Genomic DNA, 144,179 nt, shown 5'->3' with positions numbered 1-144,179 from the left:
TTAGTTGTAGTAGTTTAAAAAATTGAAAAAACCATAAAAATTGAAAAAAATCTAATTTTTCCCGACCATGGATTTCATTTGACGGGTTTCTTGAGGGATTAAAGTCGAAAGAAAAATACAAAAACATTTTCTTTTTTAGGTAGTGTAATAATTCCTCCTTGGTTTTCTTTGTGTCGCGGTTCTTATCCAAGAGTTTTGTTGAACCGGGTGTAGTTAGTTTTTATTTTTGTTAGGAGTAGGAAACCTTGTATGAATTGAATTGAAGGCAATATCTCCTTACTTTATTATTCCTTGAGAACAGTAAGTGCTTTAGTTGTGACGCTTAGGCTCAGTTTTTGAATCTTGTATAAGTACCTTAAATTGTATGATCTTAACTTTGCTTAATTGCTTTGACTAGAGTGTCTTGATAGTCCGATCTTGAGTGAGTTAGGTTCCATGTGCGTGTGAGGTTTTGTATATTCTATGCATTGCATTTGATGTCTAGAACTGCACCCATGTGTTTACAAAGCAAATAGTAGTCTTGTTTAGTCTTGGAAGTGATTTAGGCGTTTCTTCGTTGAGCCAATTATATGCTTTTACCCACCTAATTGTTATGTATCATAGTTAACCCCATTGAGCCTATAATCCTGTTTTCTTTGGCAACCACATTACAAGCCTTACCCATTTGTTTGAATTGATCATCTATTTGAACCTTGCACCTCTCGTGAGCACTTGAATTTGTTATCAACTTTTTAAAAGTTGAAGTGTGGGGTGTTTGGTTTGGCTTTTGAGTGGAACTAATGAATAAGGAAAAAGGTGCACTGTATTGAAAAAATAAGAGCCACTTGAATTGAAAAAAAAAAAAAGGAAAGACAAAATGTATTAGTGGTGACTCTTGATATAGTTGTGCTTAAAGAAGTAGGGAGTTAATGTATATTGATGTGAAGGCGGAGTTATGGTTTGACATAAGAGTGGGGTTTAAGTTGTTAATGTATATGTATTAAAGTGCTTAGGGAGGTGTAGTCACTATATCCAAATATATCATACCCATCCCGCAGATTACATTACAACCAATTAAAGTTCTACTTGATTCTTCACTGAATGAACTCAATTTGTAGAGTAGTACACTATGAGCAAGCCTATGGTACGTATTTTGTGGCATATGAATATTTTTTTTGAGAGAGCGGATTCTTTCTATCTTGAGTTCCTAATTGCTCTTAATTTCTATTGTGTGTGGAACTACCCTCTATTGTTGTGTGAGGGCACTTGATTCATGAAGGAATGGTAATGTCATTGACCTCTGTGTTAGAGTAAGTGAGAGGGTTAGAAATAATGCGTGGTGCTTTTGAGTCAAATCTTGAGGGTAGGATATTATGGTATTGTGCTTAATCTATTTTAAATATTCTTGGTGTGATGAGTTATGAGAGTTGTTTAAAACGGTCATGTCTATATGAAGTGTAGTTTGATTGCTCGAGGATGAGCAATGGTTTAAGTGTGGGGTGTTGATGGTAGGCTATAATCTCGTATTTTAGTCGCTTATTGCACTCTAATTTACTGCACTTTATTCGTTTTGAGCTTTAATTGATAGTGGTTTGCACTAATTATGTGTTTTATGCCTTGTAGGAATGATTCCGAGCTATGTAGATGTTATGGGATAAATTCGAGTGTTATGGAGCTTTAAAGTCTAAGTAAAAGCTCGAGGGATTAAGCCGGGATCGTGTTCGGGGGTCGCGGACCAAGTTCGAACGTCAAAAATTAAGATTTGAGTCGTACTCTGAGAAAAGTGCAATAGTGCGGCGCGTGGCGCGTCGCGGATGTGCAAATTTCCTGCTGCCTATCAGAAACAACTCTCTGGATTTCCCCACTAATGCCACGTATGGTGCGTCTACCCATGCGGCGCGCCTGTGCAAATTTTATAGAGTGAAACTCCTATTTCGGCCAGGAGAATGTGATTTCATCTGGGCCCGACCTTAATTGGTATAAATACATGAGAAAACATTATTTTCTAAACTTTTGACTCATATTCGACCTAAGGAGGCTCAGGGGGAGTTGGAAGAATACGAGCACAAGGATTTCATCATTTCTTCCTCACTCAATACACGAGTTTGGATTGAATTTATGTTTTCCTATCTTTTAATTATATTTGTGATGAATTGCTCCATATCTATGGAGTAGTTCTCTTTAGGGTTTGATGGATTTGGTATATTGATGATTGTTTTTGGATTATAACTCTAGATTTATGTATTGAAGTATTTTTGGATGATTTAATTGTTGCATCTATATTCACTTATTCATGTAATCGAGAGAGGCATAACTTGTGATATCTTTGCATTATACTGTTGGTTGAGCTCATTAATTCTTCTTAGTAATCGAAAGAGGCTAGTTAAATTATTGATTAAACCTAGTTAGAAAAATAATCGAAAGAGGTTCTCCTAAAGACCAATCCACTACGCATTATTGCATATCTTTACGTGCTTAAATTGGTTCATATTGTGAGGTTAAGACTTAATCGAGAGAGGAGTTTTTGCTGAACGTTTGAATTCATAATTAAGTGAATTCGAGAGGCTCACTTAAATATTAGAAGTGAATTATCTAGAGTTAGATCCCATATAATTATTTTGCACCTATCCTATCAACCCCTATTTCCTCCCATTGATAACTTCTTTGCTTATTCCTTGTTTCGATATTCATTAGTCAATAGCGTTAGATTCTTAGATTATTTTAGTTATTAATCATATAAATCTCGATTGTTGATTCTCCTGGATAGAGATCAAGCTAGAAACTACGAAAATATTGTTTAACTTCAATCCATGTGGATACGATATTATACTATACTATCTTTGACTAGCGAGCATAATTTAAGTGTGTGTTTCAAGTTCGTCACACCTACCGGACTAAACAACCTGAACAAGTGTGAAGGTGAACTAAAGAGAAACATATTAATATAAAGCTAAGCAGGATAAGGAATACAAAACCATACTTGCAATGATACACTAGTAACATCAATATTTAACAGGAAGCAGTCAGGTAATAATGTTGTAGAGTAAGCTGATCACAGTCCAAGTCCGGTGAAACCAAATAAAGGAAAACCAGTAAAAACTCAATAAAAACAACTGCTTTCACACCAGATTTGTTCAAGCATTTCCACGACGTACCGAACCTCATAATCGTATCTCACGGGTCCCAATTTATGAACCCTAATCACTTGGCATCTTGTGCCCACATTATAACGCATAACCGCACGGACAACTCACGTGCCAATAGACAATCCTCGCACAGAAAGGCAAGTAGACAAGAGTACGTATAATGGTCAATGACGTCGAGATTCATCTTCTAAAACCAATTGGGTGATTTAACTACGTGTATGCTTGTGCAAGTTTTCTACAATAATTCAAGTCAACAAATAAGAGAAGAGACAATGAATGCCACATAAGAAACGATCACCACGTAATGTACAGTGTAATAAAGGCAACAATGAAGTTTGAAGCAACGGCTAGCACAACAAGATTAGCTACATAGAACTAAGAAAACAGTGCAACATGGAGGAAGACAATTAATAGTATTCTAAGGAGACAACAATCAAAGACAAGTACAAAAGAATGGGAAAATGACAACAAGATCCCTACCGAGGTACCGCCTCGTAGTCTCAAATCATAAAATGTATCACAAACTTTCCTTATATCGCCGCGTGAGCCTTTATATTTAGTTTTTGAAAATCATTTTTTCCCAAAATAGCATCCCGTGTTTTAGCCCACCTTATCACATCGCATGGCTTCTAGTAGTTCCCCCTACTAGCCACGCGTTTCAATCCCACCTTATCTCACCATGCGTTTCAACATCCAGACCTTATACCACCGTATGCGTATCAATAATAAAAATAGCATGGCAGAAACCTCGTGCAAACACAATAACAATGGCACAGCAGAAACCTCGTGCAAACACAATAACAATGGCATTATAGAAACCTCGTGCAAACAACATAACAATATTCTAACCAATAACATGTATGCCAAAACATACCAACTACGATAAATGACTTTCACAATATGTGCCCACATGCCACAATATTTCCTCAAAACAGCTTCAATATCACAACCATGCATAGCCCTCAGTTCAACAACACTGAATATAACAACAACAATGACAATAATACGAAAATACGACAAGTAAACCAACTCAGAAACTATTAAACACAATGAAATGGAAAAACGAGCTCACAATGAAATACACAACAAGGAATAATGGTTTCAACAAGAATAGCTCAACAAGGTAAAGATAATGTATAGCAATGATTCCACAAAAGTACAATTCAACGATAAGAAGGACAACATGAATCAATGATTCCAAATAAGGATAAGTCAACAATGATAAAGGATAACAAAACTTCATTTAGGGTTGAGCAATTACGGAAGAGATACGACAAATTCAATTAAGGATAAGCAGATTATGGAAAAGGCAATAATAACATCAATCAAAGATAAACAATTACGGAAAGGATAATGCAATAAAAGAGGCAACAACTTCAGTTAAGGCACATAAGAGTTTAATCGACAATAAGGGTAAAACATAAAGCAATTAATTTCAAATAAGATATGTAAGGGTGAATTTAGTAAATGGGCAATTTAACTTGACAAAACAACTTCATATTTAATGTACATAAGAACCTAAGAGCCCTAAACGGTCAAATTTCCACAAATAAGCCCGAGTACGTACTTGTCACCTCGCGTACACGGCCTTCAAATGCACAATTAGCATAAGTGACTCAAATCCTAAGGGGTAGTTCCCCCACACAAAGTTAGGCAAGATACTTACATCAAAGAAGCTAGACAATTACTCTAAAATGACTTTCTCGAGTGAAACAACCTCCGGACGGTTCAAATCTAGCCAAAATAACTTCAAATCATAAATAAAACTCATAGGAACCAATTTCGGATAATAAAGCTTCGATCTTTAACAAGAATTAAAAAGTCAACCTCCGGGCCCGCACCTCGGAACCCGATAAAATTAACAAAACCCGAACACCTATTCCAATACGAGTTCAACCATACCAAAATTATCAATTTCCGACATCAATTCGTTCTTCAAATCATCATTTTACATTTTGAAAGATTTTTACAAATATTTCCCAAATTTCCAACTTAATTCACTAATCTAATGATGAAAATTGAAAAGGATTCATGAAATATAATAAGATTCGGGTAGAGAACACTTACCCCATTGAATTTCTTGAAAAACCCACAAACAATCTCCCAAAGTCGAGGTCTACAACTCAAAATATGTTAAAAATAACAAACCCACGACATATATGTGTTCTGCCCAGCGCTCTTCGCATTTGTGCACAAAAATGCCGCGCCTGCGGCCTAGCTTGTGCTAGAAAAGCACCGCACCTGCGGCCTTCACTTGAGAGCCCAGAGCTCGCACCTGCAATCCAATAACCACATCTGTGATTGCGCAGAAGAGGACGACCACCTGGAACAAATATCGTGCATGTGCGATCGACCTTCCGCAGATGCGAGCTCACACCTACGCTCCACTCTCCGCAGAAGAGACACAACATGACCTAAACCAACATCATAGAAGCGACCAAGAATCTCGCAGAAGTTGTCACGCACATGCGCACCAAAACTCGCAGGCGACGCACCAGAACCGGCAGCCCCGAAATTTCCTATGTCCAATATCCAAACCGTTAGCCATCCAAAATCCACCCGAGGGTCCCGGGACCTCAACCAAATATACCAAAACATCCCGTAACAATACACAGACCTACTCTAGGCATCAATTAACTTCGAAACTATGAATCGTACCCCGAATCGAACTTATGAACATTCAAATCTTCGAACTTCCCAAACTCGTGCCAAAACATATCAAATCAACCTAGAATGACATCAAATTTTTGCATGCGAGTTCCAAATCAAATAACGGAGCTAATCCAACTCTCGGAATCGCAATCCGAGCCCAATATCAACAAAGTCAACTCCCGATCAAACCTCTTAGCCTTCCAAGTCAACTTTCCAATTTTCGCCAAAATGCATCAAATTACCCTACGGACCTCCAAATTCACCATATGAGGCTATTGAAATTATCAAAACACCATTTTGGAGTCGTCTACACAAAAGTCAAGACTCCGATCAACTCTTACCACTTAAGCTTCTAAAACAAGAATCCTTCTTCCAAATCAACCCCGAATCATCCGAAATCTGAACTCAGCCACGCATGCACGTCATAACACATAATACATAGTTTCTCGAGACCTGAAGCCACCGAACGGGATGCTAATTCTTAAATCGACCGGTCGGGTCAATACATTCTCCCCCTCTTAAACAAATGTTCGTCCTCGAATGTGCGAAGTACTATTTTGAAGTCCTCAAATCACCGAATGAACTTACCATACATATACTCGCGGTTGATCCCACGTCACCCCAATCAACGTAGGCCCAATGACACCATCTCAACTAAAGATTATTCTTTACATCCATACTAATAGGCCTTAGAACCAAATTTCTCAATATGTGTTTACCTTTGAAAGACCCGATTCCTACATCCACACACGGTACTAACGTCAACTAGCTGCAATAACTTATGTCTACACCCACAAGGTACAACCACATGACGTAGCACATCACACATATGTCCATGACCACATGTCCGATCACAATAGCTACCCATAATGAAATCCAGCACCGCCAATTAACCCGATATCCGTTAGAACCCCGTTCCAAGCCTCCACAACACCGACAACGATGCAAGAAACATGAATACCTCAAAACTATTCACCCGAATCAACAAGTCACATCTAACGCTACCTGGGCACACACCTCATAAGCTAAAACCCAATAAGTACAATACGAATATGACTGAATATACAAGGAAACACAGGAAAGAACTATCTAATAAGCTCGACAAGTGCCACTCTCTATCAGTACCATACTACGAATCAATTTCACAGGGGAGAATCAAAACATATGAACTAAACAAAAGGATCTCATCCTGCAATAACTCTACCGCGGCACACAGCCCAGTTCAAACACACCGAATCACATAAAATCGCGAGGGTATCACCCTCAACTCTGAATCACAAGTAGAATACACATCATACCAACCGCAACCTACCTCTAATTCAATTTCGCCAATAAAATTACAACTCATACTGAAGGCCTACACCAGTAGAGCATTTAAATCACAAATCGTAACCAACCACCCAGAAATCACATCAAAACCTATTGTATGGGTAACAGAAAGTCACTTTTAGTCTCATAGCTCTCTAGATTGCATTAAAACAACACGATAGACACATGCTACCACTATAGAATCTCCCAACAGGAGTAAACACATAAAAAAGTACAAAATCACGAAACTCACACATATGTGAAGCAAATTAGTAGGACTCACCCCTATAAGCAGAACCGAAACAAAATACGAACGATGCTCCTCTATAACAATTCGAACCCATACCTATACGACATCATCTGGTGGCGGCCTTAGCCCTACTATAGAAAATACATAAATGGGTCGGGCCTCCCCCTCTTGGGCACCCTCTACTCGCCTGACCTGCGCCCCAAGCTGGCAGTGCAGGGATATGAGCAACTGGAGCATAACTCATAGCCTGAATACCCAGCTGTGACACATCTGTCCGGAGTCTGGGAGAATTTCTCACCATGTGGCTGGTATCTCTACACTCAAAGAAACCCCTCTGCTGACGTGGTTGTGGAAGCTATCCGGCATGGGTACCCCGAGACCCAAAGGCACCTAGAATATCGTGCGAAGCCTGAAGTGCAAACTGAACTACCTGACCCACAAAACCTCTACCATGTCGTACCCTTCCTCCAAAATAGGGACCAATTGGTCCTCCCGGTCGGCAAGGCCTCTTAGCCTCTCTGCCCTCTCTCTCCTGGTCCCGCATGCCCTCTAATCGAAGAGCGATCTCTACTACCTGCTGAAATGGGACATCTGACTTTAACCCTCGAGCCATGCTGAATCGGATATCATGATTGAGCTCCTCAATGAACCTATGGACTCACTCTCTGACAGTAGAAACCAAAAAAGGTGCATGTCTGGACAAATCACTGAATCTAACGACATACTCTGACACTAACAAAGTGCCATGGAAATAATGGTAACACTCCATGCGTCATGTTTCCCGAAGGGTCTGGGGAACAAACTCTCTCAAGAACACCTTTGAAAATTGAGTCTATGAAAGTGAAGCCGCATCGGCCGGACTACCCAACTCATGTGCTCGCCACCACAGATATGCCACCCCTTTAAGCTGGAACATAGTAAAGGCAACCCCACTCGTCTCCACAATACCCATAGTGTGAAGAATACGATAGCGCTCCCCTAGGAACCCATGCACATCCTCTTAAGCCAAACCACTAAAAGTAGGAGGGTAATACTTCTTGAACCTTGCAAGTCTAAGCTGTTCTTCCTCAGATGCAGTTGCCCTAACCACGGGCTGAATTGCGATAATAGGTTGTGCCGGCATGACACCTGGAACCTGACCAACATGGACTTGCTACTCCGGAGTAAGGGCAGGGGGATTCTGAGCTCCTCCCCCGATCTGTGAAGTAGCTGGTGCAACTGGAATCAACACCGCCTGAGCTAATGTACCAAACATGCTCAGGAATCGTGCTAAAATTTCCTGAAGTCTCGGGGTAACAATAGGCACCTCCGGTACCTGTCCCCCAACAGGAGAAACTGGCGGCTCCTCAACTGTTGCTCTGCCAAGTGCTCTAGCTGTAGCACGTTCTCTTTTTCGGCCTCTGCCTCTACCTCTACCTCTGCATCGGCCCTTAGCAACACCGGCTCTAGGGCAGCATCATCGGTAACTACAGCTCGTGTCCTCACCATATGTGAGATAATTGAATGACAAAGGTTCAAACCCCGAGATCAAAAAACTCGCACGATAGGAATGAAATAAGTGAAACTATCCTAACAGTTTCATAGCCTCTCAAAGATAAGTACAGACGTCTCCGTACCGATCCACAAGACTCTACTAAACTCGCTTATGACTCGTAGCACCTATGAACCTAGAGCTCTAATACCAACTTGTCACGACCAAAGTTTCCCTCCGTAGGATATCGTGACAGCACCTAATCTCTACGACTAGGTAAGCCTAACACTTATTGAATAAATTGACAGAAATTAACCGACATAACTATTAAGCAGAAACCGGATATTTCTAAATGAACTCAATATTTACAACATGAAATAATATTGCAAAACCGGTAGTATAAGTCATAAGCTCTACTGAGTTTACTAGAAAAATCCCTAAATACAAATGTTCGAAAAAGGATTAAACAGTACAAGTACAATATCAAGAGGTGACTCTGAGGCATACGAACGCAATGACAGGTTTACCTTGAGTCTCCACAGCAATAATCTACAATATCCGAGGCATATGGATCTGCACAAAATGGGCAAAAATGTAGTATAAGTACACCACAACGGTACCTAGTAAGTATCAAGACAAACCTCAGTAAAGTAGTGATGAAGGACAGCCAAGACACCTACCGGACTAAACAACCTGAAAAAGTGTGAAGGTGAACTAATAGAGAAACAATATTAATATAAAGCTAAGCAGGATAAGGAATAGAAAACCATACTTGCAATGATACACTGTCAACATCAATAGTTAACAGGAAGCAGTAAGATAATAATGTTTTACAGTAAGTTGATCACATTCTAAGTCCGGTGAAAACAAATAAAGGAAAACCAGCAACAGCTCAATAAAACAACTGCTTTCGCACCAGATCTGTTCAAGCATTTCCACGAGGTATCGAACCTCATAATAATAGCTCACGGGTCCCAATTTATGAACCCTAATCACTTGGTATCTTGTGCCCACATTACAACTCATAACCGCACGAACGACTCACGTGCCAATAGACAATCCTCACACAGAAGGCAAGTAGACAAGAGTATGTATAATGGTCAATGACATCAGGATTCATCTTCTAGAACCGATATGGGTGATTTAACTACGTGTATGCTTGTGCAAGTGTTCTACCATAATTTAAGTCAACAAATAAGAGCAGAGATAATGAATAGCACATAAAAAATGGTCACCATGCAATATACAGTGTAATAAAAGCAACAATGAAGTTTGAAGCAACGACTAGCACAACAAGATTAGCTACATAGAACTAAGAAAATAGTGCAACACAGAGGAAGACAATTAATAATATTTTAAGGAGACAAGAATCAAAGACAAGTACAAAAGAATGGGGAAATGTCAACAAGATCCCTACTGAGGCGGTGCCTCATAGTCTCAAATCATAAAATGAATCACAAACTTTCCTGATATCACTGCGGGAGCCTTTATATTTAGTTTTTGAAATTTATTTTTTCCTGAAATAGGATCTCGCATTTTAGCCCACCTTATCATACCGCATTGCTTCTAGTAGTTCCCCTACTAGCCATGCATTTTAAGCCCACTTTATCTCACCGCATGCATTTTAACACCCAGACCTTGTACAACCGCATGTGTATCAATAATAACAACAACACAGCAGAAACATCGCGCAACACAATAACAGCAGCACGACAGAAATCTCGAGCAAACACAATAACAACAGTAAGGCAGAAACTGTAAGCACATAATTTTGACCCGCGCAATATTTAAAAGTAGTATTTTAGAAATATTTACTTATTTTTTATTTTTATAGGATTTCAGCCAACTTTTAGTTTTAGTTTTAAAACATAAGTTTAAAAACACAAAAATAGTTTATAACGTTTTTTTAGCTTATTAGTATTTTATAATATTTATAACATTTTAAAAAATACCAAAAACATTTTTCATTTTAATATATAGTTAACTTTAATAGTTTATTCTTATTAACTAAGATTAATTAATATAATTTTATTTTATTTTTATTTTTATTTTTGTTCAATGAGAAAGAATTGAATTTGGGCCAATTGAGAGCTCATTTTCGGATTTTAGTGGCCCAGCAAGACAAAGACTCATTCTTCCCAATCCCTTTTAGCACAAACCCTTTTCTCACCCATCAAACCCCTTCCTTAATCATAGTCATTGATCTACTTTCATCCAATGGTCCACGTCAACCTTTACACCCATAAAAAAAATCAAATTAATGAACCTAGGGTCCCAATTCTAAGGAAACTTCAGCGCCGCTGCATTTTCTGGGAGGACACCTGAAAAACAGAGGACAAATCCTTCGCAAAATAAATCTGAAAAAAAAAAAACAAGAAAAGAGCACAAAAAAGAAGCAACTCTTTCTTCTTCGACCAAGCAAACTCCTTCTCCGTTAAAACCAACAGCCAATCATGCTCTTAAACCCAGTCCTCCTTAGCTTAAAACCACCCAAAACACCATGTAACAACCACCAAACTGCCGCTCTAAACCAGTCGAGAAATACCTCTCAAAATAACTTTTTCTTTAACATAAAACAGTAGTGGCGAAAGGGGAGTTCGAGGTTGCCGTTGAGGTATCCAGCCGTCGGCTCTGTTTGTAGTCACTAGCGAAGGATCCGGTTAGAATCTCCAAGTTGGTAAGAATGTAATACCAGCTCCATTCATTTATACAAGAGGTCCGATTTTTGCCTTATAATCTACTTCGTTAACGATTGAATTCCTTGCTTGCTTTTGTTTTGTCGAAGTTACTTGTTTGAACTCGTTTTGAATTTCGTTTTCACATTTGTTAAGAATATAGAGGTGTTGTTTCGATTCTTTTGGGTTATACCTTAATCATGCTACTTTGGTGTTTATTGGTAAATGTTGTGCAAATCGCATTTTGTTTGATAATACGGAATTCATGCTTATTTTTTGAATTGATTTGAATTTCCAAATGTTGAACGCTACAATTGAGTATACTTCAGATAAGCTTGGGCATTTGTTTAATTCCGTTTGAGGATTCTTTCTTTTCCTCTCTATTGAAGTGAACATGGTTGTTTGGATTAGTGATATTAGTATCCTTCTACTGAATCTTAGGGACTTAAAAGGTTAATCGCGTCTTGAGCAAGGCTAAAATGGGTTGCATGACTATCTCGAAGTATTAATTGTAGTTTTGGTCTTATCTTTGGATATCGATTTATACATAACTGATTCAAGTCGTATTAGCTAAAGTATTACACTTTCTCCACAATAATTCTATAAATTTGGCCTCACAATGATCTCAAATATTAGGAAAATAATTTAAATGCGCTAGTTGCTTTAGGCGTGATTAATAATAAATTATTGTGACTATGGGTACGATTCCCGTGGCATGATCGCGATACGTAAACTCCAATTTGAATGTGCGTTTCACGTGACTCAATCATAATTTAAAAAAATAATAAAATAAATATGTTTTAAATCGCGGGTGCATTTCATGTGGAGCGATTCGCAATGTGTACAAAAATAAGTGAGTGCGCGACATCGCGACTTGTTCAAACAAATTCCATAAATATTAAAAGCGGTTAAAAAGTTAAAAATGCACAATAGGTTTTAAACATTTATTAAATCAGATAATTAGGCCAAATATTAATTGTTAAGCGACCATGCAAAAATCACGAAACTCGGGAGTGCCTCACACCTTCTCCCGGGTTAACAGAATTGCTTACACGGTCTTCTGTGTTCGCGGACCGTAAAAATAGAGTCAATTTCCTTGATTTGGGATTTAAAATAAACCGGTGACTTGGGACACCATAAATTATTCCAAGTGGCGACTCTGATTAATTAAATAATCCTATTTCGATAAATGTCACTTAAATTGAAAAAACTCTCATATCCCCCTCGGGAAAAAAAAGGTGTGACAGCTCTGGCGACTCTACTGGGGAAAAGAACCCATAATCTCTGTTTCAGGATTCAGAATTCGAGCTTTGAATAATTGTGATACTTGGTTTTATTTATTATCTGATTTTTACGTGCTTGAGCCTAATGTGCTAAATGCCGCTTTTTACCGCTTTGATATTGTTTGAACTGTATATAAAACTGTTACGAAACCCTTATTCTCTTTGAGTCTTCTAAATCTTCTGGGAAGCGTGCGCTTCGCGTGGCTTCTTTTCTGTTAGAGTCATATCCTAATTTTAGAACGAGGTTCGCACAAGTTGCAAAGCCGGTGAAGCTTCTGTATTCCCGATACGCTGCCTCCCTCCCCCTCCCCCGGCTCGAGTTATCCGCTCGTGTAAGCCATGTCTAGAACAATACACCTAGGTTTTAAACTTAGAATGGCATAACCTCATGCCGAATCCCTAGTAGGTACGTTTGCTCGCATCACGTCCATTTGACTTTGGGGACTCAACACAGGGGTTGGGTCCGTCTAGGACAGGTGTACCCAAATTCAAAAGACCATCCTGATGAATCTTACGTGCTACTTGCGCATTTGTTTGTTTCGGCTTGCATGTTGACTAGCTACTAGAAAAGGGAAAGAAAATAATTTATAAAAAAAGAGGAAAAAGAAAAAAATCAAGAGTGAGGTAGGTATTTGAATAATTCTGAAGCTCTGCCGAAATTTTGAAAAACAAAGAGAGAAAATAAGACAATGTTTCAAAGGTCATGTTTCCTCAGTTCCGTCAAAACTGGACGAATTACGCGGGTTTGATTCTCACCGGATGTGAGATACGTAGGCAAACCTCATCGGTTCCGGCCCACAATTTTCGGAAAAAAAAATCCAAAAATATTTTCCTTTACTTCCTTCTTTAGAAAGTCTTTCTTTTAGACCTCAATTTTCAAAAATTCAAAAATATTTTCTTTAAATTCCTTCTTTAGAAGTCTTTCCTTAGCGAATTACAAAAACAAAAAAGAAATTTAAAACCAAAAATATTTTCTTCCTTTATTGAAGTCTTTCATTAAAAAAAATCAACCAAAATTCAATAATATTTTTTTTTCTTTTTTGGAAGTCTTTCTCCCAAAAATTCAAAAACAAAAACCAAAAGACAAAAAATATTTTTCTTTCTTACGTAGAAGTCTTTCTTTAAGAAAAAAAACAAAAACAAATCAAATTCGAAAAATATTTTCTTTCTTCTTTATAAGTCTTTATTTCGAAAATTTAAAAAAAAACAAATCAAAATCCAAAAGGAGTTGGTTTATTTACCTTATTTCTGATCTTCCCGAACTACGCAAGATCTGATTCATGTTCTTACATGATACGTAGGCAATCCACATCAGGTTCGATCAAATGATTTTGAAAAAAAAAAAAGAAATAAAAGAGTGACAAAAGAAAAAAAAAAGAAAAAAACAAGAGTGTTCATTCTAATGTGTTTGTTGTTTAGAAATAAAACCTAGTTTAAGGTGGTCGGTTTGTTGATTTGCAATGGTGAGTCCAGGATCCTTCAGAAATAACAGCATCTTCTCAACCGAAGGAACAAGTACCATTATTGTGGATCCAACTAAGGTCACGAAAAGGCTAGACAAGTTAGTGATAAAAATAGAGGCAAATGTTGGCTGACTTCTACCAGTTTTGAGCTACAGGACATGCTTTACTGGATGATCTGTGATGATAGGGAGACATGAGAATTCATCCAAGTCCTTTGGCGAATTAGTAACTGTGAAAATTCCCATGATGTCAATCCTGAAATCTGATAGCCAATATGGGGAACGGTTTGATCAAAGTCAAAATTTGAGTGTTAAATCCAAAGCAATCAAAATGGTTAAATGTTGTAGTAATGCTGATGTGCGAATGTGTGGCTAAGATGTCGCTTAATAGCTGGAAAGTCACTCCTCTTTTAGCCATAATAGCTTATTTTGTCGTCTTTTCTTCTTCTTTTTATGTTATCAGACCCTGCTATCCTTTATTCAATAAAAAGCAGTCAGTCATTTTGTGTCCATTTTGTGCATAGTTCTTTTCACGCTAGTTCTAGTGACATGACATGCATGCGGAAATTTTGGCCAGATCATAGAAAACTGACTTAGTCTTTAATTGGATAAGTGAGAAAGAGACACTTTTGAAGATGAATAGAGACATGAAACAATTGGAAAATAAGCATGAGCCAAGTTTAAATGGAACCAAAGCAGGCATGCTCATGAAATTTAAGGATCTCTACCTTTTGAATCATTGAGAAGATCGAACTTAAGGATGATCGGACGGGTTGAAGTCTGTTTAGCACTAAGAGATAGAAAGTATTTTTCAAAGAAGGTGTATTCCACACAACTTGAAATGGATCAGTTTAGTGAAAAAATGCATCTTCTACATCAAGACAAAATCAAAGAAAAAGTCACCCAAATTGACAAGGGTCATTCACTGCGAGGAAAGTATTGCTCATATAACTTTACACTGAAAAAGACCCAAAAATCAACATGTCCATCAATGTCGTGATTGTGAAGGGCTTACATGATTGCCATTCTCGAGGCTAGGAGGCTCTTTTTCTGCTATCCAAATACTTTATACCCTTCGTTACCCCTTTTGAGCTTGTGTTATTTTCTTTGACCGCCCTCTTTTGGAATCAAATTTACAGTTGAAAGTCAAACAAAATTGAAATAAAAAAATGAAAACAAAAGTCCATGCCACAAGAGTACAAACTGGGGCAACTCTTAGATAGTTCAAGTGAAAAAAAGAAGAAGAAAATAACAGTGAAAGGTCCATGCCCCCCAGAAAATAAAAGTTGGGACAACTTGGTTTGAAAACCAAAAATAAAAAGAGAAAAAAAAGGAGAAAGAAAGAAAGATGAAAAAAATAGTTAGGTCATATGTTTGAACTACGTTCGACCTGATTCCTTTAAAAAGGATACGTAGGCAGCCTTACACGGTTCGGTCCATACAAATAAGAAAAAACAAATCCCAATATCTGAAATTGGGGCAACATTTTATTTCATCTTTTGAGAGAGTCGATTCCAAGAGTTGTAAGTCTACAAACCTTCATATTGAGTCTACTTTGAGACTTAATGATGTCCCTTCTTTCAAACTCTATCCAAAAACCTTCCAAATAAAGACCTCCCAATATGCCTTCAAGAATGCCAAGAGACGCATGCAATGAGCAGCAATTCTCACGCGACATAGAACATTGTCAAATTGCTCACAGAAAAGCAAAAAAAGGATAGGAAAGAAAAAGAAAAAGAAAATGAGAGAGTCTTACTAGTGAAAACCTTCACAGGCACCTTAAGGCGACGGTAAGTAGAGATAAATAAATGTGAGAGGCTTGTTGGTGAAAATCCCTCGAGGCACCACTAGTCGAAAGTGAGTCGTGAAGCTGATGCAAAAGATTGGCACGAGCAAGCCCGACTTCAAAGGTCATAAGAATAGTAAAAGGAAAGATTGGATTAGTTTAATAGATCGGCCATTAAGTCCAAAATGCATTTCATGATTCATTAATGCTAGCTATTGAAAAAAAAAAGATAAACAAACTCTTCCTTATGTCCTTCTCGACAGAAGCATTTCTTGTTAATAATGTTTCATTGCACCATTGTGTCCATTCACTCTGAGTCAGTTCTTGTCAAAATAAGTAAGAAAAGATTTCAAAATCTGCGATTAACTTTTCAGTTGCACAAGTTAAGTTTGGCCAGCACACTTAGTTGTTACTGTCAACATGCCTTGGGGGTTCAAGAAAATGGTTCCCCCCAAAAGACTCTTGTCAACCTACTAGGCGCAAGCAAAGATAACTGGTGATTCTCTCTGACAGACAAATTGCTTAAAAAGCAGGAAGTTATTCAAGACACAGAAAAGATCACCTAAGCAAAGATCTCCAGTTCAGATAAGGCTGATTGAGCCACAAATAAAAATGGTACTGGGTGTGAAACGATCAGGGTTGATGTAGAGCAAAAGTCTCTTGAAACCGACTCAAGCTGATTGAGCAAAAGCCAAGCTGCCCAGGACTCAAGGCCACAAACTGACCACCACTTTTAAAACTGATAAAATTTTCTTTGTTTGAAACAGGAACAAAGTAGTGCGAGGAAAGTGGTTCCAAAAAAAAAAATAAAAAGAAGAAAAGAGCCGACAAAGGGAAGTTTCTCAAATCTTTACCTTTATTTGTCTTGCTAGTGTGCATAGAATCTTTCCATTGCTCTTCACATTTTTTCCTCCTAGGTAATACATCCTAATCTGATGGATTTTCCTCCCAATAAAAAATCTTATTCTGATGAATCTTTCTCCTAAGATAAAAAGACCTAGTCTCATGAATTTTCTCCTAGGATACAAAATCTTAGTCTGATGAATCTTTCTCCTAAGATATATAACAAAAACAAAACCTAGTCTGATGAACTTTCTCCTAGGATAGACATCTTAGTCTGATGAATCTTTCTCCTAAGGTAAGAAAACCTAGTATGATGAACTTTCTCCTAGGATCGAAGTCTTAGTCTGATGAATCTTTCTCCTAAGATAGAAAACCTAGTCTGATGAATTTTCTCCTAGGATAAACATCTTAGTCTGATGAATCTTTCTCCTAAGATAACATAATAAATAAATAAATAAAACTAGTCTGATGAACTTTCTCCTAGGATAAATAATCTTAGTCCGATGAATCTTTCTCCTAAGATAGAATACCTAGTCTGATGAATTTTCTCCTAGGATAAACGTCTTAGTCTGATGAATCTTTCTCCTAAGATAAGAAACCTAGTCTGATGAATTTTCTCCTAGGATAGAAATCTTAGTCTGATGAATCTTTCTCCTAAGATAACAAAAAACAGGACCTAGTCTGATGAACTTTCTCCTAAGATCGAAATCTTAGTCTGATGAATCTTTCTCCTAAGGTAGAATACCTAGTCTGATGAATTTTCTCCTATGATAGAAATCTTAATCTGATGAATCTTTCTCCTAAGATAACAAAAAAAGGACCTAGTCTGATGAACTTTCTCCTAGGATCGAAATCTTAGTCTAATAATCTTTTTTCTAAGATAGAAGACCTAGTCTGATGAACTTTCTCCTAGGATAGACATCTTAGTCTGATGAATCTTTCTCCTAAGATTAAAACACAGTTTGATGAATTTTCTCCTAGGATAATAATTTTTTTTTTAAAAAAAAAAAGGGTAGTCTGGATTTTTAAAAAACAAGGTCAATTTTTAGTTTTCTTAAGTTATCAATCTTTAGTTTTCTTGAAATCAGGGGTCCCGCCTGGAGAATAGGGTCAATGTTTAGTTTAGTCAAGCTTATTTTATAGTTTTTCGCAAGCTCAATCTCAAATCTAGGAGACACACTTCCTAGTTTGGGTTTTTTAGATTTTTATTTCTTTAGGAGACGCACTTCCTAATTTTAGGTTAAAGGTTTCACCCCTAGGAGACGCACTTCCTAATTTGGTTCATTCAAGTTTCACCCCTAGGAGATGCACTTCCTAGTTTGGGTCATTCGGGTTTTTTTTGTTAGCAGACGCATTTGCTAGTCGAAATTTTATTGGTTTTACTCACAGGAGACGCACATCCTAGTCAAGTCTTCAATTTTACTCTCATCATTGCAACCTTCATCAATAGCATAGGTGATTTATAGTTCTACTAATAACTCACAAATCTTCCTAGTATAAACTGGGGCAGAAAAAGTTTCTTTTGTTGTTTCCGTTTTGCTGTAGTAGCAGGCACCCACCTGGAGAATGAGGGAATTCATTTTAAGTTTCAAGTCATTGCAGGCACCCACCTCGAGAACGAGGGGAAATATTTCAGAAATCGGATTTAGATTCTAGTTAGAGGCATCAGGAGCTCGCCTAAAGAATAGGGTCAACTTTCAATTTTAAAGTTCAAGTCAGATACAGCAGGGTCCCGCCTGAGGAATAGGGACAACCTCCAATTTTTTTTCAAGTTCAAATCAGAAGTAGCATGAGCCCGCCTGAAGAACAAGGTTTGCAAGCTCAAGTCTACCGCAAGTTCAAGTTTATTTCAAGTGCAAGCAGCAGGGTGCCCACCTGAAGAATAGGGTCAACTTCCAGTTTTCTTCAAATTCAAGTCAGCGGGATGCCCACCTGAAGAATGGGGTCAATTTTCAGTTTCATGTTGAAGGATCAAGTGGAGATTCAAGAAAGATTCAAGACAAGAAGTAGATAGGATCTTGCATTTTAGCCCACCTTATCATACCGCAATGCTTCTAGTAGTTCCCCTACTAGCCACGTGTTTCAAACCCACCTTATCTCAGCGCATGCGTTTCAACATCCAGACTTTGTACCACCGCATGCGTATCAATAATAACAACAACACAATAGAAACATCGTGCAACACAATAACAACTGCACGACAGAAACCTCATGCAAACACAATAACAACAGCACGACAGAAACTATAAGCACGTAATTTTGACCCGCGCAACATTTAAAAGTAGTATTTTAGAAATATTTACTTATTTTTCATATTATAGGATTTCAGTCAACTTTTAGTTTTAATTTTTAAAACATTAGTTTAAAAACACAAAAATAGTTTTATAACATTTTTTAGCTTATTAGTATTTTATAATATTTATAACATTTTAAAAAATACCAAAAACATTTTTCATTTTAATATATAGTTAACTTTAATAGTTTATTCTTATTAACTAAGATTAATTAGTATATTTTGGTTTTATTTTTATTTTTTATTTTTGTACAATGAGAAAGAATTGAATTTGGGCCAATTGGGAGCTCATTTTCGGATTTTAGTGGCCCAGCAAGACAAAGGCCCATTCTTCCCAATCCCTTTTAGACCAAACCCTTTTCTCACCCATCAAACCCCTTCCTTAATCAAAGCCATTGATCTACTTTCATCCAATGGTCCAAGTCAACCTTTACACCCATATAAAAAATCAAATTAATAAACCTAAGGTCCCAATTCTAAGGAACCTTCAGCGCCGCTGCCTTCTCCAGGAGGACACCTGAAAAACAGAGGACACATCCTTTGCAAAACAGATCTGAAAAAAAAAAAGCGAGAAAAGAGCACAAAAAAGCAGCAACTCTTTCTTCTTCAACCAAGCAAAATCGTTCTCCGTTAAAACCAGCAGCCAATCAATCTCTTAAACCCAGTGCTCCTGAGCTTAAAACCACCCAAAAACACCATGTAACAACCACCAAACTGCCGCTCTAAACCAGTCAAGAAACACCTCTTAAAACTGCTTTTTCTTTAACATAAAACAGTTAAAGAAAAAGTCTGTTGCAGCGTGCAACCCGATCCTCCAATATTAACTTTTTAACAAGTTTGTTGCGGCGTGCAACCCGATCCTCCAATATTGACTTTTAATAAGTCTGTTGCGGCGTGCAACCCGATCCTCCAATATTGACTTTTAATAAGTCTGTTGCGGCATGCAACCCGATCCTCCAATATTGACTTTTAATAAGTCTGTTGCGGCATGCAACCCGATCCTCCAATATTGACTTTTATTAAGTCTGTTGCGCTGTGAAACCCGCACTTCCAACATTTTCATTTACCAATTCTTACAGAAGAAGTTTTTCCAATAAATGTAACAATTAATATAAAATTACGAGACAACAAGCATACAATAATTATGGTTTAATTATGAAGCAACCAATGACAAATAGTAAATTATTATGGAAATCAGGGAGCAAATAGGCAGTTTAATATTTATTATGCTAAATGTCAAATAAGAATTGATGCACATAATTCGAATAGCATGTAACAATTAATGCAGGAATTCAAGAATTTATATTTGCAAAGAATAAGAGAGAAATAATTATTAGAATAATTAATTTATGATTAAAAATAATTTATGATTTTTCAAGTAAGCAAGCAAACAATTCATTTGACGATGTATAGACACTCGTCACCTCCCATATACGTCGTTTACATGCAATTCACATAACAAACAATTTAAGGGTTCTATTCCCTCAAGTCAAAGTTAACCTCGACACTTACCTCGCTTTGTAAATTCCAATCAATTATTCAACCACAGCTTTTCCTTTTAAATTTGTCTCCGAAAGCTTCAAATCTATTCACAAACAATTCAATATATTCAATACTAATCATAGGAATTAATTCCATATGAATTTACAAATTTTCCGAATAAAAATCCAAAATTCATTAAAATATTCGGCAGTGGGACCCACGTCTCAAATCTCGGAAAAACTCGCGAAATCCGAACACCCGTTCCGATACGAGTTCAACCATACCAAATTTGTCCAATTCCGATATCAAATGGACCTTCAAATCTTAATTTCTTATTTTTGGAAGACTTTAGAAAAATCTGATTTTTCTTTTATAAATTCACGGATTCATGATATAAACAAGTATGGAATCTTGAAATATAATCAATAAAGGATAAGGAACACTTACTCCAATGTTTCCCGTAAAAATCGCCCGAAAGTTCGCCTTAACCAAGCTCAAAATGACCAAAAATGAGTAAAAATATCGAACTCTTCGATATATACACAGCCCAGGCATTTCCGCACCTGCGGTGCCTGGGCTCGCACATGCGAGCTCGCATCTGCGGAAAAGGGGCTGCCTAGCGAGACCTCGCACCTGCGGAGGAAAAATGCGCACATGCGCATCCGCATCTACGCATGGAGGCTGCACCTGCGAAGACCGCATCTGCGATCGAATGCTCGCTTCTGCGAGCTCGCACCTGCGGTCAAAATCCGCAGGTGCGATTATCACAGAAGGCAAAAATACAGATTTTGCTTAAGTCCAATTCTTGATCCGATTTCAATCTGTTTCACTCTCGGGGTACTCGGGACCTCGTACGAATATACTAACAAGTACAATAACATAATACGGATTTACTCGGGGTCTCGTATCACGTCAAACAACGCTGAAATTACAATTCACACCCCGATTCAAACTTTGAGTTTTAAACCTTTAAATTTGCAAATCTCGTGCCAAAACATATTAAATAAATTCGGAATGACTTCAAATTTGGCACACAAGTCATAAATGACATAACGTAGCTGTTCAAATTTTCAGAATCAGATTTCGGTTCCAATATCAAAAAGTCAACCCCCAGTCAAACTTGGAATATTTAGCCTTTAAATTGCTAAATCCGTTAAATGGTCATAACTTGAGCTAGGTACCTCCAAATTAAATTTCGGGCATACGCCCAAGTCCCAAATCACGATACGAAGCTACCGCAACTGTCAAAATACTGATCCGGGTCTGTTTACTAAAAATGTTGACCAAAGTCAACTCACTTGAATTTTAAAGCTCTATTTCACATTTTAATCCTTTTTCACATAACAACTTTCTGAAATATTGTACGGACCCGGTGCCTAGTAAATGGTGCTTTTCGAGGTCTTTAAACACAGAATTACTTATTAAATTTTAAGATGACATTTTGGGTCATCACATTCTCCATCTCTAAAACAAACGTTTGTCCTCGAACGGAGTTAGAAAAAGTACCTGAGCTGGAGAAAAGGTATGGATATTTACTCCACATGTCCAAATCGGACTCCCAGGTAGATGCCTCTACCGGCTGACCTCTCCATTGCACCCGAACTGAAGGATAACTCTTTGACCTCAACTGTCAGACCTGCCGGGCTAGAATAGCCACCGGCTCCTCCTCGTAAGTCAAATCTTTGTCCAATTGGACTGAACTGAAATCTAACACATGGGACGGATTACCATAATATTTCCGGAGCATAGACACATGGAACACCGGATGAACCGCTGATAAACTAGGTGGTAATGCAAGCATGTAGGCTACTTCACTCACCCTTTCAAGAATTTCAAAGGGTCCGATATACCTAGGGCTCAACTTGCCCTTCTTTCCAAACCTCATTACACCTTTCATAAGTGAAACCCAGAGCAATATTCGTTCTCCAACCATGAATGCAATATCACGAACTTTACGATCGGCATAACTCTTTTCCCTAGACTGAGATGTGCGAAGTCGATCCTGAATAATCTTGACCTTATTCAAGGCATCCTGTACCAAATCGGTACCCAACAACCGAGCCTCTCCCGGTTCAAACCAACCAAATGGCGATCAGCATCGCCTTCCGTATAATGCCTCATATGGATCCATCTGAATGCTCGACTGGTAGCTATTATTATTAGCAAACTCTGCAAGTGGTAAGAAATGATCCCAAGAACCTCCAAAGTCTATAACACAAGCGCGGAGAATATCTTCCAATATTTGAATAGTGCGCTCTGACTGTCCGTCTGTCTGTAGATGAAATGTTGTACTCAACTCCACCCGTGTGCCTAACTCATGCTGTACAGACCTCCAGAAATGTGAGGTAAACTGTGTACCTTGATCTGAAATAATAGACACGGGCACACCGTGAAGGCGGACAATCTCACGAATGTAAATTTTAGCTAACCTCTCTGAAGAATAGGTAACTGCCACTGGAATGAAATGGGCTGACTTGGTCAACCTGTCCACAATGACCCAAACTGTGTCAAATTTTCTCTAAGTCCGTGGGAGCCCAATAACAAAATCCATTATGATACGCTCCCACTTCCACTCAAGAATTTCTAACTTCTTAAACAAACCACCAGGTCTCTGATGCTCGTACTTAACTTGCTGACAATTCAGACACTGAGCTACATGTGCAACTATATCCTTTTTCATTCTCCTCCACCAATTATGTTGCCGCAAATCTTGATACATTTTTGCGGTACCTGGATGAATAGAATACTTGGAACTGTGTACCTTTTCAAGAATTAATTCACGAAGCCCATCCATATTAGGCACACAAATACGGCCCTGCATTCGCAGAACTCCATCTTCCCCCACAGCAACCTGTTTGGCATCACCGTGATCAACCGTGTCCTTAAGGACAAGTAAATGAGGATCATCATGCTGCCTCTCTCTGATGCGCTCATATAAAGAAGACCGAGCGACTGTGCAAGCTAGAACCCGACTGGGTTTTGAAACATCTAACCTCACGAACTGGTTAGCCAAAGTCTGAACATCTGCAGCTAATGGCCTCTCACCAACCGGAATATAAGCAAGACTGCCCATACTCACATCCTTCCTACTCAAGGCATCGGCCACCACATTGGCCTTTCCTGGGTGATACAAAATGCTGATATAGTAGTCTTTCAACAACTCCATCCATCTTCTTTGCCTCAAATTAAGATCCTTTTGTTTGAACAGATACTGGAGGCTACAATGATCAGTAAATACTCACACAAGACACCGTAGAGGTAATGCCTCCAAATCTTCAGCGCATGAACAATGGCTGCCAATTCTAAGTCATGAACAGGATAATTCTTCTCTTGAACTTTCAACTACCGCGACGCATATGCAATTACCTTTCCATCTTGCATTAATATTGTACCAAGCATAATGTGAGATGCGTCACAATATACCGTATATGATCCTGAACCTGTGGGTAATACCAATACTGGCGTCGTAGTCAAAGCGGTCTTGAGCTTCTGAAAGCTCAACTCACACTCATATGACCATCTGAATGGGACACTCTTCTGGGTTAGTCTGGTCAATGGGCTTGCTATAGATGAAAACCCTTCCACAAACTGACGATAATAACCTGTTAGACCTAGGAAACTCCGGATCTCTGTAACTGAAGTAGGTCTAGGCCAATTCTGAACAACCTCAATCTTCTTAGGATCCACCTTTATGCCCTATGCCGATACAACATGTCCCAAAAAGGCAATTGAGTCTAACCAAAACTCACATTTTGAAATTTTGGCATATAACTTATTATTCTTCAAGGTGTGAAGCACACTTCGAAGATGCTGCTCATGCTCCTCTCGACTGCTGGAGTAAATCAAGATATCATCAATGAATAAAACCACAAAATAATCCAAATAAGGCTTGAACACCCAATTCATCAAATCCATATATATTGCTGGAGCATTTGTCAACCCAAATGACATCACTAGGAACTCGTAATGCCCATACCGAGTCCGAAAAGCTATCTTAGAGACATCAAATACCTAATATTCAACTGATGGTAACCAGATCTCGAATCAATTTTCGAAAATACCTTGGCACCCTAAAGCTGATCAAATAAGTCATCAATTCTTGGTAGCGGATATTTCTTTTTGATAGTGGCCTTGTTCAACTGCCGATAGTCTATACACATCCGCATCGAGCCATCTTTCTTCTTTACAAATAATACTGGTGCACCCCAGGGCGAGACACTGGGTCTAATAAATCCCTGATCAAGCAAGTCTTGTAACTGCTTTTTCAATTCTTTCAACTCTGGCGGGGCCATACAGTATGGTGGAATAGAAATGGGCTTAGTGCCCGGAGCCAAATCAATACAGAAGTCAATATCTCTGTCGGGTGACATCCCTGGCAGATCTGCAGGAAATACTACTGAAAATTCACGAACAACTGGTACTGAGTCCATAGAAGGGACATCTGCACTGGGATTGCGAATATAAGCCAAATAGGCTAGACACCCTTTCTCTACCATACGCCGAGCTTTCACATAAGAAATAACCCTGCTGGCAGAATGGCCAGGAGTTCCTTTCCAATCTAATCGAGGTAACCCCGGCATAGCTAGGGTCACTGTCTTGGCATGACAATCCAATATAGCATGATAAGGAGACAACCAATCCATACCCAAGATGACATCAAAATCTACCATATCAAGAAGTAGAAGATCCATACTAGTTTCAAGATTACTAATGGTAACCATACACGAACGGTAGACATGATCTACTACCACAGAGTCTCCCACCGGTGTAGATACACATACAGAAGTACTCAGAGAATCACAAGGCACAACCAAATATGAAGCAAAATAGGAGGACACATAGGAATAAGTAGATCTTGGATCAAATAGAACTGAAGCATCTCTATGGCAAACTGGAATAATACCTGTGATCACAGCATCAGATGACTCGGCCTCAGGCCTAGCTGGAAAAGCACAAAATTAGGGTTGGGCCCCACCACTATGAACTGTGTCTCTGGGACGGCCTCTAACTGGCTGGCCTCCACCTCTAACGGTCTAACCTCCACCTCTAATGGCCTAACCTCCACTCTAGCTGCCTGACTCCTACCTCTAGCTGGCTGAGCAGACAGTGAAGCAACCGGTGCCGGTATGATGGCACAAGAATCTTGCCGAGATCTGTTACTCGCCAATCTAGGGCAATACCTCCTGATGTGACCAATGTTCCCACACTCATAACACCCATCCTGATGTCGTGGTTGCTGAAGCTGAAGCTGACCTAGATGGGCCGGATAACCACTGTAGTAACTCTGGAGTTGTGGTGCACTGATAGGAGCTGAATGTGCACTAAATACTGGCTGCCCAGAGTAAAGCATAATAGGACCGTGACTCCCTGAAGCACCGGGAGATACATGAAGTGCTGAATGAAACGGTCTGGGAGGATGACCCCTACCAAAATTACCACTGCCTCCAGATGAGGCACCACTGTAACCACTGAATTGACGAGGCCTCTTATCGGACCTCTGCCCTCTTTCCTATAAAACAACCATCTCGATCCTCCTTGCTACATTAGCAGCCGCCTGAAAAGAAATCTCACTTCCGGTCTCCTTGGCCATCTGAAGTCTGATAGGGTGAGTGAGTCCCTCAATGAACCTCCCCACTCTCTCTCCCTCCGTAGGTAGTAAAAGGAGAGCATGACGGACCAAATCCACAAAACGGGACTCATACTGAGTACAGTCATACTGCCCTGCTGTAGACGCTCAAATTGCTTGCGAAATTCCTCTCTCAGTATAATAGGGAGGAACTTCTCCATAAATAGCTGAGAGAATTATTCCCAGGTAAGTGCAGGTGATCCGACTGGTTGGGTCAATGTGTAATCTCTCCACCACCTCTTGGCAGAACCCGTCATTTGGAATATAGCAAAATCAACCCCATTGGTCTCAACTATACCCATGTTCCGCAGCACCTCATGGCAACGTTCAAGATAATCCTGTGGGTCCTCAGAAGGTGTACCACTGAAGTGAACTGGAAAGAGCTTAGTGAACTTATCCAATCTCAATAAGGCCTCAAAAGACATGGCGGCCCTATCACCGGTCTGTGCCGCAACAACTGGCTGAACTACCCCAACTGGCGGGGCTACTAGAGCCTGATTTTGGGGAGCCATCTGCTCCGGAGCAGGAGTAGTGGGAGTTTGTGCTCTTCCCCCAGCCTGTGAGACGGCTGGTGCCACTGGAAATGTACCATTCTGGGCCACACCCTCCATAAGACTCACCAATCGGACTAGAGCGTCCTGAAGTACTAGAGTGGCTATGAATCCTTCCGGAACCTGAACTGGTCCAACTGGTACATTTTGAACTGGGACCTCCTCCTAAAGGTCTATCTGAGGTTCTTCAACAGGTGTTGCTGCTCGAGCTTTGTACTGAGCTCTACCTCGGCCTCTAGCACGATCTCGACCTCTACCCCTGGCCATAGTTGCCACTGGGGGTTCTGGTCCCTGTCCATCGGTAGAGGTATTACGTGTTCTCACCATCTACGAGAGAATAAGAGTAGAACGGTTCAATCATCGATGATAGAATAAAATCTCACGACAGAATAAGAAAGAAGTGATATTGTTCCTAAACTTCATAGCCTCTTAGAGATAAGTACGGACATCTCAGTACCGATCCTTCAAACTCTACTAAGCTTGCTCGTGACTCGTGAGACCTATGTAACCTAGTGCTTTGATACCAACTGTCACGACCCGAAATTTTCACCTCCGGACCGTGATGGAACCTAACATTTCACTTGTTAGGCAAGTCAACATTAGAATAACATTATCCATTTTTAAAATAATTTTTAAATTTGTTAATAACAAGGAAGCGAATGCGGAAGCAATTTTGAAATAATCCATAATAATAACAGTGTCTAAATACCATCCCAAAATTGGTGTCACAAGTGCACGAGCTTCTAGAATAAATACAAAATAAAGGTCTGAATAAAATAAAGCTGTCTGGAAATAAACACACAGCTAAAGTACAATAAACGGGGACTTCAGAACTGCGAACGCCATGCAGTTATACCTCAAGTCTCCTCTGATAGCTTAAATCCGAGCAAGTCTATGGTACGCCGCTAGGACCAACTCCAAAATCTGCACAAGAAGTGCAGAGTGTAGTATCAGTACAACCGACCCCAAGTACCGGTAAGTGTTGAGCCTAACCTCGACGAAGTAGTGACGAGGCTAAGGCGATTCACTTACATTAACCTGTACGCAATATTAGTAACAACAATAATAGGAATAAATCAGGTAATTCATTTATAATAATTGAAGGCAACTCAGCAGTCATAACCAAATATCGTTTCTATTATTTCTGTTGCAGCGTGTAACCCGCTCTCACAATATATCCACATTAAGTTCTATTGTAGCGTGCAACCCGCTCCTCTAACATATTCATTTTAATCAAGTCTGTTGCAACGTGCAACCCGATCCTCCAATATTAACTTTTTAATAAGTCTATTGCGGCGTGCAGCCCGATCCTTCAATATTGAGTTTTAATAAGTTTGTTGCGGCGTGCAACCCGATCCTCCAATATTGACTTTTAATAAGTCTGTTGTGGCGTGCAACTCGATCCTCCAATATTGACTTTTAATAAGTCTGTTGCGTCGTGCAACCCGCTCCTCCAACATTTTCATTTACCAATTCTTACAGAAGAAATTTTTCCAATAAATGTAACAATTAATATAAAATTAAAAGACAACAAGCATACAATAATTATGGTTTAATTATGAAGCAACCAATGACAAATAGCAAATTATTATGAAAATCATGGAGCAAATAGGCAGTTTAATATTTATTGTGCTAAATGTCAAATAACAATTGATGCACATAATTCGAATAGCATGTAACAATTAATGCAGGAATTCAAGAATTTATATTTGCAAAGAATAAGAGAGAAATAATTATTAGAATAATTAATTTATGATTAAAAATAATTTATGATTTTTCAAGTAAGCAAGCAAACAAACAATTAATTTGACGACGTATAGACACTCGTCACCTCACCTATACGTCGTTTACATGCAATTCACATAACAAACAATTTAAGGATTCTATTCTCTCAAGTCAAAGTTAACCCCGACACTTACCTCGCTTTGCAAATTCCAATCAATTATTCAACCATAACTTTTCCTTTTAAATTTGTCTCCAAAAGCTTCAAATCTATTCACAAACAATTCAATATATTCAATAGTAATCATAGGAATTAATTCCATATGAATTTATAAATTTTTCGGATAAAAATCCAAAATTCATTAAAATATTCGGCAGTGGGACCCACGTCTCAAATCTTGGAAAATCTCACGAAATCCGAACACCCGTTCCGATACGAGTTCAACCATACCAAATTTGTCCAATTCCGATATCAAATGGACCTTCAAATCTTAATTGCTTGTTTTTGGAAGACTTTAGAAAAATCTGATTTTTTTTCCATAAATTCACGGATTCATGATATAAACAAGTAGGTAATCATGAAATATAATCAATATAGGATAAGAAACACTTACCCCAATGTTTTCCGTGAAAATCGCCGGAAAATTCGCCTTAACCGAGCTCAAAATGACCAAAAATGAGTAAAAATATCGGACTCTTCGATATATACACTACCCAGGCATTTTCGCACATGCGGTGCCTGGGCTCGCACATGCGAGCTCGCATCTGCGAGAAAATCTCGCATCTGCGGAAAAGGGGCTGCCAGGCGAGGCCTCGCACCTGTGGAGGAAAAATGCGCACCTGCGCATCCGCATCTGCGATCGAATGCTCGCTTCCGCGGGCTCGCACCTGCGGTCAAAATCCGCAGGTGCGATTATCACAGAAGGCAAAAATACAGATTTTGCTTAAGTCCAATTCTTGATCCGATTTCAATCCGTTTTACTCTCGGGGTACTCGGGACCCCGTACGAATATACCAACAAGTCCAATAATATAATACGGACTTACTCGGGGTCTCGTATCACGTCAAACAACGCTGAAATTACAATTCACACTCCGATTCAAACTTTGAATTTTAAACCTTTAAATTTACAAATCTCGTGCCAAAACATATTAAATAAATCGAGAATGACTTCAAATTTGGCACACAAGTCATAAATGACTTAATAGAGTTGTTTAAATTTCAAGAATCGGATTCCGGCTCAGATATCAAAAAGTCAACCCTGCGGTCAAACTTAGAATATTTAGCCTTTAAATTGCTAGTTCCGTTAAATGGTCATAACTTGAGCTAGGAACCTCCAAATTAAATTTTGGGCATGCGCCCAAGTCCAAAATCACGATACGGAGCTACTGGAACTGTCAAAACACTGATCCGGGTCCGTTTGCTAAAAATGTTGACCAAAATTAACTCACTTGAATTTTAAAGCTCTATTTTACATTTTAATCCATTTTTCACATAAAAACTTTCCGAAAAATTGTACGGACTGAGCACGCAAGTTGAGAAATGATAAATGGTACTTTTCGAGGTCTTAAAACATAGAATTACTTATTAAATTTAAAGATAGACATTTTGGGTCATCACAACAGGTCCGATTTTTGCCTTATAATCTACTTCGTTAACGATTGAATTCCTTTCTTGCTTTTGTTTTGCCGAAGTTACTTGCTTGAACTCGTTTTGAATTTCGTTTTCACGTTTGTTAAGAATATAGAGGTGTTGTTTCGATTCTTTTGGGTTATACCTTAATCATGCTACTTTGGTGTTTATTGGTAAATGTTGTGCAAATCGCATTTTGTTTGATAATACGGAATTCATGCTTGTTTTTTGAATTGATTTGAATTTCCAAATGTTGAATGCTACAATTGAGTATACTTCAGATAAGCTTGGGAATTTGTATAATTCCGTTTGATGATTCTTTCTTCTTCTCTCTATTGAAGTGAACATGATTGTTTGGATTAGTGATATTAGTATCCTTCTACTGAATCTTAGGGACTTAAAAGGTTAGTCGCGTCTTGAGCAAGGCTAAAATGGGTTGCATGACTGTATCGAAGAATTAATTGTAGTTTTGGTCTTATCTTTGGATATCGATTTATACATAACTGATTCAAGTCGTATTAGCTAAAGTATTACACTTTCTCCACAATAATTCTATAAATTTGGCCTCACAGTGATCTCAAATATTAGAAAAATAATTTAAATGCGCTAGTTGCTTTAGGCGCGACTAATAATAAATTATCGTGACTATGGGTACTGTTCCCGTGGCATGATCGCGATACGTAAACCCCAATTCAAGTGTGCGTTTCACGTGACTCGATCATAACTTTAAACAATAATAAAATAAATATATTGTAAATTGCGGGTGCGTTTTACGTGGCGCGATTCTCAATGTGTACAAAAACAAGCGAGTGCGCGACATCACGACTTGTTCAAATAAATTCCATAAATATTAAAAGCGGTTAAAAAGTTAAAAATTCACAATAGATTTTAAACATGTATTAAATCAGATAATTAGGTCAAGTATTAATTATTAAGCGACCGTGCTAAAACCACGAAACTCGGGAGTGCCTCACACCTTCTCCCGGGTTAACAGAATTTCTTACCCGGTCTTCTGTGTTAGCGGACCGTAAAAATAGAATCAATTTTCTCGATTTGGGATTTAAAATAAACTGGTGACTTGGGACACCATAAATTATTCCAAGTGGTGACTCTGATTAATTAAATAATCCTATTTCGATTAATGTCACTTAAATTGGAAAAACTTCTCTATCCCCCTCGGGAAAAAGGAGGTGTGACAGAAACCTCGTGCAAACACAATAACAACGGCACGGCAGATTTCTTGTGCAAATAACATAACAATTTTCTCAACAATAACAACTAAGATAAATGACTTTCACAATATGTGCCCACATGCCACAACATTTCCTCAAAACAACGTAAAGGCAAGTAGCAATTAAAGCATTTAACAAGTAATACAACAACAACAACAACAACAACAACAACAACAACAACAACAACAACAACAACAACAACAACAACAACAACAACAACAACAACAACAACAACAACAACAACAACAATAACAACAACAACAACAACAACAACATGAGAATACGGCATATAAATCAACACAAGGATTTCAGAACACAATGAAACGGAAGAACGGGCTCACAATGAAAGACACAATAGGGAATAATGGTTTCAACAAGAATAGCTCAACAAGGAAAATATAATGTGTAGCAATGATTTCCCAAAAGTACAATTCAACGATAAGAAGGATAACATGAATCAATGATTCCAAATAAGAATAAGTCAACAATGATAAGGGATAACAAAACTTCATTTAGGGTTGAGCAATTATAGAAGAAATACAACAAATTCAATTAAGGATAAGAAGATTATGAAAAAAGCAATAATAACTTCAATCAAGGATAAACAATTACGGAAAGGATAGCATGGCAATAAAAAAGGCAACAACTTCAGTTAAGGCACATAAGATTTTAATAGGCAATAAAAGTAAAAATGAAGCAATTAATTCCAAATAAGACACGTAAGGGTGAATTTAGTAAATGTGAAATTTAACATGACAAAACAACTTCATATTTAATGGACATAAGAACCTAAGAGCCCTAAACGGTCAAATTTTCACAAATAAGCCCGAGTACATACTCGTCACTTCGCGTACACGGCCTTCACATGACACAATTAGCACAAGTGACTCAAATCCTAAGGGGTAGTTCCCTCACACAAAATTAGGCAAGATACTTACCTTAAAGAAGCTAGAATGTTATTCTAAAATGACCTTATCGAGTGAAACAACCTTTTGACAGTTCAAATCTAGCCAAAATAACTTCAAATCATAAATAAATCTCATATGAAACAATTCCGGATAATAAAGCTTCAGTCTTTAACAAGAACTAAAAAGTTAACCCCTGGGCCCGCACCTCAGAACCCGATAAAATTCACAAAACCCGAACACCCATTTCGATACGAGTTCAACCATATCAAAATTATCAATTTCCAACATCAATTCATTCTTCAAATCATCATTTTACATTTTGAAAGATTTTTACAAAATTTTCCGAAATTTCCAACTTAATTCACTAATTAAATGATGAAAATAGCAATGGATTCATGAAATATAATAAGATTCGGGTAGAGAACACTTACCAAATTGAATTGCTTGAAAAACCTAAGAAACATCTCCCAAAGTCGAGGTCTACAACTCAAACTATGTTGAAAATATCAAGCCCTCGACATATATGTGTTCTTCCCAGCGCTCTTAGCATTTGCGCACAAAAATGTCGCGCATGCGGCCTCTCTTTTGCGAGAAAAGCACTGCACCTGTGGCCTTCACTTGAGAGCCTAGAGCTCGCACCTGCGATCCAATAATTGCATATGCGATTGAGCAGAAGCGTGACAAACACCGCAGAAGCGGACAACCACCTGGAACACATATTGCGCATCTACGATCGACCTTACGCAGATGCGAGCTCACACCTGCGCTCCCCTCTCCGCAGAAGTGACGCAACAGGACCTACTCCAAAATCGCATAAGTGACCAAGAATCTCGCAGGTTCGGCGCACCAGAACCAGCAACCCAGAAATTTCCTAAGTCCAATATCCAAACCGTTAACCATCTGAAATCCACCCGAGGCCCCCTGGACCGCAACCAAATTTACCAACACATCCCGTAACAAAACACGAACCTACTCGAAGCCTCAGATCACCTCAAATAACATTGAAACTATGAATCGCACTTCGAATCGAACTTATGAATTTTTAAATCTTTCAACTTCCAAAACTCGTGCCGAAACATATCAAATCAACTCGGAATGACGTCAAATTTTGCATGCAAGTTCCAAATGACATAACGAAGCTAATCCATCTCCCGGAATCGCAATCCGAGCCCAATATCAACAAATTCAACTCCCGGTCAAACCTTTTAACCTTCCAAAAGTTTAACTTTTTAATTTTCGCCAAAATGCATCAAATTACCCTATGAACCTCCAAATCCAAATCCAGACGCACGCCTAAGTCCAAAATCACCATACGAAGTTATTGGAATCATCAAAACGCCATTTCGGAGTCTTCTACACAAAATTCAAGACTCCGATCAACTCTATCTACTTAAGCTTATAAAACAAGAATCCTTCTTCCAAATCAATCCTCAATCATCCGAAATCCGAACTCGGCCACGATATGTTGTATCATCACTTTGTTATCAAATGTTATTGAAATGCATCAATCTCTTTGTTGTTTCATATTATATGTCAAGATATGTTATATTTTTTGAATTTGAAATGTTATTTCGATAATTTTAAAATTAAATAGAACATATCATTATTTAGGTTTAATATTGATTTTTGTATTTATTTATTAAATTCGGTTAACTTTGAAATTAAAGCGTATATCAACGAAAAATTATTGTTAGACAACTAAGAAAATAACTATCATGTGTTACTAAAAATATTCTCCCATAATAATATATTAATTGAGCATATGTTTGTCTATTTGTTCAATTTTTACTAAACATATATTCATTTATCAAAACATTATTTATAACTTTAAAAAAGTAAGATTGAAATAATATTCATATAACAAAAAAATTCCGAGAAATCTAAAAAATGACAAAACTGAACCAATGCAAACCGATATAGTTGGTTTGGTTTGATTTTATAAAAATCGAACTAACCCGGTCCATGTACACTCCTAGATTAAATAAAATGTACATGTTCATTACTCTTACCATTTTGAGTGAATACGAAATATAAGAAAGAAGAATTTTGTTTTAGAACTTGTAGTCTTAAACAAGTCATTATATTTCAGTTGCTATAAAATTATGGTATTAGGAACAAAATTCAAAATTTAATATTGAATTATTTTAAAATATAAAATTTCATTTTTAGATCAAATTAAAAGTGCAATATTGTTGCGTAAAATGAAACATAAGAAGTACCAGTTTTAACGCAAAACACACCAAGGAAAGAAACGTCCTTTGCTGCACACCCTCCAAAAGTCAAATCTTGCACGTTAATCCCAGTATATTGTTCCTTTAATCTCCCTCAAAATCTCGCATTGTGTTAGAAAATAAAAAATAGTGGAGAAATCGTAGTTGAGCTAGCAGCTCCCATTTAAAAATATTAGAAGTAGTCATCAAGAATCAGAAGTAGATTTAATGGCCACGACGTTTTCTAACTAATATTAATATATTTAATTTACTATCACATTCAAGTAAATTATAATTTTATCATTAATGGTTCCTTCTAAATTGAGGGACAAAAAAAGTAATAACCTTTTGTACGCAACATAATATAGTTGAATAAAGTCTAGACCATACTTTACAATTGATTTTTTCAAACGATTCTTCCAATGTCATTTAGTAATATTTTTTTTTTTACCTTTTCCACGATTTTGATTGTTGTAATACACCAATATGACTGCGGATTTTTTCAAGGCATATTTGGCAGAGTTTTATTACTCCTCTATCCTAACTTATGTGATGTTGTATCATTGACCACAAAGTTTAAGAAGAAGAAAAAAGATGTTACGACTGTTGGCTGTTTAAAGTTATATATATATATATATATATATATATATATATATATATATATATACACATCATTCTTACTTATTATAATCAAAAAAAAAGAGTATTGTAACAACAAATGTCGAGTCTGTAATATTCAAGATAAGAAAAAGGGTACAAATTTCAAAATGCAATATGAAGAGTCGACTTGGGTTGCAATCTCCAAAATGTCACTAGATCTGCAAATGACGTCCTCTGATTCTTTTCCTCACAAAGTCGCTTCAAGGGCTCTTGGCTTGTTCTTGAAAGGACGAGATCCATCATGAACAGTTTGATGGCCGTCACGAACAATGATTTGAGATTTAGCTATCACGAGCGGAAGATTTGGAACCGCCTCTTGAATTCTTGACTTGTACTCCGTTATTGAATTTGTTTACGAACGAAGATCTCCAATGTAGAAGAAGACTTTAGATGCTTCCTTGGAGCTTCTCCAGCTTTTATCCAACTTGTTTGATGTCTTTCTCTATGTGTGTGTTTGTTTTTTTAGCCTTATGGGAGCTCTCTATTTATAATGGTAGAATAGTAGAGTTGTGATAAAGCCAAAAGCTTTTGCTATGATTTGATGGACCAATGATTTGATTGGTCCATTTGAATTATGAACCTATCTCATTTAGTTACACTTGGCAAAATTTTATTGGTCAGTTAACTTGACATATCGCTATGTAATTTGACATGTGGCATTTGTTTGGGCTTTAAGATGTAATTTTAGCCATTTGGACTTCGGGCTAGTGAAAAAGACTCATCTTTTGAAGTCCAATTAAATAAACGAGCCCAAATAAAATCAGATTTTAATTTAAATCCATGTTGGACTTAAATAATTAAACTTGATTTAGGCTAACCATTTCTTGAATTTAGGAATTTGTCCCAAACTTTAGTCCATAAAATTCGTATGTCACAAGTATATCACATAAATTAATTGGGACGAAGAGAGTAATATATAATAGGTATCAATAAAATCTCACTAATCATAGTACATACTAGAGTTTAGTAAAAAGAGAATGAGAGAGGAATTGATTTTAGATGGATAACTCTAGTTTGGATCGCATAAAACTGTTGTGAAAGAATTGAGGAACTACAAGTTGAAAACACTCACAAATCACAATCAACTCAGCGTTGGCACCAAATACGTTTAAAACTTGTCTTAGACGGAAATCAAAGAAAAGGACGTGCCTAGACTTTGTTACATTATAACATCTTTGACAAAGTACATTGTATAAAGGATACTGTATAATTTGACAAAGTATATTGTGTCATAATTTTAATCCTAAAGTCTAAGTATATGGGCGGATATAGGCTAATATTTGGAGTTTATGGATCTGAGTCCGAAATTCTACCATTAATCATTTGATTTACTGGTTTAAATTATTATTTATATTAATTTCGTGAAAAATTTTAGACAGCTAAATACTTAAACCTAGTAGCCCTAGGTTCATATGAACTCTATTACCCTACATCCGTCCCTGGATATCAGTCAATCATTTCAGACGCTACTTCTTTGACCTCATATTTCATGTTCTGCCACAATAACAGAGCGGACTAAAATAAAAATTAATCTAATTAAAAAAAATTAAGGCACCGAGATTAATTCAAAAAGAAAATGGTAATGCTACTCCAGAAGTAAGAAATTAAAATTAGAATACTCATTACTTGACTTGGGCTTTTATTAGTATGTGATATTCATACATAAAAAATTTGGAGTGTCTCAATCATACTACAGAGCTCCTATATCATTAAATACTCACTCGCGATTCTCGTCTGAAAATAATTGTTCTATATTGAGCTCTTTGCTTGTATATCGTTGAGGCTACTGTTAGTGAGGAAATTTTTATACCATTGGGCTGATAGTTTTGGACTTCGATCCAACGTAAGAGGATCGACATAATAAAGCCCAAATTTAATGGTGTAACCAAATCTCCATTCGAAATTATCCATCAAGCTCCATATGAAATAACCACGCACATCCGCACCATTCCTGCTCATCATAAAATTTATAAAAGAGAAAAAATGACAGTCAAACTTAATATGAAAATGTAGCAAAAAGATACAACAAATATTAACTTTGTGGAGTATTATTTATTCAAGCCCCAATATGTAACATTTGAGTCTCTTAGAAAAAATTTCCATATTCATAGTCCATAAAAAACGGAGTTGAAATTTTTAGAATTGAAACAAAACCTGATTGAACGAGCCAAAGATGCTAGGTATGCTTTGTGATATTTAATTCTCTTCATGTCTTGATCTAAGTCATATCCTCCTCCTTGATTCTCGTTTGAAGCGTACCCTGTATGAAGTATCACAATTTACCTTCAATTACATAAAATCCGATCCATAGTCGAACATGAGAATCAGTGACAAATATATTTCTTCACCATTTTCAGTCACAAATATAGGTGTGTTATTGTATCTCTTGTTAACATAATCAACAATCTCTTCCATGCCTTGCGGAACAACGTAAACTCCAGGCATTCCCATCTGAAAAATCAGCTCGTTTAATAATATATATCACCATATATCATACTGAGAATTAATAATTTAAATAATTAACGGCATGAGCAAAGAATATATATACTGGATCTCCAATGGATGCACCATCTTTCTGTCCAGTAATGAGCAGAAACCCGCCAATTGCACGATTTTCACCATGGGTACAAAGAACATCAGTGTCCGTGCATGTGCAGTTGGAATGAAGGCAATCCTTAACGAACCAAGTTGTGTAATGGTTAAGCCCAATGAAGTCTGTGCTATTTTTTATAAGCCTTTTTTCTTCGGAGCTGAACTTTGGTAATTTCTTCCCGTGATACTCTCGCATTTCTATAGGGTAATCTCCGTATACTAGAGGATCAAGAAGCCTGTATGTTCATTTACAATTGTCGACATCAATTCATTCACAAATGCAACTTTACCTTATCTGAGATATGGTGCTTTTATTAGGCTTTTTTAAAAAACAAAAACAAAAACAAAAAAATGTTACAGATGGATTCTTGGAGCAATGATAAAGTTGTTTCTGTGTGACCTGTAGGTCACGGGTTCGAGCCGTGAAATTAGCTACTAATGTTTGCATCAAGGTAGACTGTCTAATTCACATCCCTTAGGGTGTGTCCCCTTACCAGATCATGCGTGAATACGGGATGTTTCGTGCACCGGACGCTTTTTTAAAATTGTAACACGGTAATTTTAGGTAGTATTAAGTAAAAACAAAACTAAATAAAAATGAACATATATATTTTTAAAATCACGTGGATCCGATCATACGTATAATATTACGTACCAGGCAACATGAAAGGCCAAGGCCCTAGTTGAAGCTTTGGTGTCAGCCTCATCATCTGTCATTGGCTTATACATGTAAGCGCTCGCCACCATCCCTATCATTCCACCTTGTTCTGTCTGTTTATAATATAAAGTTAGTAAGTAGGTAGGGTGTGAATTGACTCCAGAAAAGCAAAACATAACACTTATTTTGGGACGGATGTAGTTACTTGTACCACTTATTTTCCGGTTTTTGTTGTTATTCTAAAAATAGAAGACAAATTAATTTATACCCTATAATTAGTGCTAAAACATAAAAAGAAACAAGGATATCTAAATACTTGCCTGGAATTGGCGACGATAGAGTTTGACAGCCTTTGCATGTGCCAATATTGAATTGTGGACAGCAAGTAGAGGCTCAACGTCGGAATTACCAGAGGAACATTTCCCGAAAGGGGGCGAACAATGTGAAGGTGGGAACACACCTTTCAAATACGCCATTTCCGCAAATAAATTAGGCTCATTCATAGTAGACCAGTACTTCACTCTATCCCCAAAACTCTTAAAACATGTTTCTGCAAAGTGTACAAACTCTTCCCTACAAAGATGATCAACTAACTAATTAAGATTGAGAATGATATATATTTCCTTTATTATGCATGATAAACCGTCCAGATTATCTAAATTTAAATATGAACTAATCTATATATAATAGCCAGATTTAACTAGAGAAGAAACTTACTGCATAAGAGGACTGAGCCAGGCCCCATATCTATCCTCAAATTCCTGAGGATAGTCATCATGGTGGATCGTCACAAATGGTGTTATTCCTGCAATTTATGTAGTATCTATTAATATTGCAACCAATATTTGCTATTTTGTCAACTCAAAGTAAGATTGTATGTATTATACTTTAAAAAAAATTAAAAAAGAGGTGGCACTAAAGGAAAATGTTAACAACAACCTTTGAGTAAGAGATTAACAATGATATTGTTATAAAACCTGATTCCAGCAGGATTCACGGCTCCGAACCTCCCTCCTGTTGATCAGCTCCACCATATTTAGAAGTCAAAAGCATATACGCATAATTTAAGGTAGCAATTAAGCATCTTATTAATAATACAAAAGAAGTAATTAAAATGAGAGAAAAGAAACATACTTGGTAGAATTCTACTCCATGAAATGGAGAATCGATAAGCATTTACTCCAAGAGACGCCATTCTGTCAATGTCTTCCTGCCATATCATTCCTTAAAAACAAATTAAAGACATAACATATATGTTTCAAATGTCAAAATCAAAAATGGGATGAATAATTTTGTACCAAGTAACGATGGTAATGGTCGTCAGCTATGTCTCCACTTCCTCCATTAGGTATTCTACCTGAACCAATTTAAATACAAAATGCAGAAATGTAGTACTCACTCAGCTTCATTTTATATGATTGTATATGACCAGCCACGGAATAATTAAAGGAAGAAAGAAAGACGCTTGACAACCTTAAATTATTTGTGCTGTGACATTCCTATGGTTACAAGAACATTGTAAAATGGATAGGAAAGACAACTTTAGGTACAAATGTGAAAGTTACCATTGATACGACAATAAACATCCCAGTTGCTAAGGCTTCTGCCATCTTCAATATATGCTCCTTCGATCTATATTCATATACTCAGGATGTTATATATGAGAGCAGAGACAATTAATTAAAGAACAGGAAATTGAAAGTGAGAGATATTGTACTTGATAGGCAGAAGTTGATGTTCCGAAAAGAAAACCATCTGGAAATTCTGATCTTTTAACTTCTTCTTCCAAGTTATTTCCTCCTTGGCCTATGATGTTCTTTGCAGTAACATTTTGCAACAGTAAGAGGAAACAAATGAAATAGGAGTTCTTAGTGGTGCCTATCTTCATTTTTCCTATATTAAAAGAACATCATAGGCCAGGGGTCGTATATATCTTAGACAGGTCACATGCATTAGTTGTGCCTATATATAGAATATTAGTTACATTGTGATAGTATATAGTATTTGTAAAATAATTCTGGAGAAGAAAAACAATATTAAACCAAAAATGTAGAAGAAACAGAAATTAATCTGAGTCCAGTGAATTCACAATGGTACTTTAAACCCTAGTATTTCAGCGAACACAAATGATCGATAGCAAACCACACTTACTGTTGCTTTCTTTTAGTTAAAAAATGCAGAAGAAAGAAGGAGAATTCAGAATTTTCGTAAGGAAAATCTGAGGGAAAAATAAAACGGAAAAATAAAATCGGAATGAAACTTTAAATTACCGTTACAAAAATGGCCGATTTGGATTAAAGCGCCGACAGCGACGGCGCGATGCTTGTCTTCTTCTCAACTCTTTGAGCTAGAAGAAGTGTAATCATATATATACTCAACAAATGAGCTTTCCTCCTCCAATATGACACAATGTCCCTTTGTAAGGGAGAAAAAATCAAAATTTTATTTTTTTACTCCATTTCCCATTCACTTCAATTTTAAACAAAAAACCCAACAAGTTGTGACTATATATAAATTAGTAGTAGTTTATATCTCAGACAGCAAATTAAATGACTTGCTTTTTGTAATTATATATATTTGCATCACTTGTTACTATGATAATATGTATTACGTTGAAATAATAGATGATATTCTATATTTAAGATATAACATAGACATCTCAACTGAGCTTGTTACCTATTTGATGCTTAAAATATATAAGCTAAAAATGTGCCCTTTGAGTTCAACATTAAGGGGCTGCCTGCAGATATCGAGAGAAGGCACCGATGCATTCACGGTTCACTCATAGATGATATCGCTATTTTCTTTTATTTTTTCCCCCTGTTGTGAAACTTTTAATATTTGTATTTCATTGAACTCAAATATGTTGTTGTCAAACTTAAGAAATTTCATTTTCAATTTCTTTAAAAAGACAACTAAAGCAGTTGATACTATCTGTTTCAAATAAAAACCGTTTTCGAGGCAGAGGGTTAATTATGATATACCTGTTTATTAATCGTAATAATGTAAAACATAAAGGAGAGAGAACTCCTTGTTGCTTCAATATATAAACTCCAATACTCTTTCCCACCCCTCTCGAAATGTCCAACAACCTTCAGCAAAGAAAGTGTTAATGCATCACAAGTTGCGTGGTTATATAAATAAGATCTCTTCGTTCTTAATCCGTCATGATTTCGATTTTGAACCCTAAAAATAAAATAAAAATTTTGTGGAACAATTTTTTCTTTAACGATCCTTACCCGATGCACATCCAAATTGAATCCACCATCTACTATACATAAATGCATTGAACATTAAATACTTAAAATGAAAATTAAATGGAGGTGATCCCCTTCCCATATCGAGTTGCCTTGTTTAACGGATTTGCACGTTACTGATGATATTTTCCACATTAAAATATTCAACTTATAAATTCTTTGAAGATTTCCTGACGCAAACAGTTATTAAAAAGCATATCTAAAGCTTTGGAAAGAGAGAAATTATCAGACCAAAATTATTGAAAATTGTGTGCAATTATGGGTTCAACTAGATCTGTTTGTGCTTCCGCGAGAAAAACCTTGCACATTGAGCTGGCTTATCTAGATCTCCTCCTCTGAATCACAAGTCCATCATTTTTTGAAGTTCGATTGGTTCACTAACAAAATTATGCATGCAGATAATTATAATGTAAGAATCGTAATATATGAATTAATAATCACAATAATTATTGGATGCATATGTATCTTTTGTGAATGTTCATCGATTCATCAAATTAAAATGACATATATAGAGTTAATCCACGTATGTATATGCTACTCCCTCCGTCTCATATTATGTGTCGTGTTTCTCTTTTACACATCTCTTAAAAAATATTAATTAGGAAATGAATTAGACTATTTTACCCTTATTTATGTCTTAAGATATAATTTCTCCTCATTAAATATTTATTCTATTTATGTGTTATCTCTATCTTCAAGAACAATTATTACTAAGAATAAAAAAGAAAAAAATAATAATCAATTTTGTCTTAAACTTCTAAAATGACAAATAATTTGAGACAACTATTTTAGTAACCATTACTGTTAATATGAGACGGGGAGTATCCAATATTGAATTTGGTAATACAATATCATAATGTCATGTAAAATGTACTATTGCTTAATCGAAAACGAAATGTTGACTCGTCAACCAAAACGCACTATAATATAGTCTCAAATTTTACACTCAGATTATTTCTCAAATCTGGATAAGCAGATGACGCCTAAGCGAATTATAGTATTGTACATTATTTTACGGATAATTTAGAAATCTATAACGACCGGGGCCGGCCATTTTGAGTATTACAATCCGTTCCATCATTTACTGCTCAATTTGTGCTTTACAGTTGTTATGTGACTTGCCGGGATGATTGGTTCGGGTCCGGTGAGTTTTGAAAAAAATTGGAACACTTAGTTCCAAAGTTTAAAGTTTAAGTTGAAATAGTGACAGGATATCGATTTATGTGTAAACGACCCCGAAATAGAGTTTTGATGATTCCAATAGCTCTGTATGGTGATTTTTGACTTAGGAGCGTGTCCGAAAAATTATTTGGAGGTCTGTAGTTAAATTAGGCTTGAAATGGCTAAAATAGAAATTTAAGTTTGGAAGTTTGACCGGGGAATTGACTTTTTGATATCAGGGGAATCCGATTCCGAAAATTTGAATAGGTCTGTTTTGTCATTTATGACTTGTGTGCAAAATTTGAGGTCAATCTTGCTTGATTTGATAGGTTTAGGCGTTGAATGTAGAAGTTAAAAATTCTTAGTTTCATTAGGCATGAATTGGGGCATGATTCGTGGTTTTAGCGTTGTTTGATATGATATGTGATTTTGACTAAGTTCGTATGATATTTTAAGACTTGTTGGTGTATTTGGTTGAGGTCGCGGGGGTCTCGGGTGAGTTTCGCAGGGTTAACGAATCAATTTTTAGGCTTGGAGCTTTGTTGGAATTTTTCTGATGCACTATCTGGTTTCATTCATCATGTTCGCGATAGGAGTCTCGCGTTCGCGAAGAGGAACTGAGAGGCAGGCAAGATTTGCTCTTCGCGTTCGCGAAGGAGAGGACGCGTTCGCGAAGGGTTGGGCAGGTTGTGCATCGCGAACGCAAGAGGGTGGCCGCACTCGCGAAGAAGAGAGGGAGCTGGGGCTGGACCAAACGCGTTGGCCTACGCGTTCGCATGAGAGGCTTCACGTTCGCGAATGCCTGAGGTTGTTAATCATCGCGTTCGCAAGTAGGATCTCGCGTTCGCGAAGAAGAAATTGGGGCAACAGATTTTTGTGCTTCGCGAACGCACGGGCACGGGCCGCATTCGCGAAGTGGTCGCGTTCGCGAAGAAGAAAAAACTAGGCAGAGAGTTTAAGTTCTGAAATGGGACTTTTTGACGAATAGGAGCTCGGGAAGAGGCAATTTTCGGGAGATTTTCAAGAAAAACAACGAGGTAAGTGTTCTTAACTCAATATTCGTCAAATTACCCGAATGCGTGGTTGTTTTTAATATTTAATTGGTGATTTGAGTTGAAAAATTGTGAAAACCTTCTTGGTTTAATTTGAAGATTTGAGGGTCCAGTTAATGTCGGAATTTGGTAAAATTTATATGGTTGGACTCGGGGTTGGATGAACATTCATATTTTGTAACTTTTGTCGGGTTCCAAGACGTCAACTTTTGAGTGCAATTTCAAATTTTGTTGGAAAATTTGTATTTTCATATAGAATTAATTCCTATAATTTGTATTGACTGAATCGAATTAATTATGACTAGATTCGAGGCGTTCGGAGGCCGATTCGCGAGGCAAGGGCATAGCAGAATAAAGATTTTCACGGTTTGTGGTAAGTAACCGTTCTAAATCTGGTTCTAAGGGTATGAAACCCCGGATTTTGTGTTATGTGATCGATTTTGAGCTAACGCACATGTTAGGTGATGGGCGTGTGGGCGTGCACCATAGGAATTGTGACTTGGTCAAATTTCATGGAACTTTGTAATTGAACAATCTGTTGTTATCTGTACATTCTCAATGTAGTAGAGAAATTGAACCACAAATCATGTTCAAATTATGTGTTGGCACTGTAGGGACCCACATAGGTCGCGTATGTGTTGAATTATCTACTAAATTATTATTTTGTACTCAATCACAGTTTACTTGTTAATTTTATCTCAGTCTCTATTGTTCATTATTGGTGTATCATATCATTATTGTTTGAGCTAATTTTCATGATTATTGAGAGTCCGAGAGACTGGAGAGATTTATGACTGAGTGAGGGCGGAGGCCTGATTTTCAGATATTATACTATAGCACATGAGTTGTCCGTGCAGCACGTGAGTTGTCCGTGCGGATCCAGATATTATACTATAGCACGTGAGTTGTCCATGCAGATCTAGATATTATACTAGCACGTGAGTTGTCCGTGAAGCACATGAGTTGTCCGTGCGGATTATAGCACTTGGGTTGAAGGAGCCCCTCCGAAGTCTGTACACACCTCTAGTGATCCCAGGTACCCGCTAAGTGTTGAGCGCTATTGAGTGGGAGGACTGAGTGACTGCTGCTCTGAGAGGATGCATTGATTTCATTATTGTTGTACTATAGTTGTCATAAATTCCTATTTTGGAAAATTTCTGAAAGATATTATATCCTATTTCAGTCAAATCCGATATGAAATTACTATTTGGGCCTTAATTGTTGAACTTGCAAATGTGCCTACTTTCTTATAATGGAAATAACTATAATTGGACTTAGCTGAGAAGCTCGTCACTACTTTCAGTTCTTTATTTAGTATTGTTACTTGCTGAGTTGGTTGTACTCACACTACACCTTGCACCTCGTGTGCAGATCCAAGTACTTCCAGACATGGCAGTTGCTAGTTCTCAGAGTTTATCTGTTGGAGATTATCGGGTAGCTTTTTGACGTCCGCAGATCTTAACTCTCTTCCCTTTTAGTTTTTGTACTGTTCTAAGTTTTTAGACAGTGTTTTAGTAGTTAGACTTTGTTATCATTTAGATGCTCATGTACTCAGTGACACCGAATTTTGGGAGTGTATTTATATCCAGTATTTATGGAATTTTCTCTTAAACTTTATTATTATGTTTTCAGTATTTAAAAGAAATTATGAGTTATTGATGTTGTCGGCTTACCTAGTATTGAGATAGGCGTCATCACGACAGGTGTGATATTTTGGGCGTGACAAGTTGGTATTAGAACCTAGGTTACGTAGGTCTCACGAGTCATAAGCAGTATTAGTAGAGTCTTGTGGATCGGTAAGGAGATGTCTGTACTTAGTTTCAAGAGGTTGTCGAAACCTTAGGAAAATTTCACTTACTTGTATTCTGTCGTGCGAATTTGTTGATTCCGGAAACTAAATTTTTGTTATTCTATTCTCTCACAGATGGTAAGGACACGTACTACCGTAACGGATGATCAGCCACCAGTTAAGGCCGCGAGAGGCCGTGGCCGTGGTAGAGGCCGTGACCGAGGTAGAGGTCGAGGTGCAGCTGGTACAGCAGTTAGAGCAACACATGTAGCACCACCAGTTGCTCTAGCTCAGGAACAGATTCCAGATATAATTGAGTCGGTGGGACCAGCTTAGGCATAAGCTGTGCCCATTGAGATTCCAGGCCTTCAGAAGGCCTTGGCCCATATATTGAAAGTTTGCACTGGCCTTGCTCAGGTGGTTTTGGCTCAGGCCGAGGGAGGTACTCATACCCCTATTGCCCGTACTCCAGAGCAGGTAGTGCAGGGACTTCAGATACCGGGGGCACTACCAGCCCAGCCGGATGTAGCAGCTCAGGCCCCAATAGTCCCCGTTATGGCAGATGATGAGGAGAGGAGACTTGAGAGATTTGGGAGGCTTTGAACTCCATCATTTAGCGATGCTGAGTCAGAGGATGCTCAGGGTTTTCTGGATAAGTGCCAGCGGATGCTTCAGACAACGGGTATTCTAGAGACCAGTGGGGTCTCATTCACTACTTTTCAGTTCTTTGGGGATCGCTTCAGATGGTGGGAGGCTTATGAGAGGCCCAGGTCGGTCGGTGCAGTACCACTTACATGGCAGGAGTTCTCTATTCTCTTTTTGAAGAAGTTCATGTCGTAGTCTCGTAGGGAGGAGCTGCGTCAGTTTGAGCAGCTTCGACAAGATGGCATGTCTATGACCCTGTACGAGATGAGGTACTTTGAGTTGGCTCGTCATACAGTTTTATTGGTTCCAACTGATAGGGAGAGGATTATGAGGTTCATTGATGGCCTCACGTATCAGCTGCGGTTGCTTATGACTAGGGAGAGGGTATCTGGTGCCACTTTTGATGAGGTGGTTGACATTGCTCGACAGATAGAGGTGGTTCGTAGCTAGGAGCGTGGTGAGAGGGAGGCCAAGAGGCCTCGAGGTTCGGGTAGTTTTGGTGAGATACTTCTGAGGGACATTCCTACCACAGCAGGGGTCGCCATTATAGGCCCGCTCAGACGGGTCGTCCAGCTCATCATGGTACATCGGCTAGCCATGGTTCTTACAGTGCTCTCTTAGGCCAATCTTTATTCAGTGCACTACCAATGCAGAGTTCTCACTATTCCTCGTCCGCTCAGGCTTTTACAGGTAATTCCTCGGGTTATCAGGAGCAACAGTTCCGTCAGAGGAGGGGTTGTTTCGAGTGCGAAGAATTTGGTCATATCAAGAGAGATTATCCTAGGTTGTTGAGTGGTGCCCCACAATAGAGTTCTCTGTCGATGGCATCAGCACCAGCAGTTACACCACCCGCCCATCCAGCTCGAGATGGGGCTCAGTCAGCTAGGGGTCACCCAAGAGGGGGAGGCCGGTCAGGCCCGATTCTATGTTTTTCCTGCCAGGCCTTATGCAGTTGCCACCAGCGTAGATACTCGAACAAATTAAACTAAGTACTCACAGGGAATATCTAGATAATGAGTAAAGTACGATGATACATACGAATAAATAGAACCAGGGTCAAATAATATAGAAGCTTCCTTGTGGTATGGATTGGTTGTCTCCATGTTATGCTATTCTAGACTGTCACGCAAAAACTGTGACGTTGGCGATGCCGGGGTTGCCAAAATTCGAATGGAGAGGTTCTCTAGATTATATTTCCAGCAGGGTAATTTCTTATTTGAAGGCCCAACGTATGGTTGGGAAGGGGTGTTTGTCATATTTGGCCTTTGTAAGAGATGTTGATGCAGATACTCCTACAATTGATTCAGTACCGGTAGTGCGAGACTTTCCAGATGTATTTTCTGCAGACCTTCCAGGGTAGGCTGCTCGATAGGGATATTGATTTAAGTATTGACTTGGGCCGGGCACTCAGCCTATTTATATTCCTCCGTATCATATGGAACCAACTGAATTGAAAGAATTGAAAGAGCAACTTCAGGAACTTCTTGATAAGGGGTTTATTAGGCTTAGTGTGTCACCTTGGGGTGCACCGGTTCTGTTTGTGAAAAATAAAAATGGTACTATGCGGATGTGCATCGATTACAGGCAACTGAACAAAGTTACAATCAAGAATAAGTATCCTTTGCCGTGTATTGATGATTTATTTGACCAGCTACATGAAGCGAAGGTATTCTCCAAAGTTGATTTGAGATCCGGGTATCACCAGTTGAGAATTCGAAATTCGGATATCCTAAAGACGACATTCAGGACCCATTATGGTCACTATGAATTTCTCGTGATGTCTTTTGGGCTGACCAATGCCCCGGCAGCATTTATGCACTTGATGAATAGTGTATTCCAACCATATCTTGATTTATTTATCGTAGTATTTATTGACGATATCCTGGTGTACTCACGTAGCCAGAAGGAGCATGCACAACACTTGGGTATTGTATTACAGAGGCTGAAAGAGGAGAGACTTTATGCTAAATTCTCTAAGTGTGAGTTCTGGCTTACTTCGGTGGAATTCTTGGGACACATAGTGTCCAGTGAAGGAATTAAGGTGGATCCGAAGAAGATAGAGGCAGTTCAGAGTTGGCCCAGGCCATTTTCAGCTACTGAGATTCGAAGTTTTCTCGGCTTGGTCGGTTATTATCGTCGCTTTTATGGAGGATTTCTCATCTATTGAGGCGCCTATGACTAAATTGACCCAGAAAGGTGCTCCGTTCAAGTGGTCGAATGAGTGTGAAAAGAGCTTTCAGAAGCTCAAGACGGCTTTGACTACAACCCCAGTATTGGTGTTGCCTATAGGTTCAGGGTCTTATACTGTGTATTGTGACGCATCACGTATTGGTCTCGGCACAGTGTTGATGTAAGACGGTAGGGTGATTGCCTATGTGTCCAGACAGTTAAAGGTACATGACAAGAATTATCCGGTCCACGACCTTGAGTTAGCAGCTATTGTTCACGCCTTGAAGATTTGGCAGCATTATTTGTACGGTGTCCATTGTGAGGTTTATATCGATTACCGGAGTCTGCAACATCTGTTTAAACAGAAAGATCTTAATTTGCGGCAAGCAGAGGTGGTTGGAGTTACTTAAGGATTATGATATCACCATTCTCTATCATCCCGGAAAGGCCAATGTGGTAGCCGATGCCTTGAGTCGTAAGGCAGAGAGTTTGGGCAACTTAGCATACTTACCGGTAGCAGAGAGACCTTTAGCCTTGGATGTTCAGGCCTTGGCCAACCAGTTTCTCAGATTGGATATTTTCAAGCCGAGCCGAGTTTTGGCTTGTGTGGTTTATTAGTCTTCTCTTTATGATCGTATCAGAGAATGTCAGTATGATGACCCTCATCTGCTTGTCCTTAAGGACATGGTTCAGCACGGTGATGCCAAGGAAGTCACTATTGGGGATGACGGTGTATTACGGATGCAAGGCAGGTTATGTGTGCCTAATGTAGATGGTTTGCGAGAGTTGATTCTCCAGAAGGCTCACATCTCGAGGTACTCCATTCATCCAGGTGCATCGAAGATGTATCAAGATTTGAGGCAGCACTATTGGTGGAGGAGAATGAAGAAAGATATAGTTGGGTTTGTAGCTCGGTGTTTAAATTGTCAGCAGGTGAAGTACAAGCATAAAAAACCGGGCGGATTGCTACCGAGACTTGAAATTCTGGAGTGGAAGTGGGAGCACATTACCATGGACTTTGTAGTTGGGCTCCCACGTACTTTGAAGAAGTTTGATGTTGTTTGGGTGATTGTAGATCGGTTGACCAAGTCCGCGCATTTTATTCCAGTTGGTACTACTTATTCTTCGGAGCGGTTGGCTGAGATTTATATTCGCGAGATTGTTCACCTATAGGGTGTGCCAGTATCCATCATTTCAGATCGGGGCGCGCAATTTACATCACAGTTTTGGAGAGTAGTACAACAAGAATTGGGTACACAGGTTCAGTTGAGTACAACATTTCACCCTCAGACGGACGGACATTCCGAGCGCACTATTAAAATATTAGAGGATATGATACGCGCTTGTGTCATTGATTTTGGGGGTTATTGGGATCAATTTCTGCCACTGGCAGAGTTTGCTTACAATAACAACTACCAATCGAGCATTCAGATGGCTCCGTATGAGGCTTTATATGGGAGACGGTGTCGGTCTCCGGTGGCTTCGTTTGAGCCGCGTGAGGCTAGGCTATTGGGTACTGAAATGGTTCAGGATGATTTGGAGAAAGTTAAATTGATTCAGGAGCGGCTGCGCACGACACAGTCTAGACAGAAGAGTTATGCTGACAAGAAGGTCTGTGATGTTGCTTACTTGGTTGGGGAGAAGGTTCTGCTCAAGGTTTCACCCACGAAGGGTGTGTTGAGGTTCGGGAAGAAGGGCAAGTTGAGCCCTTGGTATATTGGGCATTTTGAAATACTTAAGAAGACTGGAGATGTGGCTTATCAACTTGCATTGCCGCCTAGTATATCAGGTGTTCATCTAGTGTTCCATGTATCTATGCTTCGGAAGTATGTCAGGGATCCGTCTCATATTTTGGATTTCAGCACAATGCAGTTGGATGGTAATTTGACTTATGATGTAGAGCCGGTGGTCATTTTAGACCGATCGGTTCAAAAGTTGAGATCAAAGAACATAGCTTCAGTTAAAGTGTAGTGGAGAGGCTAACCAGTCGGAGAAGCTATTTGGGAGACTGAGTGGGAGATGCGGAGCAAATATCCACACCTATTTTAGATTCCAGGTATAATTCTAAACCCGTTCGAGGATGAACGTTTGTTCAAGAGAGGGAGAATGTAATGACCCGGCCGGTCATTTTGAGTATTACAACCCCGTTCCCCCATTTACTGCTCAATTTATTCTTTACTGTTGTCATGTGATTTGCCGGGGTGATTGGTTCGAGTCCGGTGAGGTTTTAGAATGAATTGGAATACTTAGTTCCAAGGTTTAAAGTTTAAGTTAAAATAGTAACCGGATATTGACTTGTGTGTAAACGACTCCGGAATAGAAATTTGATGATTCTGATAGCTTCGTATAGTGATTTTGGATTTAGGAGCTTATCCGGAAAATTATTAGGAGGTTCGTAGTTAAATTAGGCTTGAAATGACTAAAATAGATATTTAAGTTTGGAAGTTTGACCGGGGAGTTGACTTTTTGATATTAGGGCCGAAACCGATTCTGAAAATTTGAATAGGTCTGTTATGTCATTTATGACTTGTGTGCAAAATGTGAGGTTAATCAGACTTGATTTGATAGGTTTCGGCATTGAATGTAGAAGTTAAAAATTCTTAGTTTCATTAGGCTTAAATTGGGGTATGATTCATGGTTTTAGCATTATTTGATGTGATTTGTGATTTCGACTAAGTTCGTATGATGTTTTAGGACTTGTTGATGGATTTGGTTGAGGTCTCGGGGGCCTCGGGTGAGTTACGGAGGGTTAACGGATTAACTTTTGGACTTGGAGCTTTGTTGGAATTTTTCTGATGCACTATCTAGTTTCCTTCATCGCATTGGCGATTGGAGTCTCGCGTTCGCGAAGAGGAACTGAGGGGCAAGCAAGATTTGCTCTTCGTGTTCGTGAAGAAAATACGCGTTCGCGAAGAAGAGAGGGAGCTGGGGCTGGACCCAAATGTGTTGGCCTACGCGTTCGCGTTCGCGAAGGCCTGAGGTCGTTAATCATCGCGTTCGCGAGTAGTATCTTGCGTTCGCGAATAAGAAATTGGGGCAGCAGATTTTTGTGCTTCGCGAATGCGAGGTAAAGTCCGCATTCACGAAGGAGGAAATTCTGTGTAGTACAAAATGTGCTTCGCGAACGCGAGGCAGTGGTCACGTTCGCGAAGAAGAAAAACCTGGGCAGAGAGTTTAAGTTCTGAAAATGGGACTTTCCATTTTTCCATTTTCCATTTTTGACGAATTGGAGCTCGGGAAGAGGCGATTTTGGGGATATTTTTAAGAAAAACAATGGGGTAAGTATTCTTAACTCAATATTGGTCAAATTACCTGAATCCATGATTGTTTTTAACATTTAATTAGTGATTTGAGTTGAAAAATTTTGAAAACCCTCTTGGTTTAATTTGAAGATTTGAGGGTCGAGTTGATGTCGGAATTTGGTAAAATTTATATGGTTGGACTCGTGGTTGGATGGGCATTCATATTTTGTAACGTTTGTCGGATTTCGAGATGTGGGCCCCTCAAGCGATTTTTGAGTGTAATTTCTGATTTTATTGGAAAATTTATATTTTCATATGGAATTAATTCCTATAATTTGTATTGACTAAATCGAATTAATTGTGACTAGATTCGAGGCTACCAGAGGCCGATTCACGAGGGAAGGGCATAGCAGAATAAAGAATTTCACGATTTGAGGTAAGTAACAGTTCTAAATATGATTCTAAGGGTATGAAACCCCGGATTTTGTGTTATGTGATCGATTTTGAGGTGACGCACATGTTAGGTGACGGGCGTGTGGGCGTGCATCGTAGGAATTGTGACTTGGTCAAATTTTATGGAACTGTGTAATTGAATAATCTGTTGTTATCTGTACATTCTCCATGTAGTAGAGAAATTGAACCACAAATCATGTTCAAATTATGCGTTGGCACTGTAGGGACCCACCAAGGTCGTGTACTTGTTGAATTATCTCCTAAATTGTTGTTTTAATCTCAGCCACAATTTACTTATTTATTTTATCTCAATCTCTATTATTCCTTATTGATGCATCATATCATTGTTGTTTGGGATGATTTTCATGATTATTGAGAGCCCGAGGGCCTGATTGTCAGATATTATACTATAGCACGTGAGTTATCTGTGCAACACGTGAGTTGTCCGTGCGGATCCAAATATTATACTATAGCACGTGAGTTGTCCGTGGAGCACGTGAGTTGTCTGTGCGGATCCAGATATTATACTAGCACGTGAGTTGTCCGTGCAGCAGATGAATTGTCCGTGCGGATTAAAGCGCTTAGGCTGAAGGAGCCACTCCGGAGTTTGTAGACCCCCCCCCCCCCCCAGTGAGCGCATATACCTACTAAGTACTGAGTGCTGGTGAGTGGGAGGACTGAGTGACTGTTGCTCTAAGAGGATGCATTGATTTCATTATTGTTATACTATAATTTTCATATATCCCTGTTTTGAAAAATTTCTGAAAGATATTATCTCTTGTTTCAGTTAAACCTAATATGAAATTACCGTTTGGGCCTTAATATCTGAACTTGCAAGCATGCTTACTTTCTTGTGTTGGAAATTACTGTAATTGGACTTAGCTGAGAAGCTCGTCACTACTTTCAGTTCCTTATTTATTATTGTTACTTGCTGAGGTGGTTGTACTCATACTACACCATGCACCTCGTATACAGATCCAGGTACTTCCGGACACAGCGGTTGCTAGTTCTCGGAGTTTTATCTGCTGGAGATTATCGAGGTAGATGATTGAAGTCCGCAGACCTTGACTCTCTTCCCTTTCAGTTTTTGTATTGTTCTAAGTTTTTAGACAGTATTTTTAGCAGTCGGACTTTGTTATCATTTAGATGCTCATGTACTCAGTGACACCGGATTTTGGGAGTGTATTTATATCCAATATTTGTGGGATTTTCTCTTAAACTTAATTATTATGTTTTCAGTATTTAAAAGAAATTATGGGTTATTGATATTGTCGGCTTGCCTAGTATTGAGATAGGCGTCATCACGATAGGTGTAATTTTTGGATCGTGACAAAACCACCCTCCAATTTTAATTTAGTAGTACTTAGTTTTAATGTGTGGTTTGAGATATTATACTCAACTCCCTTAGATTTGACCTTTTATAACCAAACCAATTTGAAATGATTTGACTTAGTTTTCCTCCTGTACTACTCACTCAGAAAAGGAAAATAAGAGAGAAAGCGGAGGGTGGCTTAATAAAGAAACAAAAGTCAGATCGTTGAAAAACTACAAAGTAGCTAGGAATTAGTTGAAGTAGATGGCATTTGCCATAATCATACGCCAAAAAGGGGAATAGAATAGAATAATTTATTTAATTTGGATTACTCTATCTGGATTCACAAGGAAGAATAGAGGAGAGAACTTAGGGGTCGCAAGTGTTCATCCAAACTCCCACCGCCAAAAAATTATATTATATATGTTTACCCGTAAAACAGTACAGTTGAATTTATATGTGGTTTCTAGACAAGTAAATTAATCTGATCCTAAAATAAGAAGATAATTGAAGAAATATATAACACTTAGCCTTGATAGGAAGACGAAATGACAGAAATAAAGATTCTGGTAGTGAAGCCTCCGGGCGCAATAGTAACAAGAACAAAAAATAAGAAGGTAAAATTGATTAGAGCTTTGAGTAGATTGTAGTATTAGTTTGCCAAAAAATTCATGTCCTTACAATGATAACATAGCTCATTATTTATTGCTACGTCTAGGAAAGGAAGTCCAAGGATCGTGCCCTTCTATAATGTTAATTATGAGGGCCATTGATGAAGATGTAACGGTGAGCATAAATGCCAAATTCCTTGTAACGGGCAACGTACTTAATGATGTGGAATATTCTCCATTAAATGCTATCGGGCGAAGAGTATTTATTGCATCCTTATGAGCGTTATTCTTTCCGGTGACAGACGAGACCTTTGCCTTCGTTTTGGCTATCCCCCATCTTAGGTTCCATGTGTACCTCTTTTAGGCGGCCACGTAGCATAGTATATTTTACTCTATACAAATAGTCCCCCTACTTTCCGGTGACATAACTTTGTGTCACTGGTAAGTTGGTAGAAGCACTCTTTTGGCGGGAATTACTATAATCTCCTCTGAAAGCTTCTGACGATTGATTAGACGCACGTCTCTCCGCATTTAATGCTCCGAACACGCGTCATCCCACGATTCAGCACAACTTTTGCCGATTATCTAGGTAATCATGTCCATGAATTTAACCGCCAAAACTTTTACTTATACGCATCAACCTTCTCCCCTTATACTCCATAATCTTCCAAGTTTTCTAAAACCTTTCTTGCTGTTAATAAACCTTTTTTTAACTTCCTTTAAACAAAAAAACTTTTCTTTCATTCAAATGGCTTCTTCTTCAAAGAACGTTAGCTCTTCAAAGGGAAAGAACAATGCTGAGGATGCTGCTCCTCCGACGGTGGATTCCATCATTCCTAGAAGTCTTGTTAAAAAAAAGACTTCGAAAAGAAATTTCCTTTGGCTCTCCCTCGCACATGGGTTGTTGGCAGCTATCCTTTTTTCATCCGTTCTTCCAATATTCCAGTTGTGAAGGAAGATTGTCACTGCCATGATTTAGATATTGTTGCTCCTGATCTATCGGAGCGAGTGACCTTTCCCAAGGAGGGTGATAAACGGCCAAAAATGCATATTTTTCGATGTACTTTCATATCATAACCTGTGTGGTTACGGTAGGTTACATGAGTTTTTGTAGTAAATTATGCTCATTACGTGCATGCTTATATGTAGGAGCAAGTTGGACGAAAAGAGAGCAAAAGAAGTTGATTTGGGAGCAAAAGACAAAAGAAGGACTTTGCTCGTTCACTCTCGCGTGCACACGAAAGAGTGAACGAGCTAGATGAGGAAAATCTTGAGAAAAAACAACGGATTATGGCAAAAAGGCATAGAAGTGCATGAGAGATCTAAAAGAAAAGAAGAAGAGAAGCACTTCGCTCGTTGACTCTTGCGTGCTCATGAGAGAGTGAACGAGCTAACCTTCCAAAGTGGGCTTGTATTATTTTTGCCCCATGCTAATCCTATCCCATGTAAATAGTCTCTAAACTCACTTTTTGAGAGGATCGAACGGGAGGAGGCAAGAACACAAAGAAAAGAGCAAGGCGGAGAATTCTTCTACGAGTTTTTCACTTTCTTCTTCATATTTCCATTGTTGGTTATGACTTTTTATATTGTAATCTTATATAATATTATGAGTAGCTAAACCCTTCATCTAGGATTTGATGGAACCTATTGGAGGGTGATTTTCTACGACGTATAATATAGATTTGCCTTTGATTTTCCTCTACTTGTTCAACTATATTTTTATTGTTGTTGATTGAAGAGCTCGCAATTAACTGTGCCTATTTAGTGTGTATATTGTTCGAGAGAGAGTACACATTTAGGTAGTTGTTGAACAACACCACTCCTAACGTAGTTTGAAAGAACAATACGGAGGGTTTAAAGGAGGGATTAGAGATAATGAAACCTTGGTGCGATCGTAGTGAGTGGTGAATTAGTTCCAGCTAGCGTAGTTCGAGAGAATACATATAGTAAATTACTCGAGAGAGAGAGAGCTACGGCACCCAAAGTACTCACGATCGATAGAGAATACTTAGGCGAATTTACAAGAACGTGGTGGGGAAGATTCCGACAATAGGGAAAATCATAACTCTAGACTTTTCCCAATCTTGTCTACAATAGTTGCTTCGTTAGTTATAAATTACTGCATCTTAATTACTTTGCTCTTAGTTATTAAACATTCAAATTGTTATTTAATATTTTTGAAGGTTGAATACTTGAATTCGTGTGAAACTAGTGGTTGTAATTAGTAGGTTAATTCCCTGTGGGATTCGACTACGGACTTGTAAATCAGATTATATTTGCAACGACCGCTAGACCTCTTAGGAGGTATAGTCGGGTGTGATAAAATTTTGGCGCCTTTGCCGGGGAATTAACGGTGTTATTAATTACAGCTAGATGAATTGCAAAAATTCTTAGTTTAGTTAGCTTTCTCGACTTGGAATTCATTATATTGAAACTCTAACGTTTGTAGTCTTGTGTGTTACATGTGCATGCCTAGAAACTCCTCAAGAATTGGTGAATTGTACGAAAGCATTACCGGACCTTGAGGAAGCTTTCAAGGCACTAAATCGAGCAAACAAGAAAGACAAACGACAACAATACTCAACAGAATGAATCAAACTAGACATGAGGGATATCAATAATAATCAAAATAATAGAAACATTGCGAATGACTCGAACAATCAGGGTGTGATACCTCTTGTGCCAGAAGCAGCCTTGTATGATTGGTCACAACCCATCGCTAAATATTTGGCAACCGCAATTGCAGTCCCTCAGATACAAGTGTAATTATTTCAAATCACAAACAACATGCTACATATACTGCAGAACAAGGGACTGTTCTCAGGGTCTTACATTGAAGATCCATAACAACATCTGAAAAACTTTTTGTCCATTTATGTCACTCAAAGGCAACCGAATGTGACACCAGAAGAAATCAAACTGTTATTGTTTCCATTCTCGGTGACTGGAGAAGCTTAGACTTGGCTTAATTCGCTCCCCATAAACTCCATTACCAATTGGGAGGAATTAGTCAAGTAGTTTTTGAACAAGTTCTACCCACCCAATAAGACTGCCAAGTAAGTTGATGAGGTATTGAGCTCCGGGCAGAAACCAGCTGAAACATTGCAAGAAACGTGGGAGAGGTTCAAAGGTATGCTGGTTAAGTGTCCACATCATGGCATTCCAGAACAAATATTGGGGAAAAGGTTCTACATGGGATTGGGAGACAACTTGAAGGCCAATGTTGATGCTTCAGTAGGTGGAGCATTTTTGAGAAAATCATTCAGAGAATGCAAGGTCTTACTTGATAAAATGGCTCATAACTCAAGATGGATGACAAGAGACTATACAACCACTCATGTAGTTCACTCAGTATCTTTAGACCCAAATAACTCCATGGCTGAGAATATGGCTACGATGATGACACAATTGAGTATCCTAACCAAAACGATTGATGAGTCAGGCTAGAAGCAGGTGCACATAGTTGACATGACAAATGGAGGATTATACACACTATGCATTAATCAGCCATATGTGTGCACGTGGAGTGGTGAGAGTGACAATCAGAACTATCAAGAGAATATGAACTATGTGGGCAACTATGGAGGCCAGAGACAAGGCGGTCAGACTTGGGGATAGCAGAATCAACAATATAGGCCACCACAGCAGCAGTACAACAATAATAATAATCCTGGAGATGCACGACCACAGGGTCAGGCTGTGCCTTATCAAAGGCAACAAGGGTATAATCTGCAAAATCCGCAACTAGCTTATCAACAACCTCAACAGCAACAGATTGTGCGACAAGATGATGGGTTCTTTGAAATAAAAGGAATGTTGCACCAACTCATTGGGTCCAATGGGAAAATAGAAGAAAAGGTCAACCAGATGCAAGAAAAGGCAGTATCACACGACTCAGCTATCAAGGGTATTGAAATTCAACTAGGGAAAATATCCATGGCCCTTAACAATCGTCCTCAAGGGACATTACCTGCGGACACACATGTTAACCCGAAAGAGCAGGGTCCGAAGCAGCTGATGGCTATGAGTCTAAGAAATGGTAGAGATCTTGATCTAGAGAAAGAAATTGCTCACGAGAGCCAACCAACTTAGATACTTGTGCCAGTACCAATTGAGGTAGATGAGTCAACTGAGCTAATAAAAGTAAGAATCATGCCAACCCAGGAGGAAATAAACAAGGAAACAGAGGTTGAAAAGGAGGCTGAGGGAGTGCAAGAGAAGGCAGTAGAAAAAGTGTTTGAGCAGGATCAAACTCAAGTCACAGGAAAGAAGCGACCACCAGCACCCTTCCCGTAGAGGTTGGCCAAACATTAGAAGGATGAGCAGTATAAGAAATTCATGGAAATGCTGAAGCAGATTCAAGTGAACATTCCACTGATTGATGCCTTGAGGGAGATGCCTGGTTATGCAAAAATGATGAAGGACTTGATGTCTCGCAAGTTCGACTTTCATGACTTGGCAACTGTTACACTAACACAGACATGTAGTGCTGTCGTGACGAAACCCATAGTTGAGAAGCTAGCCGACCCAGGGAGTATCAAAATCCCATGCACAATAGGAAGCTATGATTTTGCTAAAGCATTATGTGATTTGGGGGAAAGCATAAACTTGATGCCCTTAGCAATCTATAAAAGGTTAGGAATTGGAAGAGTGAGACCCACATCCATGTTACTACAGCTAGTCGATCGAATGGTGAAGAAGCCATCAGGTATACTTGATGATGTATTTGTATAGGTTCGAAAGTTTATGTTTCTGGCAGATTTTGTCATTCTGGACTGCCGGGTTGACTAGGAAATTTCCATAATTTTTGGAAGGCCATTCTTGGCCACTGGGAGAGATCTAATTGATTGTTAAACTGAGGAGCTAAAGATGAGACTGAACGATGAAGAGATAACGTTCAATGTGCAGAAGTTTATACGGCGACCAAGTGAGTTTGCTAATTGCTCTCTGATAAAAGCTGTGGATGTGATTTTGGAGAAGGAAGATGAGGCATTGAATGCAAAAGACCCCCTAGCGGCCTGCCTGGTGAACCTAGAAATGACAGATGGTGAGAACTTGGCGGAGTGGGTTTTGGCCCTTGAAGGCCAAGGGTACTGGAAAAGAGAGCTTGAATTCGAGCCTTTACACTTAGAAGAAATAAGGACCCCTCCAGCTAATCCATCAATCGAAGAGCCACCACAGTTGGAGTTAAAACCGTTGCCGTCCCACCTCAAGTATTTTTTCTTGGGACCTAGTTCAACATTGCCTGTTATTATCTTATATGGTTTGTTAGATGTGCAGGTAGAACAACTTTTGCAGGTTTTAAAGGAGTGCAAGACTGCAATTGGGTGGACCATTGCAGACATAAATGGTATCATCCCAACGTTTTGTATGCATAAGATTCTACTAGAAGATGGGTACAAACATTCCAGAGAACATCAAAGAAGGTTGAATCCCAACATGAAAGAAGTGGTGAAGAAATAAGTGATCAAGTGGTTAAATGTGGGAATCATCTTCCCCATATCTGACAACAACTGGGTCAGCCCAATTTAGTGTGTGCCAAAGAAGGATGGAATGATTGTAGTGCAAAATGAGAACAACAAGTTGATCTCAACAAGAACAGTCACAGGATGGCGAATCTGTATGGATTACAGAAGATTGAACAAGGCCACCCGAAAAGACCATTTTCCGCTGCCCTTCATTGATCAGATGCGAGACAGATTGGCGGGGAAGTCACACTTTTGCTTCTTGAATGGATACTCGGGGTACAACAAGATTTTTATTTCCCCGGAGGATAGAGAGAAAACATCGTTCACCTGCCCGTATGGCATCTATGCCTTTCAGAGAATGTCGTTTGACCTATGCAATGCACCTGCCACACTCCAAAGGTGCATGATGGACATATTCACAGATATGGTAGAGGACATAATGGAGGTTTTCATGGATGATTTCTCAGTGGTGGGGAACTCATTCGATGAGTGCCTTATGAACTTGAAAGAGTATTGAAGAGGTGTATGGAGACTAATCTGGTACTGAACTGGGAGAAGTGCCATTTTATGGTACAGGAAGGTATAGTCTTGGAACACCTAGTATCAAGTAAGGGCATTGAAGTGGACCGTGATAAGGTTGATATAATTGAGAAGTTACCTCCACTCACTTTTGTCAAGGCCATAAGAAGTTTCCTTGGTCACGCTGATTTCTACAGGCGGATTATAAAAGTTTTTTTTCAAAATTGCTAACCCTTTGTGTAAATTGCTTGAAAATTATCACCCTTTTGTTTTCTGATGACTTCAGGGGTATCGTTTGAGGAGTTGAAGAAAAAACTGGTGACTGCACCAATAATAATGGCACCCAACTGGAGACAACCTTTTGAGTTGGTGTGTGATGCAAGCGACTATGCTGTGGGAGCAGTTCTTGGACAGAGAAAAGATAAAGTCATGCATCTAATCTACTATGCAAGTAGAACCTTGAGTGGTGCCTAACTAAATTACATAGTGACCGAGAAGGAGATGCTAGCAGTGGTGTTCGCATTTGTCAAATTCAGGTCATACCTGATAGGCTCGAAGGTAATTGTTTATACTGACCATGCTGCTCTCAGGTACCTAATTGAGAAGAAGGAGTCAAAGTCGCGCTTGATTTGATGGGTGCTACTGCTGCAAGAGTTCGACTTGGAAAGCCGTGACCGAAAGGGAATGGAAAACCAAGTTGCTGATCATTTTTCGAGGCTTGAAGGAGTTGAAAAGAGGATTGAGGTGGAATAGATCATGGAGACTTTCCTAGATGAACAAGTTTTATCCACGAGCCTTGAGGTAGCGCCATGGTATGCAGCTATTGTAAATTACCTGGCGAGCGGTATTGTTCCCTATGACTTGTCCTCTCTGCAAAAAAAAAAAAGTTCTTTCGTGATTGTCACATGTATTTCTGGATGAACCATATTTGTTTAGGATTTGTATTGATAACATGATCCGGAGATGCATTCCCGAGATAGACCAACCTTCTATTTTGCAGGCATGTCATGCTTCCCCGTATAGAGGCCATTTTGGAGGAGTAAGGACAACTGCTAAAGTGCTGGAGTCGGGCTTTTATTGGCCGACGTTGTTTAAAGATGCACACGTCTGGGTGAAAAGCTGTGATGAGTGCCAATGGACGAGGAATATTTCCCGTCGACATGAGATTCCTATGAACCCAATTCAAGAGGTGGAAGTCTTTGATGTATGGGGAATCGATTTTATGGGACCATTTATCAGCTAACATAGAAACAAGTACATACTGGTAGTTGTGGACTATGTCTCGAAATGGGTAGAAGCCGCGACACTCCCAATAAATGATACAAAGGGAGTTATTGGTTTTCTAAGAAAGAATATCTTCACCCGATTTGGTACTCCAAGAGCGATCATCAGTGATGGAGGCACCCACTTCTGTAACCAGGCCTTTGCAAAATTGTTGGAGAAATATGGCATTCGCCATAAGGTCACCACTCTGTATCACTCACAAACAAGTGGGCAAGTGAAGGTGTCAAACAGAGAATCAAGAGTGTTTTGACCAAAACTGTAAATGCTACTCGAACTGGTTGGGCGAAAAAATTGGATGATGTACAATGGGCCTACCGCACTACATTTACAACTCCGATTGGTATGTCACCATACAAATTGGTATTTGAAAAGGCGTGTCACTTACCGATGGAGCTAGAGCATATAGTATTTTGGGCATTAAGGAAATTAAACCTTGACATGGAGGTTGCTGGTACGATTAGAGTCATAGAGCTTCATGAACTTGATGAGTTTCGTTACTACGCTTTTGAGAGCACTAGGCTGTACAAGGAAAGGATGGAGATCATGCACGATAAGCAGATTCAAGAGAGGATTTTCAAACACGGAAATGTCGTGTTATTGTATAATTCAAGATTGAAATTATTTTCGGGTAAGCTAAAATCTTGATGGTCGGGACCATTTAGAGTTGTGCAAGTATTCTCAAGTGGAGTTGTGGAAATTGAATCCGAGGATCGAACGAACAAGTTTAGAGTCAATGGGTAAAGGTTGAAACATTACCTTGGCACGGATGAGGAAAGAGTTGTATTGGTTACTCAATTGCAGGACCCTCAAATGTTACGTTAACCTTAAGTTCGATAGCATGCGTTATGCCGCGACGTTAAATCAGGTGCTTCGTGGGAGGAAACCCATTGTATTGATGTATTCATCGTGCCGCGACATTAAATCAGACGCTTGTTGGGAGGCAACCCAATTTTATTACTTTTTGCTATTTTCTTTATTATTTTTTTGACTTTTATATAATTTAATATGTGTGTGAGTAGGTGCAGGGTCAATATAATACATACGAGCAAGGTTCGAGGTGACGAGCTCGAGATAGAGTGTGGAGGAAGAACAAGTGAAATTCGGCCTCTGCTCGTTCAAGTCCTCGCTTCGCGCAAAATTGCACGAGCCAGAACTCTAGCCAAACTTTCCAGAAAGAGCAAAGTATGGCCAAAACGCGCAACCACTGCGCGAGTCTTTTTTATGTGATCATAATAGCTTGTACACCCTCTGCCCAAAATGCGCGACCACTGCCCAATTCATTTTTAAAAAAAACTGCCCCATGTTTATTTCAACCTCAAAACAAAACAAAATTGTTCCTTTGCCTCTCGTCTCTCGCGGCGCACACACACACATCAGGTAAGCTTTTTATTTTCTCTCTTTTCTTTCTTTCTTTTTCCTATCTTCTTCATCTCATGTTTCACCCCATCCCCATCATGTGCAACCCCGTCCCAGCCCCTATTCTTATTTTCTTTTTCTGTTCTTTCTTTCGTTTCTCCTATTTTCTTTTAGGATAGTTGATTACAAGGAGATCTTGTTGGCAATTGGTTATTGTTTAAACATGGTGAGGTGGGAAACTAGAATTTCCATCACCTCACTCAAATTGGGAGGGAAAACCATATACCAATAGGATTAAAAGAAGCAACAGAAAATTATGCATACAAGGTATCCGATGAATTGCCTGAATGAGATTTTAATAGGCTTTATGAAGTCTGAGTAGCTGGCCTAAGTCCAATGGTATTATTAACTTCTCTTGAGGGTGGGGTGGCCATTTAGGTCTGTTGCGCGTCACTTGCATTCATTTTGGATAAAAATAAAACTGCGACAGACTTAGGCACAGAAGTGCGCTGCCTTCGTCCAGGGATTTTGTATGAGTTATGTGTGCTGCTCGTAGATTATATACACGTTGGCTGCATGTATATATTTGAGGGTAATTGTAATCTCTTTGCACATTTGGTGAACTCATTGGTAAATTACTTTTTAAAAAACAATTGAGTTGTCTTACTTGAATGATATGTAGTCGGGTTATAGCATCCCCCTCTGGTTGTCAAGGGGCTGCTCAGTAGCGCGATACACGTTGTGCTTTTGTTGTTAACTGTAGAAGAATCATGAACAAATTATTAGTGTGCTAATTGTTATCACTTGTCGAACAAGTCTATATGTTGACTCAATCGCTATGGTATAATGGCTATTCTCTAAAGTTTCAGTCATACTATAATACTTGTATGTTGTAATATCAGTCATCGGAGTAAAAATCTAAAAGTTACATGAATAAATTAATTTTGGTAAAGATGCTAATGGCACAGTTGGGGCATTCTGAGTACCCATTGAATTACTCTTAATGACTTGATGTTGCATGCTTACTCTGAGAATTCTAATTGTTTCTTCTGTAGGTACTATGGCTGTCTCCAAAACACTCACTCATAGTCATGGAGCAGGAGGTGCTGGCAAGCCTCCCCCGAAAAAGACATCGACTGACAAGAAGGTATCGAAGACAGTAGCTACAGAGAAGAGGACAAAGAAGAAGAATGATCCTATGGCACCTGGGAGTTCTGAGGTAGCTAATGGGGCCACTTCTATTATTATTGAGCTGCCCGTGCAGAAACTCCCACAGACGTCTAGGCAAAGAGAAGTCCCATTCCAAATCCGAGAAAGAGCTTCTAATTCGCCTCCGGCTAAGAAGCAAAAAACAGCTAAGGTGAGGGGTAAAGGTAAAGCACAGAAGATTGTGGAGTTTGAGCATGAATCTGACGACTCTGAGGATGAAATGATAGCTCCATTACCTGAAGGCGAAGATGAACCTAGTGCTCCAGTTGACAATGTAGGGTGACAAGATAAGCACGTGAGTGAGGATGCTTGGAAATTGTGGGGTGACATTAAATGGAAACAGTTAAATCCCAAGATGTATGAAAGACCATTGAACATGACGCCCGCCGGTAAGGCTTGTCCAAACATAGTGGCACAGATTGAGCGGAGATGGTAGACACACTTTGCACATGGACCAAAAGGAAAGGCCAACTTGACACTCGTGCGAGAACTATATTCCAACTGGGATCCTAACAAAGGTGATGACATTGTTTGGGTTAGAGGTCATGAGGTGGACATCTCTGTAGAGGAAATCAATAGGTTCTACAACGTTCCTGAACGATCCATGGCAGAATATTGGAGGAGAGGACGACGACCTGATCGGACATGTATGCTAGAAATTCTATGTGATCCATCGTCTGGTGCTAGGTGGAGTAAGAACCAAGGCCTAGCGAAGAAGTACTTGAACAAAGAAGCCAGAGCATGGTTAAATTGGGTCTGCAATAGACCGATACCTGCAACACACAAGACTATTGTCATATGGGAGCGTGTTTTTCTCATTTTTGCTTTGATGACAGGTATTGATGTGAATATTGGGGAAGTGATGTAGAGCCAGATGTACAGGACCTGGGATAACATGCAGTGGGGACTTTATTTTGTCCACACACTAACTGCACTTTTGCAGGAGTTTGAGCAAAAAATGAGGTAAGCTAAGAGAGGCAATGTGAAGTTGGCTACGTCCATTGATGTCAAGCTGCAGGAAATGTACAAAGCATTACATAACATTTGTAGTGTGCAAGATCCATCCGGGGACAAAGCTAAGAAGAAAATCTCTGATGAGCACTTTAGTGCTATGGAGAACAAGATCCATTTGTTGAGGGAAGAATTGAAGGCGCGGGATCGTACCTTGCTAGATGCTCAGGAGACTAGAGGGCAGTGGATGAGAGAGCAGTTTGCTAAGATACATGAGGAAGTTCATAGATCGAGGCCACCACACATTTGGATCCAGATGGATATGACTGCCATTGAGGGCACAATAGCTCAAGACCCATCTGGAGCTGGTGAGCAGGTTGTGGGCGCTGCTAGTACTGGACCTATCCGGGTTAGAGATGGTGAGCTGATAGAGGCAATCGACATATCTGGTGTCACTTTGGAGTACCCATCAGCATTGAGGACCGATGGTGCCGGTCTTCACCGCAGCCAGAGTGATTTTCAGGGAGCTTTTGACACCCACACTACTTTTGAGCTTTATTTTGTTTTTGTTCTTTTGTGATCTTTTGCAATCGAGGACAATGCATATCCTTAAGTGTGGGGTGGGGTTGTCAGAATTGTAATTGTATAATTGTAGTTATTTTTTTAAATTGGCATAATTTCGGGTTTTCGTTAAACCACAGATCTTTCCTAAGGATGCCAATTTTCTTTGAACCGGGTAGTATTTTATGTTTTTAGGTAGAATTTTCAAAATTTTTGAACTTTTCCCGATGATGGACTTCTTTGATAGTTTTCTTGAGGGATTGAAGTCTAATGAAAAATGCAAAATGATTTTTCTTTTTCTTTCTTCTGTAGAATTGATAATGGAATGGGAAAACTTGAGTATCAATACTTTTCAACATGTTTTATGCCGGGACTTAGAGCTGTAATATTTGAATTGATTATCTTCTTCGTGTTCTATGTGCCCACATGCCTTGAGAATATATGTCACTTTCTTTTGATGCTTAAGTTCATTTGTTGACTCCTATAATTACTTTCTATGTGTTGAATTAATAGGATGGATGTGCTTAGTTGTTTAACTAGAGTGTCGGGTCTGAGCCCTCTGGAGTGAATCATGTGCATTGTGTGATGTGAGGCTTGATTACATTCTGTGCTATCGTGTATTAGTCTAGAACTTTCCCCGTGTGTTAGTCAAAGTAAAATAAGTAAGCTTTGTGAGTCGTGGAGAGGATGTAGGCGTTTCTTTGATTGTCCATTGAGCCAGTATGCCACCATAAATAAAAATAAAAAAACAAATTCTTTAGATATCCCATTTGAGCCTATAAGCCTTTTCTTTGGCACCCACATTATAAACTGATTCCCTTTTTGTTCTTAATTAGATCTTTTGAACATTTACCTCTGAAAGCACTTAAGTCGCACGAAGAGCAAGGTGAGAGTTGAGGTAGCTTTTGAGTGGAACCAAAAAAAGGCCAAAAGGTGTACGTATGTTTTGAAAAATCATTAGCCTGGCATCCCAAAGTATGGAGAGTGTTGAAAAAAATTTAGAAAATACACCTCCTATTCCTCATATCTGAGCTAGTGAATGCATAGTTATGCTTAAAAAAGAAGGGCCAAATTGTATAAGATTTCGTGGCAGTGCTAGAATTGGTCATGGGGAGCGTGTATTGGAAAGTTAAGTGTGGTGTATTAAAGTGCTCAGGAGGGTTAGTCACTATATCCTACCTATCCCTTAGTCTACATTACAACCTGGAAAGACCTAATTGATCTGAGACTTCGCAAGCTTAAATTAGTAGAGACATATACTACGGGCAAGCCTATAGAACGACCTCGGGATGGACATGGATTTCTTTGAGAGAGTGAGCGAATGCTTTCAATTTGTAAGTCCGTAAATTATACTTGAATGCATATTTGAGTGTGTGGACTAATTTATCTTTTTGGTTTATGGTGAGGGCACATGATTTACAAAAGATTGGTTAAGTCCGAGCATTTTGAGTTGACACAAAAAGTGAGTCATCGTAGGGAATGTATTGGAGTCATCTTTAGAGTTTAGGATGTTAGAAAAAGTCGCACAAATATTTTAAATAGTCTTGGAATGGGTCTACTTTTGAAGATAGATGTCAATAGTTCTCATGTTGAATTCTAAATGTTGGTATAAGCTATTGTCATTGGTATGATGCTTGAGTATATTTTGAAAATGTGTTTCTTTCCATTGTGCGTAATATTGAAAGTTGCTCGAGGACGAGCAAGAGTTTAAGTATGGGGTGTTGATAAACGGCCAAAAATATATATTTTTGGTGTACTTTCATATCATAACTTGTGTGGTTATGGTAGGTTACATGAGTTTTTGTAGTGAATTATGCTCATTACATGCATTCTTATGTGTTGGAGCAGGTTGGACAAAAAGTGATCAAAAGAAGTTGATTCGGGACCAAAAGACAAAAGAAGGACTTTGCTCGTTCACTCTCGCGTGCACAAGAAAGAGTGAATGAGCTAGCTGAGGAAAAGCTTGAAAAAAACAGCGGATTATGGAAAAAGGCATGGAAGTGCATGAGTGATCTAGAAGGAAAAGAAGAATATAAGCACTTTGCTCGTTCACTCTCGCACTTTGCTCCTTCCGTCCTCGACTGATGAACAACCAACAACCCGCACTGCGTTTGCTGCAGGTTCTTCTCACTCTTCAACTCCATCAGCTTCATCTCCATCTCCACCAACACCAGCAACTGCTATATCATTTTCACCTTTATCCACTCTTCCACCAGAAATTGCTACATCATCTTTATCGGTCGTACCTAACCATAAAGAAGGCGTTCCTTTCCCAGTCCCCAGTTCTTAGGAATTTGGGGAAAAATTATGCTGCCCCTTCTGAAGATCCACAAAAGAAGAGGAATGTTACTTTTTCGGTCTCTATCGTATCCACAAAAGAGGATCTTGCTAATTATATGAAGCCTTTGGCTTCTGAGAAAGATTGTGAAAAGATTCAGGCACTCTCGGGTTAGTGTTTGTTGAACAACTCCATGCACAACGCCGCAGCGGTACATTCCTTTCTTCATTTGTTATTTCTTCTATTTACCTGAACATATCTTGAGTTTTGCCTTTCTTGATTTGTAGGCCAACTTTCTTGATTCCGACGGCCTTTAGAGGTTGAAGGAAGAAATTACCTCTGGACGGGATCATTTTTTGGCAAAGCGGGAGCAAAGTGTCGCTCGCCTATCGGAACTGGAAGCCAAAGCACTAAGGCCATTATATTGGAGGCTCGTTTGCAGCAAACCGAGCATGAAGTGGAGACCCTTATCCAAGAGATTACCCCGTTGAGGGTTTAATTTGAAGAGGCTAAGGCCAAATGGATTGAAGTTCATAAAATCGTTCTTGCTGCATCCGATCGTGAGGCTGCCTCCGCTGAAAGATTGACTAACTTAAAGGCAGCCTTGAACTCCAAAACACAAGAACTTGCTGCTGCGGGAGAGAAACATACCCAGATGGAGGAGAAGTATAAGAAAACCATTGAGCATAATAGGCTCTTTGATTCCAATGTCCACGGCCTTGATGTTAGCCTTAGATCCGTTAGATCCACCCGGGAAAGCCTTTCTGCCGAGGTAACCCAACTCAAAGAAGAACTTAAGTGTCGAGCGGCTTCCTTCATCGTTGAGAAAACTTACGCTATGTACAACATGAGGATAAAAAACTTGGAATAGGCCAAACCTGGTATCATTGACTTCAATGCTAAAATTGCTAAGGCCTGTGAGCTTGAGTTGGCTGCTAAAAATGGTCTCCCCGTGGAGCCTGCTGCTTCCGGTTCCGAAACTTCGGGAACTGAAGAGGAAGCGGAAGACAAAGATGTTAAAGGACATAATGTTGAGTAAGGGGCGCAAACACTAAGGGGCACCTCACCATCGGCAAATCTATCCACTTCCCCTAAGGGGCGCAAATACTTCTTTTCCTCCGGGTTCCGGAGATGCTGTAGTTTAGCTTTTCTTTTCTTTTTCCAATTCTTGTATATGTGCCATTTTGGCATGTTATTGTAAAAAACAACATCTTTTTTCTCAAGTGTTGTTTGAGTCTTTTCTTCGTTTGAACATTTATGCAAGTTTTAATCTTTGCATTCTCTTCTTTTTTCTTAAGAATTTTGCGCAAGTTTTGCTGCTTGTGTCTTATTATGTGAAGCCTTGGATGTATTTTTCCCGAAAGAATTTTGATTCCGGGCATGAGCTCTTCCGAAATCAACCCTTTAACGTGAGAGTTTTTATAAGAGAGGGCCCTCTTATATTTGCGGTGCTCTTGAAGAGGACGGCTCATGTTCATTAAGGCAGTAGCATTTGAAGTACTTGTTTAACTTTCAAATGACAAAGTTAATTCATCGTTCAGATAAGAAAAAAGATAAAAACAAAAGGACTTTATTTTATTCCTTCTATTTTCAAAAAGTACATAAGCATTTGTTATGTTGAAAAAAGAAATTGCCATTACTTGTGGCTAACTTGTACAACTTGTTTCTACGGGGTTGGTCGCACAGTCCCAGATCCCGATGATACAACTATATTTTTGATTTTCGCTTCACGGTCGACGTGGCAGTCATTGTTGCCATATCCTCATATCGTCCCCCCAGTGTTCAAATGTGAAGAATGCGAATTAGAACACTGGAAGCCTTGTACCTTCGAGGATCCCACTAATGAATTGCTAGATAATTCTTAACTCGGTAACACACTTTACTTTCCCTCAGGAATTCATGCTATCGAGCGAAGGACTATTAACAACCCTCTAGTGGTTTATACTTGTGAACGGTCAGGTAACCTTTGATCGATAGCAAACTTAGCTTCCCGGTGGGAATTTTGCTATAGAGAAAAAGATTATCTAAACATCCCAGAGTGGATCTTTGCTTGTGTGCCTTGATATTAAAGGTCTTATTGCTGCTGTTGGAGCTTTCTTCGTAGTATGCTTTCTGTTGCTGCCTCGTTAAAAACCTTGCAAGAAAAACCCAATTGGGACAAAAACTGGACGAAGGAAAAAAGAGTGCAGCACATACTTTCAGTTCTACCTGTCATATCTGCATGCGACCATGCAAAACAATCAGCATTAGATTTAAGAAATTTAATAAATCCATACCTGAGCTCTATATGCAGTCTTGTCCCCAAGTGGAATTTCATTTCTAAGACATCTTCGAACAACGCAACTTGCTCAAGCTCTTCCACTATGAATTTCGTTGCATCTGTCTCTTCTGGAACCTGGAAATATCTCGGCACCTGATAAAATTTCGATATTTTTGCCGTCGGGATAACTTCATCTAGTTCGAGAGCAGGCGTTGGTTCCTGTAATTGCTATGCCGCGTGTTCCTTTCCTTTGCTACTGGAGATCGAAATTTCATTCATCTCCCTTGCTGCTGGTTGGTCACCCCTTGTCTGTTTAACTCCTTCGAGCGTTGGAAACTTCATTAATTGATGATATATTGATGGTACAACTTTCATTTCATGTAACCCCGACCTTCCCAGAATAATGTTATATCCCATATCACTATCTATCACTTCGAAAAGAGTTATTTTCATTAATCCTTCGGCATTTATGGGTAACAAAATCTCTCCTCGGGTTGTCATACTCACGAGGTTGAATCCGGTGAGGAGTTTTTTGGCCGGAATGATACTTCCGGTGAGTTTAGCTTTCCCCAATACTCTCCATTGTATGATATTGGCCGAAAATCCCGGATCCACTATAACACATTCGATATTAAAATCTAGCACATTTAAAGAAATTACCAGTGCGTCATTATGCGGCAGTAACAATCCGTTTGCGTCCTCCTCCGTGAAAGTGATATCGTCTTCGACGACTTCCCGGAGCCTTTTGCTATCGGTTATTGATACTTTTTGTCTTTTTTACTGCCAAAAAGGTGACCCCGTTGATCTCATTCTCCCCGAAGATCATGTTGATCATTTGGTGCGGGGGATCTTCTCCTGCTTTCGAGGGTTCCGCGTTATCCCGGCTACGACCATTATTGTTCTTAGCTCGGTCACTCAAGAATTCTTTGAGATGACCATTCTTCAACAGTGTTGCCACTTCTTCTCGTAGGTATCGGTAGTCCCCTGTCCGGTGGCTATTCGTCCCATGGTATTCACACCAAAAGTTGGGATCCCTCTGGCTAGGATCAGATATCATTGGTTTTGGGAAATGTGCTTCTTTAATGTTTCTCATGGATGACACTAACTCAACTACACTGACGTTGAAATTGTATTCTAACATCTTAGGATATGAAGAATCTCATTCCCCTTACGCTTCTTTAACCTGCAATGATCTATTGTTCCGATCGCGATCAGTTCTTCTGTCGATTGAGAACCTGTCCGCTGACCGGAAGCCTCTGCCGCGGCCTTTGGTCCGTTCACAGGGAAGAAATCGGCCCCTCGAAGACCGTCAGTCCATGTCGAAATCGTCTTTTGATTTTTCTCTGTTCTTTTCCCGTCCTTTTGTCGACGATAGAAAGCCAACCTAATCATCTTTGATCTTTATCTTTGATTCATACCAGTTTGTGGACATTCTCCCAAGTCATTGCATGAAACTCAAGCAGGCTTTCCTTCAATCTCCGGGAAGCGTCTGAACTTCTCAGATTCAGTCCCTTGGTGAATGCTTCAGCCGCACATTCATCCGGGACAGCCGAGAGCAACATTCTCTCCTTCTGGAATGGGGTAACGAACTCTCGTAGTAACTCGAACTCTCCTTGCGCAATCCTAAATATGTCGGCCTTTCAGGCCTGTACTTTTCTGGGCCCCGCATGAGCCTTGATGAAAGAGTCGGTGAGCATCTCAAAGGAGTCTATGGAATGCTCGGGTAATAGTGAATACTACGTCAAGGCTCCCCTCGTGAGAGTCTCTCCAAATTTCTTCAGCAAAACATATTCAATTTCATGAGGAGCTAAATCATTTCCCTTCACCTCCATTGTATAGGTGGTAATATGCTCCTGAGGGTCTGAAGTTTCGTCATACTTTGGCACATCAGGCATTTTAAACCACTTTGGGAATAATTATGGTGCCGCACTTGGCTTGTATGAAAATTGAGTATACTTCTTTGAGTCCGGACCTTTCAGCACCGGTGGTGCGCCCGGGATTTAGTCCATACTATACAGGGGTTCACTTCCCTCATAAACCATAAGAGTTCATTCTTGAAGGGATCGTTTTCGTTATTGGGGCTGGATCCGCTCCCCCCAGCCCCATCGGAGCCAACTTCGCCCTTCGGGGTGTTGTTGTCGACCATCTGCATTGTTTGATTCGTGGGAGGACCGGGAGGAACCGGATCTCGTCTATTCGCATTATTCAAATTCCCCGACAGTGCCTGCTTCAACTCCGTCATAACCTTATCTTGTCGTGTCAACGACATATTCCTCCTTAGTATCATCGGGAGTTGTCTCCCGAACATGTTGAGGATATTGCATGTCATGTACCGGTGTGGCATCATTCCTCTCGTTGTGGGTGTCACTGATTGAGTCCTCGAAACGAGGTTGATCCCCTCGAATCTCGGGATTGTGCGTATTGTTAACACTGTTATATTCAATTTCTTATGATTTCTTCTAAGATAAAATAATCAAAACACGTTAGTAAAAAAGGCAAGGATCAACTTAATTGCACGACTGTCTAGGCCCCACGGTGGGCGCTAAACTGTTTACCCGAAAAATGATACAGTTGAATTTATACGCGGTTTCTAGACAAGTGAATTAATTCGACCCTAAAATAACAAGATAATTGAAGAAATATATAACACTTAGCCTTGATAGGAAGACGAAATGACAGAAATAAAGACTCTGGTAGTGAAGCCTCTGGGCGCAATAGTAATAAGAACAAGAACAGAAAATAAGAAGGTAAAATTGATTAAAGCTTTGAGTAGATTGTAGTATTAGTTTGCTAGAAAATTCGTGTCCTTACAATGATAACAGAGCTCACTATTTATAGCTATGTCTAGGAAAGGAGGTCCTAGGATCGTGCCCTTCTTTAATGTCAATTATGAGGGTCATTGATGAAGATGTAACGATGAGCATAAATGCTAAATTCCTTATAACGAGCAACACACTTATTGCTGTGGAATATTCTCCATTAAATGCTATCGGGCGAAAAGTATTTATTGCATACTTATGAGCGTTATTCTTTCCAGTGACAGACGGGACTGTTGCCTTCGATTTTGGCTATCCCCGTTTTAAGTTCCACGTGTTCCTCTTTTGGGCGGCCAAGTAGCATAGCATATTTTACCCTATACAATATATATATAAGGTTAAAATTATTTTCTTATGTTTATATAGTATATGTTAAATTACCTTGGCTTCTTGTATGTTTGCTACTTTAATTTATATTTTGCATCCCATTAGTGAAATCTTGTTTTTGCCACGGGAGGGGAGGTTATTAGAGAAAAAGAGTGCATAGCCAGACCTTGGATACTTGTGCTTACTAATTAAATAGGTGGCGATTCACGGAAATCAGGCTCAGATGTCACTGAATCTTATATTCTGATGCTATTTCTTGGAACATAGCACCCGAAAATCAGTCAATACTCGTTATGTTCTTTCATGCTTATTAAAGACTAATATATACATATTTCATGGACCAAAAGCTATGAAAGGCTATATATATATATATATATATATATATATATATATATATATATATATATATATATATATATATATATATATATATATATATATATATATAATTGGAGGGACTTAGGCCCGGTGAGGTGACACTCTCCATTAACAGCAATTCTATTTTCTATGCTTCAGGTTTTTTTTTTTGCAATTTCAAACTGAAATTACAGAAACAAAATGATTCACATACCCAACTGATTCTCCCCACACCGCTTCTTCCACTTCTTTTCATCAAACAAACAAACCTCATGTTCAACCACGTTTCCGATTTCCCTTCTTCCGGCGCCGCTTCTATCCGGCGCCGCTTCTATCCATCAAACAAACTTTCTTTAATCTTTCAATCCCCTTTTCCCTATTCAAAATCCCCCCCAGACCTATTACTTTGTGAATTAATTATTATAAACTCAACTGCATCTCCCTTCTTTGTCTATTTCTTATTTGGAGGAAACGAAAAAATAAAAAATATTCTATCTATTATTTCACAAATTCTGTTTCCTTCGACGCCAACGAAGACATCCGAAGAACACCGTCCCCTTCCTACCGTTTCAAGGAAAAATAATATTCGCTCCTTAATTGTCGGTCTGTAATTCATTTAAAGTTTAGTATTTATCATTTACGCCTATTCTTACATATTTGAGTCTCACTAACTTCTATGAACCCTAATCTAATTGTATAGGTGTGGACAAACAAGAATACCAAAACACAATCAAAATATTGAGGTACAGTCCAAACCTTATTTGTTTTTATGTTTTCCCTCCAAATAAGAACTTACAATGTCAATATTCTTGGATAGTATAATTTTTCCCCTAATCAATAACTAAGTATGTAAAGATTTTAAAACACTTTTAAAAATCCAAAAATTTCGCATTAATATGATTTTTTCACAATTGATACGAACCTTGTCGCTGATATGGAGTAAAAGAATATTTTGTTACTATTCTGAGAAAATTGTTACGAGATAATTTACCTATCCTTAATGAAAATCACCCAAATAATAGATTCCTCAGACTGTCCAATTGTCAATGAGACCGAAACTTGAAATTTTTGTTAATATTGTGGACTCTCTCCACTTTTTGAAGATGTTGTGTGTAAATAAACTGATTTCTTTTCCATAAAAGTTTTTTCCCATAAGAAAAATTTAGCTTCCACTTTTAGATGTTGTATGTATTTAATTTAGTTTACCATTATTATTCTGTTATGTTTTCCTTCCAAATAAGAACTTATATTGTCAATATTATTGGATAGTATAATTTATTTACACTAATCAATAAATAAGGATGTAAAGATTCTAAAACACTTTCAAAAATACAAAAAAATTTCACTACTATGATTTTTTCCCGATTGATACTAACTGTGCCGTTGATATGAAGTAAGGTTTGTAGGCGCTGTCGTACGAATTCAAAGAATGCTTTATTACTGATAATTTCTTTCCGAGTAAAGTTTAAGAACAACGTCTTTAAATATTCTAGAATACTATAATTTTATCCCTAATGAATAGTTAATGAGCTCTGTAACTATTTTCCCCCAAAAATCATAATTAAATCTATTACTATTCTGAAATACTATAATTATTTACCTATTAAATTATTATTTATTTTTACTAAGTGCCTACCTTGTATGGAGTATTTTTTCCTCCTACCAAAGTTCGACAACATTGTCTTTAAATGTCGATTATATATAGATTATTGGAAGATTAATATTATTATATTTGTTATGCTTAATTCTTTTGCGTTTAGGTAGATTAGCATTATTAAATATAGATGGTTGCTATATTACCGCTACTATACTTTTCTTGCTCTACTTTTTTTTGTGTAAGATTAGTATTATTATATTTGTTACGCTTAACTCTTTTGCGTTTAGGTAGATTAGCATCTATACAAGGGCAGCTTAACAAGATTTGTGGCCTAAAGCCAAAGTTTAATTGGAGGCCTTAAGCTTAAACAAAAAATTTCAATTTTTATTTGAAGTCTATTTTTTTTGCTTTTTGAGATGCAAAATTGTTAATAATTTTTTTTATAATTGATTTCTTCTAATAATTCTCTCTCAAGTGATAATATAGCTAATCTTTCTTAAGACATTGTTGATTTTAGGCAAGATTTTATTAATTATAGTTTTGAAAAAATTCCTTTCGGTGAGGCAATTATTATAGGAACTGTTAACATTATTCTATAATAAATATAAGCATTTGAAAAGGAATCAAGTTTTTTTATCTGATTGAATATATATCAATTAGAGTATTATCTTTAACTTGATTCTTTTCTTTTTACCACGAAATAGAAAACCAAAAATACTTCCATACGCTTCAAATTGTTCAGATCTATATTGAAGTGAAAAAATGGCTTGATCTACTATGTATAAGAACTAATCAACTCTAAAAGATTGTTCAAGAGACTTTGTGGTTTTATTATCATTATTTACATTAAATTATTTCTTTATATATATATTATGCGTTTATTTCAAATTGTTCTCAATATTTTCTTCTAAATAGTGATACGCCTACGATTTCTAAAAATGGGACCCCTCAAATTTGGGTGCCTAAAGCGACCTTTTTAATTGCTTCGCGTTTGAGCCGCCCCTTGCATCTATATATGAATATAAATCTAAAATCTAAAACTGGAAATGAAAAAGGTGATGTGACACTTCCTATGTTGAGCATTAGTATTTATCTAATTTTTCCTTTTTCCTACATTTTCTTCTTCATTCTACTATAGAACAAATAAACCGGTTAAAAAAAAAAAAAGACATAGTGTTGCTTCTGAAAGGTCACATTAATAACGTAAGACTAACCGTTATGCTTCTGGAGTCGAACCCAAATAAATTACATTTAGTATAGGCTTTGGTCAGGTCTTTCACCGTATTTCTTCTCCCTCCAATATCCACCATGGAAAGTGCATCAATTCTAAACAAACTGAAGTATGGGTATGTCTCCTTATTCTGTCTTGCAATATAGTTCTTCTTCATTTTCTGAAATTATTAACAATGATATGATTGCTTAAATAAAAGTATTGCTATTCTTCTTTGTATGTAGTTTCAATTTTGCAGAAATGGAGACTTGCCCCCCACCGGAAGTTTTAATTGCAACGCTTCTTACTAATTTTCTCCATCTCAGAGCCATTTCACTTCTGTGTAGAAGAATTATGTCTTCTCCATTTTCAGTAGAAGCTTTTTATGATTGCCTTCAATTTTATGTCCTTTTAATCTACTATTAGTCATGACTCACACTATAACATTCTTATGACCATGTTCCCTCACCTCTAATTTTTCATCCATATTTCATATCCCCAACAAAAACAAAAACATTGTACCAGGTTCCCTCAACATTATGTCAATTTACAGTAAAAATGGGAGATTTTCCATACAGGACAAGAGTGGGTCTCTGCAAACTTCAATCTGTTTATGTGATGACGCTTCCAACTCTTGAACGGCATGTAAGCATTTTTTTGTTGATCAATTCTAATTTTTGATTGGTTAGGTTTTTAATTTTGTTAATCCTTCCACAGTATTTGCTCTTTAGATAATTAATTTGTCAATTGTTACAAAATTTTTGCTATGTAGGTGGTAGTATTATGGCGAATTTCTCATTTTACTCTATTATGTATAATTTCTTTCAATATTCCTTCGCAGAAGTAATTGAGAAATTGGCTCTTTTATGCTAGACAGGTACCATCACCACTGTTTCATTCGTATGTTACTGATACTAATGATCCTTCACTGCTTTTGTAACGACCCGACCGGTCGTTTTGAGTATTATAACCTCATTCACCCATTTACTGTTCAAGTTATATTTTACAATTATTTTATAACTTACCGGGTTAGTTGGTTCGGGTCTGGAAGTATTTCGGAGTGAAATGAGACACTTAGTCTCATAATTAAAAACTTAACTTGAAAAAGTTGACCGGATGTTGACTTATATGTAAACGACCTAGGACTTGAATTCTGATGATTCCAATAGCTCCGTATGGTGATTTTGCACTTAGGAGCGTGTCCGAAAAACTATTTGAAGGTCCGTAGTGGAATTAGGCTTGAAATGGCGAAAGTTAAATTTTTGGAAAGTTTGACCAGGGATTGACTTTTTGATATCGGGGTCGGAATTCGATTCTGGAAATTTGAATAGGTCTGTTATGTCATTTATGACTTGTGTGCAAAATTTGAGGTCAATCGGACATAATTTGATAGGTTCCGGCGTCGTTTGTAGAAATTAAAAGTTTCAAAGTTCATTAGGCTTGAATCCGTGTGGAATTCGTGTTTTGATGTTGTTTGAGATAATTTGAGGATCCGACTAAGTTCGTATTGGGTTATAAGACTTGTTGGTATGTTTGGTTGAGGTCCTGGGGGCCTCGGGTTGAATTCGGGTGGTTAACGGACTTGGAAGTAGGTTGAAGAAGCAGCTGAAGTTTTGCTGTTGCTGGTGTAATCGCACTTGCAGAGTGGGAATCGCAGATGCGAGCCCGCAGAAGCGGGGAGGGAGCCGCAGAAGCGACCATGAAGGATTTGGGTAGAAGCCGCATATGGGAGTTGTGGGCGCAGAAGCGCTTGTGCAGAAACGGGAAGAAGGGTGCAGGTGCGGGCAGGCGCGCAGGTACGATGGAATTTTCCGTACCGAGGTGCAGATGCGGTCCAAGGCTTGAGTTACATGAGAAGAATTATCCGGTCCATGACCTTGAATTAGCAGCTATTGTTCATGCCTTGAAGATTTGGCGGCATTATTTGTACGGTGTCCATTGTGAGGTTTATACCAATTACCGGATTCTGCAGCATCTATTTAAACAGAAGGATCTTAATTTGTGGCAGCAGAGGTGGTTGGAGTTGCTTAAGGATTATGATATCACCATTCTTTATCATCCTGGAAAGACCAATGTGGTGGAAGTGGGAGCGTATTAAAGAGCGAGCTTCAGACACCGGGAGGATTGCTTCAGAGACTTGAAATTCCAGAGTGGAAGTGGGAGCATATTACCATGGACTTCGTAGTTGGGCTCCCATGAATTTTGAGAAAGTTTGATATTGTTTGGGTGATTGTAGATCGTTTGACCAAGTATGCGCATTTCATTCCAGTTAGTACTACTTATTCTTTGGAGTGATTGGCTAAGATTTATATCCGCGAGATTGTTCGCCTACACGGGGTGCCCGTGTCCATCATTTCGGACCGGGTCACACAGTTTACATTACAGTTTTGGAGAGCAGCGCAGCGAGAATTGGGCACACAGGTTCAACTGAGTATAACATTTCACCCTCAGACGGACGGACAGTCCAAGCGCACTATTCAGATATTGGAAGATATGCTACGCACTTGTGTTATAGATTTTGGAGGTTCTTGGGATCAATTTCTGCCACTGGCAGAGTTTTCTTACAATAACAGCTACCAATTGAGCATTCAGATGGATCTGTATGAGGCTTTATATAGGAGACAGTGTCGTTCTCCGGTGGGTTGGTTTGAGCCGGGTAAGACTAGGCTATTGGGTACTGATTTGGTTCATGATGCTTTGGAGAAGGTTAAACTGATTCAGGAGCGGCTTCGCACGACGCAATCTAGACAGAAGAGTTATGTCAACCGGAAGTTCCGTGATGTTACTTACATGGTTAGGGAGAAGGTTCTGCTCAAGATTTCGCCCATAAAGGGTGTGTTGAGGTTCGGGAAGAAGGGCAACTTGAGCCCTCGGTATATTGGGCCTTTTGAGGTACTTAAGAAGATTGGAGAGGTGGCTTATGAACTTGCTTTTCCACCTAGTCTATCAGGTGTTCATCCAGTGTTCCATGTATCCATGCTCTGAAAGTATGTCGGGGATCCGTCTCATATATTGGATTTCAGTGCAGTGCAGCTGGATGGTGATTTGACTTATGATGTGGAGTCGGTGACTATTTTAGACCGACAGGTTCGAAAGCTGAGGTCAAAGAACATAGCATCAGTGAAGGTACGGTGGAGAGGCCAGCCAGTCGAAGAATCTACTTGAGAGATTGAACAGGAGATGCAGAGCAAATATCCGCACCTATTTGAGACTCCAGTTATGATTCTAAACTCGTTCGGGGACGAACATTTATTTAAGAGGGGGAGAATGTAATGACTCGGCCGGTCGTTTTGAGTATTATAACCTCGTTGCCCCATTTACTGCTCAAGTTATGCTTTACAGTTATTTTATAACTTACCGGATTAGTCGGTTCGGGTCCAGAAGGATTTCGGAGTGAAATGAGACATTTAGTCTCATAATTGTAAACTTAAGTTGGAAAGGTTGACCGGATGTTGATTTATGTGTAAGCGACCTTGGATTTGAATTATGATTATTCCAATAGCTCTGTATGGTAATTTTGAACTTAGGAGCATGTCCGAAAAATTATTTGAAGATCCGTAGCGGAATTAGGCTTGAAATGGTGGAAGTCGAATTTTTGGGAAGTTTGACCGGGGGGATGAGTTTTTGATATCGGGGTCGGAATTCGATTTTGAAAATTTGAACAGGTCCGTTATATCATTTATGACTTGTATGCAAAATTTGAGGTCAATCGGACATGATTTGATATGTTCCGGCGTCGTTTGTAGAAATTGGAAGTTTCAAAGTTCATTAGGCTTGAATCCGTGTGGAATTCGTGTTTTGATGTTGTTTGAGGTAATTTGAGGGTCCGGCTAAGTTTTTATTGGGGCCTCGAGTTGAATTCGGGTGGTTAACGGACTTGGAAGTAAGTTAAAGAAGCAGATGAAGTTTTGCTGCTGCTGCTGCTGCTGGTGTAATCGCACCTGCGGAGTGGGAACCGCAGGTGCGAGCCCGCAGAAACGGGGAGGGAGCCGCAGAAGCGGTGGATTTGGGCAGGGGCCGCAGATGCAGACTTGTGGGCGTAGAAACGCTTGAACAGAAGCGGGAAGAAGGGCGCAGGTGCGGGCAGGCGCGCAGGTGCGATGGAATTTTCCGCACCTGTGAAGGCACAGATGCGGTCCAAGGCTCGCAGAAGAGGAGGCAGTTGGGCTAAGTGACTTCCGCAGATGCGGTGTTTTCATTGCTGAAGCGGGACCGCAGATGCAGAAATATGGTTGCAGGTGCAAAAGCACTGGGCAGTGTACAAAACAGAAGGGTCCGAGAGATTTTGTCTTTTTTGACATTTTCAATAGCGGGTGAGGCGATTTTTGAGCGAGAAATCATGGAAAATCTTGAGGTAAGTCACTTATGATCATTTCTACTCCATAATATTGAATTATCATCGAATAATCTGACTAGATTACATGTTTTTGAGGTGTAAATCGGGAATTTGAACTTAGGAATTTGAAAATATGATTTGAAGATTTGGAGGCCGAGTTGAGGTCGGATTTTGGTAAAATTGGTATGGTTAGACTCGTGGTTGAATGGGCTTTCGGGTTTCATATTTTTTGTCGGGTTTAGAGACGTGGAGCCCACGGGCGATTTTTGAGCTAAATTTCGGATTTTGTTGGAGAATTAGTATTTTCTTATGGAATTAATTCCAATAAATTTTATTGACTGAATCAAATTATTTGTGGCTAGATTCAAGCCATTTGGGGGCCAATTCACGAGGCAAAGGCATAGCAGAATAAAGAATTACACGGTTTGAGGTAAGTAACAGTTCTAAATTTGGTCCTGAGGGTATGAAACTCCGGATTATGTGTTATGTGATCGGTTTTGAGGTGACGCACATGCTAGGTGACGGGCATGTGGGCGTGCACCATAGGAATTGTGACTTGGTCAAATTCTATGGAACTGTGTAGTTGAATAATCTGTTGTTATCTGTACATTTTCCATGTAGTAGAGAAATTGAACCACAAATCATGTCTAGATTATGTGTTGGCACTGTAGGGACCCACAGAGGTCGTGTACATGTTGAACTATCTACTTAATTGTTGTTTTGTACTCAGTCATAGTTTACTTATTTATTTTATCTTAGTCTCTATTGTTCATTATTGATGCATCATATCATTGTTGTTTGAACTGATTTCATGATTATTAAGAGCCCGAGAGACTGGAGAGATTTATGACTGAGTGAGACTGATGACCTGATTATGAGATATTATATTATAGCACGTGAGTTGTGCGTGCAGCACGTGAGTTGTCCGTGCGGATTCATATATTATATTATAGCACGTGAGTTGTCCGTGCAGCACGTGAGTTGTCCGTGCGGATCCATATATTACACTATAGCATGTGAGTTGTTCGTGCAGATCCAGATATCGATACTATAGCACATGAGTTGTTCGTGCAGCATGTGAGTTGTCCATACGAATTATAGAGCTTGGGCTATAGGAGCCCCTCCGGAGTCTGTACACACCCCCAGTAAGCGCATATACCTACTGAGTGCGAGTGCTGAGTGAATGGAATTGAGTGACTGTGTTCCTGAGAGGATGCATTTGATTTCATTATTGTTGCACTTCAGCTGGCATATATCACTGTTTTGGAAATTTCTAAGAGATATTATCTTATGTTTCAGTTGAACTTGACATGAAATTACTGTTTTGGCCTTAAATGTTGAACTTGAAAGCATGCCTACCTTATTATGTTGGAAATTACTATAATTGGACTCAACTGTGAAGTTCGTCACTACTTTCAGTTCTTTATTTAGTATTGTTACTTACTGAGTTGGTTGTACTCATACTACACCCTGCACCTCGTGTGCAGATCCAGGTACTTCTGGACACATCGGTTGCTAGTTTTCAGAGTTTTATCTATTGGAGATTATCGAGGTAGCTGTTTGGCGTCCGCAGACCTTGACTCTCTTTCCTTTTAGTTTTTTTATTGTTCTATATTTTCAGGCAGTGTTTTTAGCAGTCAAACTTTCTTATCATTTAGATGCTCATGTACTCAGTGACACCGGGTTTTGTGAGTATTTATATTTGTACTTGTGAGATTTCTTACGTTGAATTTAATTATTGTTTTTTCAAATTTAAAAGATATGTGGTTTATTGAGATTGTCGGCTTGCCTAGTATTAAGATAAGCGCCATCACGACGGGTGAGATTTTGGGTCGTGACAGCTTTAGTTGCCTCGATAATACGCTGCTTAATATGAAAATTAAAGTTGCATATATATATATATATATATATATATCTTCCCTTGTTGTTCGTATATATATATATACACACACGCTCTAATCTTTTTTTATGCGTGATTCAATGTTAATACAATATACTCGACCTTTCCGTCTATTTGAGGTAATTCTTTTTGCCAACAGTGTCTGACAACTTGCGAAATTTGGTTTGATTTCTGCTTTGTCGTTGTCACGACCCCAATTTCTCTCCGTAGGATGTCGTGATGGCACCTAATCTCTAAGACTAGGTAAGCCTATCAATTATGCGGAATACAAAACTGAAAAACTGAACTCAAATCTCAACACATGAAATATAAATAGAACATGCGATTCAAATAATTATAACTCCCAAAACCCGGTAGATATAAGTCACACGTTTCTAAGAGAAAATACTAAATGTATCTATACATCAGAGTTTAAAGAGAATAAGGAAAACAAAATAGTAAGGATATAGGGGGACTCCGATGTCTGCGGATGCTGATAGATATACCTTGAAGTCTCCACGTACGGTCCAGCTCAGTGGTATCTGGCCTGGTAGGAGGAACCTGGATCTACACAAAAAGATGTGCAGAAGTGTAGAATGAGTACACCACAACGGTACCAAGTAAGTGACAAGCCTAACCTCGGTAGTGTAGTGATGAGGTCAGGACAGGGCCCTACTGGAATAAAAGGTAATAAGGCAGAAAATATAATATTACAATGAAGTGACTGAGAAATGAACAACGAGAAATTACAGAAAGGTAACAACACAGCAAATAGAGGAAAACAACAGGGGCGCTCTCGAGGTATCACCTCGTAGTCCCAAATATAAATACACAACAGGGGGATCTCCAGAGGTACTGCCCCGTACTCCCAAAAGTAAATATGTAACGGGGGATCTTCCGAGATACCACCTTGTAGTCCCAAAAGTAAATATGCAACAGGGGGTTCTCCTGAGGTACCGCCTCGTAGTCCCAAAGTAAATATGCAATGGGGGATCTCCCGAGGTACCGCCTCATAGTCCCAAAAATAAATACACAACTCATAACATATGGACAAACGAATTTACAGCAAGGAACCATACGGTTAAAGGCTGAATACAAGATCACGGAGTCAAGTAATTCAACTAAACATGTTGCACAAAATTTCAAGTAAAAGTTAAGACACGTAGACATGCGATACTAGGCTAAACATGACAGCTACACATGCTAAGGAAAATCAGTTAAGGAATTTAAAAGAAGACTACTCAGCAAGAACCAAAATTTCCACATTTAGCCCGTGTACGCACTCGTCATCTCCCGTACACGACACTCATATATGACAAATTATTACAACAGTGCCAAATCCTAAAGGGATTTCCCCCACACAAGGTTAGACAAAGCACTTACCTCAAATCTCGCTTAATCAATCGATAAGAACGCCTTTCCCTCGGCTTTCCGACTCCGAACGGTCCAAATCTAGCCAAAAGTAATTACATACTATAAATACAATTACAAGAAACTAATTTGAATATTAAAACTTCTACTTTAGCAAAGAATTAAAAATACGCCCCAAAAGGTCGACCCCGGGCCCACATCAGGTAAAAGTCACAAAATACGAATACCCATTCGATATCAAGTTCACCCATACCAAAATTACTCAAATTCGATAAAAAATTCTCGATCAAAACCTCAAAATTTGGTCTAAGGACTTTTTTCCACCTTTTTCACAAATTTCACAACCCAAATCCTTAATTAAAGGAAGAATAAATGATATCTTAGTGGAAATTAATCAAAAACAAGTCAAGAATAAATGATATCTTAAAAATGGAGAATGAAATTAAACCCTCGGAATTGGCCCTTGTCTACCCAGTGAAGTCGCACCTGCGAACCCACAGCCACATCTGCGGCTCCGCACCTGCGGAGTTTCCGTCGCAGGTGTGGTTCTAACTTAGTCCAGGCTCGTCCGCTTCTGTGGACCCAAATGCACCTCTGCGCTTCCGCTCCTGCGGCCAAGGAGCGCTTCTGCGCATGCATTCCATCGGACCTCGTCCGCATCTGCGATCAACAGGCCTCCCTGACCTTTCCGTTTCTGTGCTCATACTTCCGCAGAAGAGACTCCGCTTCTGCGGCCTTCACGTCGCACCTACGAACACATGCCACCTTCTCTAGGTCTGCTTCTGCACTTGGCCTCACACTTTTACGGGCCCGCACCTGCGCTCAATCTTGCACAGGTGACGTTGCACCATAACTGGTGCACTTTAGCCATTCTTTAAACTTCAACTTGATCTATTAACCATCCGAAATCAACCCGAGGCCCCCGGAACCTCAACCAAACATACTAACAAGTCCTAAAACATCATACGAACTTAGTCGAGCCTCTAAATCACATCAAACAACGCTAAAAATATGAATTGCGTATCGATTCAAGCCTAATGAACTTTAAAACTTCAAACTTTTACACCCGATGCCGAAATCTATCAAATCAAGTCCGATTGACCTCAAATTTTGCACACAAGTCATAATTGACATTACAGACCTACTCCAACTTTCGAAATCAGAATCCGACCCCGATATAAAAAAAGTTCACTTCCGGTCAAACATTTCAAAAATTATTCAATTTCCAACTTTCGCCAATTGATGCTAAAATGACCTACGAACCTCCAAATCAACATCCGGACATACTCTTACGACCAAAATCACTCTACGGAGCTATTGGAACCGTCGAAACTCTATTCCGGAGTCGCCTTCACACAGTTCAAACTACGGTCAATTCCTACAACTTAAACTCCCAATTTAGGGACTATGTGTCCCATTCCACTATGAAACTCTCCCGAATCCGACACCAAGCACCCCGGCACGTCACAAAACCCAAAAATGAAATAGAGGGAGAAATAAATAGGAATTCGGGGCTAATACTCTCAAAACGATCGGCCGGGTCGTTACATCCTCCCCCTCTTAAAACAAATGTTTGTCCTCGAACGAGTATAGAGACATACCTGAAGTGGTGAAAAGATGAGGATAACGGCTGCACATATCATGTGCGGTATCCCAAGTCGCCTCCTCAACCGGATGACCCTTCCACTGAACCTTCACTGAAGTGATGCTCTTTGACCTCAACTTTCGAACCTGCCTGTCCAAAATAGCCATCGGCTCCTCTACATAAGATAGATCCTTGTCCAACTGGACTAAGCTGAAGTCTAACACATGGGACGGATCACCGTGATACTTCCGGAGCATGGAAATATGGAATACTGGATGAACTGCAGAGAGATTAGGTGGCAATGCAAGTCTGTAAGCCACCTCTCCAACCCTCTCATGAATCTAAAAATGCCCGATATTCCTAGGGCTCAACTTGCCCTTCTTTCCGAACCTCATAACACCCTTCATGGGCGAAACCCAGAGCAAAACCCGCCCCCAACCATGAATGCAATGTTGCGAACCCTCCGATCCGCATAACTCTTCTGCCTGGACTGGGCTGTACGAAGTCGATCCTAAATTAATTTAACCTTTTCCAAAGCATCCGGAACCAAGTCTGTACCCAATGGCCTAGCCTCGCCCGGCTCGAACCGACACTGTCTACCATAAAAAGCCTCATACGGGGCCATATGAATTCTCGTCTGATAAATGTTGTTGGAAGCAAACTCCACTAATGGCAAGAATCGATCCCAAGCACCCCCAAAATCCATCACACACGCACAAAGCATATCCTCCAATATCTGAATAGTGCGCTCGGGCTGACCGTCCGTCTGAGGGTGAAAGGTTGTACTCAACTCCACCCGAGTACCCAAATCATGTTGTACGGCTCTCTAGAACCGTAATGTAAACTGTGTACCCCGGTCAGAGATGATAGATACCGGTACGCCATGAAGCCTGACAATCTCGCGAATGTAAACTTAAGCCAGCTACTCCGAAGAGTAAGTAGTAACCACCGGAATGAAATGAGCTGACTTGGTCAATCTATCCAGAATCACCCAAAGTGCATCAAACTTCCTCTGAGTCCGTGGGAGCCCAACGACGAAATCCATAGTGATCCGCTCCCATTTCCACTCTGGAATCTCTAACTTCTGAAGCAATCCACCCGGTCGCTGATGCTCATACTTTACCTGCTGACAATTTAGGCACCGAGCTACATATTCCACTATGTCCTTCTTCATCCGCCTCCACTAATAGTGATGTCTCAATTCCTGATACATCTCCACAGCACCTGGATAAATGGTGTACCGCGAACTGTGAGCCTCATGGAGAATCAACTCACGCAAACCATCTACATTATGCACACATAGTCTGTCTTACATCCGTAATACACTGTCATCTACAATAGTGACTTCCTTGGCATCACCATGCTGAACCGTATCATGAAGGACAAGAAGATGGGGGTCATCATATTGACGCTCTCTGATACAATCATAAAGAGAAGACCGAGAAACCACACAAGCCAAAACTCTGCTCGGCTCGGAAATATCCAATCTAACAAATTGGTTGGCCAAGGCCTGAACATCCAAGGATAAAGGCCTCTCTGCTACTGGTAGATATGCTAAACTACCCAAACTCTCCGACTTGTGACTCAAGGCCTCGGCCACCACATTGGCCTCCCCGGGATGATAGAGGATGATGATGTCATAATCCTTAAGCAGCTCCAACCATCTCCGCTACCGCAAGTTAAGAGCCTTCTGTTTAAACAGATGCTGTAAACTCCGGTGATCAGTGAAAACCTCACAAGGGACACCATACAAATAGTGCTGCCAAATCTTCAAGGTATGAACAATAGCTGCTAACTTGAGGTCGTGGATAGGATAGTTCTTCTCATACACCTTTAGCTCTCTAGATGCGTAGGCAATCACCCTACCGTCCTGCATCAACACCGCGCTGAGACCAATGCGTGATGCATCACAATACACTGTATAGGACCCTAATCCAGTAAGCAACACTAACACTGGGGTTGTAGTCAAAGCAGTCTTGAGCTTTTGAAAGCTCTCCTCACACTCCTCAGTCGACCTGAACCGAGCACCTTTCTAGGTCAATCTGGTCATAGGTGCTAAAACAGACGAGAAACTCTCTACGAATCGATGGTAATACCCCGCCAAGCCAAGAAAACTTTGGATCTTCGTAGCTGAGGACGGTCTGGCCCAACTCTGTACTGCTTTAATCTTCTTCGAATCTACCTTGATCCCCTCACTCGATACTACATGACCCAAAAATGCCACTGACTCTACCCAGAATTCACACTTCGAAAATTTTGAATACAACTTCTTTTCCCTCAAGGTCTGAAGCACAGTCCTCAGGTGCTGCTCATGATCCTCCCGACTTCGGGAGTACACCAGAATGTCGTCAATAAACACAATGATGGAGTCAAGATAGGTCTGAAATACACTATTCATCAAGTGCACGAATGCTGCTGGGGAGTTGGTCAGCCCAAAAGACATCACAAGGAACTCTTAATGACCATACCGAGTCCTGAAAGCAGTCTTCGGGATATCTGGCTCCCGAATCTTCAACAGATGATAGCCTGAACGCAAGTCGATCTTATAGAACACTCTGGAACACTGAAGCTGATCAAATAGGTTATCAATATGTGGCAATGGATACATGTTCTTCACTGTAACCTTGTTCAACTGACGATAATCAATACACATTCGCATAGAACCATCCTTCTTCTTTACAAACAAGACAGGAGCACCCCAAGGCGACACACTGGGCCGAATGAAGCCCTTATCGAGCAACTCTTGCAACTGTTCCTTTAATTCTTTCAACTCTGTTGGGGCCATACAATAAGGTGGAATAGAAATAGGTTGTGTGCCAGTAACAAATCAATGCCAAAGTCAATATTTCTGTCGGGCAGCATGCCCGGAAGATCCACCGGGAATACATCTGAATAGTCCCTCACTATCGGAACGGACTCGACAGTAGGAGTATCAACACTAATATCCCTTACATAGGAGAGATACGCATCACACCCCTTCTCAACCATTCGCTGAGCCTTAAAAGATGAGACAACCCTACTAGGAACATGATCTAAGGTACCTCTCCACTCTAGCCACGGTAGACTTGGCATAACCAACGTCACCATCTTGGCGAGACAATCAAGGATAGCGTGACAGGGCGAAAATCAGTCCACGCCCAAAATAACATCGAAATTCACCATACTGGGCAATAATAAATTGGCTATAGTCTCAAAAACACTAAGAACAATCAAACACGACTAATACACACGGTCAACAACAATAGAATCACCTACGGGTGTAGACACATATACAGGTGAACTTAGAAAATCACGAGATATACCCAAATACAGAGCAAAATAAGATGACACATAGGAATAAGTGGAGCTTAGATCAAATAAGACTGATGCATCTCTATGATAGACCGGAACAATACCTGTGATGACAGAATCGGATACAACTACCTCCGTCCTAGCAGGAAGAGCATAGTATCTGGCCTGCCCTCTCCCTTTAGGGTGACCTCTACCTTCTTGACCTCCACCTCTAGTTGGCGGTGTAGGTGGAGTGGTAGATGGTGCTGTAATCATAGCCTGAGGACCCAGTGGAGCACGTCGTGCCTAAGAAATATGTGGAGGTGCACCCCTCCTAAGTCTGGGAAATCCCTTACCATATGAAGAGTATCACCACACTCACCTGATCGGCTGGAGTGACCGCTGAAAGCACCCCATACGGGAGGTACACTAGACACTGGCGGTGTATAATAGGGATCCTGGGGCCTAGGAGTTACCAGAGCAATGTTGGCGGCTGGAAGTGCTGAATGAATAGGGCGACCCATATAACCCATGCCATGACGAGCTGCAACTGGAGCACGAGTACCACTATAAGTGCAAGACTCTCGAGACCTCTTGGCCTTTCTCTCCTCCCTCTCCCGAGTCAGCATACCCTCCAACCTTCTAGCAATCCCTACTACCTGCTGGTACATAATATCCATCTCCAACTCTTGGGACATGCTAAATCTGATACTAGGGTTGAACCCCTCAATAAATCGACGAACCCGCTACCGGACAGTAGCAACCAAGGCTGGTGCACGCCTAGCCAAATTACTGAATCGAATCGCATACTCTGACAAGGCCATAGAACCCTAGCACAACTGCTCAATCTCTGCGCGCCATGCATCTCTGAGACTCTGGGGGACATACTCCCTCAAGAACATATATGAGAATTGAGTCCAAGTGAGTGAAGCTGCCTCAGCCAGACTACCCAACTCATATGCTCGCCACCACTGATAAGCCACTCCTCTAAGATGGACGTAGTGAAAGAAACCCCACTAGTCTCCGCAACACCCATAGTACGGAGGATACGGTGGCACTCTTCAAGAAAACCACGGGCATCCTCTGACGCCAAGACACTGAAAGTAGGAGGGTGGTACTTTTCGTACCTCTCGAGCCTGAACTGCTCCGCCTCAGAAATTGTTGCCCTAACCTCGGGCTAAACTGGAGCTACCGGCTGCATTGGTACGACCTCTGGTACCTGGTCGACCTGGACCCGCTGATCTTGGGTACCAGCGACGGGAGTCTGTGCTCCTCCCCCGGCCCGAGATATGGCAGGAGCAAGTGGTATCAATCCTGCCTAAGCCAAGGTGCTGAACATACTCAGATTCTAGGCTAGAGTCTCCTGAAGGGCTGGTGCAGTAACATGCATCTCAGGTGCCTGCTCTCCAACTGGAGCTACTGGTGGCTCCTCTGTAGCAGCTCATGCGGGTGCTCTGGCTGCACCATGTGGACGTCATCGGCCTCTACCCCGCCCCCAACCTCTCGCAGCTCTAGCAGGGAGCGTGGGTGTCTGGTCATCTGATCTAGTTGTACGTGTCCTCACCATCTGTGAAAGAATAGAAAGACAAAAATTTAGAATCCCGAAGTCAAGAAATTCGCACGACAAGGAATCAAGAAGTGAAATTTTTTCTAACAGTTCCATAGCCTCCCGAAAATAAGTACAGACGTCTGTCTACCGATTCGCGAGACTCTACTAAACCTGCTTGTGACTCATAACACCTATGAACCTAGAGCTCTGATACCAACTTATCACGACCCCAATTTTCCTCTGTAGGATGTCGTGATGGCACCTAGTCTCTAAGACTAGATAAACCTAACAATTTGCGGAATAACTGAATATAAAACTGAACTCAAATCTCAACAAATGAAATATAAATAGAACCTGTGATTCAAATAATTACAACTCCCAAAATTCGGTAGAAATAAGTCACAAGTTTCTAAGAGAAAATACTAAGTGTCTCTATACATCATAGTCTAAAGAGAATAAGAAAAATAACATAGTAAGGATAGAGGGGGACTTCGAGGTCTGTGGATGCTGGCAGATATAGCTTCAAGTCTCCACGTACGGTCCAGCTCACTAGTATCTGGCCTGGTAGGAGGAACCTGGATCTGCACAAAATGATGTGCAGAAGTGTAGTATGAGTACACCACAACGGTACCCAGTAAGTGTCAAACCTAACTTCGGTAGGGTAGTGATGAAGTTAGGTTAGGACCCCACTGGAATAAAAGGTAATGAGGAAGAAAATATAATAATATAATGAAGTAACTGAGAGATAAACAACAAGAAATTACAGAAAGGTAACAACACAGCAAATAGAGGAAAACAACATGGGCTCTCCCGAGGTATCGCCTCGTAGTCTAAAATGTAAATACATAACAGGGGGATCTCCCAAGGTACTGCCTCGTAGCCTAAAAGTAAATATGCAACGAGGAATCTCCCGAGGTACCGCCTCGTAGTCCCAAAAATAAATATGCAACAGGGAGATCTCCCTAGGTACCGGCTCGTAGTCCCATAAGTAAATATGCAATGGGGGATCTCCCGAGGTACCGCCTCGTAGTCCCAAAAGTAAATACACAACTCATAACCTATGGAACAACGAATTTACAGCAAGGAACCATACGGTTAAAGACTGAATACAAGATCACAGAGGCAAGTAATTCAACTAAGTATGTTGCACAAAATTTAAAGTAAAAGTTAAGACCCGTAGACATGCGATACTAGGCTAAACATGACAGCTACACATGCTAAGGCAACTCAGTTAAGGAATTTAAAAGAAGACTACTCAGCAAGAACCGGAATTTTCATATTTAGCCCGTATACGCACTCGTCACCTCGCGTACACGGCACTCACATATCACAAATTGTTACAATAATAACAAATCCTAAGAGGATTCTCCCCCCCCTCCCCCCACAAGGTTAGACAAATCACTTACCTCAAATCTCGCTCAATCAATCAATAAGAATGCATTTCCCTCGGCTTTCCGACTCCGAACGGTCCAAATCTAGGTAAAAGCAATTACATACTATAAATATAACTACAAGAAACTAATTTGAATATTAAAACTACGACTTTAGCAAAGAATTAAAATTTGCCCCAAAAAGTCGACCCCGGGCCCACATCTCGGAATCGGGTAAAAGTCACAAAATACGAATACCCATTCGATATCAAGTTCACCCATACCAAAATTACTCAAATCCGATACAAAATTCTCGATCAAAACCTCAAACTTCAGCCTAAGGATATTTTTCACTTTTTTCACAAATTTCACAACCCAAATCCTTAATTAAAGGAAGAATAAATGATATCTTAGCGGAAATTAATCAAAAACAAGTCAAGAATCCTTGCCCAAATATTTTCTCTAAAAAACCCTCGAAATATTGCCTCAATCCGCGCTTTCTAGGTTAAAAAATGGAGAATGAAATTAAACCCTCGAAATAGGCCATTTCCTGCAGCCAAGGAGCGCTTCTGTGCATGCGCTCCTACGGACCTCATCCGCATCTACGATCAATAGGCCTCCCTGGCCTTTCCGCTTCTGCGCTTATACTTCCGCAGAAGCGACTCCAGTTCTGCGGCCTTCACGTCGCACCTGCGACCACAGGCCACCTTCTCGAGGTCCGCTTCTGCGCTTGGCCTCATGCTTCTGCTGGCCCGCACCTGCAGTCAATCTTGCGGAGGTGCAGTTGCACCAGAACTGGTGCACTTCAGCCATTCTTTAAACTTCAACTTGATCCGTTAACTATCCGAAATCAACCCGAGGCCCCCCGGGACCTCAACTAAATATACTAACAAGTCCTAAAATATCATACAAACTTATCCGATCCTCTAAATTACATCAAACAACGGTAAAAATATGAATTGCGCATCGATTCAAGCCTAATGAACTTTAAAACTTCAAACTTCTACATCTGATGCCGAAACTTGTCAAATCAAGTCCGATTGACCTCAAATTTTGCACACAAATCATAATTGACATTACGGACCTACTCCAACTTCCGAAATCGGAATCCGACCCCAATATCACAAAGTCCACTCCCGGTCAAACCTTCCAAAAATCATTCAATTTCCAACTTTCGTCAATTGACGCTAAAATGACCTACAGACCTCCAAATCAACATTCGGACATGCTCCTAAGACCAAAATCACCCTACGAAGCTATTGGAACCGTCGAAACTACATTCCGGAGTCGTCTTCATACAGTTCAAACTATGGTCAATTCCTAGAACTTAAACTCCCAATTTAGGGACTATGTGTCCCATTCCACTCTGAAACTCTCCCGAATCCGATACCAAGCACCCCGGCAAGTCACAAAATCTAAAAATAAAATAGAGAGAGCAATAAATAGGGGTTCGGGGCTAATACTCTCAAAACGACCGGACGGGTCGTTATAATTATGATTTTTTATTTCATGTGCACAAGCATCTATAGCTGGTTGATCATGAAAATTTCACTAAGAATATCATAAGAAAGTCGATGCGGAAATTATAATCGTTCCACTGATGAAATGCCTTAAATTTCTTCGAGGCAAATTAATTGGCCAAAAATTGGTTCGATTTCTGCTTTGTCATGATTTTTTTATTTTCATGTGGACAAGCATCTATAACCGGTTGATCATGGGAATTTCACTAAGATCATAAGACAGTCGATGTGGAAATTATAATTGAAAATGAAACCTCCTTCGGAGATATTGTTATCTTTTTTGGAAATTCCCCGAAAGTTTTCGCTCTAAAGGTTTTCTACCTTCACTTTCTCCCCTCTCTCTTTAGTATCTTTGTTGGTTCATTTTAGTATTTTCCTTCCTGATTTGAATTTCTTTTTGGAGTGTTGGATAGTGGGACCGATCTCTCATCCCTACTACTTATCCCATTCAAGTGTGAGGAAGGTATCAATGTAGTTGAATGCCACAACTCAAGAAAAGATTTAGCAGTTTGTGCCTAACAGCTTGAATATTAATTGGATTGTGCAACTTCATTGGCTCTCTGTTGTGTCTTCTTTGTTTTGTGATTTTTGCCTTTGCTTTCATTTTTCCTTCTTTTGTGTTTGTAATATAGCTAATGACATGAAGATTTAGGAGCTTTCTTTGTTTTATGCTAATCTTCTCCTATTAATAAATTTTCTTAGTATTAAGTTGATTATCATTGGAGAAAATTATCTAAAATTGTTATGCTAGAAAAGAGGTATTGGCGTAGCTTTGCGTACTTTGAGGAGTATTAAAAAGGGTTGGTGCCATCTAAAATCCCCCATTTGGCCATGCAGAGACCAGATAAACTAAGAGGGGTTTATTCAAAGATGCAATGGAGGAAAATTGTACAACAATCAGGGAACTCCCAAATGGTTATTTCTTATGAATTTAGCATTACAAGAGAAACTTAGAACTAAAGACAGACCAAGTAGATGGGGTGTTATTCACTACCAAACTTGTATCCTATGTAATGAGAAAAGTGAAACTATTGCTCATCTCTTCTTTGATTGTAGATTGTCTAATGAAGTGTGGAGAAAAGTATTTACTTAGCAAGGCTTCGTTAGAACTTTGCTGGACTGGCAGAATGTAATAGAATGGCCATGTGCAGTGAGGAAAGGAAATCGTACAGTAGCAGAGGTGTTCAAAATGACTTTGGCTGAAAGTATTTATCATGTCTGGCAAGAGAGAAATTTCAGGATTTTTCTAAACAAATGTAGGACGGATGGATAGATCTTCAGGTAGCTGATACAAGAGTTTTTCTGCAAGGCCAGTCTGAAGATCAAACTAGCTAGAAAAATGGAGAGTTGATATTTCTACCCTTAGTGTTATCTGGGGTAGTTGTTGTAGTTGATTTAGAAGTTGTTGACGCCTTTAGATGTTGAAAGTTGGGACTTGATGTACAACTTCAGTTAGTTTGTTTGTTTGAGATTTTGTGCATATAGTTACTTGGTAATGAATGCTTTTATTTACCAAAAAACATGAATAAATAGTCATAATATAAAATAAATAAATAAATATGAAAATATGAAAAATATTTCTTAGTCTGTGAAATTTCAGATCTTTTAGAAATGGTTGAAGATTAAGGGTCACGACAATAATGTATACATGGGGATAGGAATCAAAGAAATAATAGAAAAAGAGAAACGAAAAGAAAAGAAAAAAAGAGGGGAAAGATAAAACACTAACCAGCAAAACAGTGGCACGGGAGAAAAGGAATATCTTTCAAAAAAGCTATTTAACTTCTCATAAATAGGAGTGTTAGATGATAAGTTGATTATATCATAAATTTACTCATGTTTTTAATAACCGCGGTAAGTTCACTAGTTGTACGTAATAAATGAAAGGCACGGGTAGGAAGTCATATACCTCAGGCATATGACCAAGGCCAAGAAATTATACCAGGTGCTAGCTAAAGATAAGTCTTGTTCCATCTATAGAGATGGTGATTTCTTCACTTAGTTATCCTCGGGCTCGGGGAAGTTTTAAAATGCTTCTTTCGCGTATTATTTTGCCTGATTAGATAATTTCTCAAGTGCTTAAACGCTAGCAGCAATAACATCTTGATCACCTTCCTCTTAGTTGTTTTAGAAGATAAGGGATCTACCCTTCCCACCTTCTGATTATGACCAATTCTTCATCTATTGATGGCTAAAAGGAGAGCCTCAGCTGATATTGCTGCTGCACTCACAGTCGCTGATTCTGCCATAACTTTGCATTTCATAGACCCGAACGTTATGCTTAAAGAAGTTGCATGTAAGAGGAGAATGGTAGTACATCTATAGAAGTGACAACAAAATCAGAAACCGCCATATCTTATTTACTTAAAAGTGTTATTATACATAAATATCTGGAATTTCTCAATTGCACAGAGCTCTCATCTCTTTTATAATTCTTGTGTGATTATGCATGCATGCGTGACTATTTGTGTGATAACTGATCTGCTTGTGTATGCTTGAATGAAATTGCATTACTTGTTTTTTCGCCAGTGAGGAAATCTCTATACCATTTAGCTGAAAGCTTGGGAACTCTATCTAAAGTAGAGCGATCAACATAGTACAGACCAAATTTCACCTCATATCCACTCGTCCACTCGAAATTATCCATCAAGCTCCAAATGAAATAACCACGTACATCAGCACCTTTCCTGTCAAATTCAAAACAAGGTAACAAAGTTTCATTCATTTCATTGTTTTGTCCGTGAGATCCTGTTTCAGTAAATGATGATAGATATGAGTACATTTACCTGATTGCTCGAGCCAAAGATGCAAGATATGACTTATGAAATTCAACTCGCTTAATATCATGCTGTAATTCAGCTGCTTGTGCAGTAGTAGGATTTAGGGAAGAGTAGCCTGGAATGCACCTTATAAGTCACCTTTTCAGCAAATTAAGCACAATGTCGCAATCGCTCATAACTAACATGACTAGATAACGCCAGAGGATGGGAGAAAAAAAGAAGTTAACTCAAACATGACATAATTTCAAATTTAAGAATTTATCCTCCTTGTTAGCCAGGTGGATCTTTGACTGGTTCAGGGATTCCGTTTTTAGCTCAGAAGAACGTAGATGTCAATAACGATCCAATACAACTGCTATATCACTCCTATAGTCGAAGGTAATAACTAAAAGAACCAGATATCAGTACTAACTCATCTCGTGATACTATGCACACCTGAAGTACAAATATGAATCATAATGAATTGAACACAAGGTGAATGAGGGTCGATTATTCACCATTTTCAGTAACAAACATAGGTTTGTTAGGATATCTCTTCTTCATATAGTCCACAATCTCCTCCATTCCTCTAGGAACGACAAAAAATCGAGGCATTCCTGTCTATAGGAAACAGGGAAAAGCATCTCATGAGAAGACGAAGTGAGGTTTTGGTTGTGGGGAAAGCAAAATTTAGGATAAGAAACAATTGTGTACCGGTTCTCCAATAGGAACACCATCTTTCTCTCCTAGAGTAATGAGATAGCCATGGATAGGGTGATCTCCACCAGCAATACAACTAGAATTGGAACAAACGCAGCTCGAATAAATGCAATCCTTAACATATAGGGTGCCATAGTGGTTTACTCCGATGAAGTCAATACTATCCTTGATAAGCTTTCTTTCATCTGAGGTGAATGTCGGCAGTGAACTTCCAAGATATTCGCGCATTTCTCGAGGGTAATATCCATATACTAAAGGATCAAAAACCCTGAGACAAGAGGTCAACAGCACATCAAGATTTATAGTGCAAGTTCTAGTAATAGAAAAACTTCACAGTCGCAAGTTTCAATAAAAGGCTGAACTGCCGTATATAGTTCTTCTTCTTTTTTATTACTGCCCGGTTACAGCAAAAACTTTACTATGAAAAAGGGAGCCTCCAATAGTAGTGGAATCATCCAAGTAAACAAAATCAAAGAAAATAGCCATACAGGGCAAGAAAAACACTTAGGCACGTTAGGAGATAGAGAGAGGTACTGAGGTAGTGGGCAATTGACATATTAACAGTCTAAACTTCAACATCTGAGGTAATATATGATGATCTCCTGAGTTTTCTCAAAGCTTGAGTTCACAGTAGAGTAATGAAAGGCCTATTGCCAATATGCCACTGTCAATGAATGAACGGTCTAGCTAAAGGCCAACTTTCAAGCTCGGTAAGACTTACCAAGCAGCGGTAAATACCAAAGCCCTATTAGCAGCGTCACGGTCAAAGTCATCATTCCTTAACGGTTTATACATAAATGCATGCACAACAATCCCTATCATTCCACCATGTTTGGGCTGCATATAGTAGCATCAAATTTGTGTAAGCACATGTTACACTTTTGAAGAGTTAGGTGAATAGGTGAAAGCAGATACTTGCCTGAAAATGCTCGCGATACAGTTTTGCAGCCTTGGCGTGTGCCAATAACATGTTGTGCATTGCAATAAGAGGTTCGGTATCAGAATTTCCCACTGAACAGTTGCCAAAAGGCCGGGAACAATGAGCAGGTGGGTACACTCCCCTCACATAGGCCATTTCTGCAAACATATTTGGCTCATTGATTGTGGTCCAATACTGCACTCTATCACCAAAACTCTCGAAACAAATTTGAGCAAAATAGGAAAATTCTTCCCTATAGGGCACAAAAGGGAAACAATTAAAAAGGCACATCCTTAGATTTCCATCTAATGTACCATTAAAATTTTACACAAAAAAAACATACTGCATTAGAGGACTAAGCCACCCCCCATACTTTTCCTCGAGTTCTTGGGGGTGGTCATGGTGATTGAGAGTCACAAATGGTGTTATTCCTGCAATTAAAGGCCAATTTCTGAAATCTAAGTACAACATTCAAGAATCCATAAAGTAAAAGTATCTATTAAATATCTGCAAATATTATACCTTTGAGTGAGAGAGAATCAATGAGCTTGTTGTAGAACATAATACCAGCAAAATTTACTTTACCAAACCTTCCTCCTATCACAATGCAAGATAACAGAAATTTTTAAGAAATACTATTACTGAAACGAAATAAGTAATCCGATTAAAGGGAACAAAAAACGCGCTAAGGATAAGGAAAATGGAGTGTACTAGGAAGGATTCTGCTCCATGAGATGGAGAAGCGATAGGAATTCAAGCCTAGAGAGTGCATTAACTCAACATCTTCCTGCAATAATTGTTATCACAAAGTAAATTTTGTTTCTTTTAAAAGAACTTTGTACTAATTTTGCTATTTCGGGAAGTATGGTAAAAAAACAGAAAGTCAACCAGAAAACGATGGTAATGATCATCCGCAATATCTCCAGTATCTCCATTCTTTATCCTACCTAAAACAGCGGAAAATCTTTCTCAGTACATATGCATAGAAAAGAAATATAAAAAAAAAAGAAAAAAAAGAAGAACTAGGATTCAAGAAGATATATGAAAATGGATATTTACCTTTAGTATGACTAAACACATCCCAATTACTCAGTCCTTTGCCATCTTCGAGAAATGCCCCTTCAATCTAAACCATAGGATTCAGATACATTTTTTAGAAGAATCAAGAAAGTAGAATATTTTGTTGACATATTAAAAGAAGAGCAAGGCGAGAGTTATTGGAGGGAAGGATGACGAGGGTATAGCGAAGGTGTATTGGAAACAGCCTACCATAGTAGGGGTAAGGTGCGTACACGTTATCCTCCCCACACCATTGTTGTTGTTGTAGTAGTATTATATTAATAGAAGAGCATAATTAAGAGCAGAAAGTACTTGATAAGCAGAAGTGGTAGCTCCAAAAAGAAACCCATCTGGGAATTCTGATCTCTTAACATTCTGCGGTTCCTCAAAGGAATTTACAGACACAAGTAGGAGTAGACAGACAAGAAAATAGCAGCTGAAACTGTTATTGGTGCTCTTCATTTCGGGTTTAATCACTCTAATAATTATCAACCTAACTCTGTTTTCTTAGACCCAACTTAACTAACACAACTGATTATGTGAATTGGGTCCCAAAAAAACACCAGCAATCTAAAGCTAGATGGAGTTCTGGATTTTCTCTGCCAGAAATAGTCATAACTTACAAGAGGAGACAATTGGAGAATATTGAAGTGCGTGACATCTACCGGGGCCACAGGATTCAAATCAAGATTATTGTAATTGCTGGGTCCAAACTCCAACTCGGAGTAGTACTTACATCAATTTAAAATTAGGAGTAGGTGAAGTCGTGAAGGGGCAATCAATAAAATAATTTCATTTACTAATATTACAAACCACACAAAACAGCAGGTCCAATCTTTGACATCAAATTACAGTACATTGAGGTTGTGTTTTATGTTTTTATTCTCACTAAGAAAGATGATTTCGTCCGTACACAATGGTGATCACGTTTGGAGTATTTTACTAGGGAAAGAGATGGAGGAAACGTGTTAATTTTTTATTGTAAAATGATAAACACACCAGAAAAAGTATATGATAGTTTACTCAAGCAAAAAAAGTCACGAATGTTTGACCATTCATTTTTTTCGCATATAGATGGTAAAACTATAGACAACCACCAGAGTGACCAATATAAAAAGGCCATACCGGGCAATAAAAGTGGTGTTTATATATGGGATTTTTTGGTATATATATCAGATTTTAAATTTAATTACCTAATTTTAGCTAGATTTTCTTATTTACATAGGACAATTAAAGTTTTTTATAATATATATATATAAGTTCGGTCAAATGCTATTATTTATATATAACTTGAATATAATTTTTTATTGTACAAAATTCGATCAAAAGCTATAATTTACATACAATTTTATTTTTTCTACAGAATTAGATTAAAAAAACTACAATTTACATACAACTTATATATAACTTGTATACAATTATGTTAGTTGTATATATTTTATATGCCATTTATACATCCCGACATACAAAATATATACGTTCTATTTATGTTTTCTTCTTCGAGTTTCAAAACCAATTCAAATTTTCACTAGATTCCCTCAAATGGAGATAAACTCCAAAGAAAATTCTCAATCACTTGTAATAACACCCAATTCAAATAAATAATAATTTTATCCAACCCAATTTTTGAATTCAAAACTTCAAAACTTTTTGGATGTCAATCGAGTTTCTTTCCATATATATATATATGTCAATGGAGGTTCGTCGTTGTCTCTGACATATAATAAAAAAAAATAGATGACTAGCAGTTACTTAAAGTTTCTTTCCAAACAAAGAAAAAAATAAGATCCACGAATCAGTTTAATGTAAGAGAACCGTATAAAGAGCCTTCAAGTACTGCCAATTCTTACACCCAAGTCCTAGAAAGTTGCTCCATGGCACAACGAAACCTTCAGCTAAAACCTACGATGGCATAATCAAATAGCTCGTTAATGGATGTTCCGTGCAGGCCTATCTCTACATATGTGGGATTAAGTTGGGTGGAATGGGGGAGGAAAGAGGGAGAGAAAATGGGGAAGATTTAAGTCTCATATATTATTTATACTAGTTTTTGGGTACGTGCGTTGCACTTGTAAGTCGCGTCTGTTTGTAAAAAAATTATATATCACACGAATGAACTATGTGTAATAGTAATTGATGTCGAAATGGATTGAACATGAAACTGAAACGAAAAGATGAGTGACATTACATTGATTTAACAGGTGAATTCAAATATGGTTAATATCTTCTGAACCTGCAAACGTCAATACTACAATTAGTTAAGGTCGTGATATGTATAAGATTTGTAAATATTGATAAATATATTGTATGAGTATATAACATGTTATGTTGTTGTATCTTACCTAATATCTCTTTGTAGACAATATTCTTGGTGTATGTGCCCCTTCGTCTCTTTGGTTGCTCTGTCATGACCAAAACTCTTATTGTTGACTCGGTATGTTGTACCCTTAACGTCACATAGGTCTATAATAGATTTTTCAAATATCATATTTTGGAGCATATCACCATCTTTTTCTGCTATTTCTCCCAAAAAGTTACAGTTTGATGATCATACCTGAGCTTTACAATTCAATATTATATTAACTATATTTAATACATTTGAAAAATTAATAATATGATAGTTAATGTATGATAATAAATGAATAAGTTAACTAACTTCAACTTACCTTTCGTTCATTAGCATTATTTTTCTTTGTTTCTTGTTACCATCATCTCCGATGGAAGCATTAACTTTCACTAAGATACCAAGTGTGTATGCAAAAGAATATTAATAGAGAATACATGTAAATAACTACTAAGAATTATTAAGTAAATATTATTCATAATGTAAGATTAATCAATGAATCTAAAGAAATTACCAAATATTGTTCCATTGGTGCATTGGATTGCCTCTTCGAACGAAACGAAACTGTTTGAGAAGCTAACAGTGGAAAACTGGTTGTTGCATTTCTTGACTATAGTATTGTTACTGAACACAATCTCAAAATCTTTGTGTACTGATTGAAAATTAGGTTTACAATCATTTTATGCGGCCGCGTTAATGATGTAATAAATATTGCCTTGTCCTAAATGTTGCTTCCACATATTCACTTGATCAGTGAAAAGTATTGCTTGCATTTTTGTTCCCTGTAAAGTTTTATCATAATTTAATATAGTGATTGAACATAATATGAAAAATATCGGATATAATTGAAAGATAAAAATAACATTACCTCCTCATCTACAAATGTCAGAGTCCATCGAAGGCCTTGATTTGTTTCATTTTTAATTCTTTAACTACTCCACATTGAATAAGTAAGACTTTTATTATCCACTGAGAATCAGATCTTCTCAAATTGTTAAGTAGCACACATTCGTTTGCAAATTCAGTTTCAGTTTCAGTTGCTATTGCAAGTACCTGAAATCAAGTGCGAATAGGTGGTCTAATATCAAAAGGGCATTAAAGTCATAGAAGACATTCATAATTATAAAAATTTTATTTAAAAGAAGTATTTAGACCAATTATAAGGATAGCTAATGCACTAGCATATATTAATCCAACCACAATGTGCCTACTACTAAAATTGAGGATTAATAAGCTTTTTATGACATATACAAGAACACGCCTGAAAATTATTATCACATATACAAGAACACAACTCATTGATCAGGTATAATTTTTATGCACAGTAAAAACTAACTTTTCAATAGTAGCATAAATAACAAATAAAGCCAAAGCAGTTAAATTAGTATATAGTTTATGTAAATTAATAATACAGAATATCCCAATCTCAAATTTTGAAGAGTAACAGAAAAATCATAGTTGAACTTCAAGAAAGCTACATAACTTTCAGAACATAATATATTACATCATAACAAGAAGATTATATGAAAATATTATTTATGAGATCGATAAGGAGAATTGTTTACCTGAACCAATGAAAACTGTCAAAACTTTGGGTAGATTCAACGACGCTAATTGTCAAGGGCTATTCTTTAAGAACACAAATTTAAAATTGTGATATGTATACTATAGTCAATTAGAAGAGGTAATAGATTTAATTTTGTGAGAAAATATGAGCAACTTCAGTGGCATAACAATTAGTAATTAAAATTATACATCAACCATAGAGTGTGGCATAATAATTAGTAATTAAAATTATATATCAACTATAGAGTGATAAAAAACTTAAATTAATAAAATATTAACTTGATATGAGTTAGAATACCTATCAATTTTATGTGATGAATGCAATGACCCAAACAACATGTACAATATTTGTAAGTGACTTTAAACCAATGATCATACATGAGACATAAACCAATGATCATATATGAGACATATAGTTGAATTATTACATAACTTCAAGAATATAGTACAAGATAGAAATTTACCGAAGTGACAAGCAAATTCGCTATGGAGACGTCAATTTATGACAAAGAATATAGAATAATAGCTTCTTTTATAGTTGTAAAATTCTAGAAACCTAAATTGATTCCAAAATAAAGAGTAAATATAGAAGGGACAATCCTAATACGGTATTGATTCCAAAACATTGGGAAGAAACGAAAGGAGAAGCCTAATTTGGTCAGTAAACTTTGAAGAAATTGAGTCCTAAGCTAAGACCAAATAGACAATGGAATTTGAATTCCAAACGGATCAAAAGGGACGTGTCCTAAACTAAGACCAAATAGATAACGGAATTCGAATCCAAAGATGATCAAAAGGGACGTAAAGGCAAGAATCCTAAACAGGGTAAACTCTGGGCAAGTAGCCGATAATTAGTTTTTTTATTTATTTTGAAGAAAATAGTTATTACATTTACAATTATATCAAACATATAATACACTTACGAAGGGTAAAAAAGACGAACGACATTTTGATAGGGTCTTCGTGCTTTTAATATAGTAAGTATAAGTATAAGTATAGATTATCTGCGTTACATTAAGAGACAACAAATTAGAATATTAAGTTTTCAATATAGTATAACTAGGGTAAAAATTTCAGTCGACAAATCCAGTTCAAATTTAATGAAAATATTAGCCGAGTTGGTCACTATTTAGATTTGTCACTATTTAAATTATATAGAAAAAGTAGCCACTTATTATTGAAAAAATATAGTCCGGACAAAAACACCTCTATCTCCAAGAACGATTACTGAACGTTGAATGTGTATATCTTCAAAATCCAGTAATTGTTCCTTAAGTTTGAATGGCATGAAGCAACAACTCTCATTTTTTGAAGTATAATGTGAATTCAAAAATCATGAATCGTTCGTAGATTTTGCACAATTAAAGGTTCAAAAACTAGTAACTTTTTCCTAGATTTTAGGTTTAAAGGTTAAAAATTGCTGATGTATCAGTGAATTCAAAAATCATGAATTGGTCCTGGATTTTCCTGGACTTTGCATTAGTAAAAGTTCAAAAACCAATAATTTTTCCTAGAGTTTGTATTTAAATTGCTGAAGTGTAACGACCCGACCAGTCGTTTTGAGAATTTACGACCCATTCGACGGCTTAACGTCTCGAGCAACTTTGTATTATGTATTATGTATTATGTGTTATGGCTTGCGTGTGTGGTCAACTTTGGAAGAATGATTCTTATTTTAGAAGCTTAAGTAGTAAGAGTTGACCGGAAATTGAACTTTGTAAAGACGACTCCGAAATAGCATTTTGATGATTCTAATAGTTTTGTATGGTGATTTTGGACTTAGGGGTGCGTTCGGATTTGGATTTGGAGGTCCGTAGAATAATTTGATGCATTTTGGCGAAAATTATAAAGTTGAAGTTTTAAAAGGTTAAGAGGTTTGACTATCAGTTGACTTTGTTAATATCGGGCTCAGATTGCAATTCCGAGAGTTGGATTAGCTCTGTTATGTTATTTGGGACTTGCATACAAAATTCGACGTCATTCCGGGCTAATTTGATATGTTTCGGCACGAGTTTTGAAAGTTGGATGATTTTAAAAGTTCATAAGTTCAATTCGAGGTGCGATTCATAGTTTCGACATTGTTTGACGTGATTTGAGGCTTTGAGTAAGTTCGTATTGTGTTTTAGGACTTGTTGGTATGTTGGGATGGGATCCCGGGGACCCAAGTATGTTTCGGGTGAGTTTTGAACAAGTTTGGGCATTTCGGTACTTTGATGGTGTTTTGAAGCAGTTGAAGTGCGGAGGGAACATTTTTGGAGTACTGAGGCATAGCCCATGTGCGGCCGTAGTGGAGAAAGGTGCGGACCGCAGCAGGGGAAACCTGCAGGTTTGATGGTCTAACTTCGGAAGCTTATATCTTTTAATCTATAAAGAATTTGGAGATGATCTAAAAATGAAAGTTGTAGCCTTTGAGTCTAGTTTCCAGCAAATCAAACCATTCATCATTTAGGAATTTGTACAGAAAGTTATGGTCAATTTACTGAAATCTGGTAGTGCAGTTGTTGCTGTTGTGCGGCCGCACAATTTGGATCGCGGCCGCGGAACTTGGAAGTGCGGACCACAAAAAATAATATGCGGTCAACACTTTGGGAGATCAGATGTGGTACCATATAAATGAGGGTTTCATCTCGTTTTTTCATTTTTTGGACCTAGAGAGCTCGGTTTATGGCGATATTTCGTGAGGTTTTCAAGAAAATCACCGGGGTAAGTGATTCTAACTCGGTTTTTGGCTATATTACACGAATCCATTGTTATTTTCATCATTTAATTAGTGATTTGAGTTGGAAATTTGGGAACAAAATTGTAAAAACTTCTTAGACTAAATTTTAGGGATTTGAAAGGTGATTTGAGGTCGGATTTGAGTAATTCTTGTATGGTTGGACTCGTTATCGAATGGGTGTTCGGATTTTATAATTTTGGTCGAGTTCCGAGGTGCGGGCCCGAGGTTGACCATTTGAGTTGTCTTTTTAGTATTAATTTAAGATCAACACTTTATTATCCGGAATTGTTTCATATGATTTTTATTTATGATATTAAGTTATTTTGGTTAGATTTGAGCCGTTCGGATATTTATTTCACACGAGGAGGTCATTTTAAGGTATCAGTCTAGCTTCTTTGAAGTAAGTATCTTGCCTAACTTTGTGGGAGGGGGGGGACTACCCCTTAGAATTTGAGTCATTTGTGCTAATTGTGTTATGTGAAGGTCGTGTACGCGAGGTGACGAGTACGTGCTCGGCTTATTTGTGGGAATTTGACCGTTTAGGACCCTTATATTCTTATGTTCATTAGATATGAAGTTGTCTTGTCATGTTAAATCCCCCATTTATTGAATTCACCCTTATGTATCTTATTTGAAATTAATTGCTTCATGTTCTACCCTTATTGTTGATTAAACTCTCATGTGCCTTAACTGAAGTCGTTGCCTCTTTTATTGCCATGATATCCTTTCTGTAATTACTTATCCTTACTTGAAGTTATTATTATCTTTTCTATAATTTGTTATCCTTACTTAAATTTGTTGTATCTCTTCCGTAATTGCTCAACCTTAAATGAAGTTCTGTTAACCCTTTTCATTGTTGACTTATCTTTATTTGGAATCATTGATTCATGTTATCTCTCTTATCATCAAATTATACTTTTGTGGAATCATTGCTATATATTATCTCTACCTTGTTGAGCTATTCTTGTGGAGACCATTATTCCCTATTATTTTTTTCTTTATGAGCTCGTTCTACCGTTTCTTCGTGTTCTGAAGTTCCTGAGTTGATTAACTTGCAGTATCCTCGTGTTATTGTTGTTGTTGCAGTTGTATTTGGTGTTTTTGAGTCGAGGGCTATGCGTGGTTGTGATATTGAAACTGTTGTGAGAAAATGTTATGGTATATTAGCACATATTGTGAAAGTCATTTTGCTGAGTTGTTATGTTTTGGCACACATGTTATGGTTGAGAGGATTGTTATGATGTTTGTACGAGGTTTCTGTCATGTTGTTGTTATTATGTTTACACGAGATTTCTGCCGTGCTATTGTTATGATGTTTGCACGAGGTTTCTGCCTTATTGTTATTATTATTGATACACATGCGGTGGTATAAAGTCTGGGTGTTGAAATGCATGCAGTGAGATAAGGTGAGCTTGATACGCGTGGCTAGTAGGGGAACTACTATAAGCCATGTGGTGTGATAAGGTGAGCTAAAATGCGGGATGCTATTTCGGAAAAAATAATTTTCAAAACTAAATGTAAAGGCTCCCGCGGTGATATACGGAAAGGTTGTGATTTATTTTATGATTTGAGACTACGAGGCGATATCTCGGTAATGACTCTTGTTGACATTTTCCCATTCTTTTGTACTTGTCTTTGATTGTTGTTTCCCTGAGCATACTATTAATTGTCTTTCTCCGTGTTGCATTATTGCTTCATTCAGTGTAGTTAATCTTGTTGTACTATTCTTTGTTTCAATTTCATTGTTGTCTTTATTACACTGTACATTTTGTGGTGATCGTTTCTTATGCATCGTTCATTGTCTCTACTCTTACTTGGTGACTTGAATTGTGGTAGAACACTTGCACAAGCATACACATAAATAAATAACCCATATCGGTCTAAAAATATGAATCCTGATGTTTTGACCATTTACATGTACTCTTGTGTACTTGCCTTATGTATGAGAGTTATCCTGTTGGCACGTGAGTTATCTGTGCAGTCATAAGTCATGATTATTGTTGACACGTGAGTGGTCCGTGTGGATATTAGATATTGTCACTCCCTTGGCACGTGAATCGTCCGTACTGTTATGAATTGTAATGTGGGCACAAGATGCCGAGTGATTAGGGTTCACGAATTGGGACCCGTGATTTGTGATTTTGAGGTTTGGTACCTCGTGGAAACTTTTGGGTAAACCTGGTGTGAAAGCGGATGTTCCTATTGAGTTGTCACTTATTTTCCTTTATTTGTTTTTACTGGATTTGAACTGTTTTCAGCTCACTCTACCGTGTTATTACTTGTTTGTTCCCTGTTGTTAATTGTTGCTTTTAGCTTCCTATTACAAGTATTGAATTATTATTATTATCATCATGCCTAGCTTTATAGAGACATTGCTCCCTGTTAGTTCTACATTTATTCTTGTTCGGGTGTTTAGTCCAGTGGGTGTCTTGACTGTCCCTCGTCACTACTCCACCGAGGTTAGTCTTGATACTTACTGGGTACCACTATGGTGTACTCATACTACGCTTTTGCACATTTTTGTGCAGATCTCAGATGCCTTGGTTATTGTTGATTATTAGCTAGTTGGTCAAGCTTTGCTATGGAGACTCAAGGTAAACATGTCGTCACGTTCGCATGCCTCAGAGTCACTTTCTGAAATTGTACTTGTACTATTTAATTCTATTCCGAACAGTGGTATCTAGGGATTTTCTAGCAACTAGTAGAGCTTATGACTTGTACTACCTGTTTTGGGATGGTAAGTTGTGTATAAAGAATTCTATTTCATATTTATCAGTTGATGGTTGAATTCTTCTATTAATTCAGTAAGTGTTAGGCTTACCTAGTCTTAGAGACTAGGTGCCATCACGACATCCTACGGAGGGAAATTAGGGTCGTGACAAGTTGGTATGGGAGCTCTAGGTTCATAAGTGCTACGAGTCATAAGCGAGTTTAGTAGAGTCTTGCGAATCGGTACAGAAACGTCTGTACTTATCTTCGAGAGGCTACAAAACTATTAGGAAAGTTTTACTTCTTTCATTCCTATCGTGTGAGTTTATTGATCTCGGAGTTTGAACCTTTGTCATTCTATTCTCTCACAAGCAGTAAGGACACGAGCTGTAGTTATAGACGACACTGCCCCCAGAGCCAGTATTGCCAGGGGCCGGGGTAGAGGCAGAGGCATAGGTCAAAGAGGAGCACGTACCGCAACTAGAGCACATGTCAGAGCAGCAGTTGAGGAGTCTCCAGTAACTCCGGTTGGGGGACGGCACCGGAGGTGCCTGTTGCTACCCCGAAACTTCATGAGATTTTGGCACAGTTCCTGAGCATGTTTGGTACATTGGCTCAGGCAGGGTTGATTCCTGTTACACCAGCTACTTCACAGATCGGGAGAGGATATCAGACTTCTACCGCCCGTACTTCGGAGCAGCGAGTCCACGTTGGTAAGGTTTCAGGTGTCATGCCAACACAACCTATTATCCCAGTTCTGCCCGTGGTTAGGGTAGCATCATCTGAGGAGGAACAACTCAGACTTGCAAGGTTCAAGAAGTATTACCCTCCTACTTTTAGTGGTGTGACTTCAGAGGATGTGCATGGGTTCCTAGGGGAGTGCTACCATATTTTCTACACTATGGGTATTGTGGAGACGAGTGGGGTTGCTTTTACTATGTTCCAGCTTAAGGGAGCGGCACATCAGGGGTGGCGAGCGTGTGAGTTTCGTAGTTCGGACGATGCAGTGTCACTTTCATGGACTTAGTTTTCAGAGGTGTTTTTGAGAGAGTTTGTACCCCAGACCCTTCGGGAAGCGTGGCGCGCAGAGTTTGAGCATCTACGCTAGGGCACTATGTCGGTGTCAGAGTATGTGATTAGATTCAGTGATTTGCCCAGACATGCACCTGTTTTGGTTTCTACAGTCAGAGTCTACATTCATTGAGGGGCTCAGTCATGATATCCGATCCAACATGGATCCGGAGTTGGAGTCGGATGTTACATTTCAGCAGGTAGTAGAGATCGCCCGCCGATTAGAGGGCATGCTGGGTCAGGAGAGGGAGGGCAGGGAGGCTAAGAGGCCTCGTAGACCGGAGAGATCTACTGATCCCTATTTTGGAGGCAGGGTACGTCATGGTAGAGGTTTTGTGGGTCAGCTAGTTCAGTTTGCACTTCAGACTTCGCACAGTGTTTCAGATAACCATGGGTATCAGGGTACCCGTACCAGATAGCTTCCACAGCCACGTCAGTGGAGAGGTTATTTTGAGTGTGGAGATACCAGCCATATGGTGAGAGATTGTCCTAGACTCTGAACAAATGTGTCGCAGCGGCGTATTCAGGCTATGAGTTCTGCTCCAGTTGCTGATATCCCTACACCGCCAACTTGGGGTATAGGTCAGGCGAGTAGAGGGCGCCCAAGAGGGGGAGGCCCGACCCGTTGATGTGCTTTCTACAGTGAGGGCTGAGGACACTGCACCAGATGATGTTGTACGGGTATAGTTTTGATTTGTTATAAAGGAGCATCATTCATATTTTGTTTCGGCTCTGCTTATTGGGGTGAGTCCTCCTATGTTACTTCTCATACGGGTGAGTTTAGTGATTTGGTACTCTGCTTATGTGTTAACCCCTGTTGGGAAATTCTATAGTGGTAGCCCGTGTCTATTATTTTGTTTTTTTATTCATTATTGAGATATATGAGACTAGAAATGGCTTTCTATTACTTATTTTACTAGTTTTGATGTGATTTCTGGATTGTTTGTTACGAATTGTGGTTTAGATGCTCTAATGGTGTGGGAGTTCATTATGTGTTGTGACTTTGTTAGCAGAAATTAAATTAGTGAAAGGTTTCAGTTGGTATGATGTGTATACTACTTGTGATTCAGAGCTGAGGATGGAATCCTCGCGTTTTCATATAGTTGATATGTTGAACCGGGCTCTGTGCCGCGGTGGAAGTCAAATCAGGATTAGATCCGTGTGATTAGTTCATGTGTTTTGATTCTCCCTTGTGAAATTGATTCGTAGTATGGTACTGATAGGGAGTTTTGCCTGTCGGGCTTGTTTGATAGTTCTCTTATGTGTTTCTCCTTCCATTATTAGTCGCATTCGCATGGTGCTTATTGTATTTTAGCTTACGAGGTGTGTGACCAGGTGGCGTTAGATGTGACTTGTCGATTTGAGTGAATAGTCATGGCATCTTCGTGTTTCTTGCCTCATTGTCGGTGTTGTGGAGGCTTGGAACGGGGTTCTAGCTGATATAAGGTTAATTATCGGTGTTGGGTTTGATTATAGACAGCTATTATGATTCAGAAATGTGGTTATGGGCATATGCTTGATGTGTTACGTAGTGTGGTTGTACCTTGTGGGTGTAGGCATAAGTTGTTGCAACTGGTTGAGGTTGGTACCATGTGTTGATGTAGAAATCGGATCTTGTGCAAATAGTCGGATTATGAGAAATTTGGTCCTAAGGCTTATTAGTGTGGTGGAAGAAATAATCTTTAGTTGAGTTGGTGCTGTCGGACCTATGTGGATTAGGGTGACGTGAGATCACCCGCGAGTACATGTAAGGTGAGTACACTCAGTGACTTGACGACTTCTGAATGGTTCTTGGCACGTTCGAGGATGAACGTTTGTTTAAGAGGGGGAGAATGTAATGACCCGACCGGTTGTTTTAAGAATTTGTGTCCCATTCGGTGGCTTAAGGTCTCGAGCAGCTTTTTATTATGTGTTATGGCTTGCGTGTATGGTCACGTTTGGTTTTTGGATGATTCGGGATCAATTTGGATGAAGGATTCTTGTTTTAGAAGCTTAAGCGGTAAGAGTTGACCGAAATTTGACTTTTGTGTAGACGACTCCGAAATGGAGTTTTGATGATTCCAATAGCTTCGTATGGTGATTTTGGATTCAGGCGTACGTCTAGATTTTCATTAGAAGGTCTGTAGGGTAATTTGATGTATTTTGGCGAAAATTGGAAAGTTAAAGTTTTGGAAGGTTAAGAGGTTTGACCGGACGTTGACTTTGTTGATATCGGGCTCGGATTGCGATTCCGAGAGTTAGATTAGCTCTGTTATGTTATTTGGGACTTGCATGCGAAATTCGATGTCATTCCGAGTTGATTTGATATGTTTCGACACGAGTTTTGAAAGTTGGAAGATTTGAAAGTTCATAGTTTGATTCGAGATGCGATTCGTAGTTTTGACGTTGTTTAACGTGACTTGAGGCTTCGAGTTAGTTCGTATTGTATTTTAGGACTTGTTAGTATGTTGGGATGGGGTCCGGGGACCCCGAGTGTGTTTCGGCTGAGTTTTGAACAAGTTTGGGCATTTCTGCACTTTGATGATGTTCTGGAGCAGTTGAAGCGCGGAGGGCACATTTTTGGAATGTTGAGGAAAAGCCCATGTGCAGCCGCAATGCAGAAAGATGCGGACCGCAGCAGGGGAAACCTGCAGGTTTGATGGTCTGACTTCGGAAGCTTATATCTTTTAATCTAGAAGGAATTTAGAGATGATTCAAAAATAAAAGTTGTAGCTCTCTGAGTTTAGTTTCCAGAAAATTAAACCATTCATCATTTGAACATTTGTACAGAATATTATGGTTAATTTACAGAATCATTGTAGTATAGTTATTGTTGTTGTTGTGCGGCCGCACAATTTGGATCGCGGCCGCAAAATTTGGATCGCGGCCGCACAATTTGGATAGCGACCGCGAAACTTGGAAGTGCGGACCACAAAAAAAATATGCAGTGAGCACTTTGGGAGATGAGATGTGGTACTATATAAACGAGGGTTTCATCTCATTTTTTTATTTTTGGACCTAGAGAGTTCGGTTTGTGGCGATGTTTCATGGGTTTTTTAAGAAAATCATCAGGGTGAGTGATTCTAACTCGGTTTTGGCTATATTACACGAATCCATTATTATTTTTATCATTTAATTAGTGATTTGAGTTGGAAATTTGGGGGAAAAAATTGTGAAAACTTCTTAGACTAAATTTTGGGGATTTGAAAGGCGATTTGAGGTCAGATTTGAGTAATTCTTGTATGGTTGGACTCGTTATCGAATGAGTGTTCGGATTTTTATAATTTTGGTCGGGTTCCGAGGTGCGGACCCGCATTTGACTTTTTGAGTTGACTTTTTAGTATTAATTTAAGATCGAAACTTTATTTTCCGAAAATTTTTCCTATGGTTTTTATTTATGATATTAAGTTATTTTGGCTAGATTTGTGCCATCCGGAGATTTGTTTCATACGAGGAGGTCATTTTAAAGTATCGGTCTAACTTCTTTGAAGTAAGTATCTTGCCTAACTTTGTGGGGGAGGGAGGGGGGGGGGGGGGGAGAGGGAACTACCCCTTAGGATTTGAGTCATTTGTGCTAATTGTGTTATGTGAAGGCCGTGTACGTGAGGTGACGAGTACGTGCTCGGCTTATTTGTGGGAATTTGACCGTTTAGGACCCTTATGTTCTTATGTTCATTAGATATGAAGTTGTCTTGTCATGTTAAATCCCCCATTTATTGAATTCATCCTTACGTGTCTTATTTGGAATTAATTACTTCATGTTCTACCCTTATTGCCGATTAAACTCTCATGTGCCTTAACTGAAGTTGTTGCCTCTTTTATTGCCATGCTATCATTTTCGTAATTGCTTATCCTTACTTGAAGTTATTATTATCTTTTCTATAATTTCTTATCCTTAATTAAATTTGTTGTATCTTTTCCGTAATTGCTCAACCTTAAATGAAGTTCTATTAACCCTTTTCATTGTTGACTTATCCTTATTTGGAATCATTGATTCATGTTATCTCTCTTATCGTCAAATTGTACTTTTGTGGAATCATTGCTATATATTATCTCTACCTTGTTGATCTATTCTTGTGGAGACCATTATTCCCTATTGTTTTTTTTATTTATGAGCTCGTTCTACCGTTTCTTTTTGTTCTGAAGTTCCTGAGTTGATTTACTTACAGTATCCTCGTGTTATTGTTGTTGTTGCCATTGTATTCAGTGTTTATAAGCCGAGGGCTATGCGTGGTTGTGATATTAAAACTGTTGTGAGGAAATGTTATGGTATATGAGCACATATTGTGAAAGTCATTTTGCTGAGTTGTTATGTTTTGGCACACAAGTTATTGTTGAGAGGATTGTTATGATGTTTGCACAAGGTTTCTGTCATGCTGTTGTTATTATGTTTGCACGAGATTTCTGCCGTGCTATTGTTATGATGTTTGCACGAGGTTTCTGCCTTGTTGTTGTTATTATTGATACGCATGCGGTGGTATAAAGTCTGGGTTTTGAAACGCATACGGTGAGATAATGTGGGCTTGATACGCGTGGCTAGTAGGGGAACTACTAGAAGCCATGCGGTTTGATGAGGTGGGCTAAAACGCGGGATGCTATTTCGGGAAAAATAATTTTCTAAACTAAATGTAAAGGCTCCCACGGTGATATACGGAAAGGTTATCATTCATTTTATGATTTGAGACTACGAGGCAGTACCTCGGTAGTGACTCTTGTTGATATTTCCCCATTGTTTTGTACTTTTCTTTGATTGTTGTTTCCCTTTGCATACTATTAATTGTCTTTCTTCGTGTTGCATTATTGCTTAGTTCGGTGTAGTTAATCTTGTTGTACTATTCGTTGTTTCAATTTATTGCTGTCATTATTCAACTGTACATTTTGTGGTGATCGTTTCTTATGTGCCATTCATTGTCTCTACTCTTACTTGGTGACTTGAATTGTGGTAGAACACTTGCACAAGCATACACATAAATAAATCACCCATATCGGTCTAAGAAGATGAATCCTGATGTTTTGACCATTTACATGTACTCTCTTGTACTTGTCTTATGTGTGAGAGTTATCTTGTTGGCACGTGAGTTGTCCGTGAAGTCATGAGTCATGACTATTGTTGGCACGTTAGTGGTGCATATGGATATTAAATATTGTCACTCCCTTGGCACGTGAGTCATCTGTGTTGTTATGAATTGTAATGTAGGCACAAGATGCCGAGTGATTAGGATTCACGAATTGGGACCCGTGATTTGTGATTTTGAGGTTTTGTACCTCGTGGAAATTCTTCGGTAAACTTGGTGTGAAAGCGATTGTTCCTATTGAGTTGTCACTTGTTTTCCTTTATTTGGTTTCACCGGATTTGAACTGTGTTCAGCTCAGTTTACTATGCTATTACATGTTTGTTCCCTATTGTTAATTGTTGCTTTTAGCTTCCTATTACAATTATTGAATTATTATTGTCATCGTGCCTAGATTTATAGAGACATTGCTCCCTGTTAGTTCTACATTTATACTTGTTCAGGTGTTTAGTCCAGTGGGTGTCTTAACTATCCCTCGTCACTACTTCCGAGGTTAGTCTTCATACTTACTGGGTACTGCTGTGGTGTACTCATACTTTGCTTCTGCACATTTTTTGTGCAGATCTTAGATGCATCGGTTATTATTAAATTATTATTGTCACCGTGCCTAGCTTTATAGAGACATTTCTCCCTGTTAGTTCTACATTTATACTTGTTCAGGTGTGTAGCACCCCGAAAACTTTCGAAGTGCTTAAGCTCTATTAAGAAAAATAATGTGTGCTAATTATATTATTTTATGTGCAGACAAGGACTATTAATATGATGGATATTAATTGGATATGATAATAAGTGTACGATGCATATTATAAGTGATGCAGGGTCAAAGGATAGCTCTATGTCCAAGTCAAGTTGGAAATTATATGATAGACTAAAGTTCCAAATGAGTACACACAATACCTAACTTTGGATGAGTATATATAGATATATATATAAGGAGTTATGTAGGGAACAACTTGTCAAATGGAAGTTATTCGAGTCTAGTTTCTAACGCTTCAAACCATTCATCATTTGGACATTCCTACAAGAAGTTATGATCAAATTACCGAAGACTGGCAGTGAAGTACTTCCATAGCACCCGAGTTCGCATCCGAGCTTCGAATAGGAGTAAACTGGAGATGCAAAGCATACGGGTCCGCGTCCGAAACCCAGAAATCTGGGACTATAAGTATAAAATCGGGGGAAGAGAGTATTTTGAGTATTCAGGGTTAGGGTTCTTGAGGTGAAGGAGCGATTTTAAGCTCAAATCAAGTCCAACCAACTAAGGTAAGTTGTTAATGATATTTTGGGTTGATTCTTACTCAATATACATGAGTTCTACTATCATTCTTGCATCCAAATACTATATTTCATCATCAAATCCTCAAGAACACAAAAATTATCAAAGTTATGATTTGTCAAGATTGATCTACTAGAGGTAATTCCAATGCTTCAAACTCGTTTATTATGAGTAGTTAGAAGTATCTGAAGCATTTGTTACAAGTTTTAATGGTTGAAAGATTGGATTATAAAACTCTAGTTCATGGAATGAATAGTACTTTTGAGAAAATAAGAGAGAATATGAACAGTAATCTTGGCGATGAAATTGATGAATACAATAAACTTATGGAATTATTTGTTAGCAAAAGTTGGAGGTGATCAGCTAAGTAATCACCCGAATTGTATATTTTGCTAGTGTTGATTATGGAAGACGATGAATAGTAACTTGGTGGCATTAAAAAATTGATGTAGTATCATTAATGACTTCAAATGGGTATTAAAATATAAGAATGAAGTTGAATGGACTAGCATGTGACTCTATTCGGCGATTTGAGTTGTTGGAGACTTGTAGCCAACTTATGAGCCATAAATGGTTATTGATAAATATTTTAGGTCATATTTTGATGTAATTAAGATATATAATTATAGATATTGACTTGTTGGTGATGTTTGAGCATTTTAATCAACATTGGAACGATGGAAGAGGATTGAAAGCTTGTAAATGTTAATAAAGCGAAAGAGAGATAAGTTAATTAAAACTTACTCTTCTCGAGGGACTTTCTCTAAAAGCATGGATCGAGTTAATACTTAAATTATTTGCAAATGTGATTTCATGCTTGTGGGGACAAACAAGTACGGATGTCTCCATGTACAAAAATATTATGTTGCATATGTAGTGTCATGATGTTTTATAAAATTTTATTTTTAATCTTGTTGGCAAAATGACACTCAAGGTAAATGTTATAAGTTTCTATAAAAACTTTCGTATTGACAAGAGTATACATATTTAAGTGCTAAAGATAAGTTTTCATGGAAAGTATTCATTTTGGAAATTTATGATCAGAATAGCATTTGGGGTATCTTTTAAAGATTGATGTTAAATTGCTAAAGGCTAAAACATGTAAAAAAGTTATTTATTTAAATTTTGTTCAAATGGCTTAGATTTTCTATTAATGCTATGATTTGATAAAAATAAATCATTTGAGACTACTATGCTATGAATCTATTTTTGGAAGTATCAAATATTTTGGGAGTTACTTGTGTTCACCGAAATTGACTTCGGATATATTGTGTTCGTCATCATGAAACTACACGTACCGGTGTAGGCGTAGATGGCCACTTTGTGGTATAGACTACGGCAGAGTGCTCTCCCTCAAGAGGGTACTATTTTGTACTATTATTAGCATGACTGAATCGATTCGTACGGCACTACGATGAGACGACCTAGGCAAGTAGGGTATATGATACTTGCCGCTAGGTACATAACCTAGTTCACCATCTAATGTCGGTGATGGTATAGTACTCCCGGAGAAATGTAAGGATGATTTTCTTATGTTTATGCCTAAAGAGCCGAAAGTTATTTTAATGACTTAAAGCAAATGGAATTATTTTGTATGATTTTATCCAAAATCTTGGGTTGTTATAAATGTTTTAAAAGTTTACATTGTGGGTTATATTTCACTTGACTTTTATTTAAAATGACAAGGATCATGAATGGATAATTTTTTTTTTGTTTTATATCAAATATTGATACATTATTTTTAATAAAGTTTGTCCCAAGAACTTAAGTTAGAGAGAGTCTATGACATTTATTGAATATCGCTGTAGTGTACCTAGCCCTTAGGGGCCCCCCTCCAGGGTCGCACTTACTTTACATATTTTAAGATGAGGTAGGATACGTGGCATGCGGTCAAGGCTAGGATGACTCTCTTCCTAATGTATATTATGAGGCACCACTCCTATTTCGTGGTAGCTATCATGTTGTTTTCTTAATTTATGCTAGTCGGGTATTAGCCCAAGTGTTTAATTCTATTCTTTAAAGGCTCCATAGATAGTTGTGAAAAGTTGTAGTAATGGGGTTGTACACGACATACATGAAAATATATTTATTTTACTTAGTCTCATTGTTATTATCATGGAAGGCTTCAGGTGTGATTTTGAAATTGAAAAATATTTTATCATTTAACTTGAAAATGTATATGATTTTTAAGAAACTTCCTCAGTTAAATTAGTTTTCATGCATATGATTTGGGTGCATCACATGGTTTGGTTCACTTAAGGTCAGGTAGTGTGTGGGGTGTCGGTGACTATCGAGCCCATGGGCTACCCCTATTCGGGGACTATCGAGCCCAAGGGCTACCCTTATTCGGGGACTATCGAGCCCAAGGACTACCCCCACTCGGGGACTGTCGTCTGAAAAAAGTTCGGATAATTCGGGCTACAAAATACCAGAGGCACAAAATCCCAAACACTCATATCAGTAATTGAAGAGAAAGGAGGATTTTTTTATCTTTTTTAGAATTGTACTAGGGATGAAACTCTCCTACTATATAAAGGGGAAGCTTTTTCATTCAATACACATTGAAACATGCATATCAAAGCAATACAAATGTGTTTTTCTGCTTTCTAGTTACTGAGAATTTATTATAGTTCTTCATACATATTTGGCTCCGAATCGAGGGTCCGGTCGAGGGCAAAACTATTGTTAAGTTTAAATCCGAGCCCGGACTTAATGTCTCGACTGGTTTGGTTATTATTTTATCTTTAATTCATTTATTTAATATTCTTGATTACTTGTGTCGAATCAATCCACATATCCTTAAAATCGTACAAATTTAATCGTTATCTATTTTAAAAGGGTAAACAACCTTGTAATTCTATCATCGGCGTTTCTTACACGTGCATGGTTTTATCAACGTTAATTGACAACTCATCACCACAAATGATATGAGTGTTTATCCAAACATATAATCATCTCTTCTTAAACATTATCTATGTCCCTCTAATATTCCATTTATATTTTATATATGTGGTATTTAGCTGGTTATCTATGTCTCTTCTACGATCTCAACATAACTTTACTATATATTCCTATTATACTTATATATTTATGTCCTTCCTAAACATTCTGATCTCCCCCCATTAATATCGGACCAAATTTAGTAAATCATTAAACAAGAAAACAAGAGGTAAAGTAACTTTATTGTTTCAGTATGAGGAGGAGATGCTGCATTACAAATAAAATTTACATAGGAGATAAGAATAATACAGTTACAGTGTGAAGTGATACTCTGATTTTATTGTTGCATACATGCGCTGTATTTTTGGTTCAAACTAATTTGCATCACGTGGAAGAATTGCCTTCTATTTAATTAGATGCACATTCTTTGATCACCTTCTTATCTCATGCCTCAACTTCCCAACTAACTTTATATCAGCCCATATCTCTCCCCCTCATATATTTGCTAGAATTCATAATCTGCTTTTTGTAGTATTAATTATCAGTAGTTTTATTGGGAAATGGAGTAAGTAAAACATATTTATGTATTAACACGTTAGAGGTGATTGTCTCACTTCTATTTCAAAAGAACAAAAGTAAAAAAACAGAAAGTATACATATAGGCATTTCCATTTAATTGTTGAAAATAGGATAACCTTAGAAGCTTATTATTTCCGGCTAATGTTAACTCAAAAGAGTCCTAAAAGTCAACTTAATGCATAAATACGATAGACAAGAGCAGGAAAATCAGAAGCAGAAAGGAAACAAGGAGAGCAAAAAATTATGCAATGAATCCCAAAATATAACAAGTGAAATTGAGTGTTTGCTCAGCAGTAGCGGTACAATATTGTATCTAGAAATATAAAATTAATTTCTCGCTAAATCGTGCGATATTTTTTCATTTCATTTGGCTTTCCCACCCCAAAAATAAAACTAAAAGAAAAACGTGAGAGTGAATGACGTAAAGAAAGTGTAGCGACTGCCCAAGAATTTTAGAAGATAGAGAACAAGGCCTTGTCACCGCTAAAACTCAAAATAAGTTTATATAATATATCTAGACTTAATAGATTCATTAATTAAAGATTCTTAGTACTATATTTATTATGCTTTTTAAATTATGTGTTTAGTATTTAATGGTTTGTTAAAATAGTTTGAACCGATTATGTAAAGGCTAAATCCTGGCCGATTCGCCAGCTAATGCAAAATCCTGGATTCAACCAAAAAAATCCAAGTGCAGCTATATATCATCTTTCTCGCATGACATGAAGATTTACATGTTATATATGTTCACACTTCTACACCCGTGTGTTATAACTTAATTACGTTTATTCTCCCCCTACTTCTAAAGTGGTTTAGTCATTTATTACACTTCCTTATATTTTGTAACACGTATCAATCCCTCTCTCCAAACTTTACGTATACCCAAGAACTTATAAGACATCAAATTCTGTTCCTTTATCTCATTTTCTGGATACAGTTCCATTCCCATTCCCCCATTTTTTTCTCTTCAAATAAATATAGGGGAGGGGGGGAGCGTCCAGGAAAAAAAGAAGAAGCCCCAATTATGGAAGAGGAGATGGCGGACATACAAATTACTCAACTCGAAAGTGCCGCCATCTTCAAGAAAACTAATCTTCCTGTCACTCTCAAGGTAATTAATTATTCCGTGTTAAATTTATGTAATCTACTTAATAATTATTCTGATTATCTGATTTTAGTTCTTTTCCTGAAAACTTGCATGCATGCATCAGTTTGAATCTTATATTCGATGAAATAAAGGTTTGATTGCCATTGTAGACTTAGAAATCGAATCGACATTCTTATTTCAACACATTCCTTTTGAGTGATTCGTTCTATTATTTTAAATTTGTCCAATTTCATCCTTATATCCAAATTCCTTCCCTTCACCATTGTGCTTATTCTTGAATTTCTTTTTGTTTTACTCCAATTCCATTGTTGTTTATTCTTTTACATACATTGTATCCATTTTATTTCCTTTTGCTCAATGTAGTTTTTCTTTTTATAATTTTAATTCTTCTGTCTCGCGGACTTCCACAAGAATTAAGGGCTGTTAATTGTAATTACTTTCGTGGGGAAAGAAAAATCGTGCACAATCGTCTAGATAATATATGTGTGTGCGGCGCGGGTTTTAATCATTAATCGTGAGCACACACTAAAAATTTGTTGAAGTATTTTATTTTTAACAAGAATCACCTTAACATCAGAGGCAGATAGAGCCTAGTTTATTCGGTCCAACTGAATCCAGTATTTTGGGTTCAACGGTAAGAATTTAAAGGTTAAATTTAATCCGGTGAATTATAAATTCCTGTTATTTGCTAAAGTGATTTGGGTGTTCAAAATGTGCAGTTTGAGAATGTTGTGTACAAGATTAAGCCTAAGAAAGAAGGGTTATTCAATAGTTCCTCTAAACTGGAAGAAGAGAAAATAATCTTGAAGGGGATAACGGGCATAGTTTTCCCTGGTGAAATGCTGGCCATGTTAGGCCCTTCTGGCAGTGGTAAAACAACTCTACTAACCGGACTAGGAGGCCGGTTGAGTGGCCGTCTTGCTGGCAGTATTACTTATAATGGAAAGCCCTTCACCAACGCCATGAAGCGTTACACTGGATTTGTTACCCAAGATGACATTCTTTACCCTCACCTCACCGTGACTGAAACACTTGTATTTACTGCCCTGCTCCGCTTGCCTAAAACATTATCTCACGAGGAAAAAGTTGTGCATGCAGAAGCTGTAATATCTCAGTTGGGATTGACAAAATGCAAGGACAGCATTATTGGAGGTCCGTTATTGAGAGGAATTTCTGGAGGGGAGCGGAAAAGGGTCAGTATTGGGCAAGAAATGCTTATTAATCCAAGTTTGCTCTTTTTGGATGAACCAACATCAGGCCTTGATTCAACTACAGCTCAAAAGATTGTGTCAACTTTGTGGGAGCTAGTGAAGGGTGGGAGGACCATTGTGATGACAATACACCAACCTTCAAGTAGGCTATTTTACATGTTCCACAAAGTGTTGTTATTATCAGAAGGAAATCCATTGTACTTTGGGCGAGGCGAAGACGCCATGGGATATTTTTCGAGTATTGGATTTTCCCCCTTAGTCGCAATGAATCCCTCCGACTTCTTGTTAGATCTTGCAAATGGTATGTTCATCTATAGTTTTACAAGCACTCACTTATTTTCATGTTAGTTTTAGATATTTTCACATCTCTGCAGTCTGCCCACATAGTCTAGCATTTTTAGTTCTCTGGCAGATTACACATAAAGATAACAAAAAACGCTAGCGTAAGATTGAATTATAGTGAAGGCTATATACATTGCCAATGAATCAGCTCACTGTGATCTTCTCTTAAATAAGAGATATCTATCTTCAGGGTTTTTTTGGGTTGCATCAAAACTCATTATATGTCTGACAAAGTCACACAGTTTGGGATTTTCCTTCATGTTTCTAAGACAAATTGTTGCTCGTGTTGTCATATATACATTATCTTTTAGCAAATGAGATTTGGATGATTAGTAAACTGGTGCATTGCAATTGTGCAGGTGTTTTAGATGATCCACAAGAAGATCAAGCATCAATCAAGCAAACTTTAGTAACTGCTTTCAAAACCAATCTGTTGGATAGCGTGAAGGAAGAATTGCGAAAATTTGATGATCAACAAGTTCATGGAAAATTACATAAAGGGAAATTCAGTCAATGGTCAAACACCTGGTGGCAGCAATTTTCGGTATTGTTTAGAAGAGGAATGAAAGAACGAAAACATGAGTCCTTCTCAGGCCTCAAGATTGGACAGGTCTTAGTGGTAGCTTTCTTGTGTGGGTTATTGTGGTGGCAATCTAAAGACATACAAGATCAGGTAATCAGTACTTCCTCTTTATCATACCAAATGCAGGTGAAAGTTTGGCCTTCTTAGTTTTACCCAAAAGATGATAATCTTTCTGTTAATCCCAACTTGTATTAAAGTACTGTACTGAATAATTAAAGAAAATAGAGTTCACATTTCAATGAATTAAAACTGATGTAATGGGACCATTTTTGGGTCAATAAACCAGAGTAACCTAGGTTGTTTCAATTTAAGAAGATTTAATAACAGTATAAAATTTTGTATTGCTTATACAACGATTATGCAGAGTTTAATACAGGAAACTGGAGAATGTATTACTACTAATTCAGGTATAACTTAAACAATTATGTGTTAATTTATGTGGGATGGATGTGGGACACGAATATATGTATTAGCAATACGTACGTGGAAAATTGTATCTAAGGACAAAAATACCCTTATTTTAAGCAATTTGTGCATAACAATCCATGTATAAATTCACCGCATAATAATCACTGCGTTATTGTTCATTGTATAACAATCCCTGCATTATTATCATTCACTGCATAATCAATCCCTATAATCTCGGCATAGCTAGACCGTAAACCACACGGTTAAGAGTTCTAATTTTATTAATTAATGCAGATTGGGCTTATGTTCTTCTACTCTGGATTCTGGGGCTTCTATCCTCTCTTCCAAGCCATTTTTACTTTCCCCCAAGAAAGAATGATGCTAGAGAAGGAAAGATCTTCAGGCATGTACAGACTCTCTTCATACTTCATGTCAAGAACTGTCGGTGACCTTCCAATGGAGTTAGTTCTTCCTACTATTTTTGTTATCATAACATACTGGATGGCAGGCCTAAAACCATTTGCGCCGAATTTCTTCTCTACCTTATTCACTCTCCTGTTTAGTGTATTAGTCTCACAGGGCCTTGGACTTGCTCTTGGTGCATTGGTTATGGACCAAAAATCAGCTACTATACTTGGTTCAGTAATCATGTTATCGTTCACATTAGCGGGAGGATATTACGTTCACCATGTTCCTAGCTTCATTGCTTGGATCAAATACATATCGATTTAGCCAGTACACTTTCAAGTTGTTGATAGGGTCACAGTTTGAGCCAGGGGAAACATATCCTTGTGGCTTAAATGCAACTTGTTATGTTGAAGATTTTCCTGCAATAAAGTCAGTAGGGCTCGGAGATAAAGCGATATCAGTGGTTGCATTGGGTATAATGCTTGTGGCTTACAGGTTGCTAGCATATGTTGCTCTTATGAGGATTGGTGTGACAAAGAAATAGATACTAGTAGTATTAATTTTGCTTCACATATACTACAGCATGCACATGCCGGAAGTCCAACATTCTATTTGCAAAGTCAACACATTATACACACATTCTACTTTCTTGGATCTTACTTAGGCACAAGTCAGACAGGCATAAAGATACTATTGAAAACTTGCATGCTGATGAGGAGTAATGAAAGCGAGAGTTTAGTGGGTATCAGCGAGTGTTCCAGTTGTAATATCGATTTGTCTAAATATAAATTTTGAGGCATTAAATTTTTGTATGGATGTTTTGTTTTCTATCCCAACAAAAAATTAGGATTTTTACCTTTCTATACACTATTTGAAACTTTATTATACTCCCTACTCAAGTTTCAATTTAATTACATAGGCATATACAATTTATCAATTATATACATTTTAATGAGAATCAATTAACTCCTAAAATCTCTCTAACGTACATGTCCCACTCCACCCACGTTTCTCTCTCCATACCCCACGATTCTGTACTCTCTCCCTCCATTAACCCTCCCTTCCATTTTTCTTCAAAAATCTTTTATAATCTCTCTCAATCTTTCTTAATTTTCTCTTTAAATCCTACGAAAATAGTAGCAGCTTAAATTTTTCCTTCTCTTACAATAAAGAAGAAAGGAGTTCCGAAGAATAGTCCTAAAAAAGCTAATGTTGGTGATATTCCTATTTTTGATTTGGATTTTTGTCACAGGATTCACCCAAAAAAGTAGTGAAATCGGCACATGAAAAATCAGAGACAAAGTCCAAGCTTTCCCCTCGTGAAGTTAGGGCAGAAGCTCGAACAAAACTCAAGCATGACAGGGATGCCGGTGAAGCTTCGACATCTGCTAAATCAGTAAAGCGGAAGGCCAAAGAAATTGCTCGTGATAATGATTTCGTCGAAGAAGTTATCCCGAAACCTGCAAAAAAAATCAAAGTTTCTCATACTGTCAAACCTTCAAAAAAGAAGAAGGTTCAAAAATCACCTAAAACTATACCCCAACAGTCATTGGAGAAGGTAAAATTTTAGTAATTACAACTTTTTTTTTTTTTTTTTAAAAGTTACAAAACTTGTTCTCAGTCTCATGACTATACATATTTTTTATTTTTTTGTATTTGTAGAAATTTTGTCTACATTGTGTATATTTGTTGTTGGTTATCAACTTTTCTACATTTTTCTCGAAATTGTAGATTTCTTGTATATTATTCGAAAATATTTTGTTAGGGAATGTACTACATGGTTTAGTTGGTTTTATTGGTTATTATTTGCTCTATTTTGTAGATGTTAGTTTTATTTTCTGTAAACAAATTGTATATATTATGTGTAGTTGTTACTTTCTAATTTCTTGCTCTAAATATAATTTGTAGCTTCAGTGTAGTCAGTTGTTATATATGTTTACTAATTTTGTAACTTACTTGTATGCAAGGTATTTATGTCTTTCTCAATGTAGCTAAATTGTAGTAGAATTGTATTTATTTTATTTTTTTGTCTTCATACAAGTTTTATTAACTTACTGTCTCTTTTGGTGCAGAATCGAATATTTATAGCCTATTATTCGAAATCATGTTGTTAGGGGATGTACTAATTTATTTAGTTGATTTTATTGGTTATTAGTTGCTCTCTTTGTAGATGTTAGCTTCATTTTCTGTAAATAAATTGTATATGTTATGTCTTGATGTTACTTTCTAATTTCTTGCTCTAAACATAATTTGTAACTTCAATGTAGTCAGTTGTTATATATGTTTACTAATTTTGTAACTTACTTGTATGCAGGTATTTATGTCTTTCTGATTATAGCTAAATTGTAGTATAATTATATTAATTTTTTTTTTGGGTCTTCAAACAAACTTTTTTTAACTTACTGTTTTATTTGGTGCAGAATCGAACATTTTTTGTACCACATGATATTGACTATGGCATCACTAGGTCCCAAACATTATCCGACCTTGGTGTTCCTGGCCAAATCAATGTGTTATTGTCTGAAAATGGGTTAAAGTTGTTTAACAAGACATGTTTTGAGCATTTTCTTTCCCTGCGCAAAATACAACAACAACAATAATAACGACCCAGTAAAATCCCATAAAGTGTGATCTAGGGAGGGTAGTGTGTACGCAGACCTTACCCTTACCCTGATGGGACAGAGATGTTATTTTCGATAGACCCTCGGCTCAGGAAGACAGGAATGAAACAAGAAGAGACAATTCATCAGTAACGTCAGCATAAACCATAGAAATAGTAACAGAAATATAAAAACCAAAAAATAGATGACATGCAATAACAGTAACCAATAATTAAGGATCGGGGCTAAGAAAAACAGAAAGGATAGTGTGGACTCAATATTAACCACAAGCCGTCTAAGATCAACCCTATCCAACCCCGTCTCACCCCCGGTATGAAGTAAGAAAAGCGCGACTATCCCCTAGCCTACAACCCTAATACTTGACCTCCAGACCTTCCTATCAAGGGCCATGTCCTCGGAAATCCGCACTCATGCCATGTCTTGCCTGATCACCTCTCCCCAATACTTCTTAGGCCGCCCTCTACCTCTTCTTGTACCCACCACAGCCAATCGCTCACACCTCCTCACCGAAGCATCAAGGCTTCTCGTCCGCACGTGCCCGACCCATCTCACCGGAGCATCAAGGATTCTCCTCACCCTGCCCAAAATATGTATTCAAAATCAGGCAATTCACCTTCTCATTAATTATGAATTGAACGCATTCGGTTCTGATTTTTTTACAGCAGAGATAAAGGGTGAGAGGTTGAACTTTGGGTTAAGGGAGTTTGCCCTTATCACTGGCCTTAGATGTTTTACAGAAGTAACGGACTTTGGTTACACAATTAAGTATGTGACGAGCGCAAAACACACACTTAAATTGTGCTCGCTAGTCAAAGATAGTATAGTATAATATCGTGTCCACATGGATTGGATTTAAACAGTATTATCGTAGTTTGTAGCTAGATTGCTATTCAAGAGGATCAACAGTTGAGGTTTATATAATTAATAATCTAAAATCTACAGCTATTGACTAACAATCGCAACAAAGGTAAGAAATGGAGTTATCAATGGGAGAAAATATGGCTTGATAGGATATGTGCAAGATAATTGTTTGAGATCTAACTCTAGATAATTCACTTCTAATGTTCAAGTGCGTCTTTTGAATTCACTTAATTATCAGTACAAATGTTTAGTAGAAACTCCTCTCTCGATTTAAGTCTCAACCTCACAATATGAATCAATTTAAGCTCGGTGAAGATATGCAAGAATTCGTAATGGATTGGTCTTTAGGAGAACCTCTTTCAATTATCCTCCTATCTAGGTTTAATCAAGGATTCAACTACCCTCTTTCAATTACTTAGAAGAATTTATGAACTCATCCAACAATATAGTGCAAATATATCACAAGTTATACCTCTTTCGATTACAAGAACAAGTGAAGATAGATGCAACAACTAAATCTTCCAAAAATGATTCAAATGCATAAAAATAGAGTTATAATCCACAAACAACCATCAATACACCAAAACCATCAAAACCCAAAAGGTTCTACTCCATAGATATGGAGAAGTTCTTCACGAATAAAATAAAAGTAGAGGAAAACATAAATAAAATCCAAACCCGGATCTTGAGTGAGGAAGGAATGATGAAATCCTTGTGTTTGTGTTCTTCAAACTCCTCCTTAGCCTCCTTGGCCTCCCTAGGTCGAAATCTCTCCAAAAATCCTTTTAAAATGGTGTTTTGAGGTATTTAATTCATCCCCAAAACAAAAACGGATGAAACTACCTTTTCTTAGAGAAATAGGACTCTTCTCGGATAGGAAAGGCACAGTGCGCATTTGGTCGTGCATTTTGCACACCGTTCTTCCCCAAGTGCGCACATGGGTGGTATCAATTGGGAATTTGGGAAAACGTAAAGCATGAAAGTTGTATCCCTTTTAAATAGATTTTCAACGATATATTGTGGAGCCCAAACGAATTTCTGAGCGAAAAGTTATGTGCATTTTACTGGCCAATGTGCAGTATGCCTGCTTGATTCCTCGTTTCGTACTTAAAGTGCACTATCATCCGTTGATCCCCGAACACGATCCCAACTTAATCCTTGGGCTTTTACTCAGACTTCAAAGGTCCAAAATAGTATGAATTCATGCCACAATATCTACATAACTCGGAATCACTCCTACAGGGCATAAAACACACATAAGTGCAAAATATGACTAATTAAAGCTCAACATAAGTAAAATGCAGTGAATTAGAGAACAATAAGAGACTAAAATACGGGATTATAGCCTACCATCAGTATGACAGTAAAATAATGAGGAGCTATTTTCCGAACAAGGAAAGTTTAGAAGTCATACTTGAAACAAATTGTACCAGCCGTAGTTGGGTGAATGACGAGGATGCAATCAAGTTATGTATTCTCTATCTGATAGAATTCTTCCTCTGTCCTTCAGAGAAAGATAATGGTTTGAAAGACCATTTTAGGTTCTACTTGGTAGGCTCGGGGCAGTATGCAAATTTCGCATGGGGTATCGAAGCTTGTACACAATTGCTTCAGTCCGTTAGGCACAAGCTCAACCCTTCTGTGCATTTTTGTCTCATTCGAGGTTTTGCACTCGCTATACAAAGTTGTATGAGTATTGCTCTATAGTCAACACTGATATAGCTACAAGGGTTGGTAATTTAATCCCCCATACTTAACTGGACAGCTAGTAAGGACAAGATATCGATATCTGCATTGGAAGATAGAATAATCAAACCATCATGGATCAAGGTAAATATTTTTCACTTCTGGACAGACAATTTAATACAAATTATCTACACATTTGATACATATTATGACTAGGTCCCTCATATTTCTTTTTCACTCAGTTCACCAACATGCTTGAAGCCCCATAAGAGCTTTCAAGAATGAATTTGCCAGACAAAGTTGAATACATCCTTGAAGAAGCTGAAACAAAGGTTGAGCATCCGACAGATGTTCCATCTCCATCTCCATATGGATATAAGCAGGCAATGGGAATAGATGACAAGAAAAATATTGTGAAACAATTAAAAAAATAAAGAAAAGATGTTGATAAGGAAACCTATTAAGATAATCCTAAATGGTTTCTTTAATTTATATTATGCAAATTATTTCTTTAACTCTTTCTATTTTAATACGTAGGTCGGTTCAGACCTTGGAACCTTCAAGAAAGAGTTATACCTAATTCTTGATTTTTACACACACACACACACACACACACACACACACACACACACACACACACACACACACACACACACACACATATATATATATATATATATATATATATATATATATATATATATATATATATATATATTGTCAGATACATTATAAAAGTTTTTTGTTCTTTAGGTTTTTGAAGAACTAGGTAGCATTCGATTGCTACTCAATGATTCCATCAAGTCTGTGTTACATGCAATTGATGCTAAGGTTTCATTTGAAATATATTCATTTTGGATAATAATTTTTACAATGTTTATGTTTATAATAGTATTCATAAAGTACATATCCTAACAAATTCCCAATGCAGTTTACTAGTAGTTCTATGAAAAATGATGAGCATTACAAAGAAAAGAACAAACAACAGAATCCGGACAGTAGTGCTAAAATAGTGTTGGCCAGCAGTAGTAAAACATGTATTTAACAATTATAACACAATTTGATGACAACTAATCTACATTATATTTACATTATATCTATAATATATCTACATATAGCCTAAATTACCAACAAATAATTTATATTATATTTTTAATTGTTCTCTTAGATACAGGGCACATGTCTAACATTCAAAATGAGGAGAATGTTCCTGTAGGTATTGACTTATCTTTCCAATTTCAAGGTGCATTGGAGGAAGAAACTGCAGGAATGATTTAGTACATTTTATCTACATATTGCACAATTCATATTACATCAGAGCTATAGGACAACATTTAAACAAATTAACTACAATTAAACTATAATTTATCTACAGTGTAGTTTCTGTTTATTACAAATGATCTACAATTTTATTAAGTTGTACACATTTGTTGTAACAGAGAAGGAAACAATGCATGTGGACTCTCCAAAACAGGATGCAAAACTTGGCATACAAGGAAAGCATTTAAATGAGGAGAATGAGACTATGCCTTTGCAATCTCCCATTCAACAAGCAAATGATATACAACAAGGAGACGATTGCAATGAAGATTTCACTGGTATTATATGTTACAATATAATTGTAGGGAAAAAACAACAACTTTCATATAAGTTTCATCTTCCCAAAAGAACTAATACAATCAACATACAATGTTGTTCTTTTGTTTTAGGTGAACCGGCCGACTACATCAATGTAGGTGATTCAGACAATGACTCCAGGCCTGAAAAAAGGGCAGTAACACTTGATGATTTTGAGCTTCCAGATTACTTCTCACAGATTGTTAAGTTCGGAGAGGTAAATTAAGATGAAACAACCCCTGTGCATCAGGGAAGAACAAGGGTTCCTGAAAAGCATGCCAGATCCCACTTTCTCCCTTATTTCAGTTCTGGGGGAATCACTTCTGTTGGACCTCCTACAATTTTCAACATCAAGCATCCATTTACTGGGGTTATTGGAGACGATGTTGATCCTGACTTGGTGAAAGAATTCAATAAGTGGTTATATTTAGGTACCGACAAGGTTTCAAAGAGGTTAGATTATACAATATTTTCATATTATAGAGTGCATATAATTTATGGATTTCAAACTGAAATTACATAATAATTGTACTTGCTATGTCTCTAAATAGGAGGAAGACGCCTTATACTTTAAAAGATAACCAGCTCAACCCATGGTTTGATCTTGGAGTAGAGAAAGTTGATTAAAAGGACTGATTTTATACTTTGGCACATCTCGGACAAGTACTCAACAACATGGTACACACATACCTATGCAGAATTTAATGATTAGCTGTAGTATTTTGTTATTTTAGAAATATGTAGATTTTTTGTTTGAAAATTGAAGTTAAATTGTATGAAGAATTGAGAAATAATCAAATCTATTTTTTTTTGCAGCACATTGATGTTATTTTATACTATTTGAGCAAGAGAGGAAAGTATGGTCCTGCAAACAAAACACGGTTTACAACCACTGACTGTATGTTCCAGACTAAAATTGAACAAATTTATGAGAAGTACAATAATGCTCATGTCGATAAGAAGCTTGATGTTGTCAAACCCCAGGACGTCGTAGCAGAATACATATTGGGGTACCGATTACTTGCAAACGTTGCATGGGACAAAGTTAATTTTGTGATTATGCCAATAAACATTGTGGAGAAATTTCATTGGTTGTTAGTTGTGTTTGACATCACTAATGGGGTCTATATGTTTATGATTCTATGGTCTCTTCACGAAATCACAAACTTGTTGAATCTGTTGTCGCCAAGTTTGCTATTATGATCCCCCTCTACTTGTCATGCATTGACTTCTATGGCAAGCGTCCAGACATCAGCTACAAGAACACAAAGGCATACATTGAAAAAGGTGTTACTGACTGTCACGACCCAAAATCTCACCTGTCGTGATGGCGCCTATCTCAATACTAGGCAAGCCAAAAATTTCAATAATCCACCATATCTTTTAAATTTGAAAATAAATAATTAAATTTAAGCGGAAGAAATATCACAATTTCAAATATAACACTCCCAAAACTTGGTGTCACTGAGTACATGAGCATCTAATATGAGTATAATGATTGACTGATAAAAACCACTATCTGAAAATATAGAACAGTACAATAACTAAAGGAAAGAGAGACAAGGTCAGCGGACGCCAAGAAGCTACCTTGATAGTCTCCAACTGATAGTACTCTAAAATCCAACTATCTCCGTGTTCGAAAGCACCTGGATCTACACACGAGGTGCAGAGTGTAGTATGAGTACAACTAACTCAATAAGTAACAAGTCTAACCTCTGGGCTGAAAGAAATGATGAGCTCCACAGGTACAGTCCAGTAAAAGTAATGGTACAGAAATATAGGTACGCTTTCAAGTTTAACAGTTAAACTTAGTACAAGTGAAATAGATCAATATTGCATGATATGAGGAATATGACATCTCAGTAGAAAGACCTCATGTAAATACTGGTCACAAATTATCCGGTCACTCGGTACCGTTTATGGCCAATCCATCCCAGGGGTGTTCCAACCCTTATATAAATACACATCGACTGACAGTCAGTCACTCAATGCCGTATAAGGCCAATCCAGCCCGGGGATAATTTATCCCTATATATAAATGATACTGACAAGATCCATGTCCAGATAATGCATTACAATACAAATAAGTAAGGCAAGTCCATGCCCTGGGAAAATTCATCCCAAATATATATATATATATATATATATATATATATATATATATATATATATATATATATATATATATATATATATATATATATATATATATAAGGCAGTAAGTAAGGCAAGTCCATGCCCTAGGAAGTCCATCCCGAATATCGATGATCATCTACGCTCACTGGGGTGTGTACAGACTCCGGAGGGGCTCCTTCAGCCCAAGCGTAATACAAAGCCAATAGGGCCTACTGCAGGCGGCAGCCCCGATCCGTATAATAACAAAGCCTATAAGGCCTGCTGCAGGCGGGCATCCCCAGTCCTGTAAAATAGTAAAGCCAATAAGGCCTGCTGCAGGCGGGCAACCCCGATTCATATAATAATGATGTATAAAGCTATTATGGCCTGCTATGTTGCGCAGCTCAATACCATAAATATCCCCACAATGGACAATTATTACTAAGTGTGAAATGTATATTTTTTTGGAACAATTAATTCAACGACAACACGATCCCATGGGTCTTAAAATATCGGCACGTAACCTAAACACGATATTTATCACAAGCCTCGGCTCAATTCCTCTAACACGTGCCACATGTTCAGATAATAACATGATTCTTAAATTTTACAACTTCACAGGATTTATTCAAGACACAATTTCTGTGATGCACGTCTACATCCGGTCAACTTTTCCAACTTAAGCTTTCAACATGAAAATTCATTCTTCCAAGCTAACTCTGAAATACCTTAAAACCAAAACCGACAATTCACACAAGTCATAATACCTCGTAGGAAGTTATTCAAGATTTTAAATAGTTGAAAGGAATGTAAATGCTCAAAACGACCGGTCGGGTCGTTACACTGACCTTCTTGACATTCAGTGGTTGGTCGGTGAGATACCCCAGCAAAAAGAAGGATCACTGTATGTGCTGCTTTCCTTCTATCTATTTAACTAATTGTATTATACATTAAATGCTAAAACTTTTCCCCTATTATTTTTTGCAGTAACTGTAGTGTATTCATGGCGGCATTTGCAGAATATGTCAGCATTGGAGAGCTATCGATTTCAAAGGAAGACATTTCTAGTATTGATCAACATCGTCGATGCTATGGAGCGCTCCTTTGAGATTATGCGAGAAAAAAATAAGAGCTTGGTGCAATTAGTGAAAGTGAGGTGAATGCAAGATTAGCAAGAAGAAAAGGGGCACCAGTTGTGAATAAGAGAACACAAGTCTGGAAAAAGAAGAAATAGTTTCTATTTTCAGTAGAAAAATTGCAGTTAAAATGTTTAGATGTAGTTGGATTGTAGTAAAGTTGTAGACAAATTATTTATTAAGAAGGAGTCAACTGCAATTTATTTGTAGCAGATCTGTGCTACAGTTATTTTACCTTTTGAGTTGTTATTTTGTCTAGAATTCTACTACATAGAATAGAAAACATATGTGGATTTTTCTTTGGTTGAAAGTTGTTAATACTTGATCTCGATATTGGTACTATATAATTTGTTTACAGCATAACTATAATTATTTCTACAATTACTATACAAAAATACATAATTTATTCAATTTAGCATTGTTGTTAGGAAAGGCTAAAACTAATAAATAAACTCAGTATTTGAACAAAACAACTACAAACTAATTGCATTAAGAGTTGAAATTTGTTTAGCAAACATTCATTATACGAGACAATATTTATTCAAATTAGCAACACATTTACACCACAACTATAATTCTCCAGAATAGAACAAATACAACTTCATATGTCTTAAAGGACAGATTATCATCAACAGTACTCAGTAAAAAAAAACTTTAAACTGTATCAATTTTATTTTTTGGGAGCATTCCTACAAGATCTTTTGTTATGTCCTTCTACTCCGCAGTTGCCACATGAAACCTTGTACTTTTTTGCATTTACTTCATCATATGGTTTGTATGTATTTTTATGATGTCTCCCTAGCTGCCTTTTCCCGGTAGGTGGATTTACAACTTCTTCAACTATATGTTGTGGCATATTCTATTTTCTTTCGTCAGGCAGCGGGCTTACTGGTATTTCATAAGTCTGTAGAAGGCTCTCCCTCGTGTAATAAGGAGAACAATAGTTTTCATAAGACTCGTTCCTGTACCTCAAAGCCGCCAAAGCATGTGCACAAGGAAGTTCATCAAGTTGGAATTGTCCACAACTACATCTCTTGTTTTGAAGGCAAACAATGAAGTGCCTCACACTATCTATCACAGTATGGATGTAATCTATTGAAGCCCTCACCTACAATTTTATTACAAACACACAACAAGTTGTCAACAATAGAGATACAAAACAAAATAACTACAATTATACAACAACTTTTCTACAATTAACAGTATATATTTAGTTTGATGGAATCAATGATCTGATATTATTGGCTATAGCTTACTCTCTTCTTCTGCGATAATGTCTTGTTATCTTCCAACTCTTTGTTGTATTTTTTCCCAAGGTATGTGAACGTACCCTTTGCATTCAATAACTTTTTATTAGTCCAACGTTCAATAAGAGTTCTCATGTACTCTAATAGTTCTACTACGGGCAGCTCTCTTGCATCTTTGGTTACCGATTCAATGACTCTGGAATGTTTAATGTCATCGTCCACGTTCTCTTCACTGTAGCATGTACCCGAGACCATCTGTTATAGCTAATATTGTATAGGTATGCTTTAACACGTATGTCGATCTCTTCAATCTTTGATATTCTTTCATTAAATTCATCAAGCGTGTATGATCGTGCCATGGAAAAGTACAGTTCGCTTAACTTTAGATGACTCTTCTTGAACTTTGACCTTACATTTGTCCAAATATGCCACATGCAAACATAATGTGGCATACCGGTATAAATAGTAGATGTTGCCTTCAAGATACTCTCATTATGGTCCGAAACAACACACATATTTGGTTTTTCACCATATGCATGTTTGAATTGCTCAAAAAACCACCTCTATGATGCGTCATTTTCTGAATCAATAACGGCGTATGCTAGTGGTAATATGCTACCTATCATACAGGTGTCAAAAATAAATTCAATTTCTATAATAAAACTTGAGAATATAAAAAATACAGTCTCAAAAATAACTTTATAACAATATTTTTACAATTAATCTACATTGCATGTTACATCCATTGTGCTAGCTGTTAGCATGATTCCCCTATATGCCGACTTCAAGAATGTGCCATCAACTACTACAACTAGCCTACAATGCTCCTAACCCTTGATGGACGTACTAAGTGCAACAAAGGCATATGAGAAACAATCATCTTCAGTCTTCTGCAATTTCACTACAGACCTCGGTTAAGTCTTCTCCAAAATATACAAATAACTCGCAAATGGCTGTAGGAATCAGCAGGATGACCTCTCAAAAATTTCAAAGACTTTTCCTTTGCTCTCCAAGCTTGAATGTATGTTAAGTTCACACCATGATCCGACAACATGTTAATTTGTATGTCTTTTGGTGTGTATATTGTCTTAGGATCCGTATATTTTGACATCACTATGCTGCCAACTACCGTGGCAGTTGGTTTGTGTTGTATGTATGTGTTGTCCATCAAAGAGCATGTGTGTAAGCTATTAAAATTTCGAACCTTGAACAATGTTGATTCATTTATGCTGGTGGACTTGAAGTGCCACGTACAATTGTCACCAACACATACGAGGCAGTAGCTACAGAATAAAAACAATTCAAAAAATGTTATGAAAATTGTAGCTACAAAATACGAGGTTGTTTATGCACAAAAACTTATCTTAAACTATTTATATACAATTTATATACAAAAAAACTACAACTTATACACAATATGAATTTGACAAATAAAATATTCCTACCTTCTTACACTAGACCTTTTCACCCTAAATTGAAACTTATTCACAACGGAATAATGCTTCATTGCACTGACAATTATTTGCTTGTCTTGGTAAACTTGGCCTACTTCAATTATATTTGGCGTGTGTTCTGTTATGATGATACTTTCATATTCCACAATTACCAGAGATGTTTGCATATTAATCAACTTCATTGTTCCTGATACTTCTCCAATTGTGTTATAATTGCTTGACAATGGTACCATGTTAGTATTACGATAATCAGAGAACATGCACTCAATTAAAAGTATAGCAATTCAGACCTTTCTATATTCATGTGTTCAGTATTTGATAGAATGCTTGTAGATACATAACAGTTGAACTACATTTTATATGTAGTAAAATTGTAGATAATTTGTAGAAAAATTGTAAAACACTTGAAATTGAAAAAACATCAGCACTGGAAAAACAGAGCAAACCTGCAATTATGCTCGCATTCGACATACTGCATTCCAAATCGAAATCACGCACTGTTATACACAACGGATACATTCCTAAGTTTTTGTTTTCCTTTTTCGTCTCCATATACACTCAAACTCTCATATCGCTCCGAATTCCCATTGGAGGACAACGTTCATTGACAATGTAATTGATTTTGATAATTTTTGCGGAGGTATCAATCATTAGATGGTCTGCAATTGCGGAATTCAATTTACTATAATTTGAATCGTCATTGACTACAATTTCATCAACATCAAAATCTTTGTATCTACCAACGCTATCCCACCGCCCATTGAGCTGAAGCATAATCGCTAATTTATTATACTCCCTACTCAAGTTTCAATTTAATTACATAGGCATATACAATTTATTAATTATATACATTTTAGGAATTAAATGAGAATCAATTAACTCCTAAAATCTCTCTAACGTACATGTCCCACTCCCCCCACGTTTCTCTCTCCATACCCCACGATTCTGTACTCTCTCCCTCCATTAACCCTCCCTTCCATTTTTCTTCAAAAATCTTTTATAATCTCTCTCAATCTTTCTTAATTTTCTCTTTAAATCCTACGAAAATAGTAGCAGCTTAAATTTTTCCTTCTCTTACAATAAAGAAGAAAGGAGTTCCGAAGAATAGCCCTAAAAAAGCTAATGTTGGTGATATTCCTATTTTTGATTTGGATTTTTATCACAGGATTCACCCAAAAAAGTAGTGAAATCGGCACATGAAAAATCAGAGACAAAGTCCAAGCTTTCCCCTCGTGAAGTTAGGGCAGAAGCTCGAACAAAATTCAAGCATGACAGGGATGCCGGTGAAGCTTCGACATCTGCTAAATCAGTAAAGCGGAAGGCCAAAGAAATTGCTCGTGATAATGATTTCGTCGAAGAAGTTATCCCGAAACCTGCAAAAAAAATTAAAGTTTCTCATACTGTCAAACCTTCAAAAAAGAAGAAGGTTCAAAAATCACCTAAAACTATACCCCAACAGTCATTGGAGAAGGTAAAATTTTAGTAATTACAACTTTTTTTTTTTTAAAGTTACAAAACTTGTTCTCAGTCTCATGACTATACATATTTTTTATATTTTGTATTTGTAGAAATTTTGTCTACATTGTGTATATTTATTGTTGGTTATCAACTTTTCTACATTTTTCTCAAAATTATAGATTTCTTGTATATTATTCGAAAATATTTTGTTAGGGAATGTACTACATGGTTTAGTTGGTTTTATTGGTTATTATTTGCTCTATTTTGTAGATGTTAGTTTTATTTTCTGTAAACAAATTATATATATTATGTGTAGTTGTTACTTTCTAATTTCTTGCTCTAAATATAATTTGTAGCTTCAGTGTAGTCAGTTGTTATATATGTTTACTAATTTTGTAACTTACTTGTATGCAAGGTATTTATGTCTTTCTCAATGTAGCTAAATTGTAGTAGAATTATATTTATTTTATTTTTTTGTCTTCATACAAGTTTTATTAACTTACTGTTTCTTTTGGTGCAGAATCGAATATTTATAGCCTATTATTCGAAATCATGTTGTTAGGGGATGTACTAATTTATTTAGTTGATTTTATTGGTTATTAGTTGCTCTCTTTGTAGATGTTAGCTTCATTTTCTGTAAACAAATTGTATATGTTATGTCTTGATGTTACTTTCTAATTTCTTGCTCTAAACATAATTTGTAACTTCAATGTAGTCAGTTGTTATATATGTTTACTAATTTTATAACTTACTTGTATGCATGTATTTATGTCTTTCTGATTATAGCTAAATTATAGTATAATTATATTAATTTTTTTTTTTGGGTCTTCAAACAAACTTTTTTTAACTTACTGTTTTATTTGGTGCAGAATCGAACATTTTTTGTACCACATGATATTGACTATGGCATCACTAGGTCCCAAACAATATCCGACCTTGGTGTTCCTGGCCAAATCAATGTGTTATTGTCTGAAAATGGGTTAAAGTTGTTTAACAAGACATGTTTTGGGCATTTTCTTTCCCTGCGCAAAATACAACAACAACAACAACAACAACAACAACAACAACAACAACAACGACCCAGTAAAATTCCATAAAGTGTGATCTAGGGGGGGTAGTGTGTACGCAGACCTTACCCTTACCCTGATGGGACAGAGATGTTGTTTTCGATAGACCCTCGGCTCAGGAAGACAGGAATGAAACAAGAAGAGACAATTCATCAGTAACGTCAGCATAAATCGTAGAAATAGTAACAGAAATATAAAAACCAAAAAATAGATGACATGCAATAACAGTAACCAATAATTAAGGATCGGGGCTAAGAAAAACAGAAAGGATAGTGTGGACTCAATATTAACCACAAGCCGTCTAAGATCAACCCTATCCAACCCCGTCTCACCCCCGGTATGAAGTAAGAAAAGCGCGACTATCCCCTAGCCTACAACCCTAATACTTGACCTCCAGACCTTCCTATCAAGGGCCATGTCCTCGGAAATCCGCACTCATGCCATGTCTTGCCTGATCACCTCTCCCCAATACTTCTTAGGCCGCCCTCTACCTCTTCTTGTACCCACCACAGCCAATCGCTCACACCTCCTCACCGAAGCATCAAGGCTTCTCGTCCGCACGTGCCCGACCCATCTCACCGGAGCATCAAGGATTCTCCTCACCCTGCCCAAAATATGTATTCAAAATCAGGCAATTCACCTTCTCATTAATTATGAATTGAATGCATTCGGTTCTGATTTTTTTACAGCAGAGATAAAGGGTGAGAGGTTGAACTTTAGGTTAAGGGAGTTTGCCCTTATCACTGGCCTTAGATGTTTTATAGAAGTAACGGACTTTGGTTACACAATTAAGTATGTGACGAGCGCAAAACACACACTTAAATTGTGCTCGCTAGTCAAAGATAGTATAGTATAATATCGTGTCCACAGGGATTGGATTTAAACAGTATTATCGTAGTTTGTAGCTAGATTGCTATTCAGGAGGATCAACATTTGAGGTTTATATAATTAATAATCTAAAATCTACAGCTATTGACTAACAATCGCAACAAAGGTAAGAAATGGAGTTATCAATGGGAGAAAATATGGCTTGATAGGATATGTGCAAGATAATTGTTTGAGATCTAACTCTAGATAATTCACTTCTAATGTTCAAGTGCGTCTCTTGAATTCACTTAATTATCAGTACAAATGTTTAGTAGAAACTCCTCTCTCGATTTAAGTCTCAACCTCACAATATGAATCAATTTAAGCTCGGTGAAGATATGCAAGAATTCGTAATGGATTGGTCTTTAGGAGAACCTCTTTCAATTATCCTCCTAACTAGGTTTAATCAAGGATTCAACTACCCTCTTTCAATTACTTAGAAGAATCTATGAACTCATCCAACAATATAGTGCAAATATATCACAAGTTATACCTCTTTCGATTACAAGAACAAGTGAAGATAGATGCAACAACTAAATCTTCCAAAAATGATTCAAATGCATAAAAATAGAGTTATAATCCACAAACAACCATCAATACACCAAAACCATCAAAACCCAAAAGGTTCTACTCCATAGATATGGAGAAGTTCTTCACGAATAAAATAAAAGTAGAGGAAAACATAAATAAAATCCAAACCCGGATCTTGAGTGAGGAAGGAATGATGAAATCCTTGTGTTTGTGTTCTTCAAACTCCTCCTTAGCCTCCTTGGCCTCCCTAGGTCGAAATCTCTCCAAAAGTCCTTTTAAAATGGTGTTTTGAGGTATTTAATCCATCCCCAAAACAAAAACGGATGAAACTACCTTTTCTTAGAGAAATAGGACTCTTCCCGGATAGGAAAGGCACAGTGCACATTTGGTCGTGCATTTTGCACACCGTTCTTCCCCAAGTGCGCACATGGGTGGTATCAATTGGGAATTTGGGAAAACGTAAAGCAGGAAAGTTGTATCCCTTTTAAATAGATTTCCAACGATATATTGTGGAGCCCAAACGAATTTCTGAGCGAAAAGTAATGTGCATTTTACTGGCCAATGTGCAGTATGCCTGCTTGATTCCTCGTTTCGTACTTAAAGTGCACTATCATCCGTTGATCCCCGAACATGATCCCAACTTAATCCTTGGGCTTTTACTCAGACTTCAAAGGTCCAAAATAGTATGAATTCATGCCACAATATCTACATAACTCGGAATCACTCCTACAGGGCATAAAACACATATAAGTGCAAAACATGACTAATTAAAGCTCAACATAAGTAAAGTACAGTGAATTAGAGAACAATAAGAGACTAAAATACGGGATTATAGCCTATCATCAGTATGACAGTAAAATAATGAGGAGCTATTTTCCGAACAAGGAAAGTTTAGAAGTCATACTTGAAACAAATTGTACCAGCCGTAGTTGGGTGAATGACGAGGATGCAGTCAAGTTATGTATTCTCTATCTGATAGAATTCTTCCTCTGTCCTTCAGAGAAAGATAATGGTTTGAAAGACCATTTTAGGTTCTACTTGGTGGGCTCGGGGCAGTATGCAAATTTCGCATGGGGTATCGAAGCTTGTACACAATTGCTTCAGTCCGTTAGGCACAAGCTCAACCCTTCTGTGCATTTTTGTCTCATTCGAGGTTTTGCACTCGCTATGCAAAGTTGTATGAGTATTGCTCTATAGTCAACATTGATATAGCTACAAGGGTTGATAATTTAATCCCCCATACTTAATTGGACAGCTAGTAAGGACAAGATATCGATATCTGCATTGGAAGATAGAATGATCAAACCATCATGGATCAAGGTAAATATTTTTCACTTCTGGACAGACAATTTAATACAAATTATCTACACATTTGATACATATTATGACTAGGTCCCTCATATTTCTTTTTCACTCAGTTCACCAACATGCTTGAAGCTCCATAAGAGCTTTCAAGAATGAATTTGCCAGACAAAGTTGAATACATCCTTGAAGAAGCTGAAACAAAGGTTGAGCATCCGACAGATGTTCCATCTCCATCTCCATATGGATATAAGCAGGCAATGGGAATAGATGACAAGAAAAATATTGTGAAACAATTAAAAAAATAAAGAAAAGATGTTGATAAGGAAACCTATTAAGATAATCCTAAATGGTTTCTTTAATTTATATTATGCAAATTATTTCTTTAACTCTTTCTATTTTAATACGTAGGTCGGTTCAGACCTTGGAACCTTCAAGAAAGAGTTATACCTAATTCTTGATTTTTAGTTTTCTACACACACACACACACGCATATATATATATATATATATATATATATATATATATATATATATATATATATATATATATATATATATATGTAAGCCTCTAATTGTCAGATACATTATAAAAGTTTTTTGTTCTTTAGGTTTTTGAAGAACTAGGTAGCATTCGATTGCTACTCAATGATTCCATCAAGTCTGTGTTACATGCAATTGATGCTAAGGTTTCATTTGAAATATATTCATTTTGGATAATAATTTTTACAATGTTTATGTTTATAATAGTATTCATAAAGTACATATCCTAACAAATTCCCAATGCAGTTTACTAGTAGTTCTATGAAAAATGATGAGCATTACAAAGAAAAGAACAAACAACAGAATCCGGACAGTAGTGCTAAAATAGTGTTGGCCAGCAGTAGTAAAACATGTATTTAACAATTATAACACAATTTGATGACAACTAATCTACATTATATTTACATTATATCTACAATATATCTACATATAGCCTAAATTACCAACAAATAATTTACATTATATTTTTAATTGTTCTCTTAGATACAGGGCACATGTCTAACATTCAAAATGAGGAGAATGTTCCTGTAGGTGTTGACTTATCTTCCCAATTTCAAGGTGCATTGGAGGAAGAAACTGCAGGAATGATTTAGTACATTTTATCTACATATTGCACAATTCATATTACATCAGAGCTATAGGACAACATTTAAACAAATTAACTACAATTAAACTATAATTTATCTACAGTGTAGTTTCTGTTTATTACAAATGATCTACAATTTTATTAAGTTGTACACATTTGTTGTAACAGAGAAGGAAACAATGCATGTGGACTCTCCAAAACAGGATGCAAAACTTGGCATACAAGGAAAGCATTTAAATGAGGAGAATGAGACTATGCCTTTGCAATCTCCCATTCAACAAGCAAATGATATACAACAAGGAGACGATTGCAATGAAGATTTCACTGGTATTATATGTTACAATATAATTGTAGGGAAAAAACAACAACTTTCATATAAGTTTCATCTTCCCAAAAGAACTAATACAATCAACATACAATGTTGTTCTTTTGTTTTAGGTGAACCGGCCGACTACATCAATGTAGGTGATTCAGACAATGACTCCAGGCCTGGAAAAAGGGCAGTAACACTTGATGATTTTGAGCTTCCAGATTACTTCTCACAGATTGTTAAGTTCGGAGAGGTAAATTAAGATGAAACAACCCCTGTGCATCAGGGAAGAACAAGGGTTCCTGGAAAGCATGCCAGATCCCACTTTCTCCCTTATTTCAGTTCTGGGGGAATCACTTCTGTTGGACCTCCTACAATTTTCAACATCAAGCATCCATTTACTGGGGTTATTGGAGACGATGTTGATCCTGACTTGGTGGAAGAATTCAATAAGTGGTTATATTAAGGTACCGACACGGTTTCAAAGAGGTTAGATTATACAATATTTTCATATTATAGAGTCCTTATAATTTATGGATTTCAAAATGAAATTACATAATAATTGTACTTGCTATGTCTCTAAATAGGAGGAAGACGCCTTATACTTTAAAAGATAACCAGCTCAACCCATGGTTTGATCTTGGAGTAGAGAAAGTTGATTAAAAGGATTGATTTTATACTTTGGCACATCTCGGACAAGTACTCAACAACATATTACACACATACCTATGCAGAATTTAATGATTAGCTGTAGTATTCTGTTATTTTAGAAATATGTAGATTTTTTGTTTGAAAATTGAAGTTAAATTGTATGAAGAATTGAGAAATAATCAAATCTATTTTTTTTGCAGCACATTGATGTTAGTTTATACTATTTGAGCAAGAGAGGAAAGTATGGTCCTGCAAACAAAATACGGTTTACAACCACTGACTGTATGTTCCAGACTAAAATTGAACAAATTTATGAGAAGTACAATAATGCTCATGTCGATAAGAAGCTTGATGTTGTAAAACCCCAGGACGTCGTAGCAGAATACATATTGGGGTACCGATTACTTGCAAACATTGCATGGGACAAAGTTAATTTTGTGATTATGCCAATAAACATTGTGGAGAAATTTCATTGGTTGTTAGTTGTGTTTGACATCACTAATGGGGTCTATATGTTTATGATTCTATGGTCTCTTCACGAAATCACAAACTTGTTGAATCTGTTGTCGCCAAGTTTGCTATTATGATCCCCCTCTACTTGTCATGCATTGACTTCTATGGCAAGCGTCCAGACATCAACTATAAGAACACAAAGGCATACATTGAAAAAGGTGTTACTGACTGTCACGACCCAAAATCTCACCTGTCGTGATGGCGCCTATCTCAATACTAGGCAAGCCAAAAATTTCAATAATCCACCATATCTTTTAAATTTGAAAATAAATAATTAAATTCAGCGGAAGAAATCTCACAATTTCAAATATAACACTCCCAAAACTTGGTGTCACTGAGTACATGAGCATCTAATATGAGTATAATGATTGACTGATAAAAACCACTATCTGAAAATATAGAACAGTACAATAACTAAAGGAAAGAGAGACAAGGTCAGCGGACGCCAAGAAGCTACCTTGATAGTGTTACAACCCAAATTCGCATACCATAGATCACGTCGTAAGTTAGTCGATGTAAATCCAAGAAGAGATTATCTTTGAGATGATAAGAAGTTAATCCTATTGGTCTTAAACGATACAAGGGTGTATAAGAGTGGTTAACAAATATTAGAAGTTAAACGAATCAAGGATGTTGTAACCCGTATTTTCGGGTAACA

The 144,179-nt window shown here is 38.0% G+C and overlaps 5 protein-coding genes and 1 long non-coding RNA gene across 10 annotated transcripts; 3 read left to right on the top strand and 3 right to left on the bottom strand.

Annotated features, from left to right (window-relative positions):
- Positions 1–36,768: 36,768 nt before the first annotated feature.
- Positions 36,769–40,367, bottom strand: LOC107778511 (beta-glucosidase 18). Of its 2 annotated transcripts, XM_075235672.1 has the most exons (12): positions 40,139–40,367; positions 39,987–40,053; positions 39,720–39,778; positions 39,556–39,631; positions 39,361–39,435; positions 39,139–39,226; positions 38,738–38,994; positions 38,419–38,530; positions 37,720–37,999; positions 37,520–37,622; positions 37,326–37,431; positions 36,769–37,122 (listed from the first exon to the last, which is right to left on the bottom strand). In XM_075235672.1, the coding sequence occupies exons 1-12, from the start codon at positions 40,307–40,309 to the stop codon at positions 36,921–36,923; spliced, it is 1,596 nt and encodes a 531-aa protein (XP_075091773.1). In that variant the 5' UTR covers positions 40,310–40,367; the 3' UTR covers positions 36,769–36,920. The 2 variants fall into 2 exon arrangements, with proteins under 2 accessions (XP_075091773.1, XP_075091777.1); XM_075235676.1 differs by lacking the exon at positions 40,139–40,367 and having other exon boundaries at positions 39,556–39,645.
- Positions 40,368–58,450: 18,083 nt separating this feature from the next.
- On the top strand, positions 58,451–58,846 carry LOC142167040 (uncharacterized). The gene has a single exon (XM_075227193.1). The coding sequence runs from the start codon at positions 58,451–58,453 to the stop codon at positions 58,844–58,846; it is 396 nt and encodes a 131-aa protein (XP_075083294.1).
- A 14,774-nt stretch (positions 58,847–73,620) lies between these two features.
- LOC107769687 (uncharacterized) lies at positions 73,621–82,350 on the top strand. Of its 3 annotated transcripts, none has more exons than XR_001644463.2 (4): positions 73,621–74,101; positions 74,199–76,441; positions 76,551–76,950; positions 82,129–82,350. It is a non-coding gene; the product is annotated as an uncharacterized LOC107769687 (long non-coding RNA). The 3 variants fall into 3 exon arrangements; XR_012701549.1 differs by adding an exon at positions 81,004–81,071 and having other exon boundaries at positions 74,199–76,950; XR_001644462.2 differs by having other exon boundaries at positions 74,199–76,950.
- A 13,177-nt stretch (positions 82,351–95,527) lies between these two features.
- On the bottom strand, positions 95,528–99,553 carry LOC107769686 (beta-glucosidase 18). 2 transcript variants are annotated; one of them, XM_075235663.1, is made up of 12 exons: positions 99,266–99,553; positions 98,643–98,709; positions 98,472–98,530; positions 98,295–98,370; positions 98,106–98,180; positions 97,927–98,014; positions 97,584–97,836; positions 97,386–97,501; positions 96,659–96,932; positions 96,463–96,565; positions 95,972–96,080; positions 95,528–95,872 (listed from the first exon to the last, which is right to left on the bottom strand). In XM_075235663.1, the coding sequence occupies exons 4-12, from the start codon at positions 98,353–98,355 to the stop codon at positions 95,647–95,649; spliced, it is 1,305 nt and encodes a 434-aa protein (XP_075091764.1). In that variant the 5' UTR covers positions 98,356–98,370; positions 98,472–98,530; positions 98,643–98,709; positions 99,266–99,553; the 3' UTR covers positions 95,528–95,646. The 2 variants fall into 2 exon arrangements, with proteins under 2 accessions (XP_075091764.1, XP_016444407.2); XM_016588921.2 differs by having other exon boundaries at positions 98,955–99,364.
- Positions 99,554–119,687: 20,134 nt separating this feature from the next.
- On the top strand, positions 119,688–123,844 carry LOC107769688 (ABC transporter G family member 9-like). Its single transcript, XM_016588924.2, is given in 5 exon segments — positions 119,688–120,008; positions 120,725–121,517; positions 121,918–122,231; positions 122,844–123,278; positions 123,280–123,844. Coding segments are annotated over 5 exon segments (1,851 nt in total). The 5' UTR covers positions 119,688–119,921; the 3' UTR covers positions 123,502–123,844.
- Positions 123,845–133,852: 10,008 nt separating this feature from the next.
- LOC107817668 (uncharacterized) lies at positions 133,853–134,495 on the bottom strand. Its single transcript, XM_016643536.1, has 2 exons — positions 134,250–134,495; positions 133,853–134,101 (listed from the first exon to the last, which is right to left on the bottom strand). Exons 1-2 carry the CDS (start codon positions 134,493–134,495, stop codon positions 133,853–133,855), a joined length of 495 nt encoding a protein of 164 aa, XP_016499022.1.
- Between the last annotated feature and the right edge of the window lie 9,684 nt (positions 134,496–144,179).

This window comes from Nicotiana tabacum, chromosome 2, assembly GCF_000715075.1.
Source record: "Nicotiana tabacum cultivar K326 chromosome 2, ASM71507v2, whole genome shotgun sequence".
Lineage (NCBI taxonomy): Eukaryota > Viridiplantae > Streptophyta > Magnoliopsida > Solanales > Solanaceae > Nicotiana > Nicotiana tabacum.
This window is presented reverse-complemented; position numbering and strand designations above follow the sequence as displayed.

Bases quoted from the DNA above. Each gene is read 5' to 3' on its own strand.
- LOC107769686 (XM_016588921.2), bottom strand. From the start codon at position 99,104: ATGAAGAGCACCAATAACAGTTTCAGCTGCTATTTTCTTGTCTGTCTA. The intron at 98,371-98,471 runs GTTGACTTTCTG...CAATTATTGCAG, and splicing joins ATCATTACCATCGTTTTCTG to GAAGATGTTGAGTTAATGCA. The intron at 96,081-96,462 runs GTGAATAATCGA...GGTGCATTCCAG, and splicing joins TATGTTTGTTACTGAAAATG to GCTACTCTTCCCTAAATCCT.
- LOC142167040 (XM_075227193.1), top strand. From the start codon at position 58,451: ATGGAAATGCTGAAGCAGATTCAAGTGAACATTCCACTGATTGATGCC.
- LOC107817668 (XM_016643536.1), bottom strand. From the start codon at position 134,495: ATGGTCTCGGGTACATGCTACAGTGAAGAGAACGTGGACGATGACATT. The intron at 134,102-134,249 runs GTAAGCTATAGC...ATAAAATTGTAG, and splicing joins CATTATCGCAGAAGAAGAGA to GTGAGGGCTTCAATAGATTA.
- LOC107778511 (XM_075235672.1), bottom strand. From the start codon at position 40,309: ATGAAGATAGGCACCACTAAGAACTCCTATTTCATTTGTTTCCTCTTA. The intron at 39,779-39,986 runs GTAACTTTCACA...AAATTGGTTCAG, and splicing joins TGTTTATTGTCGTATCAATG to GTAGAATACCTAATGGAGGA. The intron at 38,531-38,737 runs GTATTTAGATAT...ATAAACAGACAG, and splicing joins TCGTCGCCAATTCCAGGCAA to AACAAGGTGGAATGATAGGG.